We start from the raw sequence: 144,179 nt of genomic DNA, 5'->3' as shown, positions 1-144,179 counted from the left end.
TACAGGTGTTGTGCCTCTGTTAAATGTTAGAAACTTTTGAACTAACTTTATTAATTAGATTTATTGTTTAATGTTTTATATTTATTTTGTTGTTTTTTATTGCATATATCGTTTATCTAGTTTTTATGAACTTATCTCTCATTTTGCATTTTCATAGTTTCTAATGGGTATATTGCAATTAAGTGTGTAAGTGATTAGTGTCTACCAGATTTACTCTATTGGATTCAGTTGAAACAAAGATCTAGAGTATTTGATGAATGAAGTGAAGTAGGTGAAGTCATTCGTACTAGAGCGAAGTGAAGTCACTAATATTAGAAAAATTAATTGTGAATAGTACTTAAAGAAAATGAATGAATGTATTAATTAGGTGAAGATAATAGGGTGTTGCACACGAGTGTATTGTAGCACACGAGTGTAGTGTAGGTTCGTGTACAGGAACAGAACTCTGAATTGGTGTTTTAGTATACACAGTTGTTAACTGGAAACTGACACTGACCGTAATTGAAACTGATCATAAATGGATAAGTCAATTTATATCTAGTTAAAATGTGAATTCCATTTGCAAAGGTGTATTACAGTTTTGAATCGGATAATGCAAGTTAGTTAGGATAAACGATCAATCGGCTAGATGGTTAGGGTTTGGAGTTTTTGGATTGTTCCTTATCACTAAGTTGGTGTTTATAACCGAATTATTATGCGGTCGGTTCGTTATTCTATTCAGATATAAGTAATTGATTGGATATTTATCCTTTCTCAAATAACATGGAGTGAGGTCTATGAATTCAATAGTTCACCTTTTATCCGCATATTTACTACTAGCATAGTATAGAAATGGTTGTATGGATTCTACGAGGGGGATTAATATTCTTACAGTTATAATATTTTTAGGATATTACACTCAAAATATAATGTAGGTGAATGATTTAGAATTGGAGGATTACATAATAATCTTGATCTGATATATATTTTAGGTGGTTAGTAAAACATGTAAAATATCAAATAGTGATCAAATGAAGTAATTATCGGAGTTTAGGGAAGAAGGGGATGAAAAATTTATAAAAAGAATATGAAATATAGTTTTATGATACATTTTGATGACAATGTTCATTTTAATGTTACTTTTCGTTTTCGGAGGTTCCATGGTGTCTGGGCATCCGGATTTGGTTTTTCTTTTCATGATCTTTTATTTCTTTGTTCATGTCGGTGTTTTTGATGACCATTTTTGGTTGTTTCAATGTTGGAATGTGGTTATCAAATATGTAATTATGCAATTTTTCCTTGATATGTTTTTTTTTGGGAATTATGGCACTCTAAGTCATTCTTTCTTTTTTCTGAACTTGCAAAATATATGTTGTATCGGTTGGTTTTTCAATTTTTTTGTATTGTCCTGTTTCCAGGGGTTAAAAGTTTTTTCGATACTACGTCGATTTCTTTTTGGTTTGTTAATAATGCAAACTCATGATTTTGTAGGGGTTTGACTGTCCTGAATCTAGTATTCATTTCGTCAGTGAGCTTTTTTTTCAGTTTTGTAGAATTTGTGTTAACGTTTGATAGATTTCGTTGAATCGTTTTTTTTTATCTAAGAACCATTGTGCAAATGTTCCTTTTTGCAGTTTTGATAATTTAGGATGGTTAAATTGCTGTTCCAAGTGTGTATGCGTAGGTTGTGTTTTACAGATACTATTTTCTGAAGGATTGCAATTTCCTAGTTCACCTGTGGTTCTTCCCAATTTAACTTGAGTTCGTTTTCGAGGTTTTTGATGAAATACTACTTCATATGGTGACAATCCTAATCTTGTCTGATATTGTTTGCTGTGAGCGTATGGAAGAATTTTGCTTTTCGTGACCAATTATTGTATTTCCCATGCACTAATGTTCTTATGAACTGTCCAATGATGCGGTTTGTACCTTCTACAAGGCCATTTCTGCAAAGTGCGTAGGTTGTGCTTGGTTTAAAATGAATTTCGAAGTACTTACACAGATGTGTCTGTTCTGTATTTATGTAATCAGATCCATTATCTGAACGTAATTCTTCTGGTAGTCCACATTTCATAAACCAGTGTTCGAATAAGGCGGTGTATGCATAATTGGCGTTTTTTTTGGTGCACACATAATTGTCACCAAATGTGAAAATGCGTCTACAATTACAAAAATATACTGATTTCCTTAAGAAGGTGGTTTTGTTGGTCCCTTTGTGTCTATCATTATCATTTTGTTGAAATGTTTTCTTTTAGATGCCAGGTGTTCGGTATTTGCTTTGTTGTGATTATTTGCAAATATTTTATTTGTTTGGCATTTGATACAATCCGCTAATAAAAATTTTATCAAAATATGAAGGTTTGGAAAATAGTATTTCTCCATCATGTTTCGTTTTATTTTTCTCTAATCCTTTGTGGCCAATTGTATCTGTGCAGTGGTTTCCAAAAAAGGCACATAATAGTAATGTCAGGGGCAAACAGATTCAGATTGAGGATTTTCTGTTTATCGTTATTAACAATTTCATAAGTGAGGTGTTTTCGTCGATTACTACTGTGGTACATGGGTACTACTCCTATAGACAATATCATTTGATGATGTAGTAAATTAAAAATTCCTTCATGCAGTATGAAAATCTTAAACATTGTTAACCATCTGCAACCATCCGACGACTGCTTCTTGTGTTAATGTTGACTGGTACCACGCACTAAGTGTGCAGACTGCCAAATGGCTAATTGCAGTTCTGCCATAACAATCTTTGAAAATAATTGTGCGTTGAGAAATCTCTTTTCAATAACAAGCTTATTTCATCAATCGATAGATCACGTATCAAATGGCGCAGTCAACAGAAAAAGGAAAGAAAAATCTAGGTCTCGAACCATTTTGGGAAAAACCCAGTTCAAACCCAACCATACCATGGGAGAAATGGAGAAGCCAACTGAAAATGGCCCTCGTCGCATAGACAAATATCGAAATTGATGACCTCCTAGGAGAGAAACCGACGACAGTCATTTATCCCCCAGAACCCGTAGAGAAACAGCCAGTAGACAACCCAACCCAAACTATGGAGAGAGAAAGACTCACAAGATACAATCAGGCAGTAGCCAAATGGAAAAACGATTGCAACATAATTGACGGGATAGAGGTGTTATGTGGCGACAAGCCCTGGGACATTGCCGATAAGAAGGCAAAATCAATGGTTTACTTAACCATTGGAATCGAAGGACGAAGAATGCATACCAGAAAATACCCCCACACCAAAGTCGAGAACATCACGACAAAACAACTGTGGGAAGAACTGGAGCTGACGTTCATACGACCACGGAACGTCACATTCGACCGCTACCAATTACTCACAAGACGACAACAAAAAGGAGAAACAATGGAGCAATTCCACTCCGCTTTACGATCATTAGCGGAATTCTGCCAATTAGGAGCATTCGAAGACGACCTTCTAAGAGACATATTTAAAAAGACACATAAAAAACAACATAACAGACCCGGAAATCCAAAAAGAACTTTTAATATTAACCTTAGACCCAGAAAAGGCACTTGAATTAGCCATCAGCATTGAACTCGGTAAAAAAAACCAATAAGCTATTCGAGCAAAAATTACTACAGACCCCTCAATGGTATCAATCGTAGGAAGATCTCCTTGCAATAACCATTTCAAGATATCCGGGAAACTACAGAGGCAATTTGAGTTAGCCTAGAGGCAATAACAATCCGCCCAGAGGCAATCCAAACCAGTCTAACAGACAACAATTCCAACAACATAATTGTCGGAACTGCGGACAACCCTGGACACAAGAACATCGGGCTAAGTGCCAAGCCATTGGACAGACGTGTAAAAGATTCAATAAATCCAACCACTTTACTAAAGTCTGCAAGTCCAACATGAACAGATACCCCAACAATCGCAACATCAATGAAATAACCGAATCAGAAGAAACACCAAGTGAAGAACAAATAAATATGGTTTCTTTAAATACGGAAATAGAAAGCGTCAAAACAGATTCAGAGGACGATTACATGGTTAACTTGATTTCCCCCACGGAGGTATCACCTACACCAACGAAGCTCCACATGAAGTTTGGCAATAGCAAATATTGGATAATGGTGGACTCAGGCAGTTCGAACGGTTTGATAACAGAGAGAATGGCACACGAGATAGAGGACAGGGATAAGATCAGCTGGTGGAGTCGTAAGACGAATCCCATAAACCTACAAAGCTTCACGAATACACCGATCAGAAACGTAGGCACACTATATTGCGACATAGAGTGTAATGGCTGGAATGCAGGGAGATCCGATCTCAAAGTGGTGCCCAACAGCCACAGAGCAATCAATGGCCGTGACCTATTCCAGGGACTAGGGATCTAAGTCAACCAACAACCTTCTCCCAGTGCGGAAGGTAAGCAAGTTGCAATGATACAAAACCCAGAAGAACAAAACTTAAAAATAGAAATAGCCAAAAAATTCCCTAATCTAATAAAAAGGATAGGACGATCAAAAAATTATACCGTCAAAACAAAAGTGAAAACAAACTTCACACCCATCCACCAAAGAGGACGGAGAGTCCCAATCCACCTACAATCACAAGTCGAAGAAGAACTCAAAAACTGCAATAAAACGGTAACATAATCAAACTGGAGAACTGTAGCAACAAAAACTTTATTTCACCAATAGTAATAACAATCAAACGAGACAAAACAATAAAACCTGCAATGGACTCCAAAGTCATTAATAGAGCAATTCATAAAAACCAATATCAAATGCATATTATAGATTGGCTAATGCGCAACATTGCACAGTCTATCTCGGAATCGTTGCACGAAAGCGCAGTACATTTTTCCACCATCGATTTACGATATGCAAATAGCCAATTACCACTTGACGAGACAACCGCTAAACATTGCAACTTTAACATTATAGACGGCCGAGCTACTGGAACATACAGATTCATAACAGGTTTTTACGGACTAACCGATATGCCTTCAGAATTGAAAAGGCTATAAACACCACACTAAAAGGCCTCAAAAACACATATAGCTTCTTAGACGACATATTAATCGTCACGGGTGGCGGTAAAAAATCATATAGAACAAGTATTCAAATGACTCGAAAAACTCGAGGAAGAAAACCTAAGCACAAAACTAGACAAATGTCATTTCGCAAAAAAAAATAGAATGGCTAGGTGTCGAAACCATTCAACATGGTATAAAACCATTGGTCTCCAAAACAGAAGCCATTCAAAGTTTAAAGGCACCTAACACATGTAAACAACTCAATTTTGTCCTAAGTAGCGTACATCATTAACAAAGTCCGTCCCAAATTTAGCAACACAATGCAGAGTCTTTCGAGAAATACTGAAAAAAGATAACAAACACACATAGACTACAAAACATCAAACAGCATTTGAAAAAATTAAAGAGCACATGAAAATCATAACAGAAAACACGCACTATGATCCGTCAAGAAAGACGAGAGTACGTACAGACGCATCACGATCAGGACTCGGAGCGGTACTCGAGCAGGAATCGAGCAATGGTTGGGAAACAATAGCATACGCCTCATGGTCCCTAAACAAAGCCGAAGAAAATTATAGAATCAATCAGCTCGAACTCCTAGGCATAGTCTGGTTATTTAACATTTTAAGCACTTTTTATATGGTCAATACTTCACCGCACAAACAGGCCACAGAGCACTTCTATCCATATTTAAAGATGAATCAACGAAAGCGCACCAAAGTAGATTAACTCGCTTGTCCAACAGGTTAATTCCATTCCACTTTAATATCGAACACATACCAGGTTCAAAAATGGGCCTCACAGATTACATATCTAGAAACCCACACGACGCCGCAAAGCCAATTATTATGTACGCTGAAGACTTTGTAAAAGTACAAATAGACGCAGTAGTCAAAACAATTAATGCAATTAGACAAAGTGGTAGACCACAAAAATTTCCTAACCTGGAATCGCAAGACGATTCCAAACCATCAAACAAAACGTTGATAATTATAAGCCCAAGAGGCCGCCCGACAAAATTACCCAGACGATTCCAAAATCAATGCGCAATCGCAAGACAATTCCAAAATCAAAGTGCCTAGAACGCAAAGTCATAAGACAAAAACAAGAAACTCTAAAACAACACAATTACAGCCTACGCAAACAACTAATCAAACCAAATTTAGAAAACCGCGTGACAAGAAATGACGTAATTGAAAACAAATTCACACAGCAAGCGATTGCAAAATCGCATTTGCCAATTAACACAAACAACAACCAGTCGCTAACGCAAATACAAAACACTTTAGAAATGCAAACAGATCAAGACCCAACAACGAGCACTCCCCCAAAGAGTCCGGCAAAAAGCCCAATTTCCTTCACAACGTACCTGAGTCCAAATAAAGAAGAAACAACAACAACTTCAACAGCAAATACAATGCTGGACAAAGCAATCAAAGACGTATTCAGTTCGACATTGATAGCAGCAATGACAAATAGGGACAACGTCCTAAGATAAATACGAGACTGCATCATCCAAAACGATGAACACCGATGCAAAGCAGTGAGCAAACAGATATATGCCCACTGGAACCAACTCAGTGTAAACTATGGCTGCATCCTCCTCTGTAACCGCCTCAAGATCCCTAATACATTGAATGAAATTGCCATCGATGTTCTACACGCCACCCAACCGGGCTCATGGGGAATGACAGAACCCGGTAATAGACTGTGGTGGCCTTTTATTGATAGAGACTTGATATACAAGGCTAAAACATGCCGCCCCTGCATCGAATTTGGTAAGAACCTTAAAAGTATAATACCAAAAACAAAATAGTCACCGATATACCATGCGTAGAATCAAACAAAGAAATTCAATTAGATTTTGGCGGACCAATTCTAGACGGACAAGGGAAAGAAGTATACTTTCTGGCATGCATTGACCGATTTTCGAAATTCCCATCACTTATACAATAACGCGAAAGCAATAAACATAGAATACTTCCTTTATAAATATATGTCCATACACGGGGTATCAAGATCTATACAAATGGACCGAGCTAGATGCCAAAGAGGCAATATAAATAAGGAATTGTGCAACCGAAACAACATAAATATAAAATTCGCCCCCGCAAACGACCATAGATCAATAGAACTTGTCGAGCGATTAATACAAACGGTCAAACGAAGACAAGGATGAATTAAATTAGATCCAAAATTACGTCCATTTAATATAAAACAGTCCTTAAGACAAATAGCCCAAGAACTAAGGATATGTCGAAAAAAGCAACCAAAGTATCTCACTTCGAAGTGCATTTCGAACGCCGTGCCAACACCCCGGTAACTAATATAACAACTAAACCTAATAGTGAAAATTTACAATGGCCCAATGTACAACCTGACCATTCAGATGACAACATCATGGGAGAGGACGAGCTGATATCAGATGAGCGTTGGAAAAAAGAGGCTCTCAACAGCAACGAGGAAGTACGCACATCGAAAGAGAAGATGCTCACGGCAGCAAAGAACGACACTGGCGATATCCCTTGAACATTCCGGATGACCCCAAATTCAACGCTGGAACCGGTAGTCGAATCCAGCAAAAAGCTACGATTAGCAAGAAAAACAATCGCTTCTACACGCAGCAAGAAACAACTCCAAGGCTTGTATGAAGCAATACCAGAAGGGGCAGCCCTAGTAAAAACCTCGAGTTCAAGGATAACCATCAAGTATCCGGGGCAAGACGATACCGTCCTCCATAAGTAAGACGTGGCTAGATTTGGCACGCCCGCACAACCTCGAATTCCTCTGATCCAATTCGCTGCAAGAAAGACCGTCATTAACCATCACGAAAAACTACATCGAACAATGAACGTCCATCAAAAGGAACAGATGACAAGCTCACGAAGCAACAACCGAAGCCGATCAGAAAGACCTGGAATACGAACCAAAAGAGGCGGTAGACATCGAAGAAATAACAAAAGGCAAAAAGCCAAGACGCAGCAACAGGTTCAAAAAGAAGCCATTGAAATACGGACTCACGGAGAATCTATCCACGGACGATGACAGAGACGAAACACAAACAAGAACCCCGATAAAAGGTCCCAAAAGTATTGCGAGTTTCCAACAAGGCCCAAGTACGCAGGACGTTTCAACGCAAGAACAAAACAACTCTCTTGATGACCAACAATTTCAGGACAACCCAACGCAACCGCCGGCGGAAACGGAGCCCACGACAACATGTAGTGCCAAAGAGGACAACCAAGTGCTCGAGATCTCAGTGCAATCTCACGTTGAAGGAGAGAAAGAGCTAAGCCCTCATGAACTTTAAAACTTAGATGTGAACGGAAAGCCCCATAACAAACTTCGTAAACAAACTTTGTTATTCCCTTGAGGGGAAATGTGGTACATGGGTACTACTCTTATAGACAATTTCATTTTATGATGTAGTAAATTAATAAATCCTTCATGTAGTATGTAAATTTTAAACATTGTTAACCATCTGCAATCGTCCGACGATTGCCTCTTATCTTATTGTTGACTGGTATCACGCACTAAGTGTGCAGACTGCCAAATGGCTAATTGCAGTTCTGCCTTAACAATCGTTGAATACAGTTGTGCGTTGAGAATTCTCTTTTCAATAACAAGCTTATTTCATCAATCGATAGATCACGTATCACAACTACTTATTTTAACTTTCTGTAGTAGGCAAACAGTCCTTTATTTCCTCTGATATCTGGTGTAACGGAATTTGGTTTGTTATTATATGTTTTCTACATTTTTACTTTATGAAGTACTGGATCTAGACTTTGTGTTTCTTTTAGTAAGGGATTTGTGATTTTTGTTTTTTTTTCTTCATAAAAGATATCATCAATTTTGATGCTATCAAATTGTGGTTCAGCTGATTTGATGTTATTTAACAATCGGAGGTAATCATCATCATGGTATTCGATGTATTGTCCTTTTTGATTTCTAGATATCACAAGGTCATCTTGTTCAATTATTGGTGAATTCCAGTTTTTTTTTGGTTTAAATTTTGGTATTAGGTTTGTTTGTGTTTCGTTTCTGAATTTTTCATAAGAAATAAGTTGGAATTTGTTTTTGTCAACATTAATTCCAAAGAAATTGTTATAGATATTTGCAAATAATGAGTAGTGAGTTTGATCTGTTTTTTTTGTCGTTATTGTTGTAGCATATAATATGTCTTCATTCGATGTTATTTCCGAATGGTGTTTTTGCCAGGAAGAATTTTATTTTTTCAAGAATTTCGACTTTGATGTCTCTTGAATTTGTGAAATGTTCTTCGTTGAGGGTTCTACTGAGGAGGTTAGGTAGTGCTAAGTTTTTTCCTTCTGTCCATATAATATGGAGGTTTGGGAATTTCATCAGGATTAGTTGAAACCGATATACTCTGTGCTTTGGTTTATTATTCTGGGTGAATAGATATATAATATGTTTATGACCGGAGAATGGTATTATGGCGTGTCTTGATCCTGTTAATAAAAATTCATATTCTGTCAAAGCAAATATGATTGCAGAGCCTTCTCTGATGAGAGTTGATAGTCTCATTTCGATGGGTGTATGGGTGTAAATAGTCTCGAATAAGCTGAAATAGGATTCGTTTTCTTTTCTGTAGGGTGATACTGCAATAAAGCGGCCCCTATTCCGGTATTTGATGCATCGGTTAGGATATGAAATGTTATGCTGGTATCAGGCATTGTAATTTCAAATTTTTTGGTTTCAATTTTTTGGTTTCATTTTTGGTTTCATTTTTTCAAATAATTTTTGATGTTCTTTTGTCCACTTAATTTTAGTTTCTTTGTGTAATATTTTGTAGAGGGGTTGAAGTATCGGCTGCATTCCATATACGTTTTTAGCTAGAAAATTTATAGTTCCGAGGTATCGTTGTAGTGATTTCATACTGTTTGGTGGTTCCAGCTTTTCTATTATATGTCAAAGAAACTTAACTTTTTTCAACATAAAATATGTTTTATCAGGTGCTGCTTTAAGGTTTTGTTTGTGGAGTATTTTGTGATATTCTTCTAATGTTTCCTACATTTGTTCATACGTTGGTGTCTGGACGAATATGTCATCCACATAGGCGATTACTGTTCCTTTCCGTATCAAGGGGTAGAATGCTGCTGGTTCATTAGATATACTATAAAAGAGTCGTTTGAAACAATATTGTTCATTTCCAATGTTGAAATGAGTATATCTCATCGATTCGTTATCCAGGGGTATTTGATTGTACGCGTTATTTAAGTCTGCAGTGGTGAAGATTGTTCCATTTATTTTGGTTAGTGCTAAATCTACAGGTTCAATTAGCCAGTTACACTTAGATTTGTCTGTCATACTGTTTAAGTATCTTGCATCTAAGATAATTTCTAAAGATTCTTGTTTTCGTAAGATAAAAACAGGGTTTGTAAATGTTTTACCCGTTGAGATTTATTCTTTAATTACTGGTGATATGATGTCATATTTTTTGGTATCGTCAATTAGCTTCTGTGCTCTATCTCTCAGGTGAGTTGGTACTTTGCTTTCGAGTTGTTTTTTTTTGAAAATTGCATCTGTGTTCATCGGGAGGTTTTACTTCTGTCTTGCCAACATCAAATTTTTTAGTAGCACATACATTTATGTATTTCAAGATTTTTTCTACTACTTTATCAAATTATTCTTGTGTTAGTTGAGAATGTTGGAAATCAAACATCTGTATAAATTCCTGGTCTTTGTCGTCATATCAGGTTAAGTTAAATTTACATTTGATGTTTGGTTTCCTTTCAAATGTTGCAACTTGATCAATTGCTTCTGTATTCTCAATTTGGAGAATTTCTTCAATGTCGTTCTCATTTTCTTTGGTGAGGTGATAAAATGCTGAAAATAGGGCAAGTGAATTTGTTTGATAAATTTCCATTAGGAACGTTTTGAACGTTGTGTTTTGATATATGAAACCGATGAGTTCATCTTTCAAAATCATTTTATGGGTAATTTTATTTATCAGATAAATATCAGCAATGTTTTCGTTTTCTTTGGTTAAGTCTTTAATATCGGTGAAGAATAGGTTTTGATATTTATGGATCGGTTCAAAGTAATGTTAAGATCCGTGCCAAATTTTTCAATTCGATCTTTCTATTCTTTGGAATATGGGGATAGAAAGTGTTGAGCATTTATATTCATTTTGTTCGAAGTAGTGAATTTCTTTGTTGTATACTGGATATGCTCTTGAGTAGTAAGGTTACTCTTTGGTTGTGTTTTGAAAGAATATAGTATCGTTATTGTTGTTTGTTGATGTATTTATTGTTAGTTTGTTTGTATTATTATTAATCATTTCTATATATTCTTTAAAAAATGTTGTACCCAGTATATTGTAATTGTATTGTGTTATATAAAGCAAAATGTTGAAGATGTGTTGTGGATTATGTCTATTATTTGATCTTCTTTCAGGTGTTGGTTGTAGGTTAATTGTTCCCAAAGTTTGGATTTTTGTTTTATTTGCTGCTGTTAGGTTTTTGTCGTTTGCGTTAATTGTAGGTTTAGATTATTATACTTCAGCTCATTCCAAGTATCTTCGTTTAAAAGGTTCAGCTTTGCTCCTGAATTTAACAGGAAATCAATTTCTAATATTGGTTTTGGTTTAGAAAAGTTTCTTTCTAGACTTCTACATTGGTAAATTCCATGTAGGATTTGATTCAAGTGTGTTTATGGAATTAGAGGTTTCCTTTTGTGCATTGTAGAATTTATCTAGTATTTTTTGATCTTCGTCTGAAGAATCTGTAGAGTATTGGTATTGTTCAATACCAGGTGGATCTGTTTCAATTCTCTTGTGTTGTTGTTCATTATGAACTATTCCATTTCTACTTTGTCGTTGATAGGGTTTTGAGATGCTGCGATTATTGTTGTTGTTATTTCGTCCATAACTGTGATTTCTACTAATTGAGTTTCTGTTTCTATCATTACTATTGTATCTACTTCCGTTATTATTGTGTGAATTTCCATTATTTTTTTTAAAAGGTGATCTCGATTGATACGGTGATCGAGAATTACTTCGTGACATGAAGTTGTTTTAATTTTTATTATTATATGTGCGATTACAACTGTTATTTCGATTAGAGCTGTTGCTACAATTTCTGGTGTTTGAATAATTATTATTATTATTTCTGTTATAGCTTTGTGATCGGCTACGATTATTATTTCTGTTATTGTATCTGTTTTGAGGTCCATTGTTACTGTGAGATCTATTATTACTGTATGATCTGTTGTTGCTATATGATTTGCTGGAATGTCTACTATCACTGCACGGCCGGTTATTTTGGTTAATCTGGTATCTGTTGTGTTTATTAGGTGTTCAACTTCTGTAACTATTATAAAAAGGTGATGCTGGTGGTAGTTGTCTACCATTTACATTGTTGGAATTAATTTGTCTATTCGGGAGGTTTTGGTTATTCCGCATATGTCCGTAGAATGGCATTTCTTGTCGTTTTTGTTGGTGTTCTCTTTGTGTCCTTTTAAAACATCTGCCTTTTGTGTGTCCATGTGAACTACAATAACTAAAAAATAGTGAGAATTTCGGTCTTCCTTTGACGTTGTTTCTATCATACGTGTTATTGCTTCCAATTAAAACATTACAGACTGCACTTTCGAATTGATCGAGTTTATTCTGGTTTAGGTCATCTGTATTATAACATATTTCAGATATTTGGTTATTATCTATCTGTTGGTTATTAGTGATCTGATTTACTTCATACAATCTTCTTTGATTGTTTGTTATTGTTCTAGTAAGGTCCACCTGGTCTATTTTATCAACTAGAATGTTAAATGGCACTTCAAGTTCTCTCGGTGTTTGTTTATGATTTGCGTGTTTCTTCAATGCTGCCGTTTTTAACTCGTTATCCAGGCATCGAATAAAAGTTTGATTCATTGCACTATTTTTTTAATATTCTGTGTATAATGTGTATGCAATTTTTACTAGTGTCTCAATCCTTAACGCGAGTGATCTCAAGGATTTGTTAGTATGTTTTTCAATTTGTTGTAATAATTTTTTTGCCTGTTGTTTTGACTTTTCTGAATTAAACAAATCTGAAAATGTTTAACTGAACAGTTCCCAACCTAGTTTTGTTTCACTTGGTAAGGTGGAGTACCATTTTTGTTCTGGTCCTTGTAAGGTGCGTAGAGTTAATGCTGCTCGGTTTACTTTCCATTGGTGGTGACCTAGCCGGTTAATTGGTTCTATACCATTGCTAAATACCTTTGCTGCAATTATGCTGTTCAGATATTCCTCAACTGTATATCATGGATCTGTGCGTCAAAAGCGTTTTTTGCTGTAGGTACTGATCCGTTTGACGTCTGAACTCGAGTTTTCTATTTGTGGTTCTTCATTTATGCTTATTGAAGTTAATTGTTTTTAAAATGGTAGTGGCGGTTCCGTTGCTGAATTATGTTGAGTATCAGTTGTTGAAACATTGTGGTCTGAATTATGTTAGTTGTGTGCTTCTCCGATGAGGTTCACTTCTTTGATTTTGTTGTGTATTGATTTTTTTTTTATTGTCTATTGAATTTGTTCAAATGCTGCATTTAATTGTGTTTCTTGTTTTCTTTGAAGGTTTTCACTCATTTGGTAAAATCTGTTCTCCATATTTTCAAATATTTTATTAACATTATTCTCAGTGATAGTCGTTTTTGGGTTTTCGTATATATCGGGTGTTGCGGTATTAATGGTGTAATCATTGTTACTGCCGAATGCGAAATTGATAGATTATCGTGGAGCTTGTATTTTTCTCGGTCTTTCCGTTATTATTGGTGCTTTGGAATAAGAATCTTTATCACTTTCATCATCTGTGTCGTTCAATGGGTATTGCAATTGATTATATTTATTACTGAATAGGTTTGCGTTTAAGTATTTATCTGTTTCTAGTGTCGATTTCTTTTTGTCTAATGGTATGGTATGTTGTAAGTTGTCTTTCGGTGCTGATGTCGACGTTATATTTGTTGGTGTTATCATTGATAGTGATCATGTTTGTTCTTTATCGTAAATACTAACTTTTTGATGTTGTGCTTGAATATAATTAGTACTGGTGGAACTAATTTGTAGTATGCTTTCATAATAAAGTGATTTATGATTATAATCCCAGAGTTATTGGAATTCACTTTTTTCCAAAGATGGTATCTTTTTTTCGTATGTTTTCCCAATAAACATCCGTGCTTCGTTTATATACTCGATTTTGTCTAACCAAAATAGGTAACACATTTCGGATACTATGGTCAAGATGTCTACCGCATTTGCGTAGTTGCGCAGTTGCGTCTACCGAGTTCTGCTATTCTATTTAACCAGCTTTCAAAGCTTTTAATATTTTGTCGTAACGTTTCGTTTATCGATTGTTTCGTAGTTTCTTTAACTTCTTTTAGGTATGTGGTGATGTCGTATATTTTTTAAGTTGATTGGGTGATTGCTGATAGTTTATTTCTATATTGTTTCAATTGATGTCCGCTTATAAAAGTTCGTACTAGTTGTTCTAGGCTATAATCATTATGGTTATTATATTGCGTAATAGTATTACCGTTTTCGTCAGCAAGTTGAAAAATATAATTTTTATTTAGTTGGTCTGTTGTTAAGAATATTGCTGTTATATAGTGTGATATATGGTGTTTATACAAGGTGTGATGGGTTAAAAGTTTAGTTTTTAGGAATAGTTTTTTTTTATTTTTTTATTATTCGTTGAATTATCTGTTTGTCCTCTGATGGACAATCAGGGTTTATATCAAAAGGTGTTAGCGATATATCGTTATTCGTGTTAGGTAATCACAGATTATTTCTAAGCTTTTTTTAAAAAGCTGAAAATACTATAATAGGTGAGAATAAATTACAGGTTATTTAAATAAAATTGTGGTTTAATATCTGTATGCTACCAACACTGGTCGCACCAGATAAAACGTGTTCTGAAGTTATCTTTTAATAGGAATATATCCGAACTGTCCTATAATCGTCTCAAGAATAGAAGTAATCTCATGGCTGGCCTCACTAATTAAAGTTCTAGGACTCGAGTCTGTTACTCTTCGATGGGAGTACTAGTGGATAGAGCACGGGCCCTAATGCTGCTATCTAGACTTAGTCTCAACTATATTTCATCAGAAGAGTAGAGAGAGATTCATATACTTTATTGTCATATCAGGTCTGACTCTGAAGGAACCAACTAAAGAGTGAAAGGGAAGCATTTAATCTATTTCTAAAAGGGAAATGATAAATTTATTCTTTAACCAATCAGAAAAGAGTACTTCAGTTTCAGCAGACTATTTATTTTCTTTTGAAAAAATAGTTTTTTTCAAGTTTTTTTCTGAATGTCAATCAAGATTGACTCCAACATTTCAAGTCATCCGAACCAAAAAGCTAAAAATGTCTGTACATTGGATTAGGACTTCACCATCGCCAGAATAAAGTTATATCTGCTTCCGTCATCTCAATACATTTACAATATGCACTCCACTTACACAACTTAGTACAAGCGCATGATCCCGAACCTCAAATCACATCTACAAATGAGCCTAAAACAAAAGCAATTATTTAATTAGCACACTTGCCACCCGTGTACATAAGCATGATTATTACTTATCCTCCGCGCCGCGAAATAATTTTACAAATACTAACTCTATTTCAAACTATTTAAAGTATGCATACTCCGCATCACAAATACCAATTAACACACCACTCGCTAAGCGAAATTCAATCCAATTTACTCAATCCTTCCAAAATCGGAAAAAAAAATTCGCGAGGCGTGATATTCAATTAGCTATGCCTAATTTCTCGCCAATTCCGTAAATATTTCTGTGAGTCACTACCCAAAAAAATCAGTGCTTTTTGCCCCAAATCACTCTCAAAATAATTCGCATGAACTTCAATCGAAATTTTCTTCACAGTTCACAAAATCCTCTAAAATTAACCACAAAACCTCAAAAGCATCTAAAATGCCTTCTAAAAAAAGCATAACAAGAGATCGATACAAATACTCTTCCCGCCCCGCAAATTACCCTCTACTCCCACAAGCTCATCTGGCGCTGCAAATCAGCCTACAAATTCCGCAATTGCTACCCACACCGCGATTCGCCCTCCCATTGTAACAAACCCAAATCCCCAGCTTTGTCACAACATTTAGCACTCCTCTAACACCCAGTCCTCAAGCCCCCACATTTGACAATATTGTTAAAGAGAACTTTAGTAAACCGTTAATACTAGCTCTCACTAGTAAAGACGCAGTCTTCAAAGAGTTCCGTGATTGTATTTTAAGCCACAACGAAACTCGTCTTAAAGAACTAAACCCATGTATAAATTTCTCCTGGAGAGACTTCCATGTCCGTTCCGGCTAAGCCTTTATAGACGAGAAAGTAGCCATACCCAACGTCCACCGCGAAACCCTAATAGATGATATACACGCAAGTCACCCAGGTGCCCGGGGAATTATTTGCATGGCCACACACTGCTGGTGGCCATACATGAATCGTGAACTAATTGGTAAGAATCCTAAATCAAGTCTCGTATTACTGCAGAGCAGTTAAGCCCTCATTTAGTGTGTGTTGAACCGAATCAAGAAAGTAAAATTGATTTTGGAGGACCAATTTTTGATGAAAAGGGTAATGAACTTTAATTTTTAGCTGCAATAGATCGCTTCTCTAAATATCCTACAGCATGTCTATATGAAAAAGCTAATGGACCAAATGTTATAAAATTTTTTGACATGTATAACAAAAATCATGGAATTCCTCGATTTTTTCGATTGGATCAAGCAAAATGTTTGGTTAGAAATCAAGTAAAGACCTTCTGCAATAAAAATAACATTGAAATTATTGCAGCTCCTGTTAAGCGTGCATTAAAGGTCATAAGTCACCAACCTTTGAAGCACATTTTGGCCGGAAACCTAATACCCCGCCGAACGTAGTCTCCACTAAACATAAATTATCTAACCTCTCATACGAGAAAATTGTAAATCACGATTTAGATGAAGACACAGTCACTCCCGATGATATCTTACAGGACGATAAGTGGCTCAATGGCTACCGCAGCGACATCGAGTTCCAGATTGTAATGTCTCGGGCAACGCGAGAGGCTAGTGAACGGGAAAGAGAGAGCAGTGAAGGGGAGTCCAGATTTTTCCGCTCAGCTGTCTGCAGGCCGATTCCACTTAAAGAACGAGCAGTACAACTCAAACTGGCCCAGAAAATTCATGGTAAAAGACGGTCCAAAAAGAATCTGGTGGGACTATACGAAGCTCCTGCTTCCGGCGTAAACCTTTTTAAAGTAAGCCCTATAACCTCGACGATAAAGATGCCAGGAAAACCTATACTCACAGTGCGGAGAAGTGATATAGCCACATTTGACGCCGCTAAAGTTTTACGCAGACTGACATGGGCCGCAAACTTGTGAGAAGCTGGTGGACAAACAGATCCAGAGCCATGTAAAGCAATTGATCCGCAAACTAAAGGGTGAGAAGTAGATGAAACATCGTAGCCGAGATCCCGGTGGTAGAATTTTATCTTCCCAATCAAATATATCACGCGCGATGCGAGAGCGCATACCAAAAATCCCTAATTTCACAGCAATTCGAAAACAACGTAACAAGGACCAAGCAACTTCAAACAGCAAATTGACACTGCGGCCACAATCAACATCGTCATTAGCTTTACAACAAGTCCCATCCGCAGTCCTCACTACGCAAGGCAAACGTGCATCAGACACGAACCGCCGTAGTCCGTCGTATTACGGTTTCGACAATCCTTCTTCTGATTTGACTATCACAGCACCGCCAAAACAACCAAGCCGAGCGGGAGACGTCGTAAACTTTCAGCCCCCACCCGCATCGGTTGTGGACACAGTTCAGACAATTGCGATTCAACAACTCGAGGAGGCAAACATCTCCCCTGTCATTGGTGCAGTATCACCTCCCGATCCGCATGTTTGCCTCTTAATCGACCAGCAAACCTCGACCGTGGATAACAACGTAAAGTCGATGTCAGTATACGAAGCCGAAGGAAAAAATTGTACCATGAATACAATTTTTGTTTTTCACAACAAGTTGTCTGTGATACATGAGTACATCTTACGTTCAATTCATTTATTTGGTGCAGTAAATTTCATTTTATGAATTTTTTTGGTTCATTTCATTTGCTCTTCAATTCTTTTTTCATTCCTGTTCATACTTCATATCACAAATTAGTTACATTTGATTTATATTTTATTGTGTCTGATCACACGTTCATGCTTTGATTGTAAGTATTTGAAGTTATAATTTTGCTTATCCAATTCAAATTCAGTTGTTCTTCTCTCTTCGCAAACTCGCATCGCAAATTAAAGTAAAAGGACCAGGTTTCCATTTCGCTCCGCGAATCATAATTCCCGTAGAACAAAGCTAACCCGCACCACAAGTCCCTACCGAAGCATAATTGCGTACGACACTGTTATAGACACTACTGGGCGTAAAGAAATTCCATTCTTGTGCATTTTTGCTAGGCCAGAGAGTCTCGCATGTTGTGCTCTTGTTTAACGCAATTTTTGATTAAATTTTTTGCTTGATAAAGAGCTCCTCTTCATATCGAGCAACGCATTTGTTGATGTCTTTTTCAATTTTCAGAGCAATTTTGTCCCCCGCACTAAAAATTTCTTGAAATTGTGTGAAATCAAGAACATCCGCCATCTTTTTGTGATATGATTGCCTTTTCATCACACAAAACCCCGTGCCCTTATCAAAAGGTACAGCCCCGATGTCGTTATCTTCCAAAGATTTTGCCACCTTCACAACACGTCCGTCGGCGGGTGTTTCTCTGAAGTTTTTAGCGTACCATTTTGCAGAGGCTTAATTTTCACACAGTTTCCCACCATCAGTTCCACTTTCTCGGAGCGTGCGGGCTAGTTTGTCTATATCTGCCAAAAAGTGCTCCTCATTGAATTTATCGCGGAGGGGATACTTTGGGCCGTAAGAAAGAAGACCTCTCACAAATGTTTGTTTGCTAATTTTGTCAAGTATTCTGATGGAATCAAAATATTGTTCCTTTAAAGGCCTGTCTTGACGTACAGACAGCTTTTCCAACTTTGCATCCAAAATAAAATTATTTTCCAGGCTAATTTTCCGGATATATAAGCGTATTTTGAAGGCCACAGATTCGAGCAATTTTGCAGAGCCTGACACAGTTCACTCCTACTACTGTCAGACCTTGCGTCAAGGTTCGCTTTATTTTCTCTTGCTTTGTTTTGTTCCGTCTTAAGTAGCCTAAGCTGAAAACCACGTACGGCTTGATCAGAGAAAACATCTTTCTTTGGAACAGAAAGTTTTAGAAAGTCTGGTATAACATCATTTTCAACGAATTTTTCTGAAAAAATAATTCTACCATTACCATTTTCCCTCTTCTCTAAATTTTTTGTATGTTCCAGAAAAATCTTCCATTTTTCAGTTTTTCTCAAGACATATTTCAACCAACACATTGGCAGGAATGGATTTCTTTACACAAGATTCTTCTGAACTACAGACAACAAATTCCGTAAGTAAGAAGTTGGCCCCGTTTAATCTTCGCCTCGCTCTTGCCTGACGTTGACGTTTTCCCACATTAGGTTTATTTTTTCCCCTTCTTCAGTAAACTGCTTAAGCTCCTTCGGTGTCGCCAAATGATATCCAACGTCTTCAATTCCGGTGCAGCCTCTTGATTTATTTCTCTGTACTGCTTCAAACAACAATAATCACGTTGTTTTTGTCTGGAAAAATAATTCTGATATTTAAAACAAACGTTTTCGAACTTTACGTTCATCGTCAGGTTAAAACTGTTTCAAAAATTGTTAAAGGATATAATGAATATGTATTTAAATTGTCTGAGACCACATTTTAAAAATTGAACCGTCAATTCGATCTTTAACGGGCCCAAAAAAAGCAAAGGATAGCAAAAATTTACTTTCTTTCAACCCCAATAAACAATCGGCTGAAAAATGGTCAATACAATATTTCGGTCAAGGTCCCATTGACCACAAGGACTGACAGAGTTGTGTAGCCTGATCTGATCAACAGCTGTATCTAAAGCCGCAAATCGAATAATCGAATAACTACAGACTAGTGAAAAAAGCACTTAATATCGAAGCGGAAAACGCCGCTGGGAGAATAAAGTGTGTTCCAGCAGCATTCGCACGTGAGATCAAGCCACGGGAAAATGTTCTGCGTCACCAAAAAAACCTGAAACTTCTGCTCAAATAGGGAAAAGAGGAAGCAACATGGGAAAAAACAGAGGAAGGCGAGAGAAAAGGTTAGACTGGTAGAGAGAGCACAGAACAGGAGTGTAGCTCCTGAACTATAGGGCTTCATTGCCCCCTGACATTGAGCAAGCTGTCCCTGATGTGCAACATTCTGTCAAAATCATGGCATATATACATTCTCAGGCTTAACAACTGCTTAAAACAATAACTAAACTATTTCAAATCTCAAATAAACTTACAAATTGAAATATCGAAAAGAGTTATCGAAAAAGTGTAATAATAGTTTTGAATTCCCAAAAACTAAATTTCTTTCAGAACAAGCGGTGCACAGTTCTTAAAGTCAGCTCTTAAGTAAAGAAATAAGTCGTGCGGAACAAAGCATTAGAATGTTTGATGAAAAACTCAAGGAGGATAGGGACTTGCTCAGGAAAGAGGTGAAAAAAGAACTTTTACCATCAATTGTGCCCAGCATTAGAAAAAAATAAGTTATCATTCGGAATTGATTGGTAGGAGACTTAACGAAAAAATTTGCAGAGCTGTCTGAGAGAGAGGACAGGCCTTTGCAGAATGGATCTCATAATATAGTTGTTACATTAGACGGCGTCGAGATGCCGAAATTTGTCCGGGAGTCTTATCACTAGGTCCAAAGAATCCAATCATGAACAAAATAATAACGTGCACTTCCATGCAGATGTAGACAGATTAGTTCCTGAGTTAAGCCGATCAACACTGATGGTGAATAGTTACGTGAAAAAGAATCGTCAGCAAAAATGTACGCCAAGAATGTAGTTGAGACACCAGTGGATAGAGGCGTTAAAAAGTTAATGTTTCTTTGAAAGATCAAAAACTCCTAGCTGTACCACTTGATAAAAGTTTTGGTTTATGTGTTATGAAAGAGACAACATAATCGGATATATAGTTTCCTTAGTGCCAGTCAGTTTGAGGCTCGTAATGGAGAAAATGAAGATCTAACAATAAAATCTGAGAAACTGATTAATAGCAGTTCGCATGAACTTATGAAACAGGGAAAGGTTAATCACAGGCTCAGGACAGTTGGATCGCAACCTGCCAGGCTTTTGTTGACTTGCTAAGGTACATAAAAATGGCATGCAGTTTCGAATTGTTTGCTCAATACCTAGTATCTGTCAATAACCTGGTTACGAGAACCTCAAAAAAAATTGTCTCCCTATTTCCAGAGGTTACCAGGTTCAAATATTGAGACTAACGGGAAAGATGCCAGAACCGCTTCAGATGTTACCAATTTGGAAGAAGATGATCTATCGGTATCTCTTGATGTTAAAAGCTTGTACAACAAAGTACCTATTGAGGAGGCAATTAAAAATGCGCTTAAAGAAGTGAACTTAAACGACGACGTTTCAGAGATTCCGAGGTTAGCTATGCAGACCTTTTTGAGAGCAACTGTAACAAATGTCCACTTTAAGTGTTTTAAAATTTGCACACTCAATAGGACCGTTTGGCAATGGTTGCTTCGCTTGCGGCAATTTTTGCAACTTTGTGGACGAAATTTTTTGAAAAATCCTTGCAGAAACTAAATGAGGGATGGGAGAGTAGAATTCCTGACAAAGAGGGAATGTGCATTGACTGTAACCAAAGCGTTACTTTCTAATGGTATGGAGTCAAGTGCAATTCATTTAAAAACTGGTTTCAGGCAAAAGGCCAATTTCTAGCAGACACGAATCATAGGAACATGCAGAAAATTGTATGGGTCTGTTCCTATTGTGCAGAAAAACAAACAACAGAGGACACAGGAATTGAAATTAGTGTGTACTGTTAAGACAAAACGTCTAGTTTACCTTGGGTATGCAACATCTCTTCACAAAAACTTACAATTCATTCTTGAGACACTCAGTTCTAGTTGATACCAGGAATTCCTAGATCTGAACGTAAACATGATTAAAAAAGATTAGCTGTCATTAATATCAATAACCGACTGACACTGGCATCATCTTAAATTCCGTAGCTGTGCAAGGGACTGCACAAAAAATTTTCAACGCAACTAGTGACTGACTTTGATGTTGCTTACTAGAAATATCAGGAGATCTGGACTAAAAATCAGTATCCAACTGAACGGTCATTCAAGATTGTTAATGAAACGTTAAAAAAGAGAAAGGATTACAACAAAACACCCCAAAAATAAACAACCTCTCGAAAACATTAAAAACTTCAACAAAATTGCGCTTAAATTGATGTTTTTCTTGAATACAGAGGAAACATCACTCAAAATTTTCCAAGTAGACTGAAAAATTCTTGTAATACTCAAATCATTTTCAATTAAAGCAAACCGATGTTGCTCACTAGAAAAACTAGGAGATTTGGACTAAAAATCAGTATCCATTTGAGTGGTCATTCAGGATTGCTAATGAAACTTTAAAAAAGGGAAAAATCTACAACAAAACACCCCAAAAAATGAACAACATCTCAAAAACCTTGAAAGTTTCGGCAAAATTGCGCTTAAACCGATGTTTTTTTCGATACAGAGGAACCATCACTCAAATTATTCCAGTTAGAGTGAAAAGTTCTTGAAATCAGCTTTTGAAAAAAAATCTGAAATCGTATGTGGTATAAAATGTTACATGTTTTGGGATGCAGTTTCATCTATTTTGGCCAAACCAGCGGACATTTTACCGAGAAGTTTGAGCCATCAAAAGAAAGATTCCCTTTTGGGACAAGACATTGTTGAATGTTGTAGTAAAGGGCATAAAAGTGAGTGGGAGATACTAGTTGCATGTCACGGGTTCGCAAAACTATTGACAATAGCAGCAATCTACATCAAAAAGCCGAGGCCACAACTAAATAGGCATAATGAGTACCCGGGATGGGAATTGATATTGAAGTCTTAGTTCAAATCCAAGAACATTTGTTTCCTGAAATTCAAAAACTATTGTGGTTCATGTTAACTCGCAGTTTTGTCAACCCGAACAAGTAAAGGATAAAAAGAGACAGGATTGGAATTACAAACTTCCATTCTTGAAGAATGGAAACACTTCCTGAAAAACTTTCATTCCATTCATTTTTCAGAAAAAGAAAACAAAAAACCGGGGATTTTCAAAAACTCAGGAATACAGATTGAATAAATTTTGGTGTAATAAATGCAAATACAATGTTGTAAATGTTATTTTGACGGTTAATAATTGCAAAAATTCTTCGTTATGTTGACTCATTTCTTAGAGTTCAATAGATAGAGTCAAAGAAAAATAAATTTATGTCCTTCCTAAAAAAATTGTTAAACCTGACGATGAACGCTATATTCAAAAACGGTCGTTTTTCAAATGAATTTGTTTCATAATACAATTCCTTCTCATCTGCACGATGTAAACAATTCTACTATCTTGAAAATTCAAACAAAAAACTTTACTAAAGACAGTTTTTTATCTACTTACAAGTTCATATTTACATCGGTAATCAACTTTTCTAAAAACGTTCCTAGTCCAGATTTTTCGATTTCGGCATTTTTTTGCTTTTTCTAGGTATCCCACTTATGGTGGTTTTACAAATTTTGTTGGTTTGTCGCGCACAAAATAATTTTGTTGCCCAATTTCTATTTTCCCAAGTAAAAATATGATTTGAACTAATATTTGAGATAGAGATAATTAAGAGTTACCGCACCCTATAGTTACGAGGCTAATATTTAATAGTTACCGCCCGCTATTTTCGTCGCGTGTGTATAGTCCCGACTTCCTTTTGCTGATGTATATAGCTTCGATGGTCATGAGTTTCTCTACAGTGCGACAGGCATCCAGACCTTTCCATTCAATGACAGTAGTGGAGGAAGCATATTCAACAAGACGTTGGCTCACCTGTGAATCCTTCGTTTGGTGTTCTGATATCCTAGTGGTAACATGCCAGCTTCTCTTCCCAACCCAGATGGATCCGCATCCAAAACGTTTTAACATCCAACTTGGATGGATCCGCTTCCAACAAATATTTTTCCATTTGTTGCTAACAGAAGCAATTGTGGTAACTTTTTTGGTTTTTGTACGCATTGACGAACAATCGAACTGGTTCCAAATTTTTTTGATTTTTTTTCTAATTTTGAATTAGTTTGCTCGAGCGTTTTGATGAAGACTCTTATTCCCGTAAAAACTTCTGGTTTAAATATGGCACAATGAAAATTAGTGATATTTTTGCCATCATGAGCTCAGCTGGACGGATCGTTGTCTGTATTAGTAGATCTTTTGCTGTGTCGTACTTTTGTGTAGAAAGCACACCCTTATAACCCAGTTAATCTGTTGAATAATGATTTTCAAGCTTTTTAGATAACATTCGAAATGGTAAAGCTGTTTCAACTAGTCATAAACCTGCAGCCGCTGCTAATTTTATACTGAATTCCCAAAGTCTCTTTTTAAAAAATAATGAATTTATCAATGAAATCTTTCATCTGAGTCAAAATGAGGTACTCCAAAGTTTTTGCAGAACTCAGATTTGCACTAATTGGAGACGAGTTTGTACTATCCTTTTTATCATTTTTCTTGCTAAAAACTGCTGTTGCATAGGATTGTTTCATTTTAATTTTGAAATTTACTTCTTAATACACTCACCCAAAGCAAACATCAGATGTACATCTATAACCCTTTTGCTTTAACACATAAAAGAAACTGTTAATTCATCAGGTATGGCTGCTTTGTTTTCGTTCAAGGAGTCGATGACTGAAAACAACTGCTTTGTAATATGGCTCTGAATGAAAACTCAGGTATTATTTTTCATCAGGAAACTTACAGGCAATGACTGAACCTTTCGCAATCCCTAGATTGATCTCTCTAGACAATTGATGATATTTGTTAGATCCCTTGAATTTTCGCCAATATCTTTTTTGATTGCTTGAGCGACAAATTTTTCAACCGGACTGATCTTCTGTTAATTGATTTACTATTTATCTCTACTTATGGTTAGTTTTTTTGAAAAAAAAACTGTTGTGCGCCTCTTTTAGTTTACCTTTTAGCGAATTTCGTGAAATATTAAACTGTTTGCACGTCTCACTGCCCAAATTATTTTTCTTTTTGATAAAAAAAATTGTGTTTGTATGATCAATGTTTCCAGTTCTTGCGTTAGCCATGGATTATAATTCGTAACTATCACTTATCTTATCAGTGTTGAGCCATGCCAGTTTTTCAACAATTTCCTCAAAATAATTCAAAAAAATCAATTCCATTCTCACATTGGTATGTTTTTTTCCATTCTGCAAGAGGAAGATCTCTGTTAAACTTAGAACGTGTAAAAGAACTTAAATTGTTTTGTAGTTATCATGATGAACTTTGAGATTTCAATCAGTGGTTTGATTTAACAAAAGCAAGAAAATGTTTGGAGTTGAACGGGGGTGCTAAGGCATTGTGTTTGGTTATCTGACCTTTTGAAATGAAAAAACGATCAATTGATGTCAATTTTTTATCAGTACGTCTAGCTGCATCTACAATGGTAACAATTTTTAATTCTGAATTTGATGCAAATAGGTCTAATTTATCATTTTCAAAATCGTTTAGTTGTTTCAGTTGTCAATCGTCCAGCAAAATAACTTGTCTTTCAATATATGCACCTGTAATTCGAAAACTAGTTGATGAAGTAAGTATTAACCAAAAAATTTGCTTCGGGTGGTCGGAAACGTTAACAGTTTGTTTTTCCTTCAGACGGTCTGTTTTACGCATCTCTTGCGAAGACCTTGATTGCGGACCCCCGGATTGTTATAACAGAGACTGATTGAGATAATGTACTGAAAGCTAACAACAACCCTGCTGGCTGGAATCTTTTGTTATCAGTCAGGGTAGCGATTCATTTGAGGGGCTTACGAACTTTCTCTAGAAGGCCTCCACACGACTCAAAGGCCAGAGCAATGCATTGATTTTCCGACTGCGCTGTATTTCTTTGCGTACTATTCGCACTTCCTGTCCTCAGCAACTGACTGAGCAAAACCACTATCCTGCGACGCATCTACAGTCATATTTGACTGCAAGGGAAAAGTGATGGTAACCTCCAATGTTGCTGGTTGACCGGCATTCCTTACAGGTAAGAAAATATCGCCCGGTCTGGAGTTTTTCGGGCAGTAAACTCTTCTGTTCACAGACGGGAAACAAAGGAGCTCCCGAGCAACCTGATATAATCTTGTCAGGTATACAAAAATGACGAGAGATGTTATCACCCCGACCATCGCATGACGCGACTTGATAGCTCATTACATCTAGAGTCCCAGATTTACAAAAAGGACATTAAATCTCCTTCTCGTACAATTTTACACCCAGGCTTTTAAGAGAAACACATAGCTCACAGGAAGATAGATGGAGTACCTGAGCTGTAATAGGGGCTACGAATAACAAGTCACCAGTCTGCGGTAGAGAAAGATATTGCAAACGAGCTTCTTTTGAAATGGAATTTTGTTTTCTTAAAAAGTTGTCGTAAGCTGAGTTAACAAGTTCGTCCTGATTTTTTCTTTGAGAGGTATGTGTTATTGCAATTTTAGCCAATTGTTCAAATGCCTTGGCAAATGAGTTGTCTTTAATTGGATTATGGCCCGTTAATTTTTCTAAAAGAACAGAGGATTGAAAGACGAAACGAACGAAAGCAGCCTGAACTTGATCTGCTGATCATCTTATTCCTCCACCGGTTTTTTTATTGGAAGGCAAGCTTGGTCCCAAGAGGGGTCTGATATCAAAATTCCAATCTGGTTGTCTTTAAATTAGCTCCTAGAACTTCATTTCTAATTACAAAGTTCCGTTTGATCAAACTGTCACTTCTCTTGATATTTTCGATTGACCAAAGCTCGAAATTGTCCTTTCTGAGTTCCAAACCGCATTTTTCCTGATTCAGTGAGAATTGCCAACGCTCTACGAGGTTCGTTTTCGGTACCTGTAATAATTATGTAATGCTGCGCGAAATCTGTTAATTTGCTTTCAATTTTGTCGATAAGAGACCAGCTGGCCAGTGAAAAAAAATTGGAGTCAGTGGATCTCTTTATGGCACTCCTGACTGACTGCAAACAGTTGATCTGTTGAAAAATAGGTCACTATGTTTCGAGTATCAAAAGAATGCAAAAGACACTACACTAGGCATCAAAACTTTCGTGGAGCCGAGGAAATAGCTGCGCTTCATCGAATTGAAAACGTTTCTGAAATCAATTTGGAGTAAACCCCACCTTGTGTTCTTTTCATTTTCTCGGAGATTATTTATATGGCTTGCACGATGATCTCCGTTCCTCCCCTGACAGTGACTCCCAGCTGCTTTGGTCGAAACAACTCAACCGCCTCGAAGGCTTCCTCTTTTGCAATGCGCATGGCATCGATGCGCCGAGTAACTTCACTCACACCAATAGTTCTAATACCAGTTTTCTTTTCCTTCAATGCTGTTAATGTAGCACTAACAGAAGCTGGAGCCACGAAACAAGGGAGCAGGCCAAAAACACTATTTTTGTTAAGGAATTCTTTGCTCGTTTGGATTGATCGGAAATTGAACAATTGATTGGTTGGTGAAGATGCTCTGGGTATATTTTTGACGGCCCAGCTGCTGTGAAATTCGAAAGAAGCTGAAGTTGTAAAATGACCATTGCTTCTTCGGATTAAAAAACTACGCAGCTAAAGTCCTCTATCGGATCAAGAAATTTGTTGTTTGTTTTTCCTGGATGCAGGTTTTTGAGTTCAATGAAAGCTTTTCGGTTGTCGCGTGCTATTCCCTCCGATAATAAAATCATTGCTGCACAACCAAATTGTCTTTGAAGACAAAGTGTACTCGCTCAGGAGGCAGGCGCTTCCATTGTGTTGTTGCTTTTTTTTTGCTTGTTTCATTGAAGCCGCTTCCTATCGAAGGGCAGCATACTTACCCGATCTCCATTGCATCAATCTATGCATTTTTGAGTTTTCCTGCTGCTGCTGCTGCTGCTGCTGATGCTGCTGCTGCTTGTGTTTTTTAACCCCCTCTGATGCAAGCACGCAAAAGACATTTGCTAACTGCAAATAAATTCTTCCATTTGTCAAAACACAATCAGAATTCGAGATGCAGTCCTCTATGATTAACGTAATAATCTCGGACAAATTGCGTACGAAATTTCACGGGGATATAGCGAAACGTTGGAATAATTTTACTGCAATTGATTTTCAAATCGGTTAAATCATTTGGGTTGTCTTTGTGGCCCAGTGAATCAGTTCTCAGTGTTGCTGATTGAACTCACTCGTTTATGCTAGCAGATAGATCTTTCGGTATCTTTTTCACTGGCGACAAAAATTGACTAAATTGAGAATATGCCCAAACTGATTAGAAGCACAGCCTTTCATCGTAGTTTCAACTCGATTGCAAGTACCTCACCTTGGACCTGAGCATGAGGTTTGTTCTTGTAAGTTAATTTTGACGGGAGAGAGAAACTGGCATTTTTCACTAATATTTAGGAACTTTGAGTGGTGGGAATGACTTATCGATTATATCATGGTTTGCTTCCGACTGAGCCAGATGAACCGAAAGTTCTTTGGTTCTGAAAGGCGAAAGGGAGGAGGAGGGCGGCTGTGGATGGGCTCTAATTTTCGGATCCAACCGTTTTTTGACGAGCTTTAACGGCTTCAACTCCGTAATTTGCCTTACACATCCACTCCAGAATGTAATTTCAAAAACAAAAAAGCAACAAGTTTTAATACGTGTCCTAAAATTGTAAGTAGTTTAGAAAATTTGTTGTCAATAATTGCATTGAAAGTAATGATAAATTATTGGCAATTTTCAATTAGAAAAGAATGTCATCTCTTTATCAAAAGACTAAACATGCAGGTGAAGTCTTTGCTATTAAGTGAATTACATGTAGTCCTGCAGAGAAATTTTGGTATTAGAGCCTAATGTTGAAAACGATGGCCATTTCGTGCTGCCGTCCTACTATTTTAGAACAAAATTGGAAACAGACGTCGATCTAGAAAGAACTATAGCTCTGCAATTTTGCTGCAATCCGCTTAAGTCATGGTAAAGAATGCTGGCCAACAATTTGTTTCGCTTCATGGGTGCATGCTCATTAAAGATTCACAAAATTTGCAGGTAACCATTATTCATTATTCTCATTCAGAAAATGAGAAATAGTGTTCGCATTCTCACGTATTTATTATTCATTGAAAAATTTCTCACTCTCAAAGTATTCATTATTTTCTGTCAGTTTTTATTTGTAGATTTTCTTTTGAAAGCCTGTGGGTTGTTTTTTTTTAGATTTCAAATGATCAATTGTGCGTGTCCTCGGAGACTTATTTGCAATTTCAATCAAATCATCAACTTGATAATCGGAATTTGTCTTGGATAGTACGTGAGCTTTTTCAGAGCTGACTATTTTTCAATAAAAACTTTCCAAAAATTGAATTTTGTCTTTTTTGCACCTATTTTTTTCTAATTGGAAATGCAGAGCTGCTGAAACTGTTTTATTTTCATTGACTTACTTTTTGTAGTAATTTTTTGGTCTATCAATATTTTCATAAATCTTTTGAGCTAATATCTTTGTTGAGGCCCACTTTTGTGGGAGGTAGGAGAATATATAGTGAACGTTGTTTCATTGGTTTTAATTGTTAGGATACAAAAAAAAGTTGACAAAGCTCGAATCAACTTTCTTGGCAAAGTTTACAGCTAATTTTAGCATATTTTTCTAATTTCTTCATAAAAAAGGCATGAAAAGTGGCTATCTGTTCAACTTAGTCCGTTTTGACTGGTGGTGCAGACATGAAAACTGCTGACACATTCTTCCCTTTTTCAGATATGCGCTAATTACACCACAGGTTCTTACCGACGTTTTCTGAAACAAAATGCCTTTTTGCGGTTTTTCTCTAACTGAAATAGATATTTAAAAAGGCACATAGTTTATATATGATATACTAAAATTTGTGTTTGCTCAAGAAGCTATTACCCAATTCTTTGGTACATAAGAGTTTTTTAGCAGCCAAGCAACGACCTCAGTTCCAGTTTTGCACTCAACGTTGTTTTTTGCATTGAAAACGGATTTTGATTATATATTTAGTCTTTTTTGAAACTCATATTTTTCAACTCAATTACACGAAAGTCTATTTTCATGTAAAGGTTCGATTAATATGATGTCTCTCTATGTTCCAACAAGGTTCAGTGAAACATTGTGATTTATTAGTTTTTACTGAAATATCAAGCTTTGCCAGGACGTAATATTCTTCTTGTGGTCCAATGACTACGCAAGAATGACTACAATGAAACAAAATACCAAAAGTCGAATAAAATGTCGATAGAGCTATTAAATATTGCTTCAAATTTTCAACGTTGCAATATTAGTTTGATAAAATAAATCAATAACGGTACAAAACTAATCATTTGTTTTTGATATTTTTACCATTTGCTCATACACTATTAGAATTTGACAGTCACCTGCAGTGCGCGTTAGCTTACTTCTTTCAAAAATGCGACTCGCGGAGCGAAATCCGAACTTAAATTACTTTCGCTTACTTGCAGTGCGAGACGCAAAGAGACAGAGAGAGAACTCAGTTTGAATTAAGGAAAAAAAGAAGTTATGTTTCAAATTTTTATCAACAAAGCATGAACGTGTGATCAGACATGTCTGATCACGAGGCGGGAAACAATATGTAAACGAATAACAAACAACTCGTGGCAGAAAGTTTGAACAATAATGAAAATATGAAAAGAAGGGCAAATTGAAATGAACTAAATAGATACAACATATAAATTTTACGGCACCAAATAAATAAAATGAACATAAGATATCCCCGGGTATCACGTACCCCTTTTTGCGACAAAGAAAAATTGTGACATTAGCAATTTTTCTTATTGATTATAATAATAACAAAATTCACAAATAACACATAGTCCCCTGTTAAATAAGTAATAACAATATATGCACTGGCTATCATAGCAAAAAATAGAAAAATACTAAATTATAAGGTTAAAGTTTATGCCGTTTTGTTTGCGTAATGAATTTAGTCTGACATTTCTTGATTTTCTGCTTTGAAAACCGTCATTGATCTCACCAATGTCCGAGTATCTTGTTCGAGAACTGAGAGAGCTTGCAGGGCAGGTGGCGAGACGTCTCCTGTAATTGCAGAAATGTTGGTTTCATCAAGGTGTTGTACGGAAATATTTTGTGAAGTTTCGACAACCGATGCAGGTGGGGGTTGAAAGTTTTCAAAGTCTCCCGCTCGGCGTGAGCGTTTAGTTGGAGCAGCAATTGTTGAATCCGAAGATGAATTATCGAAGCCGTAGTATGAGGGGCTACGGCGGTTTCTATCGGAGGATCTTTTAGACTTTGTAATTGAAGTTGCTGGAGTGGACGATGATGCAGGCTGGGGAAGTATAGTCATCTTGCTGTTTGAAGACACATTCTTCTCCTGTCGTTGATGTCGGAGGGCAGGAAAATTTGGAACTTTCGGTATGCACCCTCGAGTCGCGCGTGAAACGATAGATCTTGAGGATGAAACTCCACTGCTTGGTTCACGCCTGCGGTGTTTCATCTTTTTATCACTCTTGATTTTACGGGTGAATTGATTAAAATGACTTTGGATGTGCTCCTCCACCAGCTTTTCTCCGAGGCTTTTCTCCACCAGCTTTTCTCCTTCACCAGCTTTGTGGTCCCCGTCAGTCTGCGTAGACTTTCAATGGATTCTGTCGTTCTTGCAAAGTTCCAAAATTTGCTATGTCACTGTTTCGTACCGTGACGATAGGTTTTCCTGCATCTTATTATTGTTGAGGTTGTAGGGCACACTTTCAAAATGTTTGAGCCTGGAGCAAGAACCTCGTATAAGCTATCTAAGGTTTTCTTTGAGCGATGCTTGCCGTGTATTTTCATGGCCAATTTGAGCTGAGCAGCTCGTTCTTTCAGTGGAATTGGCCGGCATGAGTCTTTCAAGCAAGCCAACAGCACGATGATCGTTTACTGGAGCTTCAATAATTTCAATATAATTTTTTAAAACATTTTGCTTGATCCAGACGAATAGATCGGGGAATTCCATGATTTTCAATGTACATGTCCAAAAATTTTAAAACGTTCGGTCCATTAACTTTGTCATAAAAACATGCAGTGGGGTATTTAGAAAACCGATCAGTAGTGGCTAAAAAATTTATCTCGTTAGTCTTTCCATCGAAAATTGGACCTTCAAAATTAATTTGAATTTCTTGATTTGGTTGAAAATACGGTACAACTTGTTGAAATTGTTCAACAGGAAATACAGACTTGAGATTTTTACCGATTACTGAACACGGTTTGCACTGCGTCGCTCTAACTATGAGCTGGCGATTCATGTATGGCCACCAGCAGTCCTTGGCCATGAAAATCATTCTCCAGGTACCTGGGTGGCTTGCGTGGATGTCATCGATTAACGCTTCTCGGAGAACGTTTGGTATAGCCACCTTTTCATCAACACACACGCTTTTCATCAGCCACCTTTTCATCGATTATTGGGATCTGTGGGCTAGGTGTTAGGGGGGTACTGACTTTAGAAGAATGGGCTGGGGATGTTGGGCTTAAAATTCGGGAAGAACTTGCGGCGCGATCATCACATGGGGAATTAGAGCGTTGATTTGCGGCACGAGATGTAGTTGGAGGCGTAGATGGTTGATTCGCCGTGCGAAAGGCGGCAGTGAAACGAACTCTAGTGATGCGCTTTTTAGAAGGCATGTTTTATGATATTTTGTCGAAATAGTTAATGTCTAAAGTATTTTTGGATTGAAGATAGTTATTTGAATAAAATTTGGGCAAATGATTTTCAAGATGATTTGAGGCAAAAAGCACTTATTCTATTTCTGGGTGGTGACTTTTGGAAATATTTGTGGAATGACTCCTAAATGGCGGGAAAATAGACTTGATGGATTGAGATTCGCGCGTTACGAGAGATAATTCATTCCGATTTTAATCCTTTTAATTCATTCCTTAAGGTGTGAAGTGTTAATTGCTTTTTGCGACGCAGGATATGCATATTATTAATTGCTGGAATTACCGCTGGTATTTGCAATTTGATTTCGCGGCGCGAGTGATAAGTGAGAACCATGCTTATGTACGCGGGTAGCGTGTTTGATAATTAAATTTTTCGCATTACGTGTAACCTCAAATTTAGGTGTGATTTGATGTGCGGGATCATGTGCTTGTATTAATTTGTTTAAATGAATTGCAGAATCAGCAGGTTTTAAAGTCAGTGAATTAACTGATGCAGATATAAGTTTTAATTTCGCCCAAATAAATTCCTCTTCATAGACAGAAACTTTTCTAGCTTTTTGATTTGGATGTCGGATATGTAATCTACTAATCCCTTTTTTGCCCCAGGCAAATGTTCGATATCGAATTGGAATGGGAGTAGTCGGTCAATCCAGCGAGTTAAACGGCTGTTGTATGATTTTTTGTATCGATTTTCATTCAATATGGAAAAGAGGGCTGTGTGATCTGTAATAACTGTAAAAGAAGTTCGAGTTCATTGACATTGTATCGCTCTTCACAAGATTTTAAAAATTGGGATGTAAATGAAAATGGTTTCCAACCATCAACTGTTAATTGTTCAAGGGCTGCCCCGAGACCGGAACGGTAGGCGTCACATTTTACGCGCGTCTCAAGTTGCGGGTTATAATGGTTATTTTCCGTGGCATTCGCAATGCGAATCTTTATTTCAATAAAACAATTTTCAAGCGCCTCAGTCCAGATAAATTTTGATGACTTTTTTAACAGAAGACGGAGTGGGTGGCTAATTTGAGCTAAGTTTGATATAAATTTACTGATGTATTGTACTGAACCCAGTAAAGAACGGAGTTTCTTTAAAGTCTTCTGATCCTCAAGAGTCAAAATAGCGGAAGTCTTGCTCTCGATAGACAAGATAACTGATTGTGAAATATAGTAACCAAGCCAATCTATTTCAAGTTTAGAGAAATGACTTTTTGGAAGGTTGATTCTAAGATTTTCGTCGTCAAGACAACTCAAAACGTACTGCTTATGTTCTTCCTCCGATAATTTACTTACAATCAGAATATCGTCGAGAAAACAATAAATATTTTTCAAACCAATGAGAGTACAATCCATAGCTTTTTGAAATTCTGCCGGCATATCTGTTGAGCCATAAAATCCTGTGTGTAATCTGTACGTGCCTGTCATGTCTCCGCTTATTATATTGAAATTATAATGATTAGCTGTGTTAGGATCTAAATTTAATATGCTCTACGCGTACTTCAAATCCAATGTGGAAAAATATGTTGTGTTCTGCGGTGCGGGAGCACTGATTTGTTGAAAAATAGATTCGATAAGCGTATCAATATTAGGCATTTGATATTTCTTTGTATGGATAGCTTTATTTAATATTTTGGAATCGAGTGCACGTTTAAATCGAGGGCAACTAGGGAGTTTTATTATGTTATTTTTGTCTAAAAATTTTGTGAGTTCCTTTTTAATTTTATCTAGAAGTTTAATAGGTATGCGTCTAACCTTTTGGTGTCTAGGTTGAGAAACATTGTGAAAGTTAGATTTAGCCACATGATTTTTTGATCTTCCGACACGCGAGATCAGATTAGGAAAGTTTTTTGCGATAGGTTCTTTGAATTCTGATGATGAAGAAAGATTGTTGACTTGGTTACCTTGAAATGAAGAAGATTGTGTTACAGCTAGGCCCAGCTGGTCGAAAAGATCTCTGCCGATTAGAGATTTGAGACCGCCCGCGACGGCTATGAAAGTGGCCTAGTTTTATGTCCAACCGTTGCTTGTAATGCGGGTCTGTATCTTCCCTTCAATGTGAATTGGTTCATTCGAGAATGTTCTAAGATGTCCACTGACTTTCTCATGAATCGAAATAGCATGTGGACTGCTTTTCACTACTTGCGACGCGAGTGATTGATTAAGAATAATGCAAGCGCTTCCAGAGTCCACGAGAAATATAGTTGAAATGTTGCCGATTTTGATGGACATATTACATATTAAGGGGTTCGATCTTTGCTATGCCGTTCTCATCAACAATGCATGAACGTGTGATCAGACATGTCTGATCACGAAGCGGGAAACAAAAGATAAATGAATAAAGAGCAACTCGTGACAGGAAGTCTGAACAATAATGAGAATATGAAATGAAGGGCAAATTGAAATGAACTAAATAGATACATCATATAAATTTTCCTGCACCAAATAAAAAAAATGAACATATGATATCCACTGGTATCACATACCCCTTGTTGCGACAAAGGATAATTGTAACATAAACAATTTTTCTTATTGATAATAATAAGAACAATATTTACAAATTAATACTTGGTCCCCGGTTAAATAAATAACAACAAAATATTGCACTGGTTATCATGGCTAAAAATAGAATAATACTAAATTATAAGTTTATAGTTTATGCAAATTTTGGTTGCGTAATGAATTTAGTCCGACATTTCTTAATCTTCTGCTTCGAAAACTTTCATTGATCTCACCAACGTCAGAGTATCTTGTTCGAGAATTGAGAGAGCTTGCGGGGCAGATGGCGAACCTTCTCTGTTAATTGCAGAAATGTTGGCTCTTTCAGGCTGTCGGACGGCAATATCTTGTACAATTTCAACCACCGATGAAGGTGGGGGTTAAAAATTCTCAACGTCTCCCGCTAGGTGTGGGCGCTTAGGTGGAGCAGCAATGGTTGAATCCCAAGAAGAATTATCGAAAACTTAGTATGAAGGGCTACGGCGGTTTCTAAGGGCAGATTTTTTATCCGTTGTAGTTGAAGTTGCTAGAGTGGACGATGATGCAGGCTGGGGAAGTATAGTCATCTCGCTGTTTGAAGCGGCATTCTTTTCCTGTCGTTGATTTCGGAGGGCGAGAAATTTTGGTACTTTTGTTATGCACCCTCGAGTGGAACGTTAGTTCTTGAGGATGAAACTCCACTGCCCGGTTCACGCCTGCGGTGTTTCATCTTTTTATCACGCCTTATTTTCTGGTTGAAGATAAATTGGCACTGCTCGCAAAGGAGAATATAATCTTCGATAATTTACTTGAACCAAAACCCGAAATGGTGGATCTACCGCTGGAAACCATATATGAAGAAACAATAATGGGTTCATCGGCAGAATCAGAAAGAGAAAGAAATGCCCGAAACGTCCAGCAAAGAATTAATTGGCAAAACAAATGTCAACGACTAATCGAAACTGGCATAATGTGTGGAGACAAGTCATGGCCACTTGCGGATCAAAAAACAGTTGGAGGCGTAGATGGTTGATTCGCCGTGCGAAAGGCGGCAGTGAAACGAACTCTAGTGATGCGCTTTTTAGAAGGCATGTTGTATGATATTTTGTTGAATTAGTTAATGTCTAAGTTATTTTTGAATTGAAGATAGTTATTTGAATAAAATTTGGGCAAATGATTTTCAAGATGATTTGAGGCAAAAAGCACTTATTCTATTTCTGTGTGGTGACTTTTGGAAATATTTGTGGAATGTCTCCTAAATGGTGGGAAAATAGACTTGATGGATTGAGATTCGCGCGTTACGAGAGATAATTCATTCCGATTTTAATCCTTTTATTTCATTCCTTAAGGTGTGAAGTGTTAATTGCTTTTTGCGACGCAGGATATGCATATTATTAATTGCTGGAATTACCGCTGGTATTTGCAATTTGATTTCGCGGCGCGAGTGATAAGTGAGAACCATGCTTATGTACGCGGGTAGCGTGTTTAATAATTAAATTTTTCGCATTACGTGTAACCTCAAATTTAGGTGTGATTTGATGTGCGGGATCATGTGCTTGTATTAATTTGTTTAAATGAATTGCAGAATCAGCAGGTTTTAAAGTCAGTGAATTAACTGATGCAGATATAAGTTTTAATTTCGCCCAAATAAATTCCTCTTCATAGACAGAAACTTTTCTAGCTTTTTGATTTGGATGTCGGATATGTAATCTACTAATCCCTTTTTTGCCCCAGGCAAATGTTCGATATCGAATTGGAATGGGAGTAGTCGGTCAATCCAGCGAGTTAAACGGCTGTTGTATGATTTTTTGTATCGATTTTCATTCAATATGGAAAAGAGGGCTGTGTGATCTGTAATAACTGTAAAAGAAGTTCGAGTTCATTGACATTGTATCGCTCTTCACAAGATTTTAAAAATTGGGATGTAAATGAAAATGGTTTCCAACCATCAACTGTTAATTGTTCAAGGGCTGCCCCGAGACCGGAACGGTAGGCGTCACATTTTACGCGCGTCTCAAGTTGCGGGTTATAATGGTTATTTTCCGTGGCATTCGCAATGCGAATCTTTATTTCAATAAAACAATTTTCAAGCGCCTCAGTCCAGATAAATTTTGATGACTTTTTTAACAGAAGACGGAGTTGGTGGCTAATTTGAGCTAAGTTTGATATAAACGTGCTGATGTAGTGTACTGAACCCAGTAAAGAACGGAGTTTCTTTAAAGTCTTCTGAGCCTCAAGAGTCAAAATAGCGGAAGTCTTGCTCTCGATTGACAAGATACCTGATTGTGAAATATAGTAACCAACCCAATCTATTTCAAGTTTAGAGAAATGACTTTTTGGAAGGTTGATTCTAAGATTTTCGTCGTCAAGACAACTCAAAACGTACTGCTTATGTTCTTCCTCCGATAATTTACTTACAATCAGAATATCGTCGAGAAAACAATAAATATTTTTCAAACCAATGAGAGTACAATCCATAGCTTTTTGAAATTCTGCCGGCATATCTGTTGAGCCATAAAATCCTGTGTGTAATCTGTACGTGCCTGTCATGTCTCCGCTTATTATATTGAAATTATAATGATTAGCTGTGTTAGGATCTAAATTTAATATGCTCTACGCGTACTTCAAATCCAATGTGGAAAAATATGTTGTGTTCTGCGGTGCGGAAGCACTGATTTGTTGAAAAATAGATTCGATAAGCGTATCAATATTAGGCATTTGATATTTCTTTGTATGGATAGCTTTATTTAATATTTTGGAATCGAGTGCACGTTTAAATCGAGGGCAACTAGGGAGTTTTATTATGTTATTTTTGTCTAAAAATTTTGTGAGTTCCTTTTTAATTTTATCTAGAAGTTTAATAGGTATGCGTCTAACCTTTTGGTGTCTAGGTTGAGAAACATTGTGAAAGTTAGATTTAGCCACATGATTTTTTGATCTTCCGACACGCGAGATCAGATTAGGAAAGATTTTTGCGATAGGTTCTTTGAATTCTGATGATGAAGAAAGATTGTTGACTTGGTTACCTTGAAATGAAGAAGATTGTGTTACAGCTAGGCCCAGCTGGTCGAAAAGATCTCTGCCGATTAGAGATTTGAGACCGCCCGCGACGGCTATGAAAGTGGCCTAGTTTTATGTCCAACCGTTGCTTGTAATGCGGGTCTGTATCTTCCCTTCAATGTGAATTGGTTCATTCGAGAATGTTCTAAGATGTCCACTGACTTTCTCATGAATCGAAATAGCATGTGGACTGCTTTTCACTACTTGCGACGCGAGTGATTGATTAAGAATAATGCAAGCGCTTCCAGAGTCCACGAGAAATATAGTTGAAATGTTGCCGATTTTGATGGACATATTACATATTAAGGGGTTCGATCTTTGCTATGCCGTTCTTATCAACAATGCATGAACGTGTGATCAGACATGTCTGATCACGAAGCGGGAAACAAAAGATAAATGAATAAAGAGCAACTCGTGACAGGAAGTCTGAACAATAATGAGAATATGAAATGAAGGGCAAATTGAAATGAACTAAATAGATACATCATATAAATTTTCCTGCACCAAATAAAAAAAATGAACATATGATATCCACTGGTATCACATACCCCTTGTTGCGACAAAGGATAATTGTAACATAAACAATTTTTCTTATTGATAATAATAAGAACAATATTTACAAATTAATACTTGGTCCCCGGTTAAATAAATAACAACAAAATATTGCACTGGTTATCATGGCTAAAGATAGAATAATACTAAATTATAAGTCTATAGTTTATGCAAATTTTGGTTGCGTAATGAATTTAGTCCGACATTTCTTAATCTTCTGCTTCGAAAACTTTCATTGATCTCACCAACGTCAGAGTATCTTGTTCGAGAATTGAGAGAGCTTGCGGGGCAGATGGCGAGACTTCTCCGTTAATTGCAGAAATGTTGGCTCCTTCAGGCTGTCGGACGGCAATATCTTGTACAATTTCAACCACCGATGCAGGTGGGGGTTAAAAATTCTCAACGTCTCCCGCTAGGTGTGGGCGCTTAGGTGGAGCAGCAATGGTTGAATCCCAAGAAGAATTATCGAAAACTTAGTATGAAGGGCTACGGCGGTTTCTAAGGGCAGATTTTTTATCCGTTGTAGTTGAAGTTGCTAGAGTGGACGATGATGCAGGCTGGGGAAGTATAGTCATCTCGCTGTTTGAAGCGGCATTCTTTTCCTGTCGTTGATTTCGGAGGGCGAGAAATTTTGGTACTTTTGTTATGCACCCTCGAGTGGAACGTTAGTTCTTGAGGATGAAACTGCACTGCCCGGTTCACGCCTGCGGTGTTTCATCTTTTTATCACGCCTTATTTTCTGGTTGAAGATAAATTGGCACTGCTCGCAAAGGAGAATATAATCTTCGATAATTTACTTGAACCAAAACCCGAAATGGTGGATCTACCGTTGGAAACCATATATGAAGAAACAATAATGGGTTCATCGGCAGAATCAGAAAGAGAAAGAAATGCCCGAAACGTCCAGCAAAGAATTAATTGGCAAAACAAATGTCAACGACTAATCGAAACTGGCATAATGTGTGGAGACAAGTCATTGCCACTTGCGGATCAAAAAACAGTCTCACTTCTCTATTTGAGCATTGAGGTGGAAGGACGTTGGATCCTGAACTGTAAAAACTTGCATATAATAATCAATACATTGTCAACTGCAGAATGGCAAACTGTGGAAGCCGCATTCATTCGCCCTTGAAACATCACGTTCGATCGCCTCGTCTTTCTAATAACAAAACTGCTTGGGGTGAATTTGTCAAACATTTTTATGGCAAGCTAAAAAAATTAGCTGAGAGCTGGGACTCAGAGAATAAAGAGGAAACCCTGACAAGTGATGTATTCATCACCATTTTGATTGATCCGGAGATTCAAAAAGAACTCCTCAAACAGTCAGTAGAGCCGCGTCAGGCATTAGAATTGGCCATAAATATGAACTCGAGATGCATGCAAAATCAGCTTCAAACTCAACAGCTTAACAGGACACTCATCCCGGCCAGCGTGAAAGCAATTCATTTTCCCAATAACCCCCGATCATCAAATTGGTCATTTTCGAACAATTTCCAGAAGCCGAATACTAGAACTCCCCTACTTTGCTCTAACTGTGGTGGGAACTGGCTACCCAATCATCGCGGTAAATGCATCGCGAAGGGCAAATCTTGAAAACAACTGCGGGTTAATGATCCACTTTACTAATTTCTGCTGAAAACAAAAGAATGCAAAACCTCAAAACTCTAAGAAGAGAACCGTGATTACAGTAGATGAAGAACCGCACCCGGAAGGTTCAGTAAGATTTCTTCGATCAACAAAGATCTACGAATCCGACTACAGCAGTTGGAAAGATAAAACGGTTGGACTAATCGAGAATGACATAGCAAAGTTCGAACCCCTTAATATGCCCATCAAAATCGGCAAAATTTCAACTACACTTCTCGTGGACTCCAGTAGTGCGTGCAATGTTCTAAGTCGATCGCTCGAAATGAAAGCAGTGAAAAACAGTCCACAACTTAGAACATCAGAAGATCATTCCACATCTTAGAACATGCTCGAAGGAACCAATTCACATTGAAGGAAAGATACAGATCCTCGTTACAAGCAACGGTTGGACATCAAACTCGGCCACTTTCACCGTTGTTGCGGACAGTCTCAAGTCTCTTACGGGTAGAGATCTGTTCGACCAGCTGGGCCTAGCTGTAACAAAATCTTCTTCTTTTCAAGGTAACAAAGTCACCAACCCTTCTTCATCAGAATTCAAAGAACATATCGCAAAAACTTTTCCTAATCTGATCTCACGGGTCGGAAGATCAAAAAAACATGTGGCTAAAACTATCTTTCACAAAGATTTTCAACCTAGACACCAATGGGGTAGACGCATACCTATTAATCTTAAAAATAAAGTTAATAAGGAACTCACAAAATTATTATACGAAAAACACAAAAAAACTCTATGTGACCTGACAAGTATTTCATATCTCCCATTGTACTCAATGTAAAGAAAGATCAAACCACTATACTTGCACTCGATTCCAAAATATTAAACTAGTTATTTTAATTTAGACATTTAGAATATTGACAAAAATTCATACAACATGCCTTCTAAAAAGCGCATAACTAGAGTTCGTTTCACTGACGCTTCTCGCACGGCGAATCAACCATTCACACCTCCAACTACAACTCGAGCCAGAAATCAACGCTCTAATTCCCCCAAATGACACTCGAGCCGCAAGTTCTACCCGAATTTCAAGCCCAACATTCCCAGTCCCATCGTCTAACGTCAGTACCCCCCAAAAACCTAGCCCACAGATCCCAACTCGCGCTCTTATTCCCCCAAGTGACACTCGAGCCGCAAGTTCTACCCGAATTTCAAGCCCAACATTCCCAGTCCCATCTAACGTCAGTACCCCCCAAAAACCTAGCCCACAGATCCCAACTCGCGCTCTAATTCCCCCAAGTGACACTCGAGCCGCAAGTTCTACCCGAATTTCAACCCCAACATTCCCAGTCCCATCTTCTAACGTCAGTACCCCCCCAAACACCTAGCCCACAGATCCCAAAATTTGGTCATATTGTAAAAAAAAACATTCAGTAAATCCCTAACTACATCCCCAACCAGCAAAGACGCTGTCTTAAAAGAGGTACGTGACTGTATACTCACGAACAACGAAAGTCGCCTAAAAGAACTCAACCCATACGTGCATTATTATTGGAGAGACCTCCATGTCCGTTGCGGCTTCGGGTGGGTTGATGAAAAGGTGGCTATACCAACCGTTCTCCGAGAATAGTTAATCGATGAAATCCGCGCAAGCCAACCAGGTACCTGGGGAATGATTTACATGGCCACGCACTGCTGGTGGCCATACATGTATTGTGAGCTCATAGTTAAAGCGACGGAGTGCAATCCGTGTACAGTAGTTGGTAAGAATCCTAAATCTGTAGTTCCTGTTAATCAATTTCAACCTCATGTACTGTGCTTTCAACCAAATCAAGAAATTCAGATTAATTTTGAAGGTCCAGTTTTCCATGAAAATTGTAACGATTTATTTTTTAGCTACTATTGATCGTTTTTCTAAATACCCCGCTATTGGTGACAAAGCTAATGGACCGACCGTATAAATTTTTTAGACATGTACCTTGAAAATCACGGAATTCCCCGATCTAATCGTATGGATAAAACAAAATGTCTTGTTGGCAATCAAGTAAAAAATTTCTGGATTAAAAATATTATTGAAATTATTAATGCTCCAGTAAACGATCATCGTGCCATTGGCTTGGTAGAAAGACTCCTTCAAACAATTAAAAGTAGACTTGCATGTATCAAAGAAGAAAAATTGGCTAATAACGCATTTCATGTAAAGTATGCATTAGAGATTATCATTCATCAATTGCGGATATGCAAGCAGAAAACGACAAAGATCTCGCCCTTCAAAGCACACTTTGGCCGAAAACCTAATACCTTACTGAGCGTATTCTCCACTAAATTATCTAATCTCACATACGAAAATATTGTGAACCACTATTTAGATGAAGACACAGTCACGCCAGAGGAAATTCTACCGAACAAGAAGTCGATAAATGTCTATAGGAGTGACATCGAGGTAGAATCCGGAATGACTCGGGCTACGCGGGAAGCTCAAGGAAGAGAAAGAGAACACAGATGGCGAGTCTCGCTTCCTTCGATCCGCTGCATGCCAGCCAATTCCACTGAAAGAACGAGCTGGTCAGCTCAAACTGGCCATGAAAATACACGGCAAGCGTCGCTCAAAGAAAACCTTAGAGAGCTTATACGAGGTTCTTGCTCCAGGCTCAAACATTTCGAAAGTGAGCCCTACAGCCTCAACATTAAAAAGAGCCTGGAAAACCTATCGTCACGGTACGAAACAGTGACATAGCAAAATTTGGAACTTTGTAAGAACGACAGAATCCATTGAAAGTCTACGCAGACCGATGGTGACCATGAATCGGAGAAAAGTTGGTGGAGGAGCACATCCAAAGCCATATTAATCAATTCATCCTGATAATCAAGAGTGATAAAAGATGAAATACCGCAGGCGTGAACCAAGCAGTGAAGTTTCATCCTCAAGATCTAAAATTTCACGCGTGATGCCAGGGCGCATACCAAAATTACCAAATTTCTCGCCCTCCGACATCAACGACAGGAAGAGAATTCCGCTTCAAACAGCGAGATGACTCTTCCTCCCCAGCCTGCATCATCGTCCGCTCCAGCAACTTCAATTATAAAGGCTAAAAGATCCTCCGATAGAAACCGCCGTAGCGCTTCATACTACGGCTTCGATAATTCATCTTCGGATTCAACAATTGCTGCTCCAACTAAACGCTAACGCCGAGCGGGGACTTTGAGAACTTTCAACACCCACCTGCATCGGTCGTCAAAACTTCACAAAATATTTCCGTTTAACAGCTTCAAGAAACCAACATTTCTGCAATTACAGGAGACGTCTCGCAACCAGCCCCGCAAGCTTTCTCAATTCTCAAACAAGATACTCCGACATTTGTGAGATCAATGACGGTTTTCGAAGCGGAAAATCAAGAAATGTCGGACTAAATTCATTACGCAACCAAAATTTGCATAAACTATAAACTTATAATTTAGTATTATTCTATTTTTAGCCATGATAACCAGTGCAATATTTTGTTGTTATTTATTTAACCGGGGACCAAGTATTAATTTGTAAATATTGTTCTTATTATTATCAATAAGAAAAATTGTTTATGTTACAATTATCCTTTGTCGCAACAAGGGGTATGTGATACCAGTGGATATCTTATGTTCATTTTATTTATTTGGTGCAGGAAATTTTATATGATGTATCTATTTAGTTCATTTCAATTTGCCCTTCTTTTCATATTTTCATAATTGTTCGAACTTCTTGTCACGAGTTGCTCTTTTTTCATTTACATTTTGTTTTCCGCCTTGTGACCAGACATGTCTCATCACACGTTCAGGCTTTGTTGACAAACACTTGAGTTTTAACTTCATTTCCTTAATTCAAATTCAGATGTCTCTCTCTCTCTCTCTCTCTCTCTCTCCCTCTCTTTCTCTCTCTTTGTATCTCGCACCGCAATTAAGCGAAATTAATTTAACGACATGTGAAACGACATGTGAAACTTGCTTCATAAGTTCAAACTATGTACCATTTTAATTTCAAAGCTTACGATTGCTATGCCTTATAATTTTAAAAAAATTTGTTTTCAAACAACAAAAATGGTAATTTGAGTTTTGAGAATTGCAATTTTACTTCAGCAACTTTCAAAGTAATCTCAGCAAAGAAAGAGGTGGCTTTGATTAATGATTAAAAATTCCTAATATAGTCTTCGTTGCTGATTTTCTTATTTAAAGATTTTCTGGCGTTGCTACTGCAAGTTTTCACACTTTTTTTTAATCTTTTTTGACAATTTCCATTTTTTGAGGTTATCTACTGAAGTCTTGTCCAATCACCACATTAATGGCAAATCATAGGCAAGTCTCATGTCAGATTAATGGCGCCAAAAATGCGCTATTGAACATATTCAATATTTTGTTAATTCTTTTTGTTTTATTGGCTCCGACACCGTTTTCTCGCAAGTTCCCTTTTTGATTTTTTGCATGTATTCGCACGATTTATAGCAGAATGAAAAATGACAGGTCTCAAATGTTTTTTGTGAAGTCATGAAGGAAGCCAATGAGTGATTTCCGTTGATAGCTAATTGCGTTCCAGCCTTGAATTGAATTGTTTTCGAAAAGTAAACGCAATTTCTAGTTTTGCCCTTTGTTTTTTGTCTACTTTTTAATTATTCTCAATAAAGACAGGTCGTAGTGCTATTTTGCCTTCTTGATTAGGTTTTCTAAGAACAAAAACAGCTTCACGCGATGTTTAACGGATACACAGATTAACTTCCGAATTATAAGTGATTTTTTTTGAAATTTTTCTATCTTTACGTCGTTTGCTGGTCAATTAAGTAAAAAAAATTGGTTAAGCGGGGTTGGAAAATTATGTCCTTGTTTAACTAAACAGCTATATTGAATGATATACTGGAAGTCGAGCAGAAAGGCCAAAATTGAGCAAAATTGTGATTTATTTTGAAAATTTTAGTCCTGCACTTTCATTGGAAGGATTCAATTGAAAAGATTCATTGAAAAGATTATATTAAGAAACCAAAATTGCTGCAGTTATAGGAGACGTCTCGCCACCAGCCCCGCAAGCTCTCTCAATTCTCAAACAAGATTTTCCGACATTTGTGTGATCAATGACGGTTTTCGAAGCAGAAAATCAAGAAATGTCGGACTAAATTCATTACGCAACCAAAATTTGCATAAACTATAAACTTATAATTTAGTATTATTCTATTTTTAGCCATGATAACCAGTGCAATATATTGTTGGTTTTTATTTAACCGGGGACCAAGTATTAATTTGTAAATCTGGTTCTTATTATTATCAATAAGAAAAATTGCTTGTTATAATTATTCTTTGTCGCAACAAGGGGTATGTGATACCAGTGGATAACTTATTTTCATTAAATTTATTTGGCGCAGTAAAATTTATTTGATGTATCTATTTAATTCTATTCAATTTGCCATTCTTTTCATATTTTCATAATTGTTCGAACTTCTTGTCACGAGTTGCTCTTTATTCATTTACCTTTTGTTTCCCGCCTCGTGATCAGACATGTCTCATCACACGATCAGGCTTTGTTGACAAACACTTGAGTTTTAACTTTATTTCCTTAATTCAAATTCAGATGTCTTTCTCTCTCTCTCTCTCTCTCTCCCTCTCTCTTTCTCTCTCTTTGTATCTCGCACCGCAATTAAGCGAAAATAATTTAAGTTCGGATTTCTCTCAGCGAATCGCACTTTTGAAAGAAGTAAGCTAAGGCGCACTGCAAGTGACTGTCGAATTCTAATAGTGTATGACAACTACGCTCAAATTACCAAGTGTTGATTTCAGTATCGATAGAGCTAATAAAAAACTGTTTAAAACTTTCAATGATACAATGGTATTTTGATAAAATAACTCAAAAAAGGTCCAAAACTCATGATTTGTTTTTAATATGATTATCATTTGCTCAGATTAGTTGCTTCAACAAGATATGGAACGTTTTTTGTTTTAATAGAGAAGCAGAAATAGCGCCACCAGTTTTGCTCTGGTCGTGGAGTTTTACAGTTCCAAAAAAAATCAGACTGTCATTGGACGCTGCATTTTTGAAAGATTTTCGACGTCTGTTGTTTTTATCATAGTTACGGACCAGAATGGTTTTATTAAGATCTCAGATACTGACATGAAAATTTTACGTGTCAGGGAGGTCATTGAACACACATAATAATTTGAACGCACAGCATATGATTCTTTTATTTAAACACCATTTGCAGGTGTAGTCTTTCGACTCAGTCGCACTAACGACATGTGAAACGTGCTTCATAATTTCAAACTATGTACCATTTTAATTTCAAAGCTAACGATTGCTATGCCTTACATTTTTTAATAAAAATGTAAGGCATAGCAATAAAAAGCTTTGATAAAATGGTACATAGTTTGAACTTATGAAGCAAGTTTCACACGAACTTATGAAGCAAGTTTCACTTTTGAAAGAAGTAAGCTAAGGCGCACTGCAAGTGACTGTCAAATTCTAATAGTGTATGACAACTACGCTCAAATTACCAAGTGTTGATTTCAGTATCGATAGAGCTATTAAAAAACTGTTTAAAACTTTCAATGATACAATGATATTTTGATAAAATAACTCAAAAAAGGTCCAAAACTCATCATTTGTTTTTAATATGATTACCATTTGCTCAGATTAGTTGCTTCAACAAGATATGGAACGTTTTTTGTTTTAATAGAGAAGCAGAAATAGCGCCAACAGTTTTGCTCTGGTCGTGGAGTTTTACAGTTCAAAAAATAATCAGACTGTCATTGGACGCTGCATTTTTGAAAGATTTTCGACGTCTTTGGTTTTTATCATAGTTACGGACGAGAATGGTTTTAATTAGATCTCAAATACTGACATGAAAATTTTACGTGTCAGGAAGAGTCAATGAACATACATAATAATTGGAGCGCACAGCATATGGTTCTTTTATTTAAACATCATTTGCAAAAAAATCTTCATGAAATTTTGAGTTCTACCTGTATTCAGTGTTAATGTGTAGTCTTTCGACTCAGTCGCACTAACGGCATGTGATACTTGCTTCATAAGTTCAAACTATTTACCATTTTAATTACAAAGCTTGCGATTTCTATGCCTTACATTTTTAAAAAAAATTTGTTTTCAAACAACAAAATTGGTAATTTGAAATTTGCGAATTTCAATATTACTTCATCAACTTTCAGCGTAATCTCAGCAAAGAAAGAGGTGGCTTTGATTAATGAATAAAAATTCTTAATGTAGTCTTCGTTGCTGTTTTTCTTATTTAAAGATTTTCTGGCGTTGCTACTGCAAGTTTTCACACTTTTTTTAATCTTTTTTGACAATTTCCATTTTTTGAGGTTATCTACTGAAGTCTTGTCCAATCACCACATTAATGGCAAATCATAGGCAGGTCTCATGTCAGATTAATGGCGCCAAAAAATGCGCTATTGAACATATTCAATATTTTGTTAATTAATTTTGATCTTATTGGCTCCGACACAGTTTTCTCGCAAGTTCCCTTTTTGATTTTTTGCATGTATTCGCACGATTTATAGCAGAATGAAAAATGACAGGTCTCAAAGGTTTTTTGTGAAGTCATGAAGGAAGCCAATGAGTGATTTCCGTTGATAGCTAATTGCGTTCAAGCCTTGAATTGAATTGTTTTCGAAAAGTAAACGCAATTTCTAGTTTTGCCCTTTGTTTTTTGTCTACTTTTTAATTATTCTCAATAAAGACAGGTCGTAGTGCTATTTTGCCTTCTTGATTAGGTTTTCTAAGAACAAAAACAGCTTCACGCGATGTTTAATGGATACACCGATTAACTTCCGAATAATAAGTGATTTTTTTTGAAATTTTTCTATCTTTACGTCGTTTGCTGGTCAATTAAGTAAAAAAATTGGTTAAGCGGGGTTGGAAAATTATGTCCTTGTTTAACTAAACAGCTATATTGAATGATATACTGGAAGTCGAGCAGAAAGGCCAAAATTGAGCAAAATTGTGATTTATTTTGAAAATTTTAGTCCTGCACTTTCATTGAAAGGATTCCAAGAAGACTCCAATAATCGCTTGTTTTTAAAGAGCTTTTCAATGATACCACAATTGTATCTCTCCGCAAATAATATTGCTCGGCCAAAACATATCGCTCGGCCTTAGCAAGAAAAAGTAGAGCTGGTTTTAAGTGCCTAACCCCAAAATAAATTTGAAAGATTGCAGCAAAAACGGATAAGCTGACACTGATCAAAACAGTTACCAGCAAAAACTTAATAATCAGTTGGAAGAGAAACAAACTGCTCTTAAAGCACTTGCAGTAAATACCTGCAGTTATCTATTGCTTAACCTTCAGACTAAGCTCACTTTGTGACCTCTTTCAAAAAGCTAATCAAAAATAGTGCCCTTTGGAAAGCCTAATAAAATTAATCCTTTCCAGTTACGAAAAATCAAAACAATGCCCTGGACGTAGCAACAGATCGGTGTTTTTTATTTCAGTTTAAATAATAAAAGATTACTACTGAAGCATAGTTCTACGTCACTGGACAAATCTTTCGTTGGTATAGGAGCAACTTCATAATTTTGCTACATGAAAAATTTCCTGAGCGTACCTTAAATTCACTCAACTTACAATTGAAAAACCGTCTGTTAAATAAATTAGTTCTGCTGAGCACAAATTCAAATTATAATTTATGTACAATTGTAGTCAAAATCAGTCGTCTGCAAAGATTATATTGAGCACACATAGAATTAAGCCATGTTTCCATCAGTTTAATCATCTTTTCCAGCTGTCAGGGTAAATTTATTAAACACTGGGCAAATATTGTAATTCATACAGCGAAATAAAAGTTTGGTACTTCAGAATAATTTCATCAGAAAGCCGTGATCTCACGAAAGAACTGAACTTTTGTAAAATGATCAAAAAGAGTTCAATGAACGAATCTTTGATTGCGCAAATATTTGATTTAATGCAAACCAACAATTTCGAGCTACAGGTTGTTAGTTCAACTTCAACAGAAATTTTGAGCTCGCAAAAACTGAAAACTTAAATCTTTCCTTCAATTTAGTTTTTCTAGCCCCCCCCCCCCCCCCCCCCCCCCAGTAGTGGCCTTAAATCACTAAGATTTAGCTATCAGTGTCATTGAACTCATATCCGCGTTATTATCATATGGATGCAAATATTGATTAATGATAAAAATAGAATACAAAATTGAATTAAAATATCTTGTTTTATTTCAACATAAATGTCCACAAATCCATACAAATTACAGCGTGATATCATTATGTACTATTTGAGCACGCTGAAAAGGAGATTGATATTGATAGAAAGACACAAAACTTCAAATAAAAAGGAATCCAAATTCAAAGTACAAAACCTGTTCTAAAACAATCTCGGCTGATGGTTACTATTAATGAGTACATACACAATCAGTTCTCAAACGATTCATTTAAAAAAATCTGCGCTCACAAAGGAAGATTAAAGTTGGGTCCATGTTACTAATAACAAAATTTCGATCATTTGAAAGTTTCAGACAGAGTGTCTGTCTTGATATCGGTCTAGGTTATTTGGAAAATGAATTTCATCTGCTGTAGGGTGAAGTCTGGCTCTGTCCCAGAATATTTTACCACTGAGAGAGACAAAAGGGCGAGGCAGTCAAATGTAATTGTATGTGTCCTTATCATCCAGTCATCTGGTGTAGATAGAGGTCGTGTAAGACTGTGACCCGATTCTGTTTCATCATGTAGCCTCCATGTTTACCCCTAAAAATAGCAATAAACTAACAAATGCAACGAGCCAAAAGTTCATATTCTGCTATCTAGAATAACGAATATATGAATATAAACAGCCGCATGACTGCTGGAAAAATGCGCGATTGATTCCGACAGTCCTCGAATTCCGACGGCTGTCTGTAAGAATTTGCAATGTTTTTATTGAGAACAAAACCAGCAGGACAATACAACATAACAACCTTGCCCAAATCAATGAGAGAAATCTGGCAAAAATCAAAATCTTTTTGACAGACTGTGGCACGCCAAACTATTTCAGCACACAACATACAAGCCACAGCATGCCCTACAAATTCAGACAACAAAAAACAATTTATTAATTCAATTCGGTGACAAAAGATCACCACATAAATATCAAAAACACGAAGAATAAGTTGAGCAAAATAGAAAAGAAGGTCAAGGACAGCTTATTATTGAGACCAAGAACCAAAGCAAAAAGGGCAGCAATCGAAAAGTTTTTGAGAACTAATAGTATTAAAGAAAAAAACTGCATTATTAGCAACCCATCAGATCTGTCATTACAAGTAAACAATGGGTCAGAAAAAAGTGAACAACAAAAGTAGGCGAAAATCGCTAATATTTTTTAGAACAAGGTGTCAAAGACATAGAAAGGCTAGACAAGAACTGAATAGATTTCATCTAAGTATGTCTCATTAGAAGCCGATGATTAATGAAATTATCATTAATGAAAATAATTGACAACACAAAAATAAATAGGAAAAAATACGGTCAAAAATCAAACAGCCAGCCGAGCACCAAAAAATAGCCGCCTTTGACCCTACTAACCACCTTTCGCATTGACTTAGTTTTAAAAATTAAAAAAAAAAATGACGACAGTGTGCTCCAATTTGTGCTCAAAAAGTGCTCCAATTTGGTCTGCAATTTTATTGGATTGGATATATATAGTGATTTAAGCGTCTAAATGAACTTGAAAACTGTAGAACTTAAAATTCAGCTAAGGTGATTCGGGGGCCTTAGCCTCTAAATTCCAACAAGTTTTGAAAATAATTCCTAAGTATTGTTTTTCTCTAAGTTAGCCCCCTAGGCGACTTTAATTCTCTTAAACACCTTCTGCCCTAACTAACTTTTAAAGAAAAAACGGGCACAATCTTATACTTAGAAAAAATTAACTTACACCAGCTAACTTCTAGTACTTATGCCTACTGAGAAAATTATATCAAAAACAAGCCGAAATCTAACTACGAACTCTCTGTCTTACCAACATAAAGGAGAGACTTCACTTACACAATTAAATTGAAAAGAGCTCTCTGATAATCTACAAAAATCAAGCGGTACATGTATATAAAAGTAAACAATAGAGATATAATCAAGTCCAATTTCTTTTTATAAACTAATCTTATGCTAAAAAGTCACATCGTTGAGTTAAGTTTATCCCCAATTTGGTAAGTAACCTCTAATTTGAGCTGAGAAATCTTAAGTTTCATTAAAGGTTCTAAATCCGTCCAGTTTAGACAAAGTCAGAACTGTCATTACTAACCAAAATCAATATTTGTTCAATAAACCGCTTATACAGTTCTAACTTACTTAGCCATTATTTTTTCATTATAATTTAATTCGAAACTTCTGAGAAATAACCCAAGGTTAGTACTTTGCTATAAATTCTTGCGTTTTCTAAATTTTCTTAAGATATCTTAAGATAGAAATTCCATTTCTACAAAAACTTCGAAAAATAACTTAGCAGTCAACTCTAAAGAGCTTTGATTGGTTAATGCACTAAGTCGCATTATATCTCAGTTCGTTATCAAAAGGTAAAACGAATGAAAGAGATCACTGGATAATAAATACCCTGTGAGAGGATGACGGTGGCTATTTAAAATTCACTCATAATTGATAAAAACAAGAAGTATTAATGTTACAAAAACAATAGCTGACAATAGAGAGATCTAGTCAATCGCAAATGGATACATTGGAGGTAGCAGGAGGTAGCTCTAGCCTGCTCATCTATCAATTTATTTATTGGCTATCAAATCCCCCAACAATTCCTAAATTAGGCCCTAAAATTAATCACGTTTTTGCTCGCTTTACGGTAGTGTCGACACTTAAATTCTCGCTCTAATTTTCAAATCAACATAAAAAAGTGAGAACATGTCTTAAAAACAGCCTGAAGAAATTACGGAACAACTCAGAACGGAAAAATGACAACATTCCCTAAATCAGTGGAAAACTGTGCCACTTTTTTCCAGGCTCAGACAAAAAAATAAGTGAAATAAGTGGAACGTGTTTTAGAAAAAGTCTTTTCTTTTGCAACGATGAAATTAAGAGACTAATTAAGAGATCATATTTTATTCCTACTTATGGAGTCTTAATTATCAAATGAGCAGCCCCGATAAATTATTCAAATTATAACTGACAGATTGCCATAAAATAGCTGCGATAGCTATGTAGACAGTCTGAAAAAGCAATGAAAAAAATGAGAAACAAAATTTTCAGAAGTCATGTATGCCAGGAGTGACTCCACAAAGTGTGCGCAAAACGACGTCACGCGCTCAATTCATTAAATAACTGCATAAATTAGTAAATAAAAAGCTGAAGAGAAAACGGCACAGGCCGCAACGAAAGTCAACCACGAAAAAAAACACGCTTTTTCGCTCCATTTCTTTCTGTTTCGGAGTGACTATAATCACCGTTCCAATTTGATTTCAAAAATCATTAAAATGTGCGAACAGATCTTTTAGAAAGGATAGCCCGAAACAACTCAAAATTGGCCACACTTAACTGACACCATTTAGCATAGAAGTTACCCAACCAATACAATTCAAGTTATTTGCATTTTAAAAACTGAAATCAGCCCAATAATAGCCCCAATGAATTACCACTACAGCATCTACTAAATATATCACCTATCTGAAAGACACAAATAAAAATCTCGTTGTTTTGCCCAACGGCGTGTGCGAAAAACTTAAACTGTACCGCATTAACAATATATCAACGAGGAATAATAATGGCCAATTTAATCGAAAAAGAAACCATTGTGAACTGAACCAGAAACATGACGATGCAACCGCAGAAGCCCCTGTTTTCCTGTGCAGATTTTTCACATTTTGGAGGTTCGAAAGAGACTATTTTTAATAACTTGAAAATTAGGCAGAAAAATACCAAATTGCCATATGTTCTCATACAGTGTAATATAACTGGCAGATTCCTAACAAAATACCCTTCAATGGCAGATTGCTAAAAAATAGAGTAGAGAATACTTTTTTCAACAATACCATCAAACCAAAAAACGCTGAAAGTGAGAACTGTAGTAGTTGTACAGAATACTCCTCAAGAAAAATTAAAAAATTTGATCAAAAATGTTCCCTATGAGGAGGTCAGCTTTATAGAAAGAGATAAAAAATCGTTTCAAAGGCTCAAAAGAGTTAAAGAGCATTAAATGTTAGAAGCTACTCTATAAACTCGTATATTGCTTCAGTGATTCAGCTGTCAAACAAACTGCGATAGAGGGACGTGGAAACGTAAAGCTACGCTGGAAGCTCTTAAGGGCCTGCCATCTTGTGCATGTAAGAGATTCGTAACCTGCGCTAGCTGCCCCATGATCAACTGCTGCTAGCTCAGCTGCCAGTATTTAGCTAAGAAGATAGTTTGAGTAGTGAGCCCTGAACAAGCCACAATTTCATTCAGAGTTCATTCTCAGTTCAACTCGCTTCAGCGCAGACAAGCGCCCGATATCATTATGTGTTGACGCATAGCATTGAAATTAGAGAAGGGAGCAGCGTGGTTGTTGGTAGGACACTATGACTCATGAATCACTGACGTCTCAAAATGGAAATGCCTCCAATCACCGAAAGATGGGCTCACTGACTCAAAAGTCAAAACTTAAACCGACTACCGTTGTAAAAATTGTTCTTGAACGACAGGTTGGGCAATTTGATTCAGGGGTTGTAGCCTGGATAATTTTTTTTCATAGTTGCAAAAAAATCCGACCATTGAGTAATTTGAAACCCGACTTCTGGAGTTCTCGACAGAAGCAATGACCTCAGCTATCAATCATTTGTGATTTCCTTTCCTACAATCTTTTATTTTAGCAACAAACTTTTTTTCGCATCAAGAACAATTGAGCCCACTTCATGAATAAAAGAAGTGGGGAAAAATCACATGAGAACTCAAAGAATGTTCCAGATCACAATAGGAAAAACCGTCAAGCCAAAATTTTGCATTGAAAAGACAGGCACGTTTACAATAATTGCTTCGAACTTAGGTCGAGAACCATAAAAAAACTATTTTGGCATCTTTCATCGATTTAGGGCTATGATATTAAACATAACCGGCAGATTGCCGGAATAGCTGCGAAAGAATAGACTTGCGTGCCGTATAAAAAACATAACCGACTAAACGTCGGAAGAATTGCTCTCGAACGACTAGTGGGAGCTCTAATCAATTGCACCCTGCTTCAGTCGGGGTGGGGGGGGGGGGCTAAATGGGAATAAGAAGTTTAATAGTGGGCTTCAAATAACCACATTAGAGGTTAGGATATACCACTATTAAGATTTAAAGTGAAAAATGGCACCAGTTTTGGCGCAATTTTCATTTGACGTTTAGTATTAAATTGCCGCCAATTGAATTCAGCTGCTTAAAATTGTGATTGAGAGAGAATTTTGAATCACGCGAAACGCAAAAAGTCAAGGGCGTAAAAGTCACTCGAAAAGTCAAAACCGTCAATCAAAAAATGTGCATAAAAAAGACACACATGTTTACAATAATTGCTATGAACTTCGTTCAAGAGCAATTAAATAGATAGAAAAAGATACAGATCTAAATAAAAAAATCGACGCCGCTCAAAAAGCTAGGTACAAAACATTCAGCGATAATTTAATAAAGCTTGTTAACACTCATTCCGCAGAAAACGTTTTATTGGGGACCATTACCGCGCATATAATTTCCTTTGACCTTTTAGTAACTCAGATTAAACTTAAGTTTTAAAGCGCAAAAGTCATTTTATTGAGTGAGGTAAGTCACGTACAATCACAATCTAATCCCGCAAATGATCTTAAAAACTTTCCTACGAAGAGAATGAGAAATGACGTCACGCGCGCAAACGCCGTTAGCGGGAGGAAGAAATCATTCACAAAATTTGACTCTTTCAGCTTTTGACTTTTTATAGTAGGACACGTCCTGACGTACAATTCAAAGCATTTTCATTGGCTAAACAAAAAACTAGACCTAGAACGGACTATTAGTGTATTGAAAAAAAAACATTCCTAAAAAAATCAGATCAAAAAATTTAAAAAAAAAAGAAAATCAATGTCAAAATGCCACATGTGAACAACAAAACATTAAAACATTAAATCATGAAAACGTGTGAACAGATCTTAAAAAAAGACAGCGCCCCAATACAATTCAAATTCTTTGAATTGTAAAAAAAACCAAGAGCACCGCAATATAGCTCCACTCAGCTTACAGCTTCGCAGCTATAATAAGGTTCGATGGTAGTAGGTGTTCAAACCCATACAGCACAGGTTTGTGACAAATTCACATTTGTTTGAAATCTGTCTGTAATTTGTGTGTTACCTATTTAAGAGAGAAAGAGAGGTGTTGTTTGTGTGTGAGTGGGTGTGAGAGGTTGTCTAATGTTTGAAGTAGTATGTCTCCATGTCCCCCTTGCCCTTAACGAACACCTTCTTCCTGTACACAAACTTCTCCTTGTCCCAGTCTCCCGCTTCAATCAGCGCATCTTTTGTCCTCTCCGTCATTTGTAACATGTTGCTGTCACCTGAATAACAAAGAAACACATTTGTTAATCTAAGTGTTGGTGGAAAATGGCATTTAAACTGAAAGCTTGGAATCTTAGATTGAAAAAGTAGGGTTAAGTGGGAGGGGGGTCAAACTTTAAGAACCGACCTTCACATCATGAATTTATGTCTCTTAAAAAGTTTCTGTGAATCGCATACTTGGAGACTGGTGAGCCGTAAGGTTCTAAGAAAACTTTATGTCCTCCAGGCTTTACCTGTTTATCCCGTTTTTGAGGTCCATAAGTCACTAGCACGAAAAATCACAAAAAAGCAGGAATAATATAATTGCCACAAACTTCGATTTGCGCCCCCCCCCCCTAGTGGACATTAACCTAATGCACAAAACACAGTAACGCGTATGTGCAATTATAACGATCAGTAACGCTATGTAACAACTAATTATATCATAATTCTGGGGTAAAAAGGGACAAAAATGGAGAGATTTAGAGCTAAGCAATGGAGTATTGTAGAGAGCATCAGCAGAGCTATTACATCCCAACAGTGAAATTAGCTATAACTACACAAATTGTGGTAGGATCAGAGTATACCCCCCCCCCCCACTATCTCCATGATCGCGGCCAGAATCGCTACAATTGTACCACGGCTCCCATCAAGTATTGAATCACTTTTATCAGCCTTATATGCCACAATATCGGTTATTAGATAACCCTTAAATTTGAACTTGGTTGATTGATAAGTGACACAAATAATGAACCTGTGGAGTACATTCTGCTGGCCACGTTGACAGCATCTCCCCAGATGTCAAAGTGGAGTTTGGAGGAGCCAATGACACCGGCTGTCACAGGGCCAAAGTTAATGCCACCTTTGGAGATATATGTCGCTTGACCTGAACAGAAAGCCAACCTGTTAGCAAACATCTAGTCAGAACAATACTCACCATCTCGTGCCTCGATCACAAGAAAAAAATATTAACCAAAAAACAATAACTGTCATCGATCATTGAAAGCTCTAATGGTTCTAGGTCAACGGGAAAAACAATAATTTCAAAGCAGCAGAATATAAGGCACGGTAATTAACTTTTTTGGAAAATCTTACAACGTTTTCTCGACAGTTCACCAAGAAAACTGCATGATGACATAAACAATTAGCAATGCCAAAAACCACCCAATTATTGAAGAAACATTCTAAAATGTTATCCAATAAAATTCAAAACCAAATGTGCAGGAAAAAGAGGATGACCTAGCCTCAATTGAAAAAAGTGATCAGGCATTTTTGACGAAATATCAATTTGGCCTTAATTAAATTGGCTGTATTGCGAGAGACGGATTAAGGAACGATTTAAAAATCTCTTGTACTGTCCCTAAGTTTGTGAAGTTATTGCCTCAAATCAATCAGGCAAAAACTTTGCTTCAGAGTTTTTATGGGTTTCGTTACGAGTAAGAATGTTAAGAAAATTGATCACGTCACTGATTTGTGTTCTTGTACAAGTTTATTTATTCTTTGGCTAATTTTACATTATTTGGATTAAGTTTTGTTTAAACTTAATCTAGCTTTCCACAAAGATTCACTTCCTCCTCTACTGAAATAAAACATATTATTCTTTTTCAGATCCGTTTAAGTCTTTCCGTCTGTTTTTGAGCACACATTTGAAGACATTCGTTGGCTTTGTAACTTGATAACTTTTAACTCGAAGATATCATCGATTTCAAATCAACTTTCCAAAAAATAATGAAAGGTCTCGGTGGTGCTATTACCCAGATATGCTTTTGAGAGCAATCAACAAGGTCTCCATTTCCGTGTCCAGACAAAACAGTCCCAGACAAAACAGTCCCAGACAAAACAGTCCCAAATTGCAAAATATTCCCAGACAAAACAGTCCCAGACAAAACAGTCCCAAGAAACCAGACAAAACAGTCCCAGACAAAATAGTCCCAAATAAAATGTACCCAATGCCATTATACCCAATGTACTTTGAAATGTTCGTTCAATAATCCGACAGCAAATTAGCAGTCGCTATTACCTGTTTGTTTTAACATACTTAATGGCCATGGCCATGCCTCAGCGGCCCGTGGGACTTGATATGAAACTATCACAACCGAACATGGGATTAAATTATATCCGCTTGTTAAATCATACGTGTGAGAGCTATTGGGACTATTTTTGTCTGGGACTGTTTTGTCTGGTTTCTTGGGACTATTTTGTCTGGGACTGTTTTGTCTGGGAATATTTTGCTATTTGGGACTGTTTTGTCTGGGACTGTTTTGTCTGGGACTGTTTTGTCTGTTCACCCTCCATTTCTATTGATTTTTTTTGCTTTAAATCAAGTTAATTTTCATAGAAAAAAATTGATCATCACAAAAAATAACACAAAATTAAATAGTTATCGGGACGCATTCTCACCTGGAATATCCTGGCAGAACTCAATCAGCTTCTGTTTCAATTCCAACATGAACTTCATCAGAGCAGACAGCTGGATTTTCCAGTCATCGTTGTAAGCTGGATTCAAGTTGCTGGCAGCCATATAAGTTGAGGAAATAGTTTTAATCTTTTCTACATACTTGTACTCTTCTTTATCCAACAACGCATCGAAATCTGAGACTAATTCGTTGAGCAGCCGAATATACTCAGCGCCCGACTTGTAATCCTCGGAGTAGCTTGCCCAAAAGTCCACGAAAAAGAAAATGATTCCCACATTTTGACGAGATGCACTGTACGTTCGAGTGTTAGTTTCGTTGAAATGATCCACTACATAAGCTGGCATAATGTTCTGCAGTTTAGTTTGCGTCTTTTCATTCATTCTCACCATCTCAGTTTTCCTATCTCGTTCTTGAATGTCGGCGTGGAAATTAGCGCGAATCATGGTTTCGAAGTCGACGCTAAGCATCCACACAAACAGACACAGGAGACCATATTGAAGGATCATCTCGATTCTGATTGGGTGAGTGCCAGAAAAGATGGAAACAGGAATTTCTACGTCCATTGTCGTTCCATTCACTTGGACCGTTTTTGTCGAGTTGCTGCTGCAGCAAAGACCATCAATGTTCAACGGAAGAGCAATAAGGACGCTGGTAAGGATCAAAATAAGCACTTTGACGACAGTGCTAAGTCTAGGGTAGTTGGCGAAGTGAATCCACAGTAGAATGCTGATATAGCAAACATAGGGACTCATTTCATATGCACAGGTCGCATACGCAATCAGGAGTCCAATTGGGGCGAACAGCATTGTCAACCCAGAGACGTGGCACGGAATCCACCCACTCACAATCGGCGACAACGATGCTCTGTACTTCTCGTTAGACACAAAAATTAGATGAAAAAGAAGGATGAGGAACACCAGAATTGAAAAGACAGTAAGGATCAAATGGAAACTGAGAGCTAAGGGCTGGTCATGCACGATGCTGCTAAGGATCAAACAAAACGCCACTAAGGTGTACAGGATAACAGTCGGCAGCAAATCGTAAATGAATGCTGTGCATTTTAGGTTCTCGTGGGACACTTCATCCATGATTTTCTCGCGGAAGAACAGTTTATACTCTGTTTCCAATGACCCTTTAAACCACAAAGTAGCTAAGTTGATAGGAGTATCAGTGAATATATGAATGCTTGTTTCCTTCTGCTGCAAAAGGTCAATCAATTGTTCCTCGCTGCTCTTTTGCTCAACATCTTCTATCACTTCGGCGCCTGATGACCGTCGTTGCTCACTCGCCTGTTCCTGCCCTTCGTTCTGTACTTTGTCATCGGTTGAGCTTTCACCCGTAGTGGCCCCACTGACAATAGCCACTGTTGGTGATGTAGGACTTGACGGGGTTTCGTTCGGGGCAGTTTTGGATTCTGCCTCTTGTAAATTTGCTGAGCTGTCTTTAGGTTTCTTCGACTGAAAACAGTAACAACGTAATTCAATAGTTCACACCTCGATAACGCATATGGCCGTTTTTGCTTTTTTCCTACCAAAATACACCTCAATAAATTCCAATTATGTAATTTGTGAGCTTTATATTCCAACCACACGCCCGTTGGGAATGTATACTGGAAAACAATGCTTACGAAAGTACTTTATCTATCATAAAGTCCAGGTGAAAATTTGACTGAAAATTTCAAAATTATATCAGAGCCTAAGACTTCATTTAGGGCGATTGACCTGAAAATTGACAATATAAAACTGAACACAAAATTTGACTAGATTCAGCGTGATTGAAAACTCTGTGGACTTTGATTACAACAACTGTTGGCAAATCACGAGGGTGAACTTTGAAGTACTAAATCTCTATCTATGTAGCAAATGATAAATACATGTGCAGTAGTCTCTCACCGGTGTTCCCAAGGCTGCATTCTGTTCATCTGTGCCAAACTTCTTGCTCACTAAGTAGGTCTTCTTGTCTGGAAAAAGAAGAACCATTTCATTAAGTAGGACATAATTGACTAGCGTCCCACGAATTGCTCTCAACCTACTCAGATGGATCCGGTTTCAGCTAGATAAAGATTAAGGAGGCTAGCCTCACTGGATAGGAAGGCAAGGGGCAGTGGAAGGGGGTACGAGGGAGATGAATTTGAAATGCGTCAAAACATCTCAATATGGACTTTTCACATTGAGAAAAACCCGTGAATACGGATACTTTAGAGATGAAACATTATAGCCATTACAATACTGTACATTAGAAACTAAGGCTTCTCTCATGCTTACATGCCCAATTGTCGAGCAGTTAAAGAACTCAAGGTCCACCAGACAAAAAATGAGCGAATATTGTTCTACATGGAAAACTCATCAAAAACCAACAATCTTCTTAAAATTGGCAAAAAGACCGACATTACTCAAAAATTGCTAAAAATTTTGATTGAGAGCATCTAAATAAGATCAAACCACAGTGTGAGCTCATAAAAGTATAATATTTCCCCATGGAGAGGTAAACAAGTCCTTCTGTTTACTGAATTGTAAAAGAATGTACAAGTTGATTGATAGTTGATTCAATTAATGATAAAAAGACACATATGATAGCAAACAGCTATCAAACCAAGTTTATGGTAATGATTTTTTATTACTATTCCTCTTTTATCTACTCAAAAAGAAGTAGTATTGATTTTCAACCGATTCTCTGACAAAAAAATTACCGTTCGAGTTTTTAGCTTTTCAAAATTGACTTGCGTTCTTCAACCCAGGTGCATTTTTCAACGTAAGAATGATGATAAAAGATCTTTCTCTTAAGATTTCAGCTCTTCAAGAAACATAACCGACTATCAGACGAACAGCTCTTTAACAACTGATCGCTCAATTCAAATATCGTAGTCACTTTAAGACATGAGGGGGAGGGGTTCATGTGTTCACAAAAAGGGCTCTAAATGACATCAGCTTTAACAGATGACTAATAGAATTTACAGCAAAAAAAGAGGCCAATTTTCGAAGCATTCTCATTTGGCTTTCAGCTTTCAGCAGAATATTGATGCCACTTAATTTAAGCTTGAAATTGTGAATGAGAGAAGAGTATAGATCACGCAAGTAGTGGACAAAACAAGGATTCCAACCACCAGTAAAATTTGTCCCTTTCTCCTAACGCTAATCGCGCGTGTCGAATCGGGCCAAATTTTACTGTTTGTTGGAATCCTTGTTTTATCCACTACTATATATTAGCTCTAAATTCAATAAAAAATCAATTAAAATCAAAAATAAAACAAAAAATCAAAGCAAAATTTACATTTCACTCTTTAAGAGCGATTCACTCTTATTCGGAGTGATCCCCAGTAGAAAGATCGCTCTTTTTCGCTCTTAAAGAGTGATTCCCTCTTTTTTGATATTCTTTATTTTTTTATACTTTTTATTTCAAATTATCTATACTCTTCAATAAATTTATATTTTCTTTTACTTTTTCTATATTTATTCCATTATTAATAAGAAATGATACAAAATTATAGTATTTACATGAACAACTATCAGTGAAACTGCTTCGCAGATCCTCTGTTTGGACAATAACTAAAGGACTTACAGCTCTAGGATTTTGTCTTTTATCTAATAAGCTTCTACTAAATCCTCTAGTTAATTCTACATCTGGATGTTGTTTCTTTACATGAGCCCGTATCCCATCATATCTCACAACAGAAGTACAAAATGGACAATTAACTTTAGCTGAAGTACAACTTCTACATGTATACTTACTCTCATCAAAATCAGTTAGTGGTTTTACATAATTACATTTATTACAACTTCTAATTAAGACTTCTGGGTTAAAGTTAAGGATAAGGTTAGGGTTAAGGTTAGGGTTGGGGTTAAGGTTAGGGTTAAGGTTAGGATCTGATTAGAGTTAGAGTCATAGATAGAACCAGAACTAGAACCAGAACTAGAACCAGAATTAGAGCTAGAACTAGAACCAGAACTAGAGCTAGAACTAGAACTAGATTCATTTTTAAAAGAACAACCCCATGGAGAAAAATTATTAGCACAAATACCACTTAGTATTATATTACCACACATACATTTATCAGTTTTATCTTTATGACATGATTCATAATGATATTTTAATACAGCAATGTTTCCATATTTATAGTTAAACTCTAAACATTTTAAAAGCATTTATAATAGGGTAAACTATAATATATACCTAATCATAGGACTTTGTCCATCAGTAGAACTGCTTCGCGGATAATATTTAACCATGATTTCAATTAAAACTTTAGTATTATCTTTAGATGTGATAGACTCTGCTAAATATTTATTTCCTAACGTATTGAGTGTATTAGTTTTACATCTCTTATTCAAAATCAATTCAAGGTCTAATTCTTTTTTATCTCTAACAAAATTTATAATCTCTTCTCTAAATTCTTCATTATTTCCATATAGTCTGGTTAAAAACTTTCCTCCCTTTCCATTCAAAATTCCCATCTCTTCATTGACGAAGTCACAGCAACACTGATTTATATATTCTTCTTGTATTGCTTTTCGTAGATCAGTGAACCAACTTTGTTCGTGGTTCTCCAAAGAACTTTGCTTGCCACGGACTTCGTCTGTTCGTAGATCAGTGAACGAACTTTGTTCGTGGTTTACCAAACTGCTTGGCTTGCCACGGACTTCGTCTGTTCGCAGATCATTATCCAACTCTTCTCCATATCCAACGTTAACTAATGTATTTACTCTACTCAACGTTGTGCTTGCTCCCATTGCCACACTCCCAGCATTTCTTGATATTATATCAGGATAAATATAACTAAATAAAAATAAACCTGAGCTTATAATTCCACCAATAGTTGATAAACTTTTCATACCCTTTCCCATAATCATTTCTTTAGTTAAAACATCATTCTGTATTTTAATATTATTTAATTTAAGAAGTTTATTAAAATAGAATATATAGTTATCGTGATTAATAACATTTCTATCTGTTGCATTTATCATGAGTGGTTTCATATATGCTATAAGTTTATTTATATCTTCTCTTTCTAATTCATCTTTTAAACTAAGAGCTTTTAAATCAAGGAAACCAATTCTTGAATCATATATCATTGTTCTATTACTAATAATAATAATAATAAAAGTATTCTCCTTCTTATTATATTTAATTATACCGTAACGAAGTTCATCTGAAATTGCATCTGTACGATTATAATGGTTACTATTTAACTCAATAATTATTTTACTAAAGTCATATTCACATTTATATATTTCATTAAAGTTTTTAAATAGATCAGGTCCATTATAAGTTGTTAAATAAATAGTATCACAACTCATTCTTGCTGTATTATTTATTTGAGCTGCTTTATGACACCTTACAATCATTTGAATATTATAATGTCTACCTTCAGTAAAATATTAAGCTATATCCTTATTGAACCTATCACCCATATCATCAAGTACTATTACACAATTTTGAAATTTATGCATATTATTTTTTGTGATCATATTAATATCACATTTATTAAACCCAATATAAAACTTATTAGACTCAGGATCTATCCAGTCTCTGTCATCTTTACACACTATAACTATATTTTTAGCTTAGTCTTGGTTTTGGTCCTGGTTTTGGTTTTCGTCTTGGTCTTGGACTGAGTATAATTTTAAGTATTGTCTAATAAAATATGTTTTCCCTGTGCCAGTTCCACCATAAACAATAGTATGTAATGGTGAATTTTCATATTCAAATCTAACTAGATTCCAATTCATAAATACACCAAAGCTTTCTTCTAGTTTTGTATATTTACTTGGTATTGAACCATATAATAAATAACAAATTCCAATTATAATAATAAGAAGAAAAGTATACCACCTTTATCCATTTTTATATATAAAATTTATTATATAAAAATGCTTATCCTAACATTTGAGGAATTAATTAATAAATTTAATATTGATAATAGTGCTATGAGTGATTTAAGAATAAAAGATATAGGTAAAGATGAAAGTCTAACACCAATTGAAATAGTAATGAGAGATGAGACTCCAGATAGTATCCGTGAAACGGCTTCTCCGATCTGGGAAGCAGGTTCCCTGATCGGGGAACCTAACTTCAACATTATTGTCAATCTACACCCAACTGAAGGTACACATTGGGTTTTAGTTATAAGAAGAGAAGGTGGTCCTGTGTATTACTTTGATAGTTTTGGTGTAGAAACCCCACCATTATTTTTAGAAGAATATGTTGATCTAGGATCTACTGAGAGAATACAACAATATGATGAATCTTATTGTGGGGCTTATTGTTTATACATGATCTATCTTATTGATAGAGGATTCAGAATTAAAAGTTCTTTAAATATTCTAGTTAATCAATGTAAATATCCAGGAATATATAATGAGTGTTTTTGTTTAGGTTGTAATGTTAAGGTTAATGATAATGATAATGTTAATGATAATGATAATGACATTGATCATGATAAAGATAATGTGAATGATAATAATAATGTTAATGATAATGATAACCTTAATGATAATGATAATATTAATGATAATGTTAATGATAATGACATTGATAATGATAATGACATTGATAATGATAATGTTAATGATAATGTTAATTATAATAATAATGTTAATGATAATGTTAATCAGGGAACCTGCTTCGCAGATGATAATTTTATAAATCAGGGAACCTGTTTCACAGATCTATTTGGTGAAAAACATGGCGAAGCATCGGTGGAACCGGTTCCCGGATGGACGAAGTCCCATGGCGAAGCATGGACGAAATTCTATCAAAAGGGTAAACCTAATAACAATAGTCCTACTAACAATATCCGTGAAGCGGTTCAACAGAGTGGTTTGCAAATTCACCGATCTCTGTAAATATAAATGAAGATCTGCAATCTTGGCTAAATAATGATGATTCAATTACTGAAGCCACATTCCCAGATAAGATAACTTTAGATGTATAATATCTGGTCCTAGTGAATGTGGTAAGACATTCTTATTAAAAAAACTAATTCTAGCTAGTATATATTTTGATAAGCTATACATCATTGGACCTACTGGTGATCAATACAATGGATTAGAAAGAATAAATCCAAAAGCAATTAAAGAATTTATTAAAGATATAAAAGATTTACCATCTCCTGATAAACTACCCAAAGACTTAAAGAAACTAATGATATTCGATGATGTTAGAGCCAAAGAAGCAGTTATTAATGAATACTTTTGTAGAGGTAGACATAACAATTGCCATATGATATACCTTAATCAAAACCTGTTCTCTCTGGATAGGCAGAGTGTTAGAGAGAACTGTAATCTATTTATTTTATTTGAACAGAGAGGTAAAGTCCTAGCATCGATATATCAAGATTTCTTTAATGATGTTGAACTTAGTTATAATGATTTTGCTAATATGTAATAAGGTATGGAAAGAGCCTTATAATTACATTGTCATTGATATAACTAAAAATAAAAATATTAATGGTAAACTAAGAATTAATTGGGATCGGAGAGTTTTGTAGTTTAGTTTAAGTTTAGATCTAGACTATATCAACAAAGTTGCGGGTTACACCAGATGTAAAGTAGAACTTAATACATCAACATTAAAGTCTATAGGTCTTCCATGCTCATCTTTAATATGAAACTCTATATATTCTATTCTATCTTTGGTTACACTTCGATACAAGATATTAGTTGGTATAATATTTATCAAGTAACTTGGTGGTTCTGTTAGATTAAAAGTATATAAAATATCTGTATCGTTACCATTATCTTTAGCTCCAGATATAATATTGCAATGAATATTAATATTATTGCAACCCATAATATCAATAATTTTCTGAGATTTATATTTACCTTTTTTATAAACTATTTTTCTAAATCCTAGTAATGAGGCTATCTATATGAGTTTTCCATATCAAAGCTGAGTGCTCCTTGTTTTATTTCCATTAAAAATTTCATCGTATTCTTATCAGGTTCTATTATAACATTACCATCAGTTTCTTCTTTTATTAATTCTGCTATGTCAGTTAACTCATATGCTCCCGGTGTAATAGTTGAATATAGCAACGGGACTCCTTTATAATTATAATTAAGGATAGATGTAATGTTTGGGCTTGAGGTAGAGATAGGGTTAGGGTTATGGGTAAAGTTAGGGTCAGAACTAAGAGCCTGAGGTAAAGCTTCATCGTCTCTTATAACAGTAGTAGCATATATAAGAATTGATTATTCCCTCTATTCACATTAAACACCGAATTATAAACAGATAATCTAATTAAACCTAATTTTGATGAGTTAAATATAGGTTCACTAAAATTAAACTTTTCTGTTGGCTTTATCATTCTAAAGTTAAGTGTATGTTCTTCTTTAGTTTTAGTTAAAGCATCATGTATCTTTTGCAGTTCCCATAAGATTAAATTTTCTGTCATTTTTTATCTAAAAAATGGATTTTAATTTGGATACAGTTTATAGTTATAATAATGATATACACAAAAGTAAGATTATAAAATATAAACCTAATAATCTAGCAACAATGAATACAATCAATACTAACATTAATATCATTCTCAATAGAGAAGAGAATCATTTAAATTTGCGTGATTCCTATCTAGAGATAGAGTTTGTTGTATCAGATGATGCTGGTGGTGTATTTGCTAATGATTCTAATATCAGATTAGTTAATTATGGTATGATGGCATTGTTTAGTTCAATTAAGCTTGAAACTAGTGGTGGTAGGACTATTGAATATATAGATCACTGTCATCCTAATCCATTGATGTATAAGTTATTAACTAGTATTGGCGATGAATATGAGAGTGATTTTGTTAGAAATCAAGCTAATAGAGATAGTCAACTTAAAGGTGACCATATTGCTGCACAACGAGGTCATATGTATATGATGATTAAGATGAGTGATCTATTTGGATTTGTAAATAATTTAGAAAAGATTATATATGGTTTAGGATTTAAACTAATATTAAAAAGAAATAATAATGAAAGAGCTCTATAGAGAGTTAATGCTAATCCTGGTGCAGTTGCTAATGATGGTAATATAGAAATTAGAGATATATCATGATGTGTACCTAGTATTGATCCTAGTAATGATAATAGAATTATTGTGCAAAAGGGTTTAAATAAAAAGAATAATGTAGACTTTAGTTATTATGAAAGAAAGACATTTTATAAGAATGTGCCCAATGCTACTAACTTCATGTTTGATCTTGGTATGGAAAGTGGTATGGAAAGACCACAATATATAATAGTTGGTTTTGAAAATAATAATGTTAATGAACAAACTCATGATGCAAGTACATTTGATATAATGAATGTTAATGAATGTTATTGTAAGATTGGTAGTTAGTTTTATAACGAGGATAGAATGCTTATTAATTATGGTACCAATAATTATAATGAGGCTTTTAAAGAGATTGTTAGCTTTAAAAAAGATTATAATGGGCTACCAAATAATATAAAACCATATATAAATCATAGAACATTCAAAAGTAGTTATAGAATATATGTATTCGATACTAGATATCAAAGGGATCATATAGGACCACAACCAATACAACTTAATTTTAAATTTAGTGCTGCAGTTGCCGATGTTATATGTCATGCATTAGTATTAACTAGAAAGGTTATTAGTGTGAATAGTGATGGTAATAAGATGGTTGATATTATATCATAGACATAGTCTTAGTTATAATTAAGTCATAGTTATAATTAAGTCATAGTTATAATTATAACTATAGTCCTTGTCATTATTTCCTACTAGTCTTAACAAAACCCTTAGCATAAATAATATCTAATTTCTTTTTATTCTCTAGAGATAGACCCTTAGCTTCAAGCTTAATCTTAGCCTTGGGCCTAACCTTGGGCTTGGGCTTAGGCTTCGATCGCGGGTGGAACCCGTAGTCTCAGGCTTAGGCTTAATAATAACAAAAGGATTATACTTTTTAACTTCCATTATTTTTTATATATAGAAATGAGTATTTTAAATAAGTTCAAAGCTAATTCATATTGTGTTGGAGGTAGACATTTTAGTGGTACTAATAACATAAGAGATTTTATTACTTCAAAAGGTACTAAAATGTTAAAGGGTAATTGTGTTAAGTGTAAGAGAAATAAGTCAATGACTGTTAGTGATGCAACAATAGAAGCAGAGGGATTGAAAGATTTCTTTAAAAGTGTTGGTAGGGCTACGGTTAACTTTGGAAAGAAAGTTGCTAATAATCCTGTAAGAGCATTAGAAATAGCAAGTAAAATAGGAAGTGCGGCTGCATCTAGAAACCCTAGAGCTGCTTTATCAGCCACACCCGATTTAATTCAATTGGAACTACTGGTGAAGGTTTAAAGGTAGTACAAAAAGGAACAGGGTTATACTTAGGTACTAAGAAGAGATAATTGATTGATTATGATTATGATTATATTACGTTTTTATGATAATGTTTATGATTATGATTATATTTTATTTATGAATATGATTATGATTAAATTTATATTATGTTTATGATTATCGATAAATATTAATACTAATATTATTATTACTAAATACATTATTACAAATAAACACTAAAAATTTTAGTTTAAAAAAACACTCAACTTGTTTTTCTTGTTCTTCTTATAATCCTCATATACCTTAACTATTTCATTATACTCATCATTATCTATTTTATTATCATTCATTGATTTAGTATATAGTCTATTAAACTTGCCGCTAAACTGTTTACTTAAAATATACATTTGTGAATACTTTACAATTTTATTTCTTATTTTAGTATTAATTGTTTTTGATAATGAACCACAAACAGTTGCTGTAGCAAAAGCTGTTGGTATAGAATAAGGTAATCCTATACCTGTTAATGCAACTGATGTTGATGTTGCAGTTGTTGCTATAGATGATAATACTATTTCTGTTATCTCAGCTACGTTAATATAATTCTTATATCTACTTAACTTCTTATTATAGTTATTAGTTTCAGTTTCATAATAATTTCTAATATCCTTTAAAATGTTAATATTGTTGTTAAATTTATTCTTAGCTTGAATCTTTTCGTTTATCAATCTTTCTGATACTGATGACAAATCTGGATATAGTAATCTCTCACTCGGTGCTGTTGGGTTAGTCTTAGTTTCGGTTATTTTAATTAGTAAAAATTCTTTCTAATTCTTTCGTTATATCTTCTTGTTTAAAATTATAATGCATCTCAAGTCTTGCTTGCTCTTTATTATCAACTAACGTACTTCGTAAACGTATAGCAATTATATATTGTACTATTGTCCTTTTATTCTTTAAAAGGGCGCCATCTATAAAAGAATTAGTCTTTTTATTAACTTCTTTAAATTCTTTTAGCCCAGTAGTAAACATTTCATCTAGTTGTATGTTAGTGATATTCTGATTAAACTTATTATTATCAATCTCTAGTTTTAATTGATTATATTTGGAGATAGTATCTGCAGCAACTTTATTACAAAACTTAACAGTATTTCTGACTTCATTTGTTGATTCAATAAACTCATTAATTAGTTCATCATTAACTTGTGTTTCATTTAGTTGTAATGTTTTAGTTGTGACTTTATCAAATTCACCTTTTCTTAGTTCAGTTATGTATTTACTTAAAATGTCTATTTTATTAGAAGAGGATAATAAGTTATTGTCACAATACTCTTTATTAACAACATCTTTTCATCTATCGGAGGATGTACATTTGTAATTTTATAGGTATCCTTCATATCAAAATTATCATTATCTTCTAGGAATAACCCACGAGCCTTACTTAGTGTTAAGTTGTTTGTTGATGTTGATGTTGATTTATGTTTAGCTTGATTGAATCTATTTCTTGTCATTATTTATTTTAAGAAATATATTTAATGATTCTAAAACTTTATTATTAGATTCAAAGTCAAACTCGGATTTTAATAATTCCTGTTCCTAATATTTACCTTCTATTATCTCACCATTAATATCTTCTATTTTATATGTTGGTGGATGTGTTTTTAGAACTTCATTAACTTTAAACAATTCTCTATTCCAATTAGAAGTGTATCCCTTAGAGAAGATATTACGTTTATCTGCATTTCTAACATAATCACCAACTTTAAGTTTAGGTTCGGCGTAGCCAGGTTTACCCTTAATATTCTTAAAACTAAAAGTGTATTTAACTTTATCAGGATTATTAGAAGCGTCAACTGGTGCCATATTAATTGTTGAGTGAATGTTATTGTTATATGTTCCAACAGCATCATTTAATATATTTACCCAATTACCATCGCCATTGATGAACATAGGTTTATTTATTATATGTAACAATATTCTATTAAATCTCTCTATAAACACAGCCTTTAAATCACTATAAGTAGAATATAGTTTTGTTTCCTATTCTTTAAGTAAAGATTTATATGTTTTATTGTAAAACTCACTACCTCTATCTACCCATAAATTTTCTGGTTTTCTAGGTTCAGAGCCACCTTGTGGATGTTCACTTAATACTATTTTAAAACCATTAGTTATAGATAAACCAGAGTTATTCTTTAAGGGAATAGCCCATGCATATTTTGTGAATATATCTATAACAGTTAAAATAAACTTATAATTATTATTGTATTTACTTAGAGATGACTTATCAATTAAATCAGCTGACCATGTTTCATCTTTATATAATGGTATTATTCTTTGTCTTCTAAACTTTGTTAATTGAGGACTGAATACTTCTTTAGCTAATAGTTGTTGTTGTAGTTGTTGTTTTTCCACATTTTTTATGGACGTAGTCATCTGCGAAGCAGGTTCCCTGATGGTTTCACCTATCTGCAAAGCAGGTTCCCTGATCAATGAAGTTGTGAGCTTGCTCATGGACGTAGTCATGGTTTCACCTATTTACCATAGTTAAAAACAAAATTATCTAGTTGCTCTTGATTAATAATATTCATAGATAATAGTTGCTTAGATATATCTAGCATTTCATCATATAATCCATCATGACCAGCTTTTGTTTCTAGTATTAATAATTCTAGTCTTTCTACTAAACTATTTGGGTCTGGGTTGCTATTTAATCCCCTACCATATACATCATCTTTTATCCCTATTATACGTTTTATTGTTCTATATCTAGCGCTTTTCTTATCCCCTTTTCCTAAATCATATCTAATATCCTTTAAAAACCTTTTAATTTTGTTTTCATCTTCCTCGATTTCACCATGTTTTATATTAGGGTTAGTAAGAAAGTTTATAAACTCATCTGACAATTCATATATATTATCCTTAACTATAAATGCATTTTCTTGATAAACTAGTTTAACACCGTTCATTTCAAATTCACCAATATCTAAATTTCCGAACTTTAACTTTAATTGGGGATTGGATTGAACTGACATTATATTAATAATTTGAGCCGTCTCTTTATCTACTAACATTCCTGGTTTATCTCGAGCTTTCTCTACAGCTTTGTCGTTGGATTTCATTAATGCTTCATTAAACTGGGAGCCAGCTTGCTGGATCATCTTAGTTTGTTTATCTAACTCTTGATTTTGCCAATCTATTGCTCTTAATGTTTTTTCACTTAATGCTAGATTGTGTTCAGTGTTTGCATTTAGTGTTTTAGTTAAAGGATCAAATAACTCTTCTATTTCTCCATAATATTCTTGTTGTTTTTATTTATCTTCTAATCTATTGTTTCTGTTTAGTTTTTCTAGATAGTTTAATTCTATAAGTTCATCTAGCTTAGTAATTTTATATGTATTGAAAAATTATAATAAGAGTAAAAAATGGATAATGAAAATTCTACTGATGAAAACTACTCTGAGTTAAAAAAATGTTTAGCTTGTGGAAAAGAATATCGGGCTATGGAAGATTTTATAAACCATGCCATGGATCCTTAGCATGAATTAATAATTTCAAGTTATTCTAAATATTTAGATGAAAGGGAAACCAGTAAAATAATAAAATTTATAGAATATAACAAAAACAAATTAACTAGAGGAAATAGTGATTTCAAAATAACTTTGGGAGGGATATTGATCTATAATGTACTAACTACTAAACCAGGAGATGCAATTGATCATTTTATAAAAGGAAGTATAGAATATTATTAACCAGTTTTTATTAAGATTATAAATCAGGGAGAACCTGCTTCACAGAGAGTGAAACTGCTGTGCAGATCATTATATAATCTAATAGCGGCTTCAATTAACTTTCTATCATCAATAATGGTTAGTTCTGGAATATTATTAACCAGTTGTTCTTTGTTTAAATTTAATGATGCTTGGCTTGCCATGGATGAAGTCCGTTCACAGATTTTATTTACTAAATCTCTTTCGAATAGATATAGATTCTCATCATGAGGATAACTTTTTATATTGTTTACATAAAACCTTTTATCATCAAATATATTTGAACTAATCTTACTTGTTTTTGTTGTTGTCATGTTATCGCCAAATTTTTGTATTCTGCATTTCATTCATCTATAGTTCTCTCTGTATTATTCATTAATGCATCATATTAATCTATGTAACTAGCATTATTATGCTTCTTTATTCCTATTTTCTTTAGTGTTTTTAGGATAATTTTTGAAGCTATATGTTTTGGGGGACAATGCTATAAATTCCTCAATAATCCAACTCCCCAGCTCGTGTTTAAACTTGCCGGGGACTTTATTATTAGTTTTTATAGGTATGTCCAGATTACTTAAGTCCATATACTCATCACTAACTTTACCTTCACTATAACTTAATACGAAACTGTCCGTACCCATATAGTGAAGTGTTAGATCTTTGAGGGATGGTTGTAGAATATTATAGAATACATCAAACATATGTAATTTGCTAAGTTCGAGTATTGTTACTCCTACATATACAGGTGAGCTATATTCTATTTTTTTCTTTATATATTCTATTTGGCTATAATCTCTATATCTAGTTACATTCTAAAATGTTGGTTTACTTACACTTTTCATTATCTTTTCTTCATCATGTAAGAACTTGCTTTGAAAGAAGTGTAGAGGATTCATGCACATTCTTCGGTATAGGGAGTTATTCATTAATTTCCTTACATCCTTTTCTGGTTCACTTTTAGCTGTTGCTCTTTTATTTGTATTGTTTTGTATATACTCTCTACATATATAATCTTGTTTAAATTTAATTACTCTATGTATTTTTGTTACTTTTACTCCCATCTTAACATAGAACTTTAACATCCTATAATAAACCATATATTCTGTTTTGTTGTTTTGGTCTAGGATTAATTTCTCTGATCTTGCCTTGCTTCCATCTCTCTCTCTGTAACCTAATTCATTATCATTTATCTTTCTCTTATTAGGCATTAATGCTAACTGTTCTGTTCTCTCTTTACAATCATTAGTATAATCAATATCACAAACTATATAGCAACCATGATCACTATCATCTGCAGTATTCAATATTGTATCGAGGAACCCGCTTCGCGGATCTAGAGTAGTATTAAATTGGAAGTCCTTATAAGGTAATTTTTGCATCATTGCATAACCATATAGGTTGTTTGCGTCGATGTACCAGATGGTCTTACCATCACTGTTATCTATATATCTATCACCCATTATTCCACATATACCACCTCTCTTTGCTCCAACAAAATCATCTAGCATTTGTTTATCTTGCAATGTATCTAATGTAACACCACTTGACATTAACCAACAATCAAAACTATAACCTGGGAGACTTACATAATGTAGTGGGTTGAGCTTGAATTCTTTCATGCTTAATTTAACATATTCATTCATGCAATAGTCTAATATTTCAACATCATTCTGTAAATACTCTATAGTTAGATCTTTACCAGTTTTATGACTGTTTTCATTATTAAAGTTATCTACTTCTTCTTGTGTTGGTAATTTATTATGTAGAGAGGATTTGAAGTCTTCTATTTTTAGATTACCTATAGCTTCTTGGTAGGTAGCTTTGCTACCATTGGCAGCTTCGCTGTCATAATCATTTAAACCAAAGTATTCATATGGATATAATGTTTTAGTTTTACATCCGTATAACTTTGCCATTTAATCTAGAGGCATAGCTAAGAAGTTATAACTATCTAAGAATTTAAGACAACCAATGCTAAACATCTTAGACTTACCAGCAGCTAGTGGTATGTTATCTACTTTTCTTTTATCACTATTCTGTTTAAAGAGTTCACTGTATAGTAGGTTGAAGTCATAGCCAGAGCCATTATGGAATATTACTGGAATGAAGTTTTGTTGTTTGTATCTTAGATTACAAATTTTACATGCTGGTCCTCTATATTTACCAGTTTCATGACAATGATCTCTTAATTTATTAATACATGTTTTGCTGCAGATATGACAAGTGTTATTAGTTTCATGACATAATTTATCTTCTTCTGTGAATATCATTTGTTTGTTGCGCTTGAATTTATTCCCAGTTTCTATTTCTAATAGATCTCTAGCAAATCTTTTGATGCAGCCTAGACCAAAGTAGTGCTTGAATTTACCTTGCCAGGTGTAACCCACAGCTATTGGAATATGTTCAGCTATTACATTTTTTAAATCATTAGTTGAGACATCGGTGAAACCGCTTCGCGGATCAACAATGCAACATTCAATATCAGCAGTTATAATATTTTTTTATATTCTGACGTTTGTTTTCATTTATAAAAGTAATATGTTTTTTCTTAGGACAAACAATCTCTGGTTTGAATGAGTTGTTGCATTCGTGTTTATCATATTTAATTTGTGAGTTAAACCAATAGGTACACCTATCACAATAATAATATTTAATGTTGTTTTTATTTGTTCGTTCTAACAGGGTTTCCATATTTTTTATTAGGGCACAGTGTTCTATTTGACCATTACTCCAAACTAGTATTCTTACATCTTTACTATCTTTTTTAAAATCATCCACTTGTTTAAACAATTCTATTTTGCCCCCACCACAAGGTGTGTATACCCAAATATTAATATTATACAATTTCTGTATTCTTATTATATAAGCAAAATCATCTTAATGTTGTTGTCTTGGCTCAATTAGTTTATCTACATATTTACTTTCTCGAATTGCATGGTGTAGGGCGGGATACCTGGGAGACTTACATACCTGGGAGACTTACATAATGTAGTGGGTTGAGCTTGAATTCTTTCATGCTGAATTTAACATATTCATTCATGCAATAGTCTAATCTTTCAACATCATTCTGTAAATACTCTATAGTTAGACCTTTACCAGTTTTATGACTGTTTTCATTATTAAAGTTATCTACTTCTTCTTGTGTTGGTAATTTATTATGTAGAGAGAATTTGAAGTCTTCTATTTTTAGATTACCTATAGCTTCTTGGTAGGTAGCTTTGCTACCATTGGCAGCTTCGCTGTCATAATCATTTAAACCAAAGTATTCACATGGATATAATGTTTTAGTTTTACATCCGTATAACTTTGCCATTTAATCTAGAGGCATAGCTAAGAAGTTATAACTATCTAAGAATTTAAGACAACCAATGCTAAACATCTTAGACTTACCAGCAGCTAGTGGTATGTTATCTACTTTTCTTTTATCACTATTATGTTTAAAGAGTTCACTGTATAGTAGGTTGAAGTCATAGCCAGAGCCATTATGGAATATTACTGGAATGAAGTTTTGTTGTTTGTATCTTAGATTACAAATTTTACATGCTGGTCCTCTATATTTACCAGTTTCATGACAATGATCTCTTACTTTATTAATACATGTTTTGCTGCAGATATGACAAGCCTTATTTGTTTCATGACATAACTTATCTTCTTCTGTGAATATCATTTGTTTGTTGCGCTTGAAGTTATTCCCAGTTTCTATTTCTAATAGATCTCTAGCAAATCTTTTGATGCAGCCTAGACCAAAGTAGTGCTTGAATTTACATTGCCAGGTGTAACCCACAGCTATTGGAATATGTTCAGCTATTACATATTTTAAATCATTAGTTGAGACATCGGTGAAACCGCTTCGCGGATCAACAATGCAACATTCTATATCAGCAGTTATAATATTTTTTTATATTCTGACGTTTGTGTTCATTTATAAAAGTAATATGTTTTTTCTTAGGACAAACAATCTCTGGTTTGAATGAGTTGTTGCATTCGTGTTTATCATATTTAATTTGTGAGTTAAATCAATAGGTACACCTATCACAATAATAATATTTAATGTTGTTTTTATTTGGTCGTTCTAACAGGGTTTCCATATTTTTTATTAGGGCACAGTGTTCTATTTGACCATTACTCCAAACTAGTATTCTTACATCTTTACTATCTTTTTTAAAATCATCCACTTGTTTAAACAATTCTATTTTGCCCCCACCACAAGGTGTGTATACCCAAATATTAATATTATACAATTTCTGTATTCTTATTATATAAGCAAAATCATCTTAATGTTGTTGTCTTGGCTCAATTAGTTTATCTACATATTTACTTTCTCGAGTTGCATGGTGTAGGGCGGGATGTAGCCAAGCAGTTATAGTTAGTTGTAAGCAACTGTATTTATAACTACGTATATTTAATATCGATTTAGAGTTTTTGAGATCGGGAGGTAAATCTATATAACTACCAATAGAAGCTTTAGTTGGTTCAATGTTTAACTGAATACTTCTTATTCCAAGAAACTCAAAATCATAACCATAACCATCAAAAATTTCCTTTTCGAAATCCAGCCACCGATTGAAGTCACCATATTCATATATTGCAATATTATTAATATAATCAGTATTGAAGAATATTTTAGTAGTTTTAACTTCTTCTTTGGTTCTCTTCTTATAATCACATTCAGCGGTGATCTTATATTTAAAACTCTTAACTTTACTGAACTGGTAACAGGTTTTAATTTCTTCTAAAGAGTAATTAGTTGCTTCATCTATATCTTCAATGTAATTCCCGCCTTTATCTGTAATATAAAATTTTATCATGTTCTGACTGGAGTTTATATCGAAGTGTTCTGTGTTTTCTAGATACTTACGATTATAACTATATGAGTGAGTAGTTAGAGCTATTTTACTCCTAAATTCTTCACGACATTCTTTACATTCATACTTAAATCTGGTCGAGATATCCTCTTCAGTTTTAGTTTTAGGTTTGGTGGCTGGTTTAGTTTTAATAATATAATCATCTTCATCTGAATTATACACCCTCTCTCTCAGAGATTTCTTCTTCAGACTCAAACATTTTCTCCAATAGTTCCTGATGTTTGAGATCGTATGATTGATGCCTGTATAAACCCTTCCTTGATTCAAAGGATAGATTACAGACATCGCAGAAGTTTATGACATTAGTTTTAGTTGATTGGGACATGATGTATTTATTTAGGGTAATAATCAAAAAAATAATATTTCGAAAAATGAAAACAAAATGCAAAAAGTGTATAAATAAACCTTGGAAAGAATGTTGTAATAATTGTAAAGAATTAGAATATTCTTGTTATGTAAGTAAAAATATGGTTAAAGTGAAAGATTATATAGAACATTTGGAATATCATTATTCTGATCCTGATCAATATCTAACATGTAGTATATGTAATGTTTATAAACATATATCATTATATAGATTTAGAAATAGGAAATGTAGACTATGTATTTATCTTCATAGATATAGATATGGTCATACTAGAAATCAATTCAGAGAGCATGTTTATAAGTATAATATTCAAAAAGACATAGAAAAACACTAATCACTGGGCTTCCACCGATCTCAGTGTTTTTGACTGTGCTCTTATTGTTCGCTTTCTTTCATATTTAGCAACCACTAATAGTACAAGAAGTCAACAAGCTTGGTTTAACATCGCATTACACATCAGTGAAACTGCTTCGCAGATCGAATGAAAAGTGCATGTCATGCTAAAATGGCCGCCACTAAAATAGCTACTAAGGTGAGTATTTATTAAAATTTTTATGTAATTTTTAATAAATTATACAAAGATTTCAATTTAATAGAAGGATTTAAATATTACTTTACTTTCAAACAGGTGATTACTTGGGAAAGGATAACTAATTTTAAGTTAAAAATCATGTCAGAATATTCTAGAAAAAAGAATGTTCTAGAATAATTCTCCATGAGGGGACCTTTATTCTCCACGGCACTTTTTGGCTATTCATCATGAGTTTCACTTCACTACAAAAAATAGCGAAAAATTTTTAAAAATTTTCGTCATTTGACGAGACTTTAATAACTGGAGCTTTATCATGCACTTCTTTATCTGAAGAAAATATAAACGAGTTGACTAATTTAACAACTCAAATGATTACATTTTGTAAGGAGAACAAATGCATACCCGACAGCACCGCCGAACTTGAAAGTGAGACTGGAAAACGAACTAAAACAGAACTCTTCCAGTTATTCCTCTCCAAGTTCAAGAAGGACCTACTAAGTTACGAGCATCAGGAAACACTGGACAATTTTGAAGTGAATGTGCCGGAATATTTATCTTTCCACAAAAAACTCAGGAATTCATTCAATATTGGTGAATTTGAGTCTTATCTCACCACAGTCAATAACATGGAGGGAAAGCTGAATCGTTTATATCTACTGACAATTTCTGACAGAGGATACATATGGGGGAAAGTGAAACAAAATCATCAAGAAAACAATAAGGATATTCCCTGGAAAAAAATACTGAACGATAAAGGATATTCCTACTCTACTATCCAGAGTTATATCAACTTCTCTCAAGCGTGTGAAAGCTATCCCAGGATCCTAGTCTCAACAGACTACTACTCAGAATGGAAAAAATCCTTACAATGTTTTTGGCAGGAGTTCAAAAGGATAGCCAACTAGAATCTAGGTGCATGACAGAACTACAATTTTCATAAATGATAAACGGTTATTGAGAAATAAATTTAATATTAATTATGATATCCTTAGTGTTAATACATTAATATATTCACCTGATTTTTAAGAGTGCAGTCAGCTTAATAATTAAAATTAAAAGTGTTCAAGCATTCTGTAGTTGCACCCTCCCCCACAGTTGCCATTAAGAAAGGTCGAGCAGTACTGCCGTAGCGTGATAAAGGCGAGTCAACCTTTTAACAAGACCTCTCAAGACTCGGCTCAAAAAAATGTACCCTGGTACATAGAATCACTCAGTTAAACATCATAGATCAATCGTCTCCAAGGGTAAAGTCAAAATTTTAAAGAAAATTGTTTCTTATTATCGATTTCTAAGCAATTTCGAGTTATTTTCAGTTCATCCGATTCTATTGAAAAAAAACTTTGTGAGATGATTAACCTGATTTATTTCAATATAGTTTGGCATATTAGATATGAAATTAGGCTTAAAACTAGCTTGAGAACTTTTGGATATTAGTGTATGAAATGCGTAAATTATACTAGCTATGTACATTTTGTACACAAAATTGTGCATGTAATATGTATTTATAGTGGTGAATATAGTAGTGGATAAAACAAGGATTCCAACAAACAGTAAAATTTGGCCCGATGCGGCATGCGCGATTAGCGTTAGGAGAAAGGGACAAATTTTACTGGTGGTTGGAATCCTCGTTTTATCCACTACTCACGCAGAACTTAGCATATGAAAGTTAACCGAAAAGTCACGCATAGCTGGCAGATTGCAGGAAAATAGCCTCAATAGCTTCATAGCCTCAATTTCAGACTGAGGAAGTCATTTCTGACCGTGAGCAAAGTCACTTGTGACTATACAAAGAAACTTGACCTAGAATTAATTATGAATGGATTGGGATAAACATTTAAAAGCAATCCGACAAAAACACGAATTAGTAAAAATTTGCGAAAAAGCGAATTCTTGTTCAAGCACCACTTCCTCACTCCACTTTAAGCGAACAAATATATTTCGAGCAAAAAAATTCACTCCGCAAAACCTCTTTTTTCGCTCCACTTCCTTTTTCGGCGTGTCTATAATCGTCACTTCAAAAATCATGAAAATGGGTAAACAGACTTTAAACATAGCCGGCAGATTGCCAAAAAATTGCCGCGAGAGACGCTTGTGGCCTACCATGAATTAGACAACTAAAGAAATAAGATTGACAGATCGACCACTAGCTTTTTAATAGACCACTCGACTTTTTGGGTTAGATTCGGACTGTCGTTTTTATGAGACCCATTTGCTCCACAAAGAAAAAGCCCTGCTGGCGCTTAGGCGATTAATATTCGATATTAAAACTCAAGACTCTATTACTCAAGAATTGACCTTTAATTAGTAAATATTTAAAGTTCCATAAGTGAGTTCAAAGTGTCATTTTTTTAGTAAGGTAAGTCAAGCAATTGACCTAAAAGCAGAAATGAAATGACGTTACGAACACAAATTTTTAAGTGACTGAAGTCATTGAAAAAGTCAACACTAAGAAGTCAGAGTAAGACGAAACAAAAATCTGTTAGAAGAAATTTAAAAATTATGAGCGCAATAATAGCCGCCTGGAATTGCTGCCGCGGCTATTAAAAAAAAACATAGCAGAAAATTCCTGAAACGCAATCCAGAGAAACTAATAAAATACTTAGAAATATTGTATCTGACCAGAAGATCAATTGAACTACGCCAGCCAAAAAAGCAGACAGTCTCAAAATTGGAGAAACTAGAATAATCAAACGAAGTAAAAAATTATTGCAGCTTTCACCCTGTAGTCTTAATTCAATCCATTTAAACATACCAAATAACCAACTCACAAGCCTCGAAAGGTGTTTATTGGCCACAAAAGATAGAAAAACTCGGGAAAATGACAATTTGAAAAAACTGAAATTCACAAAAGTTATTGAAACTTTCTAAATTTTCGAATAATGAAATGTTCACAACCTTTTTTGTCCCTCAAACTACTCCAGTAACCTATCTGCAATACCTTTCATTAGACCTTAGAGAACAATAAACTCCAAACAAAAACTTGAACACAATTGCTGAAATGTTGGAACATTAAAATCTTCCGAACTGTTTCATTGTCTCCAGAAACTGTCCCGTAGCCCAAAAGCAATCTGAACTTTCGCTGGCACATAAAGATCGATAAAATGGGAATATGATAATCTTCTTAAAATTGAAACAGAGTTTCAATTTAATCTATATTTTATCAAACAAATGGAAAACATTTGTAATACTAAAACGTTGAAAACCATTCCGTCAACCCAAACAACTATGCAGCAATCTATTACGAAACCAGAAAGGAGTTCCGCGGGTCTCTGAGGCTAGAAACTGACAAATTTCCAAAAAACGGAGAAAAACTGCAAGTTATATAAAAAATTGCTGATATGCGTGATAATAAAAAGTTTAAAACAACTCCATTGTCACCAGAAACACGCAGTATTATCAAACCCACCTATTATCAAATCCTAGAGGGAGTTCCCTGGCCCCTCAGAATGGAGAACTTAAAAATTCGAACATTTTTTAAAATAGCAAAAATTAGTATCATTTTGTGTGTTTATCGCAGTACCAAAACATATAGGTCACAAAATGGTGAAAAAAGTAGTTATGTCTTGCAAAAGACCTCTATCAACTTTGACAAACGTCAGTTTATGACAAATCGATAAAGAAAAAAAGTGAAAAATTGAACCATTTGGCGCCCAAAAACTCGTAAAACCGACTTTTAACCTTGAGTTAAGGCCTTCCGAGAATCTGCACCACACTAAGCACTTGAAAGACAACTAATGCCAATTATCGGCCTCAAATCAACCCTGGCCATTACTTGTTTAACTCCTTTTGAGAGATCAAAATCACTGAAAAAAGTGTGAAAACACATTTTACAGAAAAAACAGCAGGACATGTCCTGAAACTGTTCAAAGAATGTTCATTGACTAAAGAAAAGAACTAGACCTAGAATGGGCTATGAAAGTACTGAAAAACCATTCATAGAAAATCAGGTTAAAAACATTAACAAAAAACAGAAAATCAATCAAAATGCCGCATGTGAACAAAAAACAATTAGCGAGAAATGGAAATTTGGTTCAAACAAAAAAAGGGCTAGTATGAACTCTGAATGGGTTGAGAAAACCATTTGGAAAAAAATCCGATCCAAAAAATCGAGAAAAACAGTAAAAATTAAAATGAAATTGCCACATGTGAACAAAAAACCACTAGCGAGAAAGCGAACTTTTGTTCAAACACAGTTTTTTTCACTCTATTTTAAAATTAGAGCGAAAAAATTTCACGCCGCAAAACCAATAGCTTTTTCGCTCCCTTTACTGTTTCGGCGTGACCAAAAATTACTCCTCCGATTTCACTTCATAAATCATGTATGAACACATCTTAAAAAAGACAGCGGCCCAATACAGTTCAAATTCTTTGAAATAAAAAATTGAGCACCAATACAATCCTAATTTTTTGAATTGTAAAGATAGAGCACCAAAAAATTAGTTTTTCGATATGCAAGCATATCCGGCGGATTGCCGGAAAATAGCAGCTATTGATCCTCATAACACCGATTGGGACTGAAAGAACACAAAAATGGAAGCACAAAACACAGCCGGCAGATTGCCAGAAAATGGCCGCAATAGCCTTGTAGATCTGCAGTCTCAAAAAAACAGTAAAGACAGACCAAAAAAATTCTATTTAATTGAAGGCTGATGTTATATTTTGATTAAAAATCTTTATAAGTTTTTGCTGCCTCTTTTAGCTGCTCTGAAATAATCTTTATTTAGAGTGACACATATCCACTTGACCTTATCTGTTTGAATTAAAGCAAATAAAGTCAATTTCAATGAGAGGAAGTCATTTTTGAGAGTGAGGTAAGTCAAGTGTGATGAAAAATTTAAGTACGCGAATGAACAAAAAAACTCGCTCCACTAAGAGTGAAAAATGACGTCACGCACGCGCTTCAGTTGAAATTGCATGAACGAATGAACAAAAAGCAGATTTTAAGTGGTTGTGACGTCATATGGTCGTAACAAAAATTGCGAAATAAAGATAGCTGGAAGATTGCCAGAAAATAGCCGCAATAGCTTTCTAGATAAGCTGTCTCAAAAAAACTGTAAAAAAAGACAAGACCAAAAAAATAGTCTTGTCATTGAAGGCTGAAATGTTAAATTTTGATTAAGAATCTGTATGATTTATTGCTGCATCTATTAGCTGTTCTCAAATAACCTTCATTTAGAGTGACACGCACCCATTTGACCTTATCTCTTTGAATTAAAGTAAACAGAAGTCAATTTCAAAGTGAAGATGTCATTTTTGAGAGTGCGGCAAGTCAAGTGTGACCAAAAATTTAATCACGCGAATGAACAAAAAAAACTCGCTCCACTAAGAGCGAAAAATGACGTCACACACGCACTTCAGTTGAAATTGCATGAACAAATGAACAAAAAAAACCAGATTTGGAGAAGGCCAAGAGAAGGCCAATAACAGCCCCAGCTATCGCTGTGCGGCTATTTAAAAAACCAAGAGAAAGCCAATAATAGACCCAGCTATCGCTGTGCGGCTATTAAAAAAACCAAGAGAAAGCCAATAATAGCCCCAGCTATCGCTGTGCGGCTATTAAAAATGATGTAAGAAAAAAATTACGAACTATATTGATTTCATCTTGAAGTTAGACAAGCTACTGTTACTTAATGAAAGGATACGGGGATAGTATCAATACCAATAAGCATTAGATATGGTAACTGTAACTTATAAGAACAAATTTCAAGTAATGAGCATCTAAAAATGGGTTTGCGGGTTCATTCCGTTTCTGTTTTTGATTTCGTTTTTTATGACTCCGTTCATTTTAGATTGCCTTGCTGAGCAACTACTGTTCCAAAGCACTTCGAGTAGAATGAGCGAAGAATTAAACTAGCCTGAAGAAGTCAAAACAATTTAACTTGAGATAGTTTTAGAAGATTCTTTTTGGCAAAAGGCTATTTTTCGGCTCTTTAAAATATTCGCGTACAACATAAAATTTTTCAAGACCACATGGAAGATTTCACTGTGAGAGTTACCCCTTTTTCTAGTCAATATATTAGCCGCAGATCACCACTTACATTGTTTCCTGGATAGTTTGGAACTCTTCTCCTCGTCTGGCTTGAACTCCTTGAGGACAAAGAGGTCTTTATCATCTCCATTCTCCTCCAGAGCTATTCGGGTGTACTCACTAATGTGTACGGCACTCGGTTCCCCGCTTGACTCCATGTCATTTGCAATGAACACGTCATCCGAGAGAATGTCAAACTGAAAGCAAATAAATTTGCTGTCGCATAAATTTATATGAGAAGCGACCGCTCCGCTCCATAAACGCCCGGCATGCAAAAAAAGCATCAATGTGGTCATTAGAACTCCATCGGAATTCCTAAAGCCGCTCTTTTTCATCTGATTTTAACTGCATGTTTCGAATTTGAACATTGAACTCCACCAGTTTCGAAAAGTTTGGTTGCATTTCTGGGACGTTCTTAATATTTCTTTGTTTTTGCGTATTTTTAGAACAACTGGCCAGTATTTGCAGTACTGGCTTTTCTTCACATTCCATGTTCCTGTTATCCCCACCATTTCAACATTTCAGATAATTTTTGAGGGCACAGATTTTTGGTCCACTATTTTGTATTTGAACTCCTTTTTGCAGCACAATTGCCGCAAAAAATTCTCAGGCTGTGTTTAACTCGGATTTATTACACATTTGTACTCTGAGAAAACGTCTTAATGAAAAACACCCGATTAGGATTGAAGGGACCTACACCGATTCTGACCAGTTTAGATTGCTTGGCTTAGCATCTGCTGTTTAAAAACACTTTGAGCAGAATGAGCGAAGGATGAATCTAGCCCAGAGAAGTTACCCATTTCGCAATATTAAAAAGCTCAGAAACATTTTTGGTCTCTTAAATCTGTCCAATAACCCATTTGCAAGCCTAAAAAAGTTTCACGGGTCAAAGATTGATTAAATCGGAAAATGATAAAATTTTCAGAAAATTTGATAAAAAACAAATTTCATCAGAAAATTGCAAAAATTCCTAATATTAAAGGGTCGAACACATCCGTTGCCACTATGAACTGCGCAGTAACCTATTATCAAAACCTAGAGGAGGTTTCCTGGCCCCTGGAGCCCAAAAGCTCAATAAATGAAAAATTTTCAAAAAAACAATTGAAAAAAAATTCATTAAAAAAATGTTGAAATTCATGATACTAAAATGCTGAGAGATACTCTGCTCGCACTATAAGCTAAGCAGTAATCTATTATTAAAACATTGAGAAGGTTCTGGCCCCCGAGCTGTAGGCTGACAGAACTCAAAAATGATAATTTTACAAAACACTTGAAAAAAAGATTTGAAGTTTTTCAAAGACGCTAAAATTTGTAAAACTTAAATGTTAAAACCATTCCATTCCCACTATACACTATGCAGTAAACCAATATCAACTCCTAGAGGAGGTACCCCGGCCACAGAGGCTGGAAAAACTCAGAAGAAAAATATTTCTTAGTTAAAAAGAGTATTTTTTATTTTAAAAAATGCTAAGTTCGTAAAATTAAAACATTACCACTAAAAACTAGGCAGTAATTTATTAACAAAACCTAGAGGACTCTTCTTAGTCCTTGCGGCCAAAAAATTCAATAAACGACAAATTTTGGAAAAATCTTGAAAAAATTGCAAGTTTCATTAAAAAAATTGCTAAATTTCACGATATTACAAGTATGAAAGATATTCCAATTCCATTATAAACTATGCAGTAACCTATTACCAAGTCGTAGATGAGGTTTCCTGGCCCTCGAGGCTGGAAAAACTCAAAAAATGACTAAAATGTTCAAATAACTTGAATCAATTGCAAGTTTGATAAAAAAAAGTTCGTGATATTTAACTCCCATTGCTCTAGAAACTATGCAAAAACCTATTATCAAACCTAAAGAAAGTTCCGTAGCCGCCGAGGCTGGAAAAAACAAATAACAAAAATTGTTAAAAAATTTTAAAAATTAGCGAAAATGCTTTCACTCTGGTGCTAAAGTTGGCATGAACAAACATTAGCACAAAGACTCAAAAACAGCAAAAGCTGACCTTTTCACCATGAAATTAGGGCCTTACAGCAGTTTCAGCACATCATGAATCTAAAAGGCTAATGGAACCAGCGGAGGTCCTCTATTGCAACTTAAAGCCCGCCGAGCTTTACCTGTTTATCCCGTTTTTGTCCCTGTTTAACCTGTTCATCAAAGTTATGAAAAACAGGTGTAAAAACATCTTTAAAAAACTAAAGAGAGCACCAATACAATCCAAATTCTTTGGATTGTAAAAAAAGAGGAGCGCTATTATCGCCGGCTGAGAAGATGAGGGTGGCTATAAAACAAACCGACTAACGTCGGATAAATTGCTCTCGAACAACAGGCAGATGCCAATTTGATTTATGGGTATAGCTTAGAAATTTTTTATGGGTGCAAAAGCTAATAGGGTTTCGAAGCTCAAGAAAAAGTCCCTCAGGACGTGAAAGAATGTTCTTGAATGAAGGCTCAAAAAGGACAAGCATAAAAAAGACGGACACGTTTGCAATAATTGCTTCAAACTTCGTTCAAGAGCAATGAAAAATGGGAAGTTTGAGCACGCCTAATACCACAAAGAAGAGTAGTTGATTAGGCCTCCTCCTAACCTACTAAAAAGTTTCGGAAAAATATGATTTTAGGAATAAACTATAATCACATTTCAGTGTAACACAATTTCACCTGAGGCAGCTTTAAAACATAGCTTGCAGATTGTCAAAAAAGCTGCCCTAGCTTTATAGACCGAGGTTTCTTAATACATAGCGATTTTTCAAATAATTGTTTTGACGTTTGTAATTAATTTAGTCATATGCTGTACAGATGCTTTCAAAAATCCTCCATTTAAGGAATCCCTATTTAAATTAAACTAAGCAAAAACGATAGAGAAGAAAAGAATCGGAGTGAGGTAAATCACGAGTGACCAAAAAACTTCATGCAAATGAACAAAAACCTCTCTCCAATAAATGTAAAACGTAGCCGGAGGAACTCTGGAAACGAATCGAAGTAGAACATTTATCGTCCTAATTGACATAATGAACCTAATCAATAATACTAATCATTTCGATACAATAACAGGCAAATTAACGATGGAAAATATCTGACAACAAAAACTCAAAAGCGTCTGCAGAAATTTCTATACAGATTGCAACTCCAATACAAATACTGGCAAAAAAAACCTTGCGACACGATTAGTTTTGATTGAACCAAGGAAAATAGATGCCAAAATGCCGCAAGAAGAAAAAATTCTCAAAAACCAACCATTTGTTTTAACAACAAATTCTCACTCCACTTTACAGGCCGATTTAAAAGTCCATGCCTTAAGATTAATCGCTTTTTCGCTCCCTTTATTTCTCCAGCGTGAAGAAACTCACCACTCAAATTAGATTTCTAATTGAAAAGCGGGAACAAAACTCACTTTGAGAATCAGCGCCCAAATACAATCCAAATTCTTTGGTCTGTAAAAATTAAAATCAGACCAATAATGGTCTCCCTATCACTTCACAGCTTTTAATACATCACTGTTGATAAGCCTGAAAAATAGCCGTAAGCATTCCAGAAACGATTCAAAGAATCGGCACGTCAAAACGATCCCAGCACAAGACAAATGGCAAACAGCTGAACATAGCTGGCAGTGCCAGAAAATAGCCGCAATAGCTTCGTAGATCTGAAGTCTCAAAAAGAAAGTAAAAAGACAGAACAAAAAGAAACTTATTCTTTCCATTAAGGGCTGATATGTTAAATTTTATTTAAGAACATGTACAACCTATTGCCGTTTCTATTAGCTGCTCTCAAAATAACCTTCAATTAGAGGGATAAACACTCACTTGACCTTATTTCCTTGAATAAAAGTAAAAAACAGTCAATTTCAGAGTGAGGAAGAAATTTTTGAGAGTCAGATAAGTCACATGTGAACAAAAACAAAATCACGCGAATGAACAAAAAAACTTGCTCTACTAAAAAAGAAACGGGACAATTCAGTTGCAATTGCATGAATGAATGAATAAAAAGCAGATTTGAAGTAATTGTGGTGGTCGTCATATGGTCGTAACAAAAATTTTGACGACAAATTTAAAAAAAACCAAGAGAAGGCCAATAATAGTCTCAGCTATCGCTTTGCGGCTATGAAAAGGAACTTTTTTCGCACATAGCTGCACGTTAACAAATATATAGAACAACGGACGTGCGAAACAAGAAATGAAAGCATCATTAAAGCAAAAATCCTAATACCCATTTAAGTATTTTAGATTTATACCACGCTATAGAGAACGTAGACTACATTTCAAAATTTCTTTTAAAAAACCCTGACATCATTGAAGCAGTACAACAATAACAAAGTTACTCTAAAGTCTGCAAGAAATGTGAACAAATTTTTATAGTCTCATAAATTATCTGCTAGCTATTTTGTAATAAAAAACCACGAGAAAGCGACAATATTGCAGCTTTGAAAAGAAATCAAAATTTCAAAAAAGAGAAAAGAAATGAAATAAACTGAGCGATTACTCCATTTGCATCAAAAACACTAAAGAATGTAATTATTCAGCGACTTAGAAAAACTTGAGGAAAAACAAAAGCTGATAAAAATCAATGAACGAAAATATTATTTGATTAAAGTCTAATCCAAACCAAAGTTAGAAAATCGTAAACCTAAACTGCAAGAAAAGGATAGTTGTTATCTTGGTCTTACCATAAAAATATCACTGAAGGCAACTACCAGTTAAAAGTAATACTCAGCAAAAAAATCTTACACTATTAAAACTAATCTGCAAAACACACGGAAGCAAAATAAAAACTAAAGCAAAATAAAAATTGTTCTCGAACAACAAATGAGCCTCAATTGAATTCTATACTGCTTCATCTGATGGGGAAGGATCAAGTAGCAAGTTAAGATGTATTCTTTAGATGTTCTTTTGTACTGAATTGCTACGATTCAAGTTGGTGGCTTAAATTCTAAAATAGAATTATTTAGATCACACAAAAATCAAGAAGTCTAATGTGAAAAAGTCACTCGAAAAAATAAAAGAAATCGTTCAAGGGAGCGAAAGAATATTATCGGACAAAACATTCAAAAGGAAGTTTTGCATTAAACCAATAAAACATAGCCGGCACACTGCCGAAACAGCTGCGAAATAGATCTGCCTGCCGGATAATAGAGATAGAAACAGATACAGATATGAGTTGAAAAATTTATCACACAGCTCGAAAAGCTATGTAAAAAACATTCAACGCCAAATTACTAAAGCTTGTTTAAATTCATTCTGCAAACATCTTTTTGTTAGAGACAAAATTAATGATAAAACGTAAATTACAAACCAAAAAATTGATTTAACTAATGACTTGACAACCAAAATTTTCACATTAACATCAAACTAAGACAGTAAAGACAAGAAAGCCCATGGCCCGAAATGCACAAATACGCAAAAAAAATTGACGATTTCTGTCTCCAAGATCTAGTCTTAAAGGAATAACTATTATTAACATCAAAATAACAAAACATAACCGACTAACGTCGGGCGAATTGCTCTCAAACGACCGGCGAGCGGTTGGCTTCGTCAGTAGCTAGCCAAGGGGGGGGGGATGCACTGGCGGCTGACGGGGGCAACACTGGGTTGGGGGGGGGGGGTGCAACAGCGCGGTGGGGATGGGGGTCAACGGGGGGGGGGGGTTTCTCAACCTCTCAGAACCGCCCTTCACACCATAAGTATAAGTATAAGTCTCCAAAAAAGTTTGAGCTGAAACAGAGCTGAAAGGCTCTAAGAGCACTTAATGCCCGCTGGGCGCTACCTGTTTATCCCGTTTTTGAGGACGAAAAGTCAAAAGCGTCAGACGAAAAATCGGTCAAGCGAAAAATCGCATAAAAAAAAAGACCAACAGGACTAATATAATTGCTACAAACTTCGTTTGAGAGCAATTAAATATTGACTCTATTCATCGTCTGATAGCATGCAAAACAAAACAACCCTGTGGGAACTAAGACAATTAAAACAAAAGAGGCAAAACAACGTGTCAACATCCTCAATCAGAGCGAATGATAAAAATTTCGAAGTCGTAAATTGCCTTTCAGCAGTTCTAATGGCAGAAAAAAAATAATTACAAAAGGCAAGATTCACAAATTCACCTAACTATTTCGAAAACAAAAGGCATCTCAGCTAATAAAAATGTTGGCTAAAAGTTAGTTAATAAGATGACTACATTATGCCACACTTGAAGCCCATGGAAAACTGTTATTTGTGAGACAAAGCGATAGGACTACGAAAAAAGAACAAAAATATTTAAGACCGAAGAATCAATTTTTTTGAAAAAGTGCCAAAATCACGCAAAAAGTTATTGAAAACAAACAGTAACACTCACAGAGTTCAATAGCTACCGTTACAGCTATTTTTATTACATGAAAACTTGCAAAAACTCACAAATTGGCTAACATTTTTAAAAAAAGGTACTGTCAAATAGGAAGCATTAGATTTGAGCAAAAACAGTTAAATCAATGAGCATAACTCCAATTAGCACCCAATGAGACATGTCCCTGATGAGATTTAACGATAAGACAACAAGAAATACAACAAATAGTAGCAAAACCAAAAAGTAACTGAAAATATTTGACAAAAAGTAGTGCCAAAGTCATGAAAACCAGTAGCTGTTAACTCAAATAATTAATTATGTAGATTTATGCTTCATTAGCAACCAATTAGCCCTGTCATCAAAGATATTAAATCACAAGACAACAAAAATATAAAAAAGGGGAAAACTCAAGTATTCATTATTATTTTATGACAACAAATTGTGTCAAAGTGATAACAAGCATTAATTGCGCGCTCATGAATTCAGGCAATTGCAAAAAGCGCAGTTAGAACAAGTATGTATCAGATTAAAAGAACTCAGGAGAAAAAACACCGAAAACAGAAGTCAAATCGCACGTGAAAAAAGTTTTTCTAGAAGAGCTCTCTCAAAAAGCGCAAAAGTTCTCAAAACTTTTCTCAAAACCCGAAAATTTGTTCAAACACCAGTTTCTCACTCCACTTTAGAGGAAGTTTGGAAAAAATCACGTCTTAAACCTAATCAATTCTTCGGTGCCTTTATTTCTTCAGCGTGTCTAAAATCACCACTCTAATTTGACTTCTCACTGACGTGGAAAAGTCGAAAAGTGTGAACATCTTAAAAAAGACAGCACACCAATACAATCCAAATACTGTGGACTGTAAAAAACACGAACACTGCAATATAGCTACGCTCAGCTCACAACTTCGCAGGTATAATAAGATATGCATACCAATCACTATTGCTTCAAACGTCGTTCCATAGCAATTGAACATCAAATTATTAGAGCGCGATGGTTTGGTACACAAAGAAACTTGTAGACGAGAAGAGCCACTTGATAAAAAACGGCAAATTAAATTGCTGATTCCAACATGACGAGAAATCAAGTAATTTATTGATCTTTTAGAGTAGCTTCCAAAGACAACATAAACGCTCAAGGTTACTTAGAGAGTGATGTAAGTCATCATGAAACATAGCCGGCAGATTGCCGGAATAGCTGCGAAATAGACTTGCGTGCCGTAAAATACAGATGGAAAAAGATACAGAAGTGAGTTGATAATAGTTATCGCCGCCGCCTATAAAACTATAAGTTTATTTCAAAGGAGGTTGTTTTTGGGTGCAAAAAAATTTTCCCTGTCGCGTCTCGAACCGGCGATCTCCGGATTGACAGCCAGTCGCCTTACCCACTCGGCTGTCGGACCATACAATCTGTTCTCTTACAATCAACTTTGTTTTAGGAACAGATTGTGTTTCTGAATAACCGCAATTTAGGTCACGCAGAAAGCGTGAAATCAAGCGCGAAAAAGCCATTTAAGCAGTGACGAGACAGAATGTTCTAGAACAAATGTCAAACGAAAATGAAGCGTCAGACGACGAAACAAAAAACATAGCCGGAAGAATTCCGGAAGCGACTCGAAGCGTCAAAACTTCACTACCAAAAACGTAATTGCAGCAGAAGCCACTACCTTTTGTATTAAACCATTAACTCACTACCTCTCCAGGTCTGCTCTAAAAATTGGTGAAACTTAAACCACTGTCACCAAGAGAAACAAAATGCAGCAAAATTTTATATCATTGAAAACGTTTGGTAACGTTAAAAAACCGAAATAATTAAAGAGGTCAAAAAAGTGACTGAAAAATCCGACAAGGTAATCAATTGTCCTCAAATAATTCATGATTCTAATCTGAAAAAGATCGCGAAAGCAAACGGCAGATAATAATCTCAGAAACTAAGTTAAATCTTTTCAAAACAGAAAGCTCAAACTTAAGAATCAGAAAAAACCTATAACTACACTTCTAATCACTCCAATTAAGACAAAAAACAACACACACTTGTTCCTTTTGCTACATATGCTAGACAATAAAAGATTACTAATTCAAAAATTAAATTGATCATAGAAAAGACATAAGCAGCAGAAGAATATTCAAAGGCAAAAAATCGTTTCAATTAATAACAAGGCCGGAAGAAAGTTGCAGTAAATAGTCTTAAGTGGAAATTGTGGAAAAAGCTTGCTATCAAACTGTCAGTACTGCCTTATGTTGAATGAAATCAAATGCAAACCAAAGAAATGACGAAAATCTAAGAAAAAGTTGAAATCATTCATTTTTAACAACTGAAAAAATCAATATACCGAAAATAAATGTAGGTGCCAGGACAAAGACAGAACGATACTAACTAGAAAGTGAAGAATATGGGCACAATTTAAGGAACACCGTAACAAAAACACATTCTTGATTTCCGAAAGTTAAAAATCAAAAAAAAAATTCAAGAAAAACGAATGTTCAGCATTCAAGACATATAAAAGATAATTAATCATCCGATACAAAGATCTATTCTCCCGAAGAGAACAAAAAATAGGAAAAAGCAGAATTCTTAAATACAAAAAATTGAAACATTTTGCGAAAAAAAATGGTCAAAAAACTTTTAAGACTGCATTAATGAAAAAGTTTTAACTGTTTTTCAAAAACCTAACGTCAAAAAATGATTGAATTTTTATTGAAACGAAGTGAAAGTCCCTCATGTTGCACAAAAAGACTATTTCTAGCAATAACAACCAAAATACAAACAAAAAAACTGACGAAAATTGGAAAAAAAACTAAATCGGATTAGCATATGTAAGTTTTGTAAAACTAAATTACATCGAGGTAGAAAGAGGCGTTGAGTATATGAATTATCAAAGAGAAGTTGCCATATTAACTGATTTTTGACAAAAAGACGGATAAAAGATGCAAAAATGAAAAAATTAATAGAAAAAAAGCCAAGAATTAACCAAAAAATCAAGAAATATGTGCCAATTTTCAACTTGAAACGCATTTTCAGGCTCTGCAAAACACTGTGGAATCAATTTCCGAGGTTGACATTTCAATATAGTGTCGAATAAAATTTATTTCTACATGGAACCAAATTAAAAGCAAAAAATTTGGGCCACTTAGACGAAAAAACGGCTAAAAACGGTTATCTATATGTGCATTTCAGTCAAAAACTACTTTTCAAAGTCAAAAAGTCATTCACTAAACGCAGCGCATGATCAAAACACTTCTCTCGCTTAGCGAAAATCTGTTCACCAAGACCGCTTTTCTCACTTTCGCTTTTAGGTCAAAATGCCGCGTGAACAAATCTACTTCCTGTAAAAAAAAACCAAGAGAAAACCAATACTCCTCTTCGAGTCGTAAAAAAACCATGAGCACCGCAATATAGCTACGCTCAGCTTACAGCTTCGTAGCTATAAAAACAAACTGACTATTGTCGGACAAATTGCCCCCCCCCCCCCCATTCTGTTTCAACAAAATGCGAGTAGCTCAATATAGCAACTCTCAGTTTACATCAAGCAGCTATTAAAAAGCACGTGCTATTAGAGGGTTGTGAAGATAAAAGTAAAAGTTGCTTCTAGTTTGACCCACCTTGTGTCGTCTGACTCCGACCACTCCGCAGATTACTTTGCCAGTATGGACTCCCACTCTCATCTGGACAGTCTGGTGTCTGTCCTCGTCGAACTGCTTGATGGCCTGGATCATGGCCAGACCCATATTGATAGCACACTTGGCATGGTCCGCTCGCTCCTCAGGACATCCCGACACACAGTAATAGCAGTCACCTGCGAACAAAAGCACAGCATAAAATGAAATTTCTTACAATTTTATAATTCCATATAATTGTTGATATCGCGACACTGTTTGACCACGCTAGTAAGTGAACGCTATTAGCGATGTGCTGATCGCTTCATTTTGTTTCAATACAGACGGCGAAAACTTATCGTAGGTCTGCTATTAAGTCTCTTTGGAAGAAAATCAAAAACTATTCAAACTCTCAAATAATTCCCAGAAATCATCAGAAAGTCTTAACACGAAAACTAAGATGAAGGTAATTGAAGATCTGGAGAACAAGGTTCGTCAGGATCATCGACCATAACAACCCACCGAGAGTGGCTATTTTCTCACAGCCAGTCTCTTCAGCCAGTCTGTCGAATCTACCGTACAGGTCATTGAGCAGGTCCAGCAACTCCTCAGCTGTCTTGCCACTGCTCATGTTAGTGAATCCCACAATGTCCGCAAACAGGATCGAAACGTTGTCCAACACCTCCACGTACAAGTCACGGAACACCTTCATTGGCTGCAAACACGAAACATCCTGAATATATTATGCCCTCTCATTGCGTGTACCAAATAAACCTAAACAATCCCCCAGCTTATTCCAATGTTTTTTTAAAAAAAAATGGGGAATATATATGCGAGGCCAATCTTTTTCTTCAGTCAAAGCATCATTTCTTGTTTACGCATCGTACAGAAAAATAGAAACATCATTTTGAAGCCCTTAGAGGTTACTTTTGAATTTTACTCAAATTTGAATTTAATTCAAGGTTGAAAAAAAGGGATCCGCTTTTAAAAAAAGGAACGAAAACTCAAAAAGGAGAACTGGAATTAACTGGAAAAGAAAACCGGAAATTGAAAGTAGTCATTTTTAGCTTTCTTATATTTTTATTATTGTAGCAGCGAGATAAGACCAAGATCTATATTGCGAATTTAAAAAATGAACTGAATTGGTGCGCTCAATTGAGTTTTTTTCTTTGCGCCTGCGGAAATTTCACGACTGTTTCAATATTGATTTTTACCACGAACGCTTCTAACAAGCAACAAGTGTGCTCTTATCTTGCTGAATTTTAAGCGCAGTTAATGGATTTCATGACTTGGACAACAAATATTTAGGAATTTTCTGTTTTGCCCATTCTTGTAGATATTTTAATGTGTCTCTTATTCACATAAATGACTGTTTTCTTTGGCTCTCTAATAAAACAAACATAACCGACTAGCGTCGGGCGAATTGCTCACAAACGACCGGCGAGCGGTTGGCTTTGTCAGTACCTAGTCACTGCTTAGTGAGGCTAGCTTTAGGTTAATTGAAGGGCGTGAGGCGAGCACAGCGGGGGAGTGGGGGTTTCCTACGGTGGTGGGGGGGGGGGGGCTGATGGGGATGGGGGCAACAATGGGAGGGGGCAACGGTGAGAGGGGGTCTTTAGCTGTACAGGGCCCTTACAGCCTGAACGATGTGCAGGGATAGGGATTGGGGTGGGGGGTTAGGGGTCAAATTCTAGAAACCGCCCTTCACACCACAAGTATTAGTCTCGAAAACAGTTTTTGAATCGCAAACTTGGCGACTAGTGAGCTGAAAGGCTCTAAGAGCACTTAGTGCTCGCTTGGCGCTACCTGTTCATCCCGTTTTTCAGGACGAAAAGTCAAATGTGTCAGACGAAAAATCGGTCAAGCGAAAAAACGCATTAAAAAAGACCGGCAGGACTAATATAATTGCTTCAAATTTTGTTTGAGAGCAATTAAAAACAGAACTTTTTATAGTGCTGAATCAATATTTTAAATAGTATGACAAAACTTGATTTAAAAAAAGATATATGATTTAAGTTTTTTAGTTTTGCCGTTTCGGCATCCTTCTATTGTACCATTGTTTAGTCGACTTAATGGCCGATCTAATTGGCTCTCTAATGATGCGCAAGTGAAACCAATTAAAATTTTATAGACAACTAAGGGTTTTAACTACATTCACAACACTTCTTTCAAAACACTTGAAACTTTAGTTAACATTTTTTTGATGTTTGCCCATTTTTTCAGTTTTTTAGTTGTCCCGTTAGTGGAAGGTCTCATTAGTTAACTAATGAAACATCATTGACAGAACTACTTCTTTCAATTCTTAGTTCTAAATTTTTTCCAATTTTGGCAATAATTCCTTTCAATAATATCAGTGGTTTTCTGTTTGCTTGTTAGTTCTTATTGTTGTCATGCTACTCAGTCTCATTATTGACAAGTGTCATAGAATTTCTAGGTATTGCAAAATTGAAGCCATATTATGATTCCATTAATTTGCTAATGGATGCTTTTACTTAAAGAGTAGCTTTTTTCAAAGAGAACCAACATATTTAGACGCTGCTTGTTTATCTATCTGGTTTTCAGCTTCTTAGTGTCAGAGGTTTCGTTAGCACCCTGGATGAATTCTTTTTATGGTTTCAGTTAATTAATGGTTTTCTGGAATCAAAAGACTGTTTTCTTTGAATTTCTATTGGTGCCTGTTTTCGTTGTTACTTTTATTACGTGACCCCTTGGTTGTAAATAACAAAATTTTTAAATGGTTTCGAATCTTTGGCAGTGTTATGGGCTACATATTTCTAATTTAAGTTACTTGATATACTGACTGATGCCACTGATTTTCAAAGACCGTACAAAAATTTGATTTTCGACAAATTTCCTATGTGCTGTGCCTTTCAATGTTTCTGATTGTTTTCAACAGAGATGCTCTTTACAGTCTAAGATCTAGCAGTTTAACAATTTCCACAATATCTTGTTATTGGTCCGCGTGACTTAGGCAACCATAGTTTTGTAAACAAAAAAAAAGGAAAAAAGTTTTGCTCATCTAATGAATATGATAACCAGGTCTTTAGTTTTGTTAAATTTTCTTTGTAATATAAATAAGGTGCTGCTCCCTTTTATTTGCCTTGTCGTCTCACTCTTTTTTCGTTTTGCTTCGTTCAAAAGATAACTTGCATTTTTAGAAAATTCTTCCACTTACTAATTGCATTTATACACGTGACCTCGGTTGTCGTTATTACTCACCGCGTGAATTGTAGTTAGATTTTTAACTTGATAGACTTTAAGTTAGTTGGAGGTCAAAGAAAGCCATCAACTCAATTCTATATCTAATGCTATCACTGTTCTACCTCAAGCAAGTCGATCTCAGATAATCAGGCCATCTGCCGACTATTTGTAATAGCTATACAAGATCATTAACAATTGGTAACTGAAAAATTAAACCTAATATTTCATTTAAACAATCTAATAGAGAGCAATTTACAAGACCAAAAATGGAAAGAAGGGATCTTTTCTCAGTAAATATTTAAAAAAAACAGTTACAATATTTTAAAAGGTCTCTGGCCTAGAGTCGAAAAAGAAAAAAACATAACCAATGAAAGCCGGAATTTTTTCTCGAAAGACTAGTTTGAACTCAAATCTATTGCAACCTGCTTCATTCGGGGGGGGGGGGGGTAACTAAATTCACTCAGGGGGCTTAAAATGACGTCATTAGAGGTTATTATATACTACTTCTTTAACTAATAATAAAAATTGAAGTAAAAAAATTACACCAATTTTGCCCACTATTCATTTGACTTTAGTGAACAGCCGCTACTTGAGATCAGCAGCTGATACTAGTGAATAAGAGAGAAACTTGCACACACTTGCACAGAAACTTGTGAAATTAAGACGAGGGCGTAAAAATCACTCGAAAAGTCAAAACTGCGAAGCCAAAATTTTGCATTAAAAGACCAGCACGTTTGCAATATTTGCTTCAAACTTCGCTGGAGAGCAAATAGCCTACTTAATATTGGAACCCAGAGTAATAAAACGGAAGAAAAATTTTCCAGACAGAAGTGGAAAAACGCTTAATCCTTTTCTGTTGTCTTTGATCTCTTATAAACTAAACCACACTCTCTTTTTCCTGACTCGAAAGAAACGGTACAAAAAAGAACTGTTTATGATCGAGAGTGACAAAATTTTATGTATATTCCATTTTTTGCTGGCTTTTTAAATTATTGAGCAATTAAAAAACTGTTAAAATTAAGGCTGTTAAATAAGAAACAGCTTGAGAGACTGGAAACGTTAAGAAAATAAGTATTTTTCATCTGAAATAATAAAAAGAGATCACATTTTTCATTAATAAAATCCAAGATTTTCAACTTTTTTAATGAAAAAAATGAGCTATTTTGAGCCAATATAAAACAAGAGTTCTTGATACATTTTCACTATATCTAAGGAACAAAGAGTGATAATTTTTTTAGAAGTGAGAAAATATTCCTCTTTCTGAGAAAAACGCTGCAGAAACGTCCGTCAAAACTAACCTCTATGTCCATTAGGTATTTTTGGTATATTGAAATTTATTTCAGAATTGAGAGATACGAGAAAAAATCATGTCTTTTTCAACTTGAATTTGAATTGTTTTCCATGGTACTTGGAAATGACACTCCAATTACTGGTGGTTTTCTGTGGGCGAATTAAAAGATCATAGGATAATTCAAATTTATTTGCAAAGACATACAAAAACCATTCTTTTTTGCGTATTTGTATCTTAGTAAATTGAAGGTTATCCAGATAAATTTAATTGGTTTTCACCAAATTTTGGGATATTTGTAACAAAGATAATAGAAAAAAAATTTTCCAATATCTTCTGTAATTTTTTCTTTATTCTTAGTTGATAAAAAAATCGACGTGAAACGGATGCACTTCTCAACCTCATTTTTTTCACGGAAACGTTGATATCAGAATCTTTGAAAACTTTTGATGTTTGGATCGCTTGAAAGCCTATGCAAATGACCAAACTGAGGATACTTTAAACAAATAAAAAAACAAACAAAATTTCTTGTTGAAAACTTGACGATCCTCAATTTTACCTTTTGACCATTTGTTCTATGCTTTTAACGATTTTTTAATTCGAAAAACTTTCCTCAGTAGCTCCTGGTTATTAAAAATTCATCAATACAGGATACTTGAAGTTTAAAAAGCTTTCAGAGGAGAAGTAGAAGAAACTTGTTTTATCTTTTGATTGCTGTGAAATCTTAAGCTAATCATGATTATCATTTCCAGTCCGCTTTTGGCTGCAAGTTTCAGTTGCAAAATTCTTGACAGCAAGGTTGTTTTAGCACATTAATGTGTTTGCAAGTTCAGAAGATTAGTCAAAGCTCTAAAAATTTTAGCACTATTTTTTGTTGCTTCGACGAAATTTATTGCTCCAAGTTATTTATTGATAATAAAAAGTTTTTTAACTCAGAACAAGGAAAGATTTAGCAAAAACACGAAATATATCTTGGAACATTCTGTGCTACGATCCGACTCGCGAAAGCCGTCTTGTTTATAACACTATTATGTTTGTTACACTAGTTTTTAAACTTTTTAAAATAAACGAGTAAATTTTTAGATTTTAGTTAATCTTCTTAATGTCGTTGTTTAATTACAAACCATATTAAGTCTACAAAGTTTGAACAGCATTTCATTTCTATTCACAGAGAATTATCTATCGTTCTCCTCTGAAGCTCCATCTCTTCATCTTTATCGCTATCTCCTGATAACTGGGTGAAAATCCAAAAAAAAACAATCGCAAAGGAAAACCACTCTTAAATCGGGGTTTAGCTGTAGTTTTTTCCCACTGTAATGTTAAATGAAGTATTAACCTTTTCACTAGAGTCCTCTTTAGCCATCATTTGCTCTGCGACCACTTTAGGCATCACAGAGTAGATTAAGTTCTTCATCTCCACAGTCTCTCTTTCAATCTCCTCATTGGCCAGAATAGCTCTTCCCTTCTTGTTGAACAACTCCCTCTTTCTGGACGAGTAGTAGTGACTGAAATGGACGCCTAGAATGTGCAGACACACGTGCAACAACATCCTAGTGAAGAATAACATTGGCGATGCTTTCGGTTCTCCCTTTTCTGGGGCGTACAGGAAGAAATAGAAAAGTTCAAAGCTGAATGAATACAGAATGCCGGCCGAAAACACTATCATAACCGGAATCGAAGCCACCGCATAGAGTATTATAAATATTATGAATATAGCGCTCAGTGACGATACAGGGTATGCAGGGCCATCTATATACACGGAGTTGAGAACCTCCGATTCCAAAGACGCCAACGTGAACAAGGGCATTGTTAGAAGAAGAATAGCGAATGCGTAATGATAGAAATGGAAGTTTGAAGAATTGTAGATTGGTAAGAATGTGATCACGAAGAATGCGATCAGAATGAGTAGGAAGAGGGCGGCCATTGTGATTGAGATTGGACCTCCTCCTTGGGATGAGATAGCAAAGTAGAGAATGTATGCCACGAGGTATAGGGCCAGATAGACTAGGGCAGCTCGAAACCTACAACACAACAACTGCTCAGACTGAAGTACGCTACATGCTAGAGAGTCACTTTTTTCTGCTCCCGATGGTTTAGAATATCGCTGCGGACTCTAAGTCGGTGAAAATAACTTATTGACAGATTTTATATGAGGCGGGCAACGTTTTAATAGACCAAACGTAACCAACCAGCCAGCTAGCCTTGCTGGGTGGGAGGGAAGAGCAAGAAATTGGGGTGGCGCGAGTTAGGAACAAAATTGTGGGTGCAAACTTTTCAAAATTGACCTCGAAATAGTGAAATTATGCCTCCTTGATTACCGGAACTGACTTGAAGAGTAGTTCATTATTAACTCTAGAACTAAAATAACCCAAAATAGAAATATCACAGAGTAAGAAAAAGAAATAACATGCCAAAAATTAAGTGCCTTATATTACACAAGTTTTCTTAATAATGCAGATAAAATTTTTCTCACTTTTCATTTGATATGGTAAAGGTGGTAGGAGAAGGCGGGGTTGTATTGTTATAGGAGGAGGTACATTTAGTTCGCGGAATAGGAGTGGGGAGTATAGGGTTGGACAGGTATTGGCGGGGGGATTAAGGAGGTGTAGAGGTTAAGAGAAGTAAGGAGGTTGTTGTTTGCCTCAATCGTCTTGGGTTTCGCAGGTCTGGAGGCCCAGAAACTTGACGGCTTCCACTGCGTTCCTCCAAAGCGTTTCGGGTGTCAATCGGGTCCTTCTTTTTGGGCAACTGAACAGATGCCTTGTTGTGTGTTCGAAGTAAGGAGGTGCTGTTGGGTGCTGGAGTAGATGGGGGTGTACTTAGGTGAGGGAGTAGATGGAGGTGTTGTAGTCAGGGGGGAGGAGTCAGGGGGGAAAATTAACCAGAGCTTATAACCACTGAATATTACAAAGACACTGAGAACTCTGGTAAAAACAGAACCTAATGTTTGAAAAAAGAAGTTAAAGTTCAAGTCATTAACAGATCTGCTTCAGCTAAAAAACCGGATCTATTCTATCCCCCAAGCTTAGTGGTATTTAACATCTACTCTCACCAGGCCAACGTGCTACTTTTTACATAATACACCCCCGGCCTATGTGTTATTGTTTACATAGTAATGTGCTCTATGACAGCAAACCAATTGTAACTAGGGGGCACAAAAAAAACACTGGGAGGCCAAAACAGACTAGATCCAAAATCCAAAAATACTTTGCTTGGGAGAAATTAAACCGTGATGCCACATAGGTGAGCAAAATCATCCGGTTTCGGAAAAACAACCCGGGAACAAAACCCCCGAGTCATCACTGAACAAAAGCAACGGCTGATCTGCCCCAATGTATATGGATTCTTAAGCCCTCGTCAAAACATCTAAAAAACGTCATTTCAGAATGCTAACAGTTTTGCTCGGCATTTTATACCTCTTTTGAGCACGCATTTCGCTTTTTTGAAAAAAAAACAATATCCTGATGTCATCAAGAATCTTTTAATGTGGCACAAAAATTGTGTTGGGGTATTGGTATGACATAGTATGGTATGTAGTATGTGCATAAACGGATTCGGTATGACTGTGTTCATAATATGCGACGTTTAGCAGCAGCAATTACAAATAGAAATTTTATAGAACCTGTAAATTTTATCAACATAGCTGGCAGATTGCCAGAAAACAACAGCTTCAAAAAGATAGTAAAAGAAAAAGACAAAAAAATTCTTTTTATTAAATGCCGAGACGTTAAACTTTGAGTCTGTTTAAGTTATTACTGCTTCTATTATTTGCTCTCAAATAACTTTTCATTAGAGTGACACACTCATTTGATTTATCTCCTTCAATACGTTTACAGTTGCTTCAGAATTCGTTCAACAGCAATTAATCAAGACATTTTAATCATGCTCTTTTCTTTGAGGAGGCAAAAAATTAAACAGCCAATTAGACGATCTGTCTTACTTAGAAATTAGTTGAGATTGAAATCATACAGCTGAACCAATGATTTAAAACGTAATAGAAAAATTCTCAAATACAGAGCAACAATTTCGATATAAGAACAGCTTTGTTCCGCTAATTTTTTTAAAAGTTCACTTTTAAAGTTTGTTCACTTTTGTTTTTTCAAACAAATGTTGTATCATGAAAAATCCAAATACCGACTTAGTAATGGAAAACTATGGTAAGAGGCGATGAGGAGAGTGTTTCTACGCAAATATGGTTTCCCCGTTTCGAAACCATTTGAGCCCTCAGGTCGAGCAGACTAAACGTAGTGATAACCTATATAGCGAAATTTCGAGGAGTTTTGAGTTAAGCATGAGCTGTGCAAATCGGATTACAAATTCATACGTGTCATCGGGAAAACAAATTTTGGTCTCGGTTTTGCAGAGCGTCGCCTAATAACGAAATTAAAAAAATGTAGCAGAAAATCAATGAAACATAAAAATTATAATCTGCACAATCCAATAATAACAACGACGTCACCTTGAAGCATTCCTCAATTTCTGTTAGGTACAAAAATCTGAAAAAGCTGTTAATGAATTCAGCTGCGTACACTTCTGATCATAAACAGTTGTCAGTTTCGTATTGTAATTATACCTTAGTTGAAGCTGCTTAAGGGAACAAAGTGTTTCTTTAGTTATGTATACACAGAAGGTAGCTTTCCAAAAATCAATACAATAACAATTAACCGATAATTCAACAAGTACACTTGATTTGCAAGTTTTTAAGCCTATCAATTGAGCCAAACTAATCAATCAAAATGCAAAAACATAACCGACTAACGTCGGGCAAAATGCTCTCAAACGACGAGCGAGCGGTTGGCTCCGCTTGTTCGCTTGTAGCCAGCTGGGGCTTCGGGTTGCTAGCATGGGGGGGGGGTTAAGCGAGGGGGGGTCAAGCGATGGAGTGTAGGGTTGTGCGGGAGCTGGACTAGAGGAGGGTCCAAATCGCCAGGTTGGAGGAAGGTGGACGGGGGTGACGGCTGGGGGAGGGGGTCGGGGTATGAGGGTGACTGAGAGGGGTTAAACTTTTAAGACTAAGAACCGTCCACTCACACCCTGAAATTGCCTCCCCAATACAGTTTCGATGAATCGGATACTGAGAGACTAGCAAGGCATAAGACTCTAAGAGAGGCGCTCGGCCACTTAATGCCCTCCGAGCGCTACCCCTTTTTGAGGACGAAAAGTCGAATGCGTCAGGCAAAATCAGTCAAGCCAAAAATCGCATAAAAAAGATCACAGGACTATTATAATTGCAACAAACTTCGTTTGAGAGCAATTAAACAGTAAAAATAACAAAATAATAGAACGTTGATTTACTCAATGGTTGTAAAAACAGATAAGTCGATGAACCAAAGCCAAAACTCTTTTAAGGACGAATGAGGGCAATAATAGTGAGTTGAATAGCTGATGCAGTTATGAACAACTTAAAAAATTGGTTGTTATAAAACACATTCTTCAACACATACCTCTGATGATCAGTAAAGTTGGTGCCATGCGTACCGAAAAATGAAAAAAAAACGTATCTTTTTCAAAAACTTTTTTCTTTACGAAAGTAAAATAACCTAGAGAGTGTGGAAAAGAATTCACACGATCTTATGTTTGTTTGAAACATTTTAAACACTTCAATACTGACTGCAGTTCTAATTTAAGAAAGCTCTGAGTCCGAGGGTAACACTGGACTCAAGACCAAATTAGGTGAATTAGCTAGCCTGAATAGCTCTGCTCGGAAGTAGCTGAGTTTGTACTGGACCTCCAAGAGTGGATTGTGGAACTTGGGCCTCAACAGTGAGTGGTCACTCTCACCCTCGAACATAATGGGAGAGAGGATACGCTTGATATTGTGGGCAGCAGATGCAAAGGAACTCCCACCGCCTGAAACACAACACACAAATCACCACTACACAAACTGACCCCAATTTTGATAATAACAATACAGCTTCAACAACTGCTACGTACAACTTATATGGACATTGTGTTTCAATTGTTCTTTGTTTTTAACGCTGGCTTGAATTGTCTAATTAGTTGATACTAGCCATTACAATCCAAATACGACATAACAAAGCAGTAAAAATGACGGATACATAGCATAGACAGCTCCATTCCAAACTGGTACTTGGCACAGGTCTCAAATATAAGTTTTATCTCAAAATAGAAGAAAAATACCCAGTTTTCTGAGAGCACTGGAAAAGCATACATACAGCAAACGGAAAGTGAAAGATTGAGTAGCAAAAATCTTGGTTTTGTTTCAATTTTTTACTTACCCTTATAATGCACAATATCCATCTCTGGACAATTACATCTTCCACTTTTTCTTAAAATTTAACAATGATGTCCTCTGCATTTTGCTTGCTTTTTTTCCGAAGATTTTCATCCAGTCGTCCGCTCACTTGTCTCCTCACTTAAATGTCAAGTATTGCGAGGCAACTCACCTGATGATCCATCCCTGCCCCGCTTTTCAGGTGGTTCCCCCTCTTCCTCTTGTCCATTCTCTTGCGCTATCTCAGCCGCATCCTGAGACGACGAATACTTCACTTCCGCATTTGCACCACTCGCACCTTGTTCTTTATCATCTTCTTGACCCAGGAGCTTGTCCTGCTCTTCTGCTTCTTTAGGTTCTTCTCTAAAAGCATTGCAACAATCATGTTCGCTGATTCCTCAATTCTGTACTCACTAAATTACTCCAAAATACAGAAAACCGGCTCAAAAGGTATAAGATTTCAACCAAAATGTTTGAAAAAAAACTAGCAAAACGACACTTCTCTATAGATGCTGATAATATATAAAAAGCATTACGAAACGTCAAATAGGATGATGTTTGTACCCTTCAAAAAATAATCAGGATTATAAGTTGAGTCTGAAGGTTCCGTGAGCTAATTATTGCGGACCGATTCAGCACAAAAATTGGAACGAAAACCGATTTAAAATTGAGTCAAATGTTAATTTTCTAATGATAATTTTCAAAACATTCTCTGAAATTAATCATGTTTTCGCCCATTTCTTAATGACTCCCAATCACATGGCGAGGTGGTACGGTAGATGGCAGGGTGTAGGCAGGGGTTAGATAGGTGCTCAGGGGGTAGGTACGGGGTAGGTGTGCGTGTGTCTGGGGGGGGGGGGGGGTTAGGTGGGTGGCGCTGGGGGAGGCAGGTGGCAGTGGTGAAGGGGAGTAGGTACGGGGCGGGGGTAGGCAGAGGGGTTTGATAGATAAGTGATTGGTCTGTATTTCAGATACGTGGGAGGGACTTGTAAGGGGTAAAAAAATTCTCAAAATGACCTTTTCAACCTGAATATAACCAGTAGTTCTGAATTACTGTATGTTACAAACTATGCCACTGTTAAAGTCATAGTTCAAGAGTTAAATGCGAAAAGAAAGTCAATTCAAGTCATGAACAAACTCACCTCAGCTATAAAAACATAGCCGGAAGCATTACGGACACGGCTCGAAGAAAAAAAAAACAACAGCCCTTTACAAAACTAGTAACTAAATAAACCACTCATGAGAATTGAAAATGTATACATACATTTGATGCCAATTCATGAAAACATAAGCTCTCAAAAACAACTTAACTCAAAAACAACTTAGCTCTCAAAAACAACTTAACATAAGCTCTTAAAAACCAACAAAAAATTAAAAGGACACCTAAAAGAAAAACTCTTTTGAAACAAATAAGAGCATTAGAAGCCAAGTCACAATTTGCTAAGGAACTTCTCTAAGAATATAGAAAATGAAAAATGCACTTCAACGGAAAAATGTTTCATACCAACAAAACTGTACTCAGTTCGTGTCTCAAAAATTTATATGTAATAGGCGTCCCTTCAAATCGTACCTAAGGCAGTACTAAACAACAACCAAAAAATGGCAAAAATTCTACTGAAAATCAGCAAAAACCTCCGAAATAGCTTCTAACTACAACTTCTAAATACAAAACCATCAAATCACTATCAATACTTCCTTAAATCAAAACAAAATCATGATCAAACCCCCAACCAGAAAAATGTTTTAAAAAGCCGCAACATTTTGAAAGATTTGAAAGCGTTTGAAACATTTCGCTTGTTTACAGAAATTTTCACACCAAAATTTCTAGCTCTCTCGAAAACAACGGTTTGAACAAAAAACCACTCTGTTTTCACTCTACTCCTCAATTTTATTCAGCAACCAAACCACTCAAAAGTTTTTCACGCGCTTCTTTTGTTGATTCAAAATTCACTATAACAAAATTGATTACAAAAACATAGCCGGAAAAATTCCGTGAATAATTCAAAGACGACTTCGCCAAAAAACCAGCATTTCAAAGTACACGAGTTTCTGATGAAAGCAAATAAACAAGGAAGAAAACAATATTTTGAATGAAAAAAAATAAACTAACCCATAAAATTAAGCGAAATTTAATTACGTTTTCAATTTGTTGAAGAGCAAAAACAAAGAGACTGTATTCCACGTAATCGAGACATCAAAATTGCTCACACGGATTTGGGCAAGCCGAACAAAAATAGAAAACATCTCTAATTGTGAAAGGAGGAAAAACTGCAAGAACTTTTCTTGGGAACAGTTTCTTGTTATCGAATAACCTGTATTTAAAATGCATTGAAAGCTGTCTCAGAACATTTGGCTTAAATTTACTTACAAATCAAAGCAATAAAAGAAAAATGGGCCAACATCACTATAATAGTATAAAAACTGTTGAAATTGTTTTTGAAATAGTAGAAAATTGTTGGTCGAAATGGTAGAAAATTGTTTTAAAAATATTCAAGTTAGCGTAAAACTCTCTTTAATTAACAAAAACATTCGAAACGCTATCTAAACAATCTAAAAGTTATGAATATCACTCAAAATATACTTTCCGACATCGTAATTTCAGAAAACAGTCAAATAACAAAAAACGCGCTTGCTAAGCAAACGTATTTTTTTTTTAATATCCACATTTCTCTCTCACCTTTAAAAGAAAGAAGAACGCATGAACAAAATAATCAATCTTTCGTTTCTCCGTTCTTCGAATTTAATCACCGAAGCAACTTTTTCAAACTTTATTTACTCCCTAAACTTCCGGTCTTCTTGCTCTCTCACTTACAAAAAATAGCCGGAAAAAAATAGGTAAACGGCTCGAAGTACAAGATTGAGCACAGCAACAATTTCGCACCATAATCTAATGATCCTCGCAATTAAATAAAAAAATTTGGAAACAATAACAGACAAATTATCAATTAAAAAGTGTGTGACAACAAAAACTGATAAAGGATCTGATAAAAATTTCTTTAAAAATTGCGACTTCAAAGCAACCGCTGGCAAAGACGGTGCAAAAATATTAGTTTTATTCAATAAAACACTACCTATTGACCAAAAAACCAACAAAAATAGTTCATAGAGAAAAATCGAAGAAAGGGAAAAGAAATAGAGGACACCCTCAAACACTTATATTCTCCACAAAATTATCCTCAAAAAGCTGAAATGCTACTTCCAATCCAAAAAAAACAAATCTAAATAATTCTACTGCTCAGTCATTCACCCACCCAATACTCGACAAAATCATTACACAAAAAGAACAACAAACCTAAACAATAGCTTAAACAATAGCTCTAAACTGACGATTGACCAAAAAATAGCATACCAAAAAGCTTACAATCATAAATATGTAACAAAATTTCAAACAGACAAAAAACGGCAAACATTTGCCTAAAAAAACTCATATATCTTAAATTCATAGACAGACCTCAAAAATTATTATCAATTATATCGAAGGGCAAACATAACAAGAAAATAGCCATTTCTCACCCACGGAACTTACCCAAATTCTATAAAAAAAGGATAAAGCGTACAAAAACGTCTTATACTCAAAAAGGTAAAAACTCCAAATTGAATCTAAAAGTTTAAGTGTTGCTTCAGATGGCCAAAAATGCTTTCAAACGGACTATTAATAGTTCGGTTAAAGGATACAAGCACCTTAAAGGTATGGAGTTTTAACTGAAAAACTGCATTGAAATTGCCATGAATGATTTAAAAAATTGATCTTTACCCATTTGACCTATACAATTTATTTTACGCATTTAGCTTACTGTTTCAAATACACTCCAGCAAATAACCGTCTTCGATTCGCAAAAGACATTTCTCCAATACTTCGAGTCCAATTAAAAACCTGTGTAATACCACTACTCCTCTTAGAGTCGTAAAAAGACCAACACATTTACAATAATTGCTTCAAACTTCGTTCGAAATTAATTGAAAACAGATAAATAGCCAAAAGGGATTCGTTTTTCAGTTAAGAAAGATGTTATTAGATTGAAGAAAATGGTAGAAAAACTCATCTTTTCCAGTAGAGCTCGCATTATCTGCTTTTCTTACCATTGTTCTGTTTGAAGAAATCAGAGGATTATAGTCAAGCGCATATGCCAGTCTTTTTACCCAATACGGAAACCAGATCATTTACCAGTATCTAAAAATTAGTCCAAAAATTCAACACTTACATTCTAGAATACCATTCCATAAATTCGAGAACTGGCAAAAATGTTTTACATGTACTATGTAACATTAGATATACTTTTGTAGCTAGTCTTACGATTCAATTACAAAAACCACAACTAGTAGTGCAAATGCACAGATGGGAGTAACTTTGCAACTTCACGTTTGCAAATAGACGAACACGCTCTCTGTCTTCATTTTAAAAACTTTGACATGCAATTTAAAAATGTGGAAATCATACTGTCCAACTTACAACATCTAATGATCGATGACTAGTGTTTTGAGAAACAAAACACAAATTAATGGGCAACAGCGCAAAACAAAGTAGAAACTTTTTCATGCAGATTTCATAGGAAACAGTAGTCTGTTGGAAGAAGGTTGTGTAATGACCAGACATACCCAGGTGCAGTGGCATCCTCCTCTTTGTCTTTGGAATCCGCCTGATCCACCATTTCCGTTTCCGTCATGATTGTCCCACTCACTTCGACGTTATTCGCTACCGCAATCAAGTGAGGTAAACAACAACAATTCTACGTTCAAATTAAAAACAATCACGCGTCGAATAGAAACCCAATCTTTCGCAGTAAAAGTAACGCGAAAATACGCAAAACTGAATGTCTAAGGTAGAACTATGGATAGAAAAATAAAAGTAAACAAAGACAAACAACAAACAATAGTTTTTTAATTCACTGCTGAGCAAAGATGAAAGATATAATGTAAGATAGAGTTGGGGAAATATATGCCTAAATAGTACAGGTAGATGGATAGATACACGGTCAGCAAAGCGCGCTACAATTTACGGCTGTAGGCTATCTTTTTGACAGATAAATATAATAAAAGACGGGATGCAAAGAACAGCTAAGCCCCTTTGAAAAATTTATCAATTTATCCTTCAAGCTGCATTCATATTACGAGTCAAAAAACGGCACTGAAACGAGCCCAACATTTTTATGCGCATCAAAATATATCAAAAGACGTGAATATTGCTTTTTGTCATCAACTTATTATGTACAGCATTACAAAACAACTTCTGAACAAAATGCGCCAAAATCATCGCTTTATTTAGAAAATGGAAAGAAAATAAAAACTAAACACGGCGCTCCTCAAACATATATTGCACTGTTGCCGTACAATTAACGGCACAAATTGTTGAAATAATTTCAGGTAGGAAAAAACGAGGCGGTGACTATACAGGCGTGAACAATTATATCACCCCTCGGTTGTAAAATAATTGAAAACGTGGGAGACTTTTAACACTGCAGTAGCATATACATTATACTTCCTCAAATTTTACCCAGAGAAAATTGGAGGAAAAGTTGCACAACGTCAAAATGTAACATTTAATCCCCCGATTTATGTGATTTACGGACTATATAGACCAAGGTCCAGAGAGCAAATGGAGAGAGTTGCGTGTTTTACTATTTGGAGAGAAGACTACAACTCGGAGAGAGAGAGAGGACTAATCCCGAATTTATGATAATAATAGTAATAGCTCTTTACCAACCAGGCTACTAGTTAGTAGGTAGTTCTAACCATCTATCTACCTATCTATGTAGTATGCGTGTCACCGCTAAGCGCACTTTTTGAGTTTTTGCACCGCTTTTCATTTGCAGAACGGCCTTAATACGAAGCAAGAAAGAAAATAAGTACAAAATGGTACTATTTCTACTACTATAACTACAACTACTATTTCTCGTCTATACGCTTATAATATCAGCAATGGTAACTTAATACATACAGCTTTGCGCTTGGCCTGAGCCATGTTTAAGCTATGTACGGCGCTACTGGTGGTGGTGGTGGAAAAACACTTCCCCACTAATGGTGCCGCCGCTAAATTTTAACTAAATTGAATTGGAAGGAATAAAATAAAACGCTAAGGAAAGAGAAAAGGGAAGAACTGAATGAACAAGACTCCAAATGGGGAAATCTAAGGGGGCGAAGGAGGCAAAATAGACGGACTACATTCACGGAAAAAAGGGGACTTCAATTCTAACAGCAAAACAAAATTTCAGCACACAACGGAACGCAACGTCACAAGGCAAAAAACGGGGATATAAAGAAACAGGGATATAAAGATGGGAAAAGCGAAATAAAAACGTCTAATGCGTGCAATTCAGTTTTGCTGGATTTAATTCCAATTTCTGGGTCACCAACGTACGATTTAAAACAGATTGAAAAACAAAACCAGACGGAATATATTACTTGGCAGTTCACAAAAGGTAATACCTACTTATAAATAGATGCATATCGTTACCTCAGACTCATTAATGGGTTCAGTTTCAAAAGAGCTCAACTCAACTTCACAACTTCAGCAGAATTGATACGTTGCCGTGTCAATCAACACAAGGCTAAATTTGGTTAAACACATTACAAAGAGCTGATATAAGAGGCCAAGTAAGGTATTGTTTGCACTTGCTGGAGAGACCAAATAATACCTAACTTAACTTTGTGTAAACACTCAACTTCGAAGCAGAAACTAAACATACACTTTTATTCACGACGACATTGAAATTCAGATGCATGAGAATTTGTTTGAAAGGCTAGAATTGTAAACGAAAAGTTTAAAAAAAGTAAAAATTGAATCAAAACTGAGTCAAAACTATTCGGAAACATTGCTGGAAAAGATCAAATTGCTACAGGTACACAAAACTTAAACTTATTAGATTTTAAATGGTTGTATATAGCGATTATTGTTTCACAGAATGGCTTTGCTAATGAGATACACATCGAAAAACCTTGATGCCATCAACAAAACGAAAATTTGAAGTATTTATTTTCTTAGAACTCATGGATCCTAGAAGAAAACTCGATCTAAGTTAGAATTTTGTCTTAAAACAATTCGTCATCGCAAAATGACGTCAAACATACATGGAAAATATCTGCTCAAGATCAATGGAATATAAAACGAATTACGCATCACTGCATTCATAGCTAATAAAGCGATATTTTTAAAATATTCGAGGGACATTTCAGAAAAAAAAACGCTCAACCATCTCGACTTAAATATAAACAAAGCTTTTGGTGAATGGTTTCAACAAGGTTTGTTCTATCACTTAAGAGGAGCACAAATGCTTTTTACTGAAACAGATTGCTCTTCAGATATTTGAATTGATTTAGAGATTTCGAGTCCTCTGGAAATTCAGTTTTGATGTGCAGACGAAACGTGTGTATGTGAATGTGTATGTTGATTATGCGAATAGTTGAAACTTAGTCTGAGAATAGATCAATGATGATACAATCAGATAATATTCCATTTGTTGGCGTTTGGGTATCTTTTAGCAGTGTTCTTTACGCGAGATTCCATTCAAGGAATTGGTAAACATAAAAAGAAAGCAAAAAACAATTGAAAACGTACGTTTTTTTTAAAAAAAGAAAGTCATCATAAAAAGATAATGAATGGAATTTGTTGAAAGTTAATGTGAATGAAAAAAGATTATGATATCACTTCAACATAATCTTAATAATCAATCTTCTAGCACTGGTTGTCATAACTACATTTCAAAAGTTTCTGAATAGTTATTATATTTAGATATGAATAGCTTTAATCCTCTCCATTATGCAAGACAAATTTTTTTTTATTCAAAAACCGTCTGACGTGACGCGACATTTGCCAAAAAATGGGTGAGCATATTGTTAAAGACATGATGAGAAAAAAACTAGCATTAGAAACTCAAGATCACCATATATGTTAAAACATGTCGCTAACATCATAGGTTTAGAAGTCGTTTCCATCGTTTTTGCAGAGAGTAATTTATAATAAATGGCGAGTAATTTTCTGTCGGATTAAGTGCCGTCCATTTTTTTTCAGTTGACAAAAGTAGATAGATAAAACTTCAAGACTTTGAAGTACATATCTGCAACTTGTTTGGACAATAGGAAGGCTTTAACTCCTTTTTAGACAACTTCAGTGACAACAACTGTCTTGCGCATTTTATGCTATACAGGTACCCGAAAATACAGATATCAGTAGAAATATTTGAAACTTTGACTTATCTTGCAGAAAATCTGGCCTAATATTTCTTATCCAAACCAAAAATAATGCGAAGTAAATTCCGATAGAGCCTGTATTTCAAGAACATCTTCAACTCTTAATCAAATTAAACTTTTAATCCTTTTTATCTACTTTGAGAGATAAACCAAACGAATCGCGCGAGATTGTGCGTAGCACGGAATACTCTTCTTCAACATAGGTTTAAAGTTTGTCAAACACATCTGTTTACCCTCAGTCGATCAGATCAATTGTCAATTTTTCGAAGCTCCAACTGAAGCTTTTTTCCCCTAGCAACCCTGAATAAGACTTTTTAATTCACAAAAAAGAATATTTCAGAACCCCCATGTTAACATAACTTTACCAGATAAAAACAATTGTTTGATCATTTTTTGCAATGAATAACTGATTTTCAGAGTCTTATATCAAGCTCAAAAAGAGCACCAAATGAAAATTTGTAGTTAACAAAAAAATCAGAAATTGGAGTATAATATGCCAAGTTCCCCTACTGGCAACAAGTGAATTTCGGTTATTTTTAATTCAGTTGTGGCACAATTTTTAATGTTACAATTTGAAGAGAAGCAAAAAGAGATGTTCTTCTTTCCAAGGTTTACGTTTAAAAAAGTTTAATTATTTTCCAGTAAAAAAATGAGGTTCTGTATAGCAGTTAACACAAGCTGGTGGATTCTGATGTGTTATTTCATTTTTCCGATCAATTGGAGAAAGTAAACCAAAAAGTCAACGAACCATTAGATGAGAAGATTGGAGCAGGGTTGAAAAACCGTACTTTTTCTCCGTTTCCTCTCAAATTCTATTTTCTGATGCTGTTTCAAAGCTTCCATAGATAATCAAACCAACCGACAGTCAAATTGAAACCCGGTTCTGAGAAGTATATTGCCGCAATAAAGAAAAGTTTCCTGCATCACTAAAAAAGTAAACTTTTTATTATTTGAATTAAAACACTGAAAACACTCACAATGAGATTCTGCTACATGTAATACAAGAGTTATTGGATTTCAATTCAACATGAGTTCAACAACTGAAAATCTCAAGCATCCAGCAAATTTTAAGTCTCTAAAGAAAAAGAAAATGAAAAAAAAGCAACTTTGTCATGAGTGCTTTGCTCAAATGGTTATTTGTCTGCTGTTGTTTTTGAATGCCGCAGGTTTAATAGGTACAACGTGAAAGGTATTCACAAGAAAACTAAGAACAAAAACTCCAGACTAAGATATTCATTTCCCAATGAAAGCAAAATTATACTACTGACTAACTCATATTTTCAATGAACTGAAATTGGCGGTCAATTTGAACCCAGTTGAGACTCTAATTTAGAATTCTTTTGAAGCATCAGAAATCAACAGAAAACAGAAAAAGGGGCGTTTTCCTTTTCTTTATTCTCTATTTATTTTATTTTCATTATTTTTAACAAAGATTCTCTATTGTCCCGGTCTCAGGAATCTCATATTTGTGTGACTCCATGACACCCAATTATATCAGTTAAAAATCAACTATAGGATGCTGGTTCAGTGTAAAAGCCGGAGAGGAAAAAATTATTAGATCTTTCTATATAATCCAAATCCAAAAAATAGTTACTCTCAAATACTACCTATGATGAATCGACTAGTCCATAAAAGTCCACTAAATTGCGCACAAAATTGTTTGTTCAGGACACCGGAGAAATCAGCATAAAGATAGAAGAAGTTTTTTCAGGCAAATAAATCCATAGAAAGTTTTTTTTTGCAAAAATTAGTTTAGAGTCCAAAACAAAAAGGAAGGAAAGAAGTTTTTCCTTTTCCTAAAATTAGTTTCTTTTTCTGTTTAATGTTTTTTTGAATTTCCACATATTGAAACAACTTTTCTGTTTAAGTTACATTAGAACCTGTTCCACTACAAACTAAGAAAATATACTAACTCGAAATAAAACCTGAGACGGAGAGGTGAAAATGTTATTCTGCTTTTTTTGTCTTTTGAATACTCTTTTGTCAATAACGGTTTTAAAAAATCATTTCCTTTTATACAAAACTGAAATAGAGCCAACAAAATACCGGAAAAAAGCGTCAGCACCTTGGCGCAGATCTTGATTGAAACAGATAAAGAAAGAGAGAGTTTTAAGTCAAAATTGTTCTAATTTGGCGTGCAATTTCAGCTAGATTCTAAAAATATATTGAATACAGTTTCTAAACAAAAAATTAATTAACTTATAACTAACGATAACTAGCAATCGCTCAAATTGTATTTTATCTAATAAAGCACTATGACCTGATACCGAGTTCCATCTGTTTAAACCAGTTCTGTTGCGAATGCTCATTGACCGAATTTACTATAATGCGTCAATCGTTGAAAGTGGTTAGTCAGACATCAAACGTGTAAGTTTTTACTTAAGCAAACCAAAAAACAAGAACCGAAAAGTTAAATAAATTTACAAAACATAGACAAGAATTCGGGAAAGCATTCGAAGAGTCCTCTCTCTCTCTCTCAAGAAAACTTGTTTTTCAATTAACTGGTACCTACCAACGCCACTAGCAAACACTTAAAAATAAATCAGAATGATAGAAATTATTATAAAGAACTAACTGAGCTAAAAATGTGAAAAAAAAAATCAGAATAATTCCTTATATAAGACCAGTACCACTAACAAAAGAATTCTTTCTATGCGATTTAGACCACCAACAAAATGTAAGGCACACAACAAATGCGAGAAAAATTATCAATTTTGCGTCATTTTTCTCCGCAAAACACTGTTTCATAGCAATTACAACGTACTTTTGTGGTAACTAATAAGTATTTTAAACAAATGGCTGCATTTGTGTTCCCATAAAATCGATAAAACAGAAATAGGGCCAAAAATAGCTAAAATTGCTTTGGATTATTATTTATAAATTATTAAAAACTAATCTGAACTTTGATAAATTTTTGTTACAACCTATTCATTCATATAGTGTAATATCAATTCTATCGCAACAAAATTTAAATATTTAAAAAATAGTTACTCTCAAATACTACATATGATCAATCGACTAGTCCATAAAAGTCCACTAAATTGCGCACAAAATTGTTTGTTCAGGACACCGGAGAAATCAGCATAAAGATAGAAGAAGTTTTTTCAGGCAAATAAATCCATAGAAAGTTTTTTTTTGCAAAAATTAGTTTAGAGTCCAAAACAAAAAGGAAGGAAAGAAGTTTTTCCTTTTCCTAAAATTAGTTTCTTTTTCTGTTTAATGTTTTTTTGAATTTCCACATATTGAAACAACTTTTCTGTTTAAGTTACATTAGAACCTGTTCCACTACAAACTAAGAAAATATAATAACTCGAAATAAAACCTGAGACGGAGAGGTGAAAATGTTATTCTGCTTTTTTTGTCTTTTGAATACTCTTTTGTCAATAACGGTTTTAAAAAATCATTTCCTTTTATACAAAACTGCAATAGAGCCAACAAAATACCGGAAAAAAGCGTCAGCACCTTGGCGCAGATCTTGATTGAAACAGATAAAGAAAAAGAGAGAGTTTTAAGTCAAAATTGTTCTAATTTGGCGTGCAATTTCAGCTAGATTCTAAAAATATATTGAATACAGTTTCTAAACAAAAAATTAATTAACTTATAACTAACGATAACTAGCAATCGCTCAAATTGTATTTTATCTAATAAAGCACTATGACCTGATACCGAGTTCCATCTGTTTAAACCAGTTCTGTTGCGAATGCTCATTGACCGAATTTACTATAATGCGTCAATCGTTGAAAGTGGTTAGTCAGACATCAAACGTGTAAGTTTTTACTTAAGCAAACCAAAAAACAAGAACCGAAAAGTTAAATAAATTTACAAAACATAGACAAGAATTCGGGAAAGCATTCGAAGAGTCCTCTCTCTCTCTCAAGAAAACTTGTTTTTCAATTAACTGGTACCTACCAACGCCACTAGCAAACACTTAAAAATAAATCAGAATGATAGAAATTATTATAAAGAACTAACTGAGCTAAAAATGTGAAAAAAAAAATCAGAATAATTCCTTATATAAGACCAGTACCACTAACAAAAGAATTCTTTCTATGCGATTTAGACCACCAACAAAATGTAAGGCACACAACAAATGCGAGAAAAATTATCAATTTTGCGTCATTTTTCTCCGCAAAAACACTGTTTCATAGCAATTACAACGTACTTTTGTGGTAACTAATAAGTATTTTAAACAAATGGCTGCATTTGTGTTCCCATAAAATCGATAAAACAGAAATAGGGCCAAAAATAGCTAAAATTGCTTTGGATTATTATTTATAAATTATTAAAAACTAATCTGAACTTTGATAAATTTTTGTTACAACCTATTCATTCATATAGTGTAATATCAATTCTGTCGCAACAAAATTTAAATATTTAAAAAATAGTTACTCTCAAATACTACATATGATCAATCGACTAGTCCAAAAAAGTCCACTAAATTGCGCACAAAATTGTTTGTTCAGAACACCGGAGAAATCAGCATAAAGATAGAAGAAGTTTTTTCAGGCAAACAAATCCATAGAAAGTCTTTTTTTTGCAAAAATTAGTTTAGAGTCCAAAACAAAAAGGAAGGAAAGAAGTTTTTCCTTTTCCTAAAATTAGTTTCTTTTTCTGTTTAATGTTTTTTTGAATTTCCACATATTGAAACAACTTTTCTGTTTAAGTTACATTAGAACCTGTTCCACTACAAACTAAGAAAATATAATAACTCGAAATAAAACCTGAGACGGAGAGGTGAAAATATTATTCTGCTTTTTTTGTCTTTTGAATACTCTTTTGTCAATAACGGTTTTAAAAAATCATTTCCTTTTATACAAAACTGCAATAGAGCCAACAAATTACCGGAAAAAAGCGTCAGCACCTTGGCGCAGATCTTGATTGAAACAGATAAAGAAAGAGAGAGTTTTAAGTCAAAATTGTTCTAATTTGGCGTGCAATTTCAGCTAGATTCTAAAAATATATTGAATACAGTTTCTAAACAAAAAATTAATTAGCTTATAACTAACGATAACTAGCAATCGCTCAAATTGTATTTTATCTAATAATGCACTATGACCTGATACCGAGTTCCATCTGTTTAAACCAGTTCTGTTGAGAATGCTCATTGACCGAATTTACTATAATGCGTCAATCGTTGAAAGTGGTTAGTCAGACATCAAACGTGTAAGTTTTTACTTAAGCAAACCAAAAAACAAGAACCGAAAAGTTAAATAAATTTAAAAAACATACAAGAATTCGGGAAAGCATTCGAAGAGTCGTCTCTCTCTCTCTCAAGAAAACTTGTTTTTCAAATAACTGGTACCTACCAACGCCACTAGCAAACACTTAAAAATAAATCAGAATGATAGAAATTATTATAAAGAACCAACTGAGCTAAAAATGTGAAAAAAAATCAGAATAATTCCTTATATAAGACCCGTACAACTAACAAAAGAATTCTTTCTATGCGATTTAGACCACCAACAAAATGTAAGGCACACAACAAATGCGAGAAAAATTATCAATTTTGCGTCATTTTTCTCCGCAAAACACTGTTTCATAGCAATTACAACGTACTTTTGTGGTAACTAATAAGTATTTTAAACAAATGGCTGCATTTGTGTTCCCATAAAATCGATAAAACACAAATAGGGCCAAAAATAGCTAAAATTGCTTTGGATTATTATTTATAAATTATTAAAAACTAATCTGAACTTTGATAAATTTTTGTTACAACCTATTCATTCATATAGTGTAATATCAATTCTGTCGCAACAAAATTTAAATATTTAAAAAATCCCTTTACCTGCCTATTTTTTTCCTATATCACTGTAGTTTTTAAATAAAAATCGGAAGTAGTATCTAAGGGCTATAAAATGGTTTTTCTTTTCTGTTACGATGCGTCAACAAAAAGTGCAAATTGACCGGAAAAAAGGCAACCTCACAAATGTATTTCCTTTTCTTGAACTTTTGGAACAAAAATCCTGTTTTCTTTTCTGTAAAACCCATTTCTGTACAATTGTAGTAGTAAACTGTCATCGAGTTGAGACAGCCGCTTAAAAAACTTACTTTAGCTGCTTGAATGAGTGCGTAAGATTGCGCAAGAAGTCAATTGAAAAGTCAATTGAAGTCAATTGAGAAGTCAATTGAAACCGATTAGGCAAAAAGTCATTAAGAAAATTGATTCAAGAGACGACAAAAATTGCTTCATATGGGAACAAACCACTTTGAATCTTCAGAATCAGTTTCTCGTTTGACAAAAATACATTATTTATTTGAACATAAACTTTCAAACAAATAATGAATTTCTCCCATTTATAAATATATAAGAAAGTTATTATTAGCATATAACAAAGAACGTAGCATTCAATTATTATTAAATTTCTTCAAAATAAACTTTATTAACAAGACTGTCTTGATCTTGTCGAGGAATTGTAAGAACTTTTTTTTCGGTGAGTTCAATTCTTTTCAAAGATGAGATTTACTAACTTCCTATTGCCTGAAAAACATTTGGTCCGTAAGGCGTGGGCATAGTTGGTTACCAATTCTCACTAGCTCTCACAGTGATGTTTGTCCACACGAATCTCAAAATTCCACAGATTAAGAATTCAAATACCGTTAAAACGCCTTTTTCAGCCATTTTAATGTCAAATTCGTCCCTGCGTTTGCAGAAGTGAACGAGTTTTACAATATTCTTTGGAATCATATGAACGGGCAGAAAAACAAGCAATTAGTTCAGCCATATACTAATATCCCTTATTGAATTATAGATTTGGTGTGGCTATTATAGTAAAAAAAACTAGTTGATTAATTGGAGTATAAGTCCCCAGTTTAGACACAATAACGCACTTGTTTTCAAGGTATTCAATGGCTTTAGCGTCCACGGTAAAATTTCGATCACCAAATATCTTTGCTTGTCCTAAATTGAGTTGGAAGTTTTTTGACATTGTGCGCCAGTTTATTTAAATCCAGCTATTCTTTTTGATAAATCACTATTAACTGCTTTTCTATCTTAATTGAAAAAAGTTAGATTTGTTTCATTTGCATAACGAAAAGATAGATACTTCACGTAAGTGCGAAAGACCATTATATGAAGACAAAAAAGAACCCAGAAGGGAGTCCTGTGGTACACCGTATTGCAAATTGTTCCAATCTGCTCGGCACTATTCTAAATGCGGAACAGTAGTTGGTGACATTTCTTTGCAGTAGAGCTTTTCAGAAGCTGACCCGCTTTTATTGTATAGCCTAAACAGTTTTTCTTGTATAGCCTAAACTACTTTTGGCAGGTTCTTTATCAGGAGTTTGAACCGTACAAGGTTCTCCTCGTGATTCCTGTTTTTCCATTTCAGATGAGCATTATTGCGTTTACTTCTAATATTTTTAGGGAAATAGCAAACCAATTCGGCTGCGAGCTTGTCCAAGGACTTGTATTTTTAATCTAATCGTATTTTTAGCCTAATTGTTGTGATAAACTTATTAAATAGTTTCAGAGAACGAAGATGTCAGAGTCAAATGAAAAAGAACAGATGCCAGGACTTAGATACCATGACCAAACACCAGTTGCGAAAGCTGACAACAAGCGATTGCGAAGTGCCTTCAGTCCAACTGACGATAATGATAACAATGATGAACTAAAAAATACAATTCAAGAAGCCGTTGAATCAGCGATCCCGGGTATTGTGAAAATAATAGAAGAGCAGTTAATACAAAGCATCCAATCAGCGATAGATGAAAGGCTGAAGAAAGCAAAAGATGAGATAAAGAAGGAAGTCAATGAATCGATTTACTATGCTGAAGAAAGGTGCAATCTAAAAGCCAAATGTGAGAGCGAGCTTCTTGAATCTTACAACCGTCGCGAAAATGTTCGCATAATTGGATTACCCGAAGAAGTGTCAGATGACCCAGCAAAGAAGAATGATGAGGACTACGATAGGACGATTGAAAAAGCTGTCCATTTTGCTTCAGCTCTAGAGTCGAGCATAACATCGGATGATATCTCAATAGCTCACCGGCTCCCAAATTTCAATGGGCAACGACCTCGTCATGTGATTGTTCGTTTCACCAGACGGGTAGCAAAAATCAATTTATTGAAGAGTAAGAAAAACGCAGCAAACTTTGATCAGCTGAAACATGTAAGAATTTTCGAAGATATGACTGCACCTAGTTTAAAGTTCTTCAATCTCATGAAAGAGGACAGGAGAATTGAGAAAGTGTGGTCTAGAGAAGGAACTATTCATTATATTAAAAACGATGCTGCTGACAAAAAAGTGTATAAGATTCATTCCTTATATGATGGTGGTCAAAAGTTAGGTTATGATTTTTATACTGTCCAAAAGTGCTTTAATTCGTCTGAGTCTAGAGTTTTTACTGAAACAAGTAAAGAAAGTGGATCATAATTTTGAAAAAGAAAATGGTGCTACAAAAAGTTCTTTAAATACTATTTCAATTCTTCATTTAAATGTAAGATCTATCAAGCCACACTTTGATAAGTTGGAAGCACTAGTACTTGGTCTTGAGTCTCCACCAGAAGTTTTATGTTTAACAGAAACATGGCTAAGTGAAAACGATAATTTTAATGGATATTTGATCAATGGCTACAACCAATTCTTTGTAAAAAACCGAGATTCCGGTCGTGGTGGTGGTGTTATGATTCAAGTTAAAAGCAACTGTAGCTTGATAAAAATTTTTGACCTCAACTTTGAGGAGGCTATTTTTTCGGAAATATCAAAAGATGGTTATAACTTTAAAGTGGGGGTTATTTATAATAAACCAAGAACCAATAAAAAAGATTTCCTAGAGCAATTTGATTGTTTCCTGGAGCGAAATTCTACCAGCCATACTCCAGTGATCATCTGTGGCGATTTCAATATAAATGTCTTGGAAGATAACTTAATTACAAAAAATTATCAGAACGCTATCGAATCAAACGCGTACTATTTGAGTCCAAAAGAGCCTAAACGAGTGACACATTCTGCCTCTACATGTATAGACCATTTCGTGTACCAAAATATTGATGTAGATACGACTGAAGTACTGGAATATGAACATTTATCTGATCATTTTCCTGTTTCTCTGAGATGGAGAATAAAAACTGAAACCAAACCAACACGGCCTGTTTCTTTTAGAGATACTTCTTTTCTGAAAAACCCTAAAACAGTATCAGACTTTAAATCCAGTTTACTGCAACGCTAAGGAGAATGCTTTGATGAAACTGCTAATGTCAATGATGATTTTAATCTGTTCGCCAAAATATTTGCCAATGTTCTTGATGAAGTAGCCCCCATAATAACCTGTTCAAAAGCCACAACATCGCAACCAAAATGGTTTAACACCAAGTTAAAAAATCTAAGATCTCGGAAAAACAAGGCACACAAAAATTGGAAACAAAATAAAGACCCCTTGATTTTAAAGAAATTTAAGGATCTATGTAATCAATTTAAAAGCAATTTAGTTAAGACAAAACAGCAATTTTACTGGAGGAAGTTTGATTCATGTATTGGAGACTCAAGACAGACGTATAAGCTTTTAAAGGATATAAGTGGCAAGCATCTCAGTTCTTCGATTGTGCCTGCCCTCGACTCTTGTATAGAAAACTCGGCTCCTGAGATTGCCGAAAGTTTCAATAAATACTTCACCACAATTGCCCAAGAAGTCAACAAAACAATTAAACCCACCAATCTGCCAAAGGTACCGAAAGTTGAAAAGTCAATGTTTCTGTAAGATGTAAGTGAAAGTGAAATCAAATCAATTATTGATAATTTGGACAATAAATCTTCTTCAGGGGATGACTATATCAGCAACTTAATTATAAAAGCCTCATCTGATGCGGTGATTCCCTATCTGACTTATTTGGTAAATCTCTCATTTCAAAACGGCGAATTCCCCGAAGAGCTGCTTAAAGCGAAAGTTCTTCCACTTCATAAGGATGGACCTAAAACTTGTGAAAATAATTACAGGCCAATATCACTACTTATAGTTTGGAGTAAAATTTTTGAGAGGGCAATGTATGTAAGAATGTATGACTATCTTGAGCAGTTTTCTTTATTGTACCCCAAGCAATATGGTTTTCGATCGAAGCATTGTACCATTGATGCATTAGTGGAACTTGTTGAAAATATGAGAGTGAAGAATAAAAAAATGATCAGCTTTTTCCTTGATCTACGAAAAGCTTTTGATACTCTAGACCATTCCATCCTGCTTTATAAACTAGAAAGCTATGGATTTAGAGGGCAATGCTTGAAATGGTTACAGTCTTACCTTTCGAATCGGATCCAAAGGGTAGAAGTTAATAATATATCCTCTTCTTGGCAAAGTATAAATTGCTGTGTTCCACAAGGATCTATTCTTGGACCACTATTGTTTCTGATATACATAAATGACTTGCCATTTTCCTGTAAATCCCTACAAGTTTTACTATTTGCTGATGACACCAACCTAACTGCAATAAACAATGACGTGAAAGGTATAAAAGAGGACCTCTGTAACCTCAATGTTTGGCTAAATGCCAATAAGCTTGCAATTAACTTAACAAAAACTGTACAAATGAATTTAAAACCTAGTGCTTCCAACTCTGCTTTCAGCTTAAATCAAACTGTGATAAATTGTAAGCCTGTGTGTAAATATTTAGGTATTTATATTGATAATAAACTTTCGTTCCATTCACATGTTGATTATGTTACAAAGAGACTCGGTAAGCAGTGTGGAATCATTTCGAAATTGAGCACTACGTGCCCCGGTTTCAATTAATAAACTATTATCGTAGCAATGTTGCACCCATTATACAATATGGTATACTTGTATATGGTTGTTGTAGCTACAGTAGGCTAAATCCTATTTTTTCGCTGCAGAAAAAGATTCTAAAATTTGTCTATTTTCGTAACAGACGGGATCATTGCAATGATATCTTCTTTTCAAATGAAATTTTAACAGTATATGAGTTACATGTATATGAATTGCTTAAATTCGTATTACGATCAGTTGCTGGATTGCTTCAACAAATACTTCCCAGCAATTTATTCAATATGAAAGAAATCAAAAGATGCACTAGGTCTTCATCAAATCAGGTTTTATCTGAACCCATTTCTAGGACCAAAATAGAGAGGTTTTCTATAAAATACAGTGCCTCGAAACTCTTCAATCTCCTGCAAACCAACAATGTATTGCCAGAAAATATTAGTAAGTGTAATGCAAAAGAAATTAAAAAAATTTATCATGAAATCAAAAAAACGTACCTTTTACAAAACCAGGATTTGGTGAAACATATTTTTAATTTTTAGGAACCCAATACCTCAACCCGCTTGGCTGCATGCTACAGGACATCCAATTTTAGACCCTGATTCTGGGTGAAAAGTTTGACCCCTCTAGCTCTTCTAGAATGCGAGATAATGCATTTTTGTTATTTTTGTAAAAATTAAAAATTTCTAAAAAGACTTAAAAAAATTTTAATCTTAATAATTTAAAAAAAAAATTTTTTTTCTCCCTCGCTCTTCATACTTTAGAATGGATAAGTAGTCAATGCCTCTTGAGTCTATGGTATCAAAAAGCTTACCTGGAAAGATAGACAACATTTAATTTGCAGATTTTTGGAAATTAAAATATTTTTAATTTTTGAGTTTTTTTTGTGTTTTCGTTTTTAATATTTCGTGAATAGCCACGGGTAGGACAAGGCGGATCGAATGATCCCGTTACCTATGATTTCCGAGTCTCATTAACTTGTGCTGTGTTAATTTTACGTATTTACTGAGATTCTGATAAATAAATTCTTTCTTTCTTTCTTTCTTTAATCGGTGCACACGTATAAGTTAATTGAAAAAAAAATTTAAACGTATTGAAAACAACACTACAATTGAGATCCTTAGACTTTATCAAAATTAAAGCACCCACTAACTCAGAATGATAACCGTCTATAATTTTAGGTTTTATCAGAAACTTAAAATCCCGATACTCCGCTGGTTTTGATGCCGTATTTTTTTTTTGTGAAACAATAGGTGCTCCAAGATTTCAGATTTATACAGTTCTAAAATAATTACACTAAAATGATCAATGCACGTTTTACTTTCTTCTGCAACTCGTGTTGGCTCTTTATTTGTTTGAGGAAAACCATTTGAATGTATAAGTCTCATACATATATATTTTTTATTCGTAGAAAGTCAAAATTGATGCCGCCACATATTATAGTGAAAAGTTTTTCCCGTTGTTTTGCCCATTGTTCAAGTAGTTTGTCAAACCTTTCAAATATAATGATTTTATTGATGCCAGGGCATTGTAAATAACGCCGATAAACTTTTCCTCATTCACAATGCGCGAAATAGAGGATCCTTCAAATGAACTAATCTTAAGTTGATATTAATTTTTCTCCTTTGAATGAATCACACCTACGCCTATTTTAGTATTCCTATGTTTGTTAGTGCCAAATTTTTAGCCTTGCACTTGAAAACTTTCAAGGTCATCATCAGCAAGCAGCCATATGTGGTTGTGGTTTGATGGTAAGTATCAGTGCATCAAAATCAATAAGTGTTTCTTCAAAGAGCGAACATTTACATGTGGAACCTTGAAATCATCATCAGAAGCTAATTTAGAAATATTTACAAGGAAGCGAATTTAGAAGGAATCAACGATGGTTCGACTAAAAAGACAGCAGTCAGGCATAATTTGTTCTGGTATAGATCATGAAGTATGAGGCATCTTCTAGGAGTATAAGCCATCCTTGCTCTTTTATCAGGGGGATTAGGTTGAATATAACTGGTTATAGAGAATTTGTTATTGAACCAAGGAAATTCTGCTGCACCGGTGCTATGTCTCCGCGGTAGCGTATTGGTGTATGGATATTTCCGGGTACTAATTGAGCAGAGTTTTTAGCCTAGTTTGAGATTCCTTTCCATTGCAGTTATTATTTCTGAATTCGTTGAGTTCGTCCAGAAGCTTAACTTCCACCGCACTCGACTCAAGCATGTTGGTGTTGAACGTGTAAATCCGTTGCTGGTTTGTAAAGTTCGAAATTCCGTCCAAGCGAGCTTGGGCTTTGATTAGCTGATCGGTTGGATCTAGACATTGTTCGACCAACATAGGCCTTCTTTGACTGCTGGTCACTCCCTTCAGCCATTATTATCGACTCCAGACTAGATAACGCAGTGGCTATAGATAAATTCAAAAACAATGGGCGCATATTTTTCAGCGAGAAAGTGGATGGCACGTTGCAATTTGCATCAGTGCATCAAGATCAATAAGTGTTTCTTCAAAGAGCGAACATTTACATGTGGAACCTTGAAATCATCATCAGAAGCTAATTTAGAAATATTTACAAGGAAGCGAATTTAGAAGGAATCAACGATGGTTCGACTAAAAAGACAGCAGTCAGGCATAATTTGTTCTGGTATAGATCATGAAGTATGAGGCATCTTCTAGGAGTATAAGCCATCCTTGCTCTTTTATCAGGGGGATTAGGTTGAATATAACTGGTTATAGAGAATTTGTTATTGAACCAAGGAAATTCTGCTGCACCGGTGCTATGTCTCCGCGGTAGCGTATTGGTGTATGGATATTTCCGGGTACTAATTGAGCAGAGTTTTTAGCCTAGTTTGAGATTCCTTTCCATTGCAGTTATTATTTCTGAATTCGTTGAGTTCGTCCAGAAGCTTAACTTCCACCGCACTCGACTCAAGCATGTTGGTGTTGAACGTGTAAATCCGTTGCTGGTTTGTAAAGTTCGAAATTCCGTCCAAGCGAGCTTGGGCTTTGATTAGCTGATCGGTTGGATCTAGACATTGTTCGACCAACATAGGCCTTCTTTGACTGCTGGTCACTCCCTTCAGCCATTATTATCGACTCCAGACTAGATAACGCAGTGGCTATAGATAAATTCAAAAACAATGGGCGCATATTTTTCAGCGAGAAAGTGGATGGCACGTTGCAATTTGCATCAGTGCATCAAGATCAATAAATGTTTCTTCAAAGAGAGAACATTTACAAGTAGCACCTTGAATTCATCATCAGAAGCTAATTTAGAAATATTTACAAGGAAGCGAATTTAGAAGGAATTAACGATGGTTCGACTAAAAAAGACAGCAATCAGGCGCAATTTGTTCTGGTTTTAGATCTTGAAGTATGAGGCATCTTCTAGGAGTATAAGCCATCCTTGCTCTTTTATCAGGGGGATTAGGTTGAATATAACTGGTTATAGAGAATTTGTTATTGAACCAAGGAAATTCTGCTGCACCGGTGCTATGTCTCCGCGGTAGCGTATTGGTGTATGGATATTTCCGGGTACTAATTGAGCAGAGTTTTTAGCCTAGTTTGAGATTCCTTTCCATTGCAGTTATTATTTCTGAATTCGTTGAGTTCGTCCAGAAGCTTAACTTCCACCGCACTCGACTCAAGCATGTTGGTGTTGAACGTGTAAATCCGTTGCTGGTTTGTAAAGTTCGAAATTCCGTCCAAGCGAGCTTGGGCTTTGATTAGCTGATCGGTTGGATCTAGACATTGTTCGACCAACATAGGCCTTCTTTGACTGCTGGTCACTCCCTTCAGCCATTATTATCGACTCCAGACTAGATAACGCAGTGGCTATAGATAAATTCAAAAACAATGGGCGCATATTTTTCAGCGAGAAAGTGGATGGCACGTTGCAATTTGCATCAGTGCATCAAGATCAATAAATGTTTCTTCAAAGAGAGAACATTTACAAGTAGCACCTCGAATTCATCATCAGAAGCTAATTTAGAAATATTTACAAGGAAGCGAATTTAGAAGGAATCAACGATGGTTCGACTAAAAAGACAGCAGTCAGGCATAATTTGTTCTGGTATAGATCATGAAGTATGAGGCATCTTCTAGGAGTATAAGCCATCCTTGCTCTTTTATCAGGGGGATTAGGTTGAATATAACTGGTTATAGAGAATTTGTTATTGAACCAAGGAAATTCTGCTGCACCGGTGCTATGTCTCCGCGGTAGCGTATTGGTGTATGGATATTTCCGGGTACTAATTGAGCAGAGTTTTTAGCCTAGTTTGAGATTCCTTTCCATTGCAGTTATTATTTCTGAATTCGTTGAGTTCGTCCAGAAGCTTAACTTCCACCGCACTCGACTCAAGCATGTTGTTGTTGAACGCGTAAAACCGTTGCTGGCTGGCAAAGTGCGAAATTCCGTCCAATCGAGCTTGGGCTTTATTTAGCTCATCGGATGGCGCTAGACTTCCTTCGATCAACATAGGCCTTCTTTGACAGCTGGTCACTCCCTTTAGCCATGATTATCGACTCCAGACTAGATAACACATTGGCGATAGATAAATTCAAAATTAGGGGCGCAAACTTTTCAGCGAGAAAGTGGATGGCACGCTACAATTTGCACGGGTGGATATCGATTTGCAACCTATTTTTGATAAGCAATAGCATTTGCTAGCTCTGCTCAATCCATTCCCACGGCCATGTTTGTTAAAATAGGGCATTTTTTCTTGAGTATTTTTTAATTTCAAGACCTCTTTCTGTTAATTCATAGATGACATTTTCGTGTTGCACAAGCTTTTGCTCATTCATCTTCTGCGAAGTAGTATGTGTGTCTCTTATTGCGATTTGACCAGTTCTACAACTTCAAGCAAGCTGTTTTTATTCATGGTGGCGTTCAGTTCACTTTTCTCCACTGATCCTCATCATTTTCTCATTCGCCATCTTAAGCTATTTAATAAGTTTATTACAACAATTAGGTCAATTGTTTACTTGTCGATGCCAAAAATATTGATGGCAATTTGATTTTTGATTGAAGGCAATTAAAAAATACTGAAGGCAATTAAAAAGAAGGCAAGAATTTACTTCGCTATTAAGTAATTAATTAATCAATAGTGGGCAAAAGAAGAATCAAGCTTCCAGCAGGAGCTCACCCTGTGTAGTTTGGCGATTTTTAATTGGATGCAGTTTGGATCACAATGGAATCTTATGACCGAATAATTTGAGAATATTTAAAAAAGAACATGTATACGCTATTTAACGCATATTCCATAGCTGGGTTTCGTTTTATCAGCCAATTTTACATTTACTGACGTGAATTCCAACTAGCACGCACCAACAACACGTAGCGCCAAAAACAACAAAGGTGACCTATGCATTAGAACTTTTCTTCAGTCTCGAATATTTGTTTTCGAAACAGCCAACTAGCGTTATTCAATATTGAGAAGCCTTTCGATTAATTTACTACAAAGGTGGAGTTTCGAATGGTATCAGTTATGAAAAGAAGAGAAAAGAAAAAGTATTATTCCCCCTCCGCAGATTAAAATAGATTACAATAAACTACCTTACCCACCCCTTTTCGTCGCCCCAACATTTCTAATTTCCTTCTTATTTCCCCAACTCCATCAGCTCCTACTCACTATACTATCCTATCCGTCTTCGTTACAAGAAGTAATGGTAAAGCTCCCGTGGCTAAGGAAAGGAACAGAATCAAAGAGACAGGATAGAAAAGAATTGGCTATTTAGGAATTGAGGCAACTTGGTTCAGTAAGGCATCAGTTATAACTGGTAGTAATAAACTGGTTAATAAAATGCAGCAGGATGAGGACTGGGAGGCACGTGTTGTGGTGAATGGAGTCCGACTGTGTTTTATTCCATAAGGCAGACAGAGCAAAGAAAGGACAAATGGCTGATATTTCTCTCTCTTTCTTCAGGCTATCATTATCGATCAGGGGGTGCTACTGCTCAACATCCGTTCCAACTTACATGCAATGGTCCATATTACAGACTCTTTTGATATGCTCAAAGTAAAATCCATTAGCATCTGAAATTAAAAAAAAACCCGAAATGATAAATTTTGTCTCTATGTACACGTACCAAACCACAACTCGGGATGTCGAGGAAATTTACTCAACGCCGAAGTATTAATATCCCCTAATCATCCAAAATATACTTCATATGCAATCCATAATTTTACGAAGACTATCTCACAGAGTTATGACTGTCGTGTAAGCCGTAGTGCGTTGGAGAAAATTGAGCAACCATTGAAAGGGTTTTATTAAATCGTAGCCACCAAACCAAATCCTTGTTACTATCACGTGTGTTTATTTTCCCTTTTTGTCATTGTCAATTTTGCGGGAGTTTTTAAACGCACGATATTGCTGGTAACATTGACCTTCTGAACTTTAATGTGAGCATTACACAATAGAGTGATAAAAACATTAATTAAGAGTGGACTAAGAAACGAAGCAACGAAACCGATTAACCAGATCCAATAAGTGCAAGAACTTATGATTGAGAGCATTTACGTGTAAATATTTACGTTGCATGAAAGACATGAGACTTCCTCAAAGGCCTATTGTGTACATTTTCGGTTAACTTAGGATTTTTAATGTGAACTCAACTGATTTACAAAACCCTCTCGCTTGGTAATATTTCCGTTAAAAGCCTTCTTAACAGAGAATTTTTCAACTAGGCAAAGCAAAGCTCCCACTTACCGGCGTAGTTTGATTACATTTTCATTAGCATTTGATAATTAAAAGACTCTTTAAAAAAACAGAAAATGAATCAACTTTGCCTCAAATAAATAACCTCAAAAAATAACTACGAATACTTTAGAAGGCGCAAAAGTTGTTCAAGGCCTGATAAAAAGTGACTTAACTGAGAAGGACAAAATAGAATAGACGAGTCTGCTAAAAACTTCTCCAAGACAATAAACTCCTCATTTTATAGAAATTGAGTCTTGTGAAGCTTGTTATCAGAAAAAAAGAAGAACAATGCATGATGTGAAATACACCACACGAAAATGCTTCAGTGCAGGCTTCCTTAACTGAGAAATACAAACTTCTATCCCGTTAACAACTTTTATGAACTAGCGCTTCAGTTTCAATTCTGTGGTTTGTTTCTCATAATCTTGTAAATTACAAAGCTCACCAGTGTCTGCAATTTGTGGCCCCAGCCTCAAATAAAGAGTTAAATGATAAAGGCGTGAATAAATAGGGGTTAAATGATAGGAGGTTAAATTAATGGAGTGAAAAGTGGTACACCGGCTAATAATCATTACCATTTCTGAGTAAAAGCTCAACATTTAATTCCAAATAATTGAGCAAAAAAATTAAACATAGCGGGCAGATTGCCGGAAAATAGCCGCCGTTGACGCGCTTGATGCACATCGGCATTGATAAAGAAAAAGAGACGAATTGACTGATTTCTTTTATCTTTTCAGTTTCAAAAAGTGTTCTAATTTGGAGTGCAGTTTCAGTTAGATTCTAAAACTATACTTAATTCAGCTTCTAAACTGAAAGCTAATGAACTTAATGCCGATATCAGCTAGCAGACACTCTAATGAACTCTAATGAACCTAATTCTGAATGAATTAATCACCGGGCTTTATCGGATTAGCCCGTCTCTTTTGATCTTTTGACTTTGACAGTATTCACCATATTGCGTAATTGAATGCGTGAAAGAATGTAAAATCCATTCAGTTGAAAAAGTGAGTGAAGATAGTCAGAAGTCAAACGTGAAAATTGTGACTTATGTAAAACGAAAAACGTGATCAAAAGATAAAGCGAATTTTAAAAAAGGAAAGCGCCTAAATATTAGCCATTTGAGAGGCTGACGGCGGCTATCAATGAACAAAAGTTCAAATAGGATAAATTAAATACTATAGCCAGCAGACTGTCAGAATATCTGCGAAGAAATAGACTTGCGTGCCGTATAATAAAGATAGAAACAGATACAGATAAAGGTTGAAAAAATAACGACGCCGCTCAAAAAGCTAAGTAAAAAACATTCAGAGATAAATTAATAATGCTTTTCAAAATTCATTGCGCAGAAGCCTGTTCATTAGGGACCTTTATTAAACATATGAGTTCCTTTGACCTTACACTAATTCAAATTAAACTTAAGTTTTAAAGTGCAAAAGTCATTTTATTGAGTGAGGTAAGTCACGTATGATCAACACAACTTAAGTTTTAAAGTGCAAAAATCATTTTTATTGAGTGAGGTAAGTCACGTATGATCAAAACGTATGATCAAAACAAGTGAGAGGAAGAAGTCATTCAGAAAATTTGACTTTTCAGCTTTGCTGTGCGAACAAATGTTAACCGAAAAAAGAGCGTCAGACGACAAAACAAAAAAAAACAAGACCGCAATATAGCTCCGCTCAGCTTACAGCTTCGCAACTATAAAAGATTTCCTTCCTGCTTCACATTTTTAGCTGCAATTTAATTCAAGTGCCTCTTTAAAATTGGAAAACAAAAGAATTTATTTTTGCATAACCATGCTTAGTATAAGCTGAAATAACACATGCAAAAATTGATACAGGTCAGAGCAGACTTAGAAACGAACTAAGCTAAAAAAAACTTAGAATACAAATTAAATAAAAAAGCAAGTGAAATAAAGAATCATTTTGTATATACTGATTGGCCGCCTCGCTTCGTGAAGTTACATACCTTTTCATTAAAAATTTTTTAAAGTAATCTGCTGTACGAAAATAAAACAACCTAATCAAATCAAACTGAAATTGAATTGAAGTCAATGGGACAGTTATGGGAGTTATCCACGCCGCCACTACTTTAACATAACGGATAGATAGCCTGAACTTAAAATAGCCTGCGTTCAATTCGGTGTCGTGTTCCATGATGAATCCATGTTGTGATCGAAACAAAGATACTGAACGTGAAAAGTAAGTTAGCACCCCCTAGTTTTACAAAGCAAAAGTTCAATTTTCGGCGCAATATTATTCCATCTTACAGTCAAATTTCGAAGAAAATTTTTACATCATTGGTCCGCTTTACTAGTGGTCTAGCCTAATTTTAAATTTCAGATAATAAGCAAGGGTAACTTATCAGATACCTCAACCTGAAAGTGACGAATCTCATCCAAGTCTCACAACAACAAGAAGGTTGTCTGAAAAAGTGATATGTTTTCACATTTCTTCAACTATACGTTAAGCATTAAAGAGAGAAAAGTTTCAAACAAAATGTGATTTTGTGACAACTTTCTTTTTGTGAGACTTGAATGGTGTTCATTAATTTTACGTTGGGGTATCTGGTTAAGTTACCGTTGCGTATTATCTAAAATCAATAAGTAGGGAAGACCATCACTATTGGGGAATTAATGGTGTAAAAACTTTCTTCGAAACTTGATTGCAAGATGGAGTATTATGGCGTCAAAAATGGAAATTTTATTTTGTAAAACTAGGATGTGCTAAATTACTTTTGACGTTCAGTGTAATAAAGAATTAACAAGCAATATATAAAAAGTGTCAATGACATTTCTGATCCACAATTTATTTCGATTAGATAAGAAAACTGAACTCAGCCTTTAATGTGCCGGACAATAAACAATTTTACTCTATTTCGTTTCGCTGTTTTGACCTTCAATGTGTTAACTAACAAGAAACAAATTGCGGAATGAAATCTTATTTCCACTCGGTTAAAACAATTTTCCGAAATTCAACACAAAGAACAGAATGAAGTAAAGACCTAACTATGAGCTTTTGAAGAGTGTCTGAGAGTCAGTAACAATTATACTGAACGGCAAAAGTGAGTTATCGCCCGCTTAGTTTTATGAAGTAAAAATTCAAATTGTGAGGCAATGTTACTCCAACTTAAAATCAAATTTTGAGAACAATTTTTACACCAATGATCCCCTACACTAATCCTCTCGTCTATCTACAAAATCCAAATAAACGCAACGTTCACTTACGAGAAATCCCACGGTAAAGTTGACGAACACCATCCAAGATTCACAGTAAAATTAAACTTGTAATAAAATGTGATACGTTTTCAATTTTCTTCAACAATGACTTAGTTTGCAATTGTGTTAAACAATACAGAGAGAATTAACAGATGTAGCAGAGACAGATTTGAAAAATGTGATCATGTGACAACTTTATTTTTACTATGAAACTTGGATGGAGTTCATCAACTTTAATTTACCTTGGGATTTCTCATAAGTGGGCGTTTTATTTAAATTTCGTAGGTAGACGAGAGGACTAGTGTAGGGGATCAATTGTTTAAAAATTGTTTTCAAAAATTGATTTTAAGTCGGAGTAACATTGTCTCAAAACTGGAATTTTACTTCGTGAAAATAGGGGGTGCTAACTTAATTTTGCCGTGTAGTATACAAGACTTGATACAAGCAACCGTAAATCAAATACGAGCAAATGTGATAGCTTCATACACCTGCAGATGAGCAGAAATCAATTTAAGAGAGAGTGAGGAAAATATATTTTTTGAGAGTGAGGCACGTCATTTGTGACCAAAAAACTATTCAAGCAAATGAACAACAACTTATTCCAATAAGTGTGAAGATGAAGTCAGGCATGCAACTAAAAATTAGCATGAATGAAAGAACAAAGCTGATTTTGATGTCACATATTGATGACGTCATAGCTGATCAATGATTGCGACGTCATATGGTAGGAACAAAAATTTTGACGAAAAAAGCCCAACAATAGGGTGGAGTGGAGGAATTCAAGCCACCTACAATTTACCTTTCTACCGTACGTTTACTCCTATACAGTTCGGTGGGGGGAGGTAGTAGGAGTACTGGAGGAGGGCGGAGTATGTGTATGTGTGTGTTGATATTGGGGAGGGGAGTCAACCTTCAGGAACAGCCCTTCACACCACCAATTTATATCTCCTCGACAGTTTTAGTGAATCGCATGCTCCGAGACTAGTCAGACTCTAATAGAACTGCTCAGTTGCTTAATGCTTTCGGGATTTACCAATTTATCCTGTTTCTCAAGACGAAAATTCACGCAAAATGGTGGCAAAAAATTGATGGTACAAATGATTGCATGAAAAACGTACAGGACTAATATAATTATTTCAAACTTCACTTGGGAGCACTAAAATGCCCCGAACACTAAAAAACTTACAAATGCGTTCAAAAACAAAAAGTACGGGTCATTAAAATCATCGGCTTTGTTAAACAATTGTTCCATACTCCAACTTCAAAAACTTCAATTCCTCGTTCAACATAATCGGCAGACTGCCGGAAAATAGCCGGCACATATATTTATGACCCCGATTGAGATCGAAACAAAGAAAAATTGATTGTTTTACAGAAAATGTGAAAAGTGCATGCTATTTGGAATGGATTTTGTAGAAAGGCACTCTTTGGTTTCTTGCTGAGAGGAAACAGGGATTAATGTCGAAGCCGACCAACATTAGATCGGGTAACAAAGACTGTTCAGAACAAAAATCAAATACCAGGCATGTAAATCTGGTTTTTACAAGTTCATCCCGATTTTATTTTTGATTTCGTTTTCGATTATTAACTCGGCTCATTTAGGATTGCTTTGCTCAGATACTGTTGTTTGAAAGCGCATTGAGCAGACTTAGGGAAAAACAAAACTAGTTAAGCGAACTTACAAAGCTTTTACGCAAGATGCCAAAAAATCGGCCATATTAGGCAGAGCAAAACATATTACAGGGCGAAACAATTAAAAAACAGGAGCACATTAACAGCCTGCTGACATGAGAGAGGCTATTAACAAATAACCACAATGACAGAAACCGAATTTAATGTTGCTCGAAAGCTGAACATATAGCTCCAGACATCAGCCACAGAAACGATTAAGCAAAGAAATATTCCAATCAAAAACCCAAATTCGCCCAGTTACTTTAATTCTGTTTCACGCCATCTAATTCGAACCTATTGTGTCCAAGTCCTAAAAGTCAGTAAATTCAACATGAAGAAAAAAATCTGATTACTCCTTAAGAAGGAATTTCCATTAATTAAGCAAAACCTGTATATCCCCATTTATCAATAACACCCTGCATTTATCAATAACACCCTGCATTTCAAAAGTTATTATCAATAACACCCTGCATTTCAAAAGTTATTGAAATCCTAATCAGAGCAATTGGCAGAGTACTTACAAAAAAAAACAAATTTATAAGACATAAAACAGATCAAAACAAAATTGTAGCTGCTGCCATTCTAGACCTTTCAAAAGCATTCGACTCAATAAGCCATGTTATATTTTTAAAAAAAAGCTAGGAAGATTAGGTGTCGACTCTAAAACCATAAAATTAATAGATAGTTTCATCTCGGAGAGAAAACAAAGAGTTCTATTTAATAACGTAAATTCAGATGAGATTACTCTAGAACGTGGTGGTGTGCCTCAGGGGACAGTGCTTGGTCCTCTATTGTTTAGTATTTATATAAACGATCTGCGAGATCAAACTGATAAAAACTGCGAGGTGGTACAGTATGCAGATGACACATTACTCCTTGCTTCCGCTCCCATACAACAAGAGTGCAAAACAATTATAGAAAAAATGTAATTTTACTGACCAAATTTTTCAGAAGTCTAAAACTACAATTGAATCCATCAAAAACTGAATTCATACTATTCAGCCGCAAAAGAAATTTCAGCGAATCTGAATAAAAAAAACGGGAACGAAATTATTACAGAGTCCAAAAGCGTCAAGTATCTTGGGGTACATATTGACAAAAATCTGTTTCCAAGACGAAGTGAAGCATCTTTTAAAGAAAATAGCGCGTGGAATAAAAACAATTTATACACTCCGTAATCGGATACCAACGTTTCTAATGAAAACGGTTCTGAACGCATTTGCTATCAGCCATCTACACTATTCATTACTGTTAATCCAATCAATAGACAAAAACTTGCTTATATCGCTTGAAAAGCAACTAAATTCGGCCATTCGTGCTTGTTACTCTAGAAATAGAATGGACTCAACAAAAGATCTCAAGATAAAGCATTCTATTCTCCCTGTTGAAAATTTAAAAATGAAAAGAACCACTTATATGTGGAAACTGAGAAACTGTCTTTTACCCGCGTTTAATCCTTTAGATGTCACAACCTAGCCCACTTGGTGCATCAGACAAAACCTTAGAAGCTGTGACATATTTTTTTAATTCTATACGTCACACTCAAAAATTAGAACGTTCAATTATGAAAACTGCATCAAAGGATTGGAATTCACTTCCTAAAGTACTAAGGGGTTTGAAAAAAAACCTTCTCAAAAGAATTGAAAATTTTTTATATTAAATTTTTTTCTGATAGTAAACAAAATACAACTTATGGGTCGGTTAGTTGGAAATCTATCAGATTTAAAAAAGTTTACTAAACCACGACTCATGAATCAACACTACCTGGTCGAGCTAAGAATTAATTTAATTTAATTTAATTTCACTTATGTACTGAAATAAATAACCACACTCCAGGCAGTATTATAACAATTGTCAAACTCTCTGTTACTTGTTATGACTGTTATGGTTAATAAAGTGTTCTTTTTTTCTCGCGATGACGAAAAAATATATAAAAAAGTGTTACAAAACACTTCAAGGATTCCAGAAAATGTGTGCTCGCACCTAATGTTTCCACTCCTCTCATCCACCAAATTCTTCGCTTTCATATCTAACAAATAAAGCAGAGATTTAAAAAATATATAATAACAATTAAGGCAGATTATGTTTTGAGTGAATGTAATTGGCTGTAATTAAAACTCGGCTTACGAATAAGGATCGACATATACACCAGGGCAGTTAAAGCCATTATCTTTATTTATTTTTACTAGAAAGAAGCGAAATTGAGCTGAGTAACACATTTCTCACTTAGTTGAAAAATAAATCAACATCAACAAGAAATGTTTTCCAGAGCAGAAAAAAACAAGAAGCAAAAAAAACAATTAGGTCGGGTAAAACCTCGACTTTGCCAAAAAAAGTAAAATCAGATTCTGTATTCAACTTCTATCAAAAATTCAAACACTAAGATCCTTCAGAAAACAAAGCGTTCACTATCCAGTTCGTGTCTATTTAAGTCAAATATTAATTTTTTAAATAATATTTAATGAATGCGTTCAAAAAAATTATCAACCAATCGGCCAAAGATGTGCAGCATACATCAGCAAATAACGTCAGCAACATAAATATAGAACACAGAGTGATAGAAATTTAGCAAATAAGTCGTCCTTTGACTTGGTGAAGCGTAATCTGATGTTAAAAAAATTGAGGAAGACAACAACGTAATAACACAATTGATAACATTTTTGCGGCAACATCATTCTTTGATAGTGACCAAAACATAAAACGAAAATATAAACTGGAAAAAAAACTGGACAAGGTAAAACTCCCATTTCCTTGAAAAAGAATGATGTTAAACTGATCCCGACTAATACACTCAACAAATTCTCACCATTTACCACTAAAAACAAAAATGTTGCACAAAAACATATAGCAAAAATGTAAAAAAAAAAACATTTTGTCGCAACTCAAAACTTTAGTGTAGATTAGTGACATCAAAGTTAGAAAATATTTACCGTCAAATTAAAACACAATTAAGATAATTTAAAAGCACAATGTCAAAGTACACAGTTAATGAAAAATGCGAAGATCATTTCTTAACTATAAATACCCATAGGGTGACAAATAAAACAGCAAGCCAAATAAATACCAACAAAAATTGACAGATTCAGAACTTCAAGAATCAGTAATTCCAGATACAAAATGAAACCACTAAGCCTGCATTACAAATCTGATGAGACCTGCTATTATTGAGAATGAGACACAAGACAAAAAAGAGGGGCATTATTTGAGTATGAAAAACCAGTATCGAAGTCATAAAAAATTTCAAGGAAAACTAAAACTAATGAACAGGTTCACTTGCTAGAGGTACAGAGAGATTCCACAGGGAGATTTTTTGATAAGCAAGCAGTAAGCAAAATCAAAATATCACAAACAGTTCAAATACTTAGAGTGTCAAAGCCATAACACCATAAACTATTGACTGAAATTTCAAAATTTTCTACATACGTATTGAGAGAGCCCAACTGTCCTCTCGTAAATCGACCTTGTTGATCAGAGATCAAAAAGAACCAATACAGGAAGAACTCAAAAGTCACAAAAATTTTTGAGACCATATTGTCAAAAAAGAAAAAACAAGCTGTTTAAAACAAAAACTATATGATTCCAATCAGTCACATCAAAACTGTCAATGGGACCTGGGCCATTTTTAAGGAAACCAAGTGACAGGACAACAAAATACTACAAAAATATGAATAAAACATCACAAATAAGTTAGGAAAAACATTAAGAGTCGAAGCCATAAAAAACAAAAATGTTTTTTGTTTGAACAAAACGAAGTTTTGTTCAAACAAAAAATTAATTATCTCCAATTAAAAAGCAGTTTGAGAACAATTTACGCTCTGAAAATGCTCTTTTTATTCTAGCATTGCTCTTTTGATTCTCCCTCGCTTTAAAATTCTAGCGTTATCAAAATGACGGCTTGAAATTGACTTCTCATTGACGCTAAGAAGTCGAAAAGAAAAATGAAGATAATAAAAAAGGAGGGGTGCTTAAATTAACGGAAATATTTTCAATTATAAAAAAGGCAATAAGACTAAAAACAGCCTTGCTCTATTTGTTTATGCGATTACAAACACTCAGAATTGTCAGAGCTATCAAAACAATTGGGCAAAAAATCTAAAATTCGTCGATCATTAAGCAGAAACTTTTAAAAATTACGGTAAAATTTAGATTGCTCTTAAAAAATTAAAACCCGAAAGCTCTTATTAAAACGGATTTGTTTGGAAATTCTTCTCAGTTATCAATTCTAAGCTCAATAACCTTTCTAATGATACCACTCATATTCTTCTACTTCAAATATATTGATCCACCAAAACTGACTGTAAACATAAAACCCACTTAAGCATTTAGTCCCCCTCCACTAAGTGGATTCGGTACAATAAAGCACTCATAGATAGCCAGCACAAATCAAAAAGAGATCAACCGGAATACTAGTTCAAGGTAAATTGAAGCGCAAAAAAGGAAAAAGAGCTTAGGAAAAACTACTAAAATTGTGAAAAAGAACAAATCTATTCATGCTCAGAGATTAAATAATTGAGCAAATTCTACTAAACGTCTGAATCGATTAATTGACAAGTCATAGAAGGAATTAAAGCTCGGGGTAGTCACAATTCAAAAATCGACGCATGGGCATTGCAAATTTGACAAATCAATTCTACCATTGGATTGTACTGGCATACATAGCGAGAAAATTGAAAAACAATTGCAGACGTTTTTAGGCAGGAGACCTTATATATCCAAATTCATATACAAATACAAAAAAATAGGTTGAACAAAAATTTATGAGAGGGACGGGGCAAGGGGAAGTACAGTTCCGCAGAATGCGTCCGCTCTGGCGTATGCATCTGAAAGATTTCCGAAAAATAACGAAAAACATAGCAAGATAAGTGAAAAACAATCCAAAGAATTGAATGTCAAACTAAATACTCAACTATCTGACCAACAGACTACACAATCTTAATGAATGAAAAAGTTAAACAAATTACCAATTTAGAGAAAAACAATTATAGCATTCTAAATGAACACTTTCAGGATAAGCGTGTTGAATACCATGGTTTTGAACCAAAAATGAGAAAAAAATGGGGTGACCAAACTTGTAATCGAAGATAAATTTGCTTGAAATTTAAAGATGCATAATAGGCCGAAGAAAAATAGAAAAAAACTAAAACGTAGCAAGTTAAAACCGAAGATTCGCTGAAGCATTATGCTGAAAAAGAATTTTATTGACGAACTAAATACGGACTACAATATCTAAAAACTTGAAAAAAATGTTAACCATTGCAAACATGTCTCAATAATTCAAAATTGTCTTCAAAAACATTTATTCAAGTCCACAATAAACAGAATAACCAACTTTTGGTACAGCAGAAATTGTTTGGACATATAAGAAACAGAGGCAAAAATAACAACAAATTTTAAAAAGGAGCCAAAGATTACCTAAAACATCTACCTAGGGGCCCTAAAGCCAAAACTGATAACTATCAAAAAATTTCAAAACTTAAAATATATAGCAAATTTTAATGCAAAGTCGCTAAAATTCCTGATATAAAAATGTTCAAAATCAATTTGGTGTCACTAAAAATTATCAAGTATAACATCTTCATGCTCTTATACAGTTTTATTGGCCTCCTCTATGACACAAACTAAAAGGAAAACCGCTACAACTTTTTAGATTTAGAATTGCATTATCAATAAATGTATTTCAAAAAAGGTATGAAAAGCATTTCTACCTTACACAAGATAACAATGAGCTGTAATCAATCTCCGTTGGTGACTTTTTAAGAAAAAAAATAAAGAACAGAACCGACTAAACGTCGGAATAATTGCTCTCGAACAACTAGTGGGAGCTCTAATCAATTGCACCCTGCTTCAGTCGGGGGGGGGGGCTAAATGGGACTAAGAACTTCAATAGTGGCCTTCAAATAACCACATTAGAGGTTAACATATATCACTATTAAGATTTAAAGTAAAAAATGGCACCAGTTTCGGCCCACTTTTCATTTGACTTTTAGTACCAAATTGCCGGCAATTGAATTCAGCTGCTTGAAATTGTGATTGAGAGAGAATTTCAGATCACGCGAAACGCAAAAAGTCAAGGATGTGAAAGTCACTCGAAAAGTCAAAATTGTCAAAATTTTGCCTAAAACAAGACACACACGTTTACAATAATTGCTATGAAATTCGTTCAAAAGCAATTAAAACGTCACAAACTTCAGATAGCGATCTTTTAACCTTCAATTGAGGCGTTACCAGCAACTTCAGTAGGTTAGGCGCCTTAAAAACTGTTATAACTAGCTGAGGTCCTCTATTGCAACTTAATGCCTGTCGAGCTTTACCTGTTCATCCCGTTTCGAATGCTAAAAGTCGGCAAATTTGTAAGAACACCATAAACATACCCGGCAGATTGCGGGAAAAAAGCCTCCGTTGATTCCAATAAGCATGATTAGGATTGAAGGAATAGAAGATAATAAAAAAGATTTTTGTACGAAAACATTTTTTAAGTCCGATTTATTTTGATGGCATTTCGTAGTTGAACATACTTCAAATGAAAAGTCATTCACAAGTTTCATAGAGAAAGGCTACAGGGGCTACTATCAATACCAATAAGCATTAGAAATGGTTAACTATAGGAACGACGTTCAAAAAGCTGGCATATAAAATTGAGCTTTATGAGTTTATCCCGTTTCTATTTCTGACTTCAATTTTTTATACTGACTCTGTTCAATTTGAATTGCTTTGCTGAGCAACTGATGTTCAAAATTACTTCTAGCAGAATGAGAGAAGAGAGAAACTAGCCTAGATAAGTCAAAAAGATTTCGAGCATAATGTTGAAAAAGCGGCAAAATGAGGTAAAGCGAAACGTTTTTTTGTTCGACAAAGTAAAAAAACATAGCAGAACACGTCTTGAAATACAATTCAAAGAATTCAAGGGAAAAATTAAAAGTACTCTACCTGACCAGCAGATCCTTTGAACAAAGCCAGCAAAACACAAATAAAATCCTCTCAAAAAATTTGAGAAACTAAAACAATCAAACAAACTAAACAAAAATATACTCATTACTAAAAAAATCTTGAAGCTTTTACCCCTTAGGCAAAATTTCATCCCTTCAAATAAACCTGTTTCAAAAAAATGTTCAAGACCGATTTTTGTTTTTCAAATCGGTCCAATATTCTATCTGCATGAACTGAAAAAAATCATGAAGATCGATTAACTCAAAAATGAACGAATAGTTTATAAAATGAAATCAATTTCAAACTTTATGAAGTTTTGCTGAAAATCGTGATAATAATATCTTCAGGATCATTTCTGTGTCTCTAGAGGCTATCCATTAACCAAATTCCAAGCATTAAAAAAAATCAATGGCTCAAAAATCGATAGGCAATAATAAAAAAAATCTCAAAATATAGAAATTCGTTCTATTAAAATGTTAAAAACCGTTCAATTTCTCCCTAGCAACTATCTAATAACATGATATCAAACCCTGGATGAGTTTAGCTGGCAACTGAGGCAAGAAAAACAATAAAAGTAAAATGTTTTGTAAAAACTTGAAAAAAATTGAAAAAAGACTAAATTGTTGAAAACAAATCCATTGAAACTAACAACCATGCATAACAAACTCTTCTCAGACCGTGGAATAAAATTTCTGGCACCTGAGAATGGAAAATATCAAAAATTGACAAAAACTTTAAGAAACCTTGAAAAAAGTGCAGATTTCAATTTAAAAAATGCCAATTTTCGAGACATTAAAATACTAAACACCAATCCATTATTACTATAAACCATGCAGTGCTCTATTATCGAACCACAATGGACATTTCCTGGCCCCTGAAGCTGGGAAAACTGAGAAAAAATGACAAAAATTTCGAAAAAAAACTTGAAAAAATTGCAAAATTAGTATCATTTTGCGTGTTTGTATTTTTAGTGCCAAAACATATAGCACATGAAATGGTCATAAAACATGTCATTCTGTCTCGCAAAAGGCCTTCATCATTTTTCAAAAACTTCAACCTAAACTAATCAAACAAAAAAATTAAAAAATCACAAAAAACATGAAAATTGCAACATTTTGAGCCCAAAAACTCCTAAAAATGACCTTTTAACCTTAAATTAAGGCCATGCCAGCAGCTGCACCACTCTATGCACTTGAAGGACTACTGAAGCCCACTTTGGGCCTCTAATGAAACTTAATGCCCTTTGGGCTTTACCTGTTTATCCCTTTTTGAAAGATCTTAAAAAAACACAGCGCCCCAATACAATTCAAATTCTTTGAATTGTAAAAAAATTAAGAGCGCTATAATAGCCAGCTGTGAAGATGAGGGCGGCTATTAAAAATACATTGCACCATTGAAATCCAAAATCATTAGATTATAATAAAGATTTCTGAGGCTGCAGTAATTTAGGGTTTCCAAAAAGTTATCGATATTAGTGTGAGGATACCTCAGAACATTGAGTCTTAGCTGCTAAGTAATGATTCAGCAAATGAATGATTGTGGGGCAATAACTTTACTAATTGGCTTCAAATGCTTTTGTTAGTAGAAGCTTAGAATTATTATTAGACCACTATAATGATTTATATGTTTGAAATCATTTTTCAGATCGCTTTTAGTACAAAACTTTCAGGACACACGAAATTTAACTCAAATTGAGTTACATTTCTCAAAATTATGAATGAGAGAGCAACTTAGATCACACAAAAAACAAAATGAGAAGGGTGAAAAACAAATCGAACAAGCAAAAATTTTTCAAAAAGACCACTATAACAATTGCTTCAAACTTCAACGCACAGCAGATAATTTAACTGAAACCACTTTACCGGCTATTCCAGGTTACTCTTTAAACAGATAAATAAGG

The 144,179-nt window shown here is 35.0% G+C and overlaps 1 protein-coding gene across 2 annotated transcripts; it reads right to left on the bottom strand.

The window, feature by feature from the left end:
- Window positions 1-49,581: 49,581 nt before the first annotated feature.
- On the bottom strand, window positions 49,582-129,809 carry LOC142344730 (adenylate cyclase type 9-like). Of its 2 annotated transcripts, XM_075396609.1 has the most exons (13): window positions 129,400-129,809; window positions 109,475-109,767; window positions 105,051-105,241; window positions 104,331-104,493; window positions 99,980-100,664; window positions 94,677-94,869; window positions 94,161-94,354; window positions 84,259-84,445; window positions 60,280-60,347; window positions 58,371-59,844; window positions 56,725-56,856; window positions 55,789-55,990; window positions 49,582-50,232 (listed from the first exon to the last, which is right to left on the bottom strand). In XM_075396609.1, the coding sequence occupies exons 2-12, from the start codon at window positions 109,540-109,542 to the stop codon at window positions 55,845-55,847; spliced, it is 3,501 nt and encodes a 1,166-aa protein (XP_075252724.1). In that variant the 5' UTR covers window positions 109,543-109,767; window positions 129,400-129,809; the 3' UTR covers window positions 49,582-50,232; window positions 55,789-55,844. The 2 variants fall into 2 exon arrangements, with proteins under 2 accessions (XP_075252724.1, XP_075252723.1); XM_075396608.1 differs by lacking the exon at window positions 129,400-129,809 and having other exon boundaries at window positions 109,475-110,578.
- Between the last annotated feature and the right edge of the window lie 14,370 nt (window positions 129,810-144,179).

The sequence above is a fragment of the Convolutriloba macropyga genome, chromosome 8 (genome assembly GCF_964194025.1).
Source record: "Convolutriloba macropyga chromosome 8, txConMacr16.3, whole genome shotgun sequence".
In the NCBI taxonomy this organism is placed as follows: domain Eukaryota; kingdom Metazoa; phylum Xenacoelomorpha; order Acoela; family Convolutidae; genus Convolutriloba; species Convolutriloba macropyga.
The sequence above is the reverse complement of the archived record's forward strand: the minus strand, read 5'-3'. Positions and strand labels throughout refer to the sequence as shown.

Bases quoted from the DNA above. Each gene is read 5' to 3' on its own strand.
- LOC142344730 (XM_075396609.1), bottom strand. From the start codon at position 109,542: ATGACGGAAACGGAAATGGTGGATCAGGCGGATTCCAAAGACAAAGAG. The intron at 105,242-109,474 runs GTATGTCTGGTC...CAATGCTTTTAG, and splicing joins GAGGATGCCACTGCACCTGG to AGAAGAACCTAAAGAAGCAG. The intron at 100,665-104,330 runs GCTAGCTAATTC...GTTGTGTTGTAG, and splicing joins TTCCGAGCAGAGCTATTCAG to GTTTCGAGCTGCCCTAGTCT.